General features: G+C 39.8%; 11 protein-coding genes across 22 annotated transcripts in view; 6 read left to right on the top strand and 5 right to left on the bottom strand.

Annotated features, from left to right (window-relative positions):
• Positions 1-3,746, top strand: part of scn1ba (sodium channel, voltage-gated, type I, beta a) — a 17,878-nt gene extending 14,132 nt beyond the window's left edge. Inside the window, exons 4-6 of the mRNA XM_061050033.1 lie at positions 109-250; positions 504-575; positions 841-3,746. Of these exons, the coding sequence (XP_060906016.1) occupies positions 109-250; positions 504-570 (209 nt within the window). The 3' untranslated portion in view covers positions 571-575; positions 841-3,746. The remainder of the gene's footprint in view (positions 1-108; positions 251-503; positions 576-840) is intronic.
• A 3,053-nt stretch (positions 3,747-6,799) lies between these two features.
• On the bottom strand, positions 6,800-42,721 carry gramd1a (GRAM domain containing 1A). Of its 3 annotated transcripts, none has more exons than XM_061050031.1 (19): positions 42,313-42,721; positions 30,978-31,227; positions 29,796-29,816; positions 29,494-29,578; positions 28,700-28,803; positions 28,405-28,500; positions 27,985-28,065; positions 26,863-26,981; positions 25,839-26,148; positions 24,161-24,314; positions 22,449-22,595; positions 19,475-19,596; positions 17,903-18,045; positions 14,704-14,807; positions 13,229-13,459; positions 11,639-11,723; positions 9,931-10,038; positions 9,327-9,447; positions 6,800-9,097 (listed from the first exon to the last, which is right to left on the bottom strand). In XM_061050031.1, exons 1-19 carry the CDS (start codon positions 42,426-42,428, stop codon positions 8,996-8,998), a joined length of 2,499 nt encoding a protein of 832 aa, XP_060906014.1. In that variant the 5' UTR covers positions 42,429-42,721; the 3' UTR covers positions 6,800-8,995. The 3 variants fall into 3 exon arrangements, with proteins under 3 accessions (XP_060906014.1, XP_060906013.1, XP_060906015.1); XM_061050030.1 differs by lacking the exon at positions 42,313-42,721 and adding an exon at positions 40,138-41,032; XM_061050032.1 differs by lacking the exon at positions 42,313-42,721 and adding an exon at positions 35,387-35,468.
• A 4,516-nt stretch (positions 42,722-47,237) lies between these two features.
• On the top strand, positions 47,238-53,838 carry si:ch211-225p5.8 (uncharacterized protein LOC555567 homolog). Of its 3 annotated transcripts, none has more exons than XM_061050025.1 (7): positions 47,238-47,426; positions 47,524-47,578; positions 48,980-49,170; positions 50,327-50,561; positions 51,710-51,869; positions 52,498-52,550; positions 52,661-53,838. In XM_061050025.1, exons 2-6 carry the CDS (start codon positions 47,536-47,538, stop codon positions 52,541-52,543), a joined length of 675 nt encoding a protein of 224 aa, XP_060906008.1. In that variant the 5' UTR covers positions 47,238-47,426; positions 47,524-47,535; the 3' UTR covers positions 52,544-52,550; positions 52,661-53,838. The 3 variants fall into 3 exon arrangements, with proteins under 3 accessions (XP_060906008.1, XP_060906007.1, XP_060906006.1); XM_061050024.1 differs by having other exon boundaries at positions 47,238-47,448; positions 47,527-47,578; XM_061050023.1 differs by having other exon boundaries at positions 47,238-47,448.
• A 960-nt stretch (positions 53,839-54,798) lies between these two features.
• LOC132983632 (potassium voltage-gated channel subfamily E member 1) lies at positions 54,799-57,651 on the top strand. Its single transcript, XM_061050028.1, has 2 exons — positions 54,799-54,918; positions 57,170-57,651. Exon 2 carries the CDS (start codon positions 57,204-57,206, stop codon positions 57,624-57,626), a length of 423 nt encoding a protein of 140 aa, XP_060906011.1. The 5' UTR covers positions 54,799-54,918; positions 57,170-57,203; the 3' UTR covers positions 57,627-57,651.
• Positions 57,652-57,669: 18 nt separating this feature from the next.
• On the bottom strand, positions 57,670-61,222 carry dnajc28 (DnaJ (Hsp40) homolog, subfamily C, member 28). The gene is made up of 2 exons (XM_061050017.1): positions 61,062-61,222; positions 57,670-59,661 (listed from the first exon to the last, which is right to left on the bottom strand). Coding segments are annotated over exons 1-2 (1,188 nt in total). The 5' UTR covers positions 61,064-61,222; the 3' UTR covers positions 57,670-58,475.
• A 729-nt stretch (positions 61,223-61,951) lies between these two features.
• LOC132983625 (NACHT, LRR and PYD domains-containing protein 1 homolog) lies at positions 61,952-71,852 on the bottom strand. Its single transcript, XM_061050016.1, has 12 exons — positions 71,699-71,852; positions 71,318-71,346; positions 70,948-71,233; positions 69,550-69,593; positions 69,376-69,449; positions 69,000-69,217; positions 67,384-67,634; positions 67,142-67,270; positions 66,463-66,598; positions 66,305-66,334; positions 65,676-65,705; positions 61,952-63,158 (listed from the first exon to the last, which is right to left on the bottom strand). Exons 1-12 carry the CDS (start codon positions 71,850-71,852, stop codon positions 62,869-62,871), a joined length of 1,671 nt encoding a protein of 556 aa, XP_060905999.1. The 3' UTR covers positions 61,952-62,868.
• Positions 71,853-71,872: 20 nt separating this feature from the next.
• On the bottom strand, positions 71,873-85,550 carry LOC132983623 (uncharacterized). The gene is made up of 15 exons (XM_061050010.1): positions 85,531-85,550; positions 84,564-84,840; positions 84,096-84,139; positions 81,877-82,159; positions 80,969-81,009; positions 80,347-80,629; positions 80,138-80,169; positions 79,355-79,634; positions 78,311-78,354; positions 76,667-76,949; positions 76,357-76,397; positions 75,735-76,017; positions 75,526-75,557; positions 74,743-75,022; positions 71,873-71,990 (listed from the first exon to the last, which is right to left on the bottom strand). Exons 2-15 carry the CDS (start codon positions 84,829-84,831, stop codon positions 71,929-71,931), a joined length of 2,256 nt encoding a protein of 751 aa, XP_060905993.1. The 5' UTR covers positions 84,832-84,840; positions 85,531-85,550; the 3' UTR covers positions 71,873-71,928.
• A 1,367-nt stretch (positions 85,551-86,917) lies between these two features.
• Positions 86,918-90,955, top strand: pycard (PYD and CARD domain containing). Of its 2 annotated transcripts, XM_061050026.1 has the most exons (4): positions 86,918-87,259; positions 88,671-88,715; positions 88,813-88,860; positions 90,004-90,955. In XM_061050026.1, the coding sequence occupies exons 1-4, from the start codon at positions 87,007-87,009 to the stop codon at positions 90,264-90,266; spliced, it is 609 nt and encodes a 202-aa protein (XP_060906009.1). In that variant the 5' UTR covers positions 86,918-87,006; the 3' UTR covers positions 90,267-90,955. The 2 variants fall into 2 exon arrangements, with proteins under 2 accessions (XP_060906009.1, XP_060906010.1); XM_061050027.1 differs by lacking the exon at positions 88,813-88,860.
• Positions 90,956-94,531: 3,576 nt separating this feature from the next.
• Positions 94,532-119,511, top strand: LOC132983621 (uncharacterized). The gene is made up of 28 exons (XM_061050006.1): positions 94,532-94,555; positions 95,183-95,459; positions 95,884-95,927; positions 97,866-98,148; positions 98,418-98,458; positions 98,797-99,079; positions 99,257-99,288; positions 99,792-100,071; positions 101,090-101,133; positions 103,060-103,342; positions 103,612-103,652; positions 103,991-104,273; positions 104,451-104,482; positions 105,012-105,291; positions 106,034-106,062; positions 108,043-108,334; positions 108,676-108,704; positions 108,789-109,074; positions 110,453-110,496; positions 110,598-110,671; positions 110,831-111,048; positions 111,838-112,088; positions 112,200-112,328; positions 112,811-112,946; positions 113,068-113,097; positions 116,135-116,164; positions 117,819-117,866; positions 119,013-119,511. Exons 2-28 carry the CDS (start codon positions 95,192-95,194, stop codon positions 119,273-119,275), a joined length of 4,053 nt encoding a protein of 1,350 aa, XP_060905989.1. The 5' UTR covers positions 94,532-94,555; positions 95,183-95,191; the 3' UTR covers positions 119,276-119,511.
• Positions 119,512-120,315: 804 nt separating this feature from the next.
• Positions 120,316-131,523, top strand: LOC132983624 (uncharacterized). Of its 5 annotated transcripts, none has more exons than XM_061050014.1 (14): positions 120,316-120,502; positions 122,489-122,765; positions 123,538-123,581; positions 124,920-125,202; positions 125,472-125,512; positions 125,852-126,134; positions 126,312-126,343; positions 126,847-127,126; positions 127,869-127,897; positions 128,464-128,755; positions 129,064-129,092; positions 130,194-130,482; positions 130,838-130,866; positions 130,949-131,523. In XM_061050014.1, exons 2-14 carry the CDS (start codon positions 122,498-122,500, stop codon positions 131,189-131,191), a joined length of 2,142 nt encoding a protein of 713 aa, XP_060905997.1. In that variant the 5' UTR covers positions 120,316-120,502; positions 122,489-122,497; the 3' UTR covers positions 131,192-131,523. The 5 variants fall into 5 exon arrangements, with proteins under 5 accessions (XP_060905997.1, XP_060905996.1, XP_060905995.1 ...); XM_061050013.1 differs by having other exon boundaries at positions 120,316-120,606; XM_061050012.1 differs by having other exon boundaries at positions 120,317-120,520.
• Positions 131,524-132,570: 1,047 nt separating this feature from the next.
• LOC132983622 (uncharacterized) lies at positions 132,571-136,811 on the bottom strand. Of its 3 annotated transcripts, XR_009674857.1 has the most exons (4): positions 134,361-136,811; positions 134,150-134,196; positions 133,967-134,040; positions 132,623-132,656 (listed from the first exon to the last, which is right to left on the bottom strand). XR_009674857.1 is itself a non-coding variant. In XM_061050007.1 (3 exons), exons 1-2 carry the CDS (start codon positions 136,491-136,493, stop codon positions 133,994-133,996), a joined length of 2,391 nt encoding a protein of 796 aa, XP_060905990.1. In that variant the 5' UTR covers positions 136,494-136,656; the 3' UTR covers positions 132,571-132,656; positions 133,967-133,993. The 3 variants fall into 3 exon arrangements, 2 of the variants coding, with proteins under 2 accessions (XP_060905990.1, XP_060905991.1); XM_061050007.1 differs by having other exon boundaries at positions 132,571-132,656; positions 134,150-136,656; XM_061050008.1 differs by lacking the exon at positions 132,623-132,656 and having other exon boundaries at positions 134,016-134,196.
• Between the last annotated feature and the right edge of the window lie 4,710 nt (positions 136,812-141,521).

The following is a 141,521-nucleotide window of genomic DNA, read 5'->3' as shown; positions in this document are numbered from 1 at the left end:
TGTGAATTATTGTTTTAAAAAAAATGTATGACCTAGACAACCCTAATAATCCCATTTCCAGTAGCAAACCGACATTATATCTTACCTTATCTCCCTCCGGCTCTGTAGTCACAAGGGGAATGGCATCCATCTTGTCGGAGGTGATGATGTACGTCTCCATCATCGGGCTGCAGCTTTGGCTCGTGGTTGAGATGATTTACTGCTACAGGAAGATCGCGGCAGCAGGAGAGGAAGCATTGAGAGAGAGCGCGTGAGTAACACTTAAAACACACACACACACACGCCAGCCCCTCATTTTCAAAATCGACAGAGCTGTCCTGATCTCCCACCAACCCTTTTGACCCTTGTTTTCCCATCCTGACACTGTTTGGAAAGCAAAAACACAAACTGTTTTAATCTGCTATTTTCAATATAACAAACATATTGCTTTTTCCATTTTGCACTGATAGCTTGTTCTTATCACTGTCTGATTTTCCCCTTTCTCCCCCTCTTTTTTCCTTCAGGGCCGAGTATTTAGCTATAGCATCTGAAAGTAAAGATAATTGTGCAGGTGAACAAGTAGCAGAATAGCACAGGTAGGTCTGGATCCTCACTCAACTTGACGTCTTTTTCGCTGTTGATTTATTGATGATATTCTTATACATATTAAACTGAATCTTGGACCAAGATACTAGTATAAAATAATATGTTGTTGACATCCTGTATACACTAGAAGATATTTTTTAAATAGCGCCATTTGTTTTCTAAAAGCCAGCATACATTTATCTACAGGAAGTCAATTTCATGCTTATAGGCATCTTTACCTTATTTTTAGTTTCTTTTTTTTTTTTTAAACTTCAGGTCAAGACAGAATCCAAGTCTGCTTCCTTGAGGAATTTCACATCCACCTTAATGTCTTCTCCTCTCACTGTCACTCGTCGCCCCCGGTCCTCTCCACATTACGGAATGAAATGGAATGACAGAGAGGAAAAACATCTTCCAAGAAAGGTTTTAAGTGACTTTCAGCAGAAGGACTGAACTGTATCTCACACAGAGGGACTGGAGTGATGCACCTGGTCATGCCCAACCGGAAAGAGAGAGTGAGAGAGCTTTGTGTAAAATAGGTGTACAAGTTTGCACAGATAATCCTTGAACATAAGTAGAATATATTATCAGAACTGCATATCCAAAATCTGCATGCTTACAAGCTTTTAAAACGACCGGCATCATGCTCTCTGTGTTCTGTCACAGCCATGTTTTTTAAGAGTTTTTAGTCATTTTTTTCATTCTTCTGTATTTGACGCCACTATTTGCGCTTTAGATGATACAGGTTTTATATATTTGATATTTAACTGTGTAAGCGATTCCTCTGATGATTTATAAAGCGGGAGTTAAGGTTTAGAATTGATTTACTTTTAAATAGTCATTAGACTTAATTTTTCTTTTTGACAATATGTAACTACGGTCCAGAGTCCAGTGGAAACACACTTGTCCTTGGGTTAAATGCTTAATTGTGACCTATTTTGATGCCAAAGTTGATCTGCAGCATTTAATCAAATTCAGCAAAGATTAGTTAGAGTTGTCAGCTTCTTAACCAAAGGAGAACACAGCAATTGAAAAAAAATGTCCATCATGTCAGCAGTGGCCACAGAAAGGTCACAGTCTGAATTTAAAGGTCACTTATCTTTGCATTTTTTTACCATATGTATGGTCAAATCCCCGCTGACAATGCATAACCCTTTTGGTTTAAATGGGATGTCACTTTTTGAGCAGATAAGAAGAGCAATGAGTGATGAATCTCACTTTTCAAGTCATTTTATCAGCAGGTTTGAATAAAACAACTCTACAGGAATGTGACTGCAGCTGCAAAGCAGCAGAAATGTCATTTGTTCATAATGTGAATTCTACTTCAGCTTGAGCTCCAGGAGGCTATTTAATGACCATGTATGAAGTATTCAGATATTTTTAAGTCATAACTTCTAGAATACACGGAACATGCACTCATAAGGAACTTAAAGTGCAAGGTCAAACTTGTGAGAAAAACTTCTCAGTTGTGTTTTAAATGTGAAGGATTGGACTCGGAAATCAAGATTAGATAACGTTGTCCCAAACTCTTTGACAACATATTGAAGGATTTTACAGTTTTTTTAAGATGCTTAAACTCTCAACGGATAAATCAGCTAAATTTCCCATAACAATCAAAGCTAAATATCAGTGAAATACTATTTAATTGTAGCATAGGAAGAGGCCTTTAAAGCAGATCACCCTGTTTGAACCGGCTGTGAAACGTTTCAAGCTAGCCGTCTTTTTTTTTTTTTTTTTTTCACATTTTCTTCTTCAATTTTTAGAGCTGGAATAAATGTCTCACTACAACAGGAGGGTCAGGAGTGAAAAAAAAAAAAGATCGGCACCGGTAGAGAAAGTGTGACTTCCAGTGATGTTTAAGATGACGATTTATGTTTAACTGTCTGACCTGTATGCACACACCAAACTCTAAAGCACCTAGCAGGTGTTGCAGATTAGCATCCACTATAAACACGATGATACTTGCATTGGATGGCTGTTTTCAGTTCGTCTATGTATATTGTATGGTATAAGGTAAATGTTACATGGACTTGAGCTCGTATAAGGCTCTTCTATTCTTCCGACTTCTCAAAGCGCTTTATACACCGCAGGTCACAACTACCCATTCACACACTGATGCTAGAGGCTGCTATATGCAAAGTCTTCATCAGGAGTAACTAATCCCATTCAAACACCACCGACAAAGCAGTGGGAGCAACTTGGGGTTAAGCGTCTTGCTCATGGACACATCACACAATCGGCTGCATGAGCTGGGGATCGAGCCTCCGATCTTCCGGTTAGGAGACGACCGACTCTACCAACTGAGTAGTATCTAGTATCTATAGAGTACCGTATGTGTCCCTATCAAATATACACAAAAAAAAAATTGTGGCTGTACCAATAAATCCTAAGGGCCATGAAAGAGGCAGTTTAAGCTTTAATTTGTCTGTGTGGAAACTGTTGATGTGTTACACAAATGTCTAAGTGTCTTTGTAGAAACATAAGGGCTTCGCTTATTGCTATAATCTAACTGCCAGTGGGTAAATGTACCACAAAACCTGTCCAGTGTGCCTCCCAAGATGGAAACCAAAAGAAAAAAAAAGCCAAGAGCGAAAATCTTGACACAAAACTCTGGTGTCAAAACTGTCATTGCCGAGTTCTCGGCGACGGGTTACCACTAGATGGCAGCATAACACTGCTGTTTTGCATGCTTACTAATCATCTCTTTTGTACCCAAACTGTCTTTGATACATTTTGACATACTGAAAAGGAGACGCTCACAAACTGATATATTAATACAGACTTACAAGCATGCTTACAGCTGGAATACTGAGAGGGTGCACTTTTATTTTCAGAACTTATACAGAATAATAAATAAGTTACTCGCTGAAACAAAGCTGAGTCATTTTAAAGGCTATTGAAGTTATTGTAAACACTGCTGAACGAAGGGTTTCGGGATATGCATCATTTAAATACGAATCATTTTCCCTGCATAAAAGACACAACCAGTAAAATGAATCCTGCCCCGCTCAGCTTCCCACATTGTTTGTCTGCTTTGTGAACACGTGTTTTCTCTCAGCGACTCATTAAACTGCTGTTTTCACTTCACATTTAGGTGCTTGTTGCTTGCCAATATCAAGAAAGAAGAGAGATGGAAATAACAGTGACACAGAAAGAAATAAAAACACTTGTGAGAAAAACGAGTCTGGTCTCACTTGGATTCTCTTTGTCTTACTCGGGGGAATATTTGATATGTCGAGGTGTCAGGGGGGTTTGTCAAACATGTAACAACTCCACCGATGTGATATATATATATATTTTTTATATTTTTCACACTTAAATATAATAGAAATCAAGTATCTCCTCTGAAAATAACTCATGACTGTCTACAATGGGTGTAACACCCCGAGTCCCACTGTCTGTGATGCTTTCCGAGTTTTTTTTCTGTTTGTTTACATCGCCCGGACGGCCGGCTGACTCCTCCCCTCGCGAATAAAAGTTGTTTAATTGAGGGACTAGAGAAAAGAAGAATAACATACTGTACTCACTGCTTAACTGTGTTTCTAGATCACGCTCATTTCGGTGTGAAGATACGAGCATAATAAAGATCGCTAGCATTAGCATGCTAATGCATCAATGCACCGCGAGTTGTTTTGGTTTCATGCTGGTGCTCAAGGGCGACATCTGCTGGATCAAAAAATCGCATATAAAGCCTTTGAACTAATAAAAATCTGTTATTTATTAAGTTAAACGTGTTTAGTCACCTGTCGTCAGGGGAAACATGCACAACATGTTGAAGCAAAGTTATTGACCAGTTATCTGTTTGTTTTTTTAATGGCTCTCTGGTATGAACTTTAACCTTTCATTCAATTCAATACGTGCCATCAGCAGGACTATAATAGAAGCAGTATTTATTATTATTACTTATTATTATTATACTATTATAGTATTATAAGTGTTAGGGGGTTATCAGGTTAAAATAATCAGTAGCAGAGTAAGAATGATACAGGACCAATCTACAATGGAAAATAACAAAGGATAAATAAATACTGCTGTGTTTATGTATAAAATACTGTTGACTCCTCAAGTTTGTGTGTATTTATATTTAAGGTCATACCGTGTGTCTGTTCATGTTAATGATTCTACTAGTGTTCTTTTATTATTTAAGATTTATTTTGGGGCTTTTTGCCTTTATTTGATAAGACAGAGGATAGAGTATGAAACAGGTGCGAGAGAGAGAGAGGTGAATGACGTGCAGGAAAGAAGGCACAGATCGGACTTGAACCATGAACGTCCGCTTGGAGGACTACAGCCTCCTACATGTGGCGCCACCTAACCGTTAGGCCCTCTGCAGTCTGTGTTCTTTTTGATGTACTGGTGCCATTGTGTGTGTGATGTTTCTGTTTGTCTGTCAGCTGTGCCTTAATCATGGTAATAGGTTTGATGTTTTGCTGCTGTAATCTCCAATTCTTTGGATATTTCAGAAGCATTGGTCATTTCTGTCATGGGAGTTCCTATATGTCGGTTGCGTTTTCAAATGTAGGCCGCGTTTCTGCATTCTTTTCAGGGAAAGAATCCCTTACTAGAGCCAGGTGATCGAGGCATGAGGTGAGGAAGTTCATTAAGTAGTATTGAAAGTATAGTGTAGACGTGTAATGTCACTGTCACTTCTCCCGTAGTTTCACTCCTGTATAATTGGTTGTGGTATTGCATCTCCAAGCTGCTTAGCCCGTGAAAACACAAAGGAGATATCCACTCATTTTGTTTGCTGTGTTTCTGTATTCACATTCAAATAACTCCTGAAATGTCCAGAAATGTTTTGGATGAGCCGCAAACCACAAAATGTTCCACCTCAATATTACCAAGACTTTTTCAATCCAGTCACCTAGAAAAAAGGAAAGGAAAAGAAAAACGTAATACATCACCTTGTGAATGAACATGACTTCTCCTGTCGTCACATCGGAAAGATTCTGGTCTTCGGTGGTGGTTGTTTTGGGCAATGAGGCTCTGAAGTTACTGAGTGACGTCATCAATCCACGTGTTAATTTGTTTTTGCGTTCATGTGCTCCTCCTAGTGGCAGAAATGTCACATTGCATGTTTAAAAGAACATTTGTCCTCAGTCAAATTAAACTTACAAAAGGGAAATATGAGTGCGTTTTAACTTTCACATAGAATCTAATGCACGAGTTTCACCACAAGAGATACAAAATAAATAATAATTGGATCTAGGATTTGAAGGTTTTGGATTTTAAGTCAGGAGAAATACATTTAATATTTCACTTAAAGCTGTGAAACTCCAAAGAGCCATTTATAACGCACATCCTGAAATACAAAGTTAATCTATAAAAACAATAATTGATATTTTAAATGATCTATTTTAAATAAGATTCTGCTGAATTCAATACCGCAGTACTTGATCTTTCATCTTTCCTTCATTTCACTTGGCTTTCCCGTCTTTTCTGACTGCTCATTTGAATCCTGCACACCAGTGCAATATCAGACATTAATGTAAAGCAGCATAAATATGAATACAAATATAATTCCTCTGATCAAACCTTTGTTTACCCTGCAGATTTATGTATTTAAATGTGGTGTCCTCTAGAAAGCAGTCTGCATCCCCACTCGTTTCAGAGTACCCTTGGGTCAAAAGTAATCTACAAGAACTCTTTTATTTATAAAAGGCTAGATAAACACTTCTTTTTAACTTTTACTAATCGATGAAACTCGTGGTAGGTTTTAATGCGAGTCTAAAGGGCGTGAATTATTTTTTATGTAACTTGAGCCTCAAACCAAAAGGGAATTTTCTGTCACTTTGTGGCGGATCATAACGTTTTTTTTTAATCTTGAATCTTTTAATCATAGCCACTGTGACTTAAGAGGACAATTCAGAAATCAAATGAACGTCGTCCCTGAGTAACTACTGCTTCTGTGATCGTCTCCATCTTTGGATAAAGTTGTTTTTGATTATTGTGAACGCTCAATGATTTCAGGTAAGGCATGTCCTTGATTGAATAACAAAAGGCCGTCTCTTGTTTCACATGTTCCACATTTTTCTGCAAGAACAGAAAATCAATCTGCAATATTTTGATAACTGACCAATGATATCAGTTATGACACGTTTCTTGTATGTGCTCTTTAAAGTTCATGTCTGATTTGACACCTGAATAACAATCAAAACCTACAGATCACCAGTCAACTGTGATCTTTAAGACTTCACAACAGTGACGTACAAATAAAGAATATTTTAGCCGATAATATGTATTTCACTCCTTTATGTTGCTTCCCCTGAGCCAGAGTCCGAACACATTTTATCTAATTATTGACTGAACAGTGTTTGACCGAATGTGAAAGCTAAACAAGCTGCAAAATAAAAAATCCAAGGCAGATTTAGATCCACTTTTTTTCATAGTGAGGACAAACACAGACTCAAAGACGAGAGAGGAGGTGTTGAATGTTTTAGAACTTTTCATTTCTCTCCATGGCGTGGTGTACAGTCACATCTTTACAGTACAATCTCATTCCCGCTCCTCAGCCGTCACTCTCTCTCCCTTAGCCCCTCCCCTCCCCTCCCTCCATCCCTGAATAAATATTACACTCTTTAGCTATTTTTGGATGACCACGCACAGCATGGCCCACATGCTTCTGTAGCCGCTAGTTTCATCAAAACGGGGAGAACGAGGGAACGGGTGAAGGGGTGCACAGAAGGGAAGTGAGGGAGAGTGGGGCGGAGTGATTAAAAGAAAGAGAAGAAGAAAGCTAAGAGCGAGTGCAGATGAGTGAGATGGTCGAGATGTTTTTCAAATATCTGAATCAAGTGGACGGAGAGGACCGGACTGAAAATAAACGACAAATAAAGACAACAACATAATGAAGATCGAAATGAAAAAGGAACTGAATAAAAAGAGAAAACAATAAATCAAATCGATTTTTTACAAACGCAAACACACAAAAAAAAAACAATACTGCAAAAAAGGATTCCCTTCTTCTTCATCTGGGCCTACTCAATTCTGGTTGGTCCATTTTTTATTTTTTATTTTTTTTTAAACGCCCGGCCCGGTTAGACAAGTGTTTTAATAATCATGTCTCTACCTGATCAGGTCTACGTAACAACCTGAACCGTTTCGGTCATGCTCTGTGATACAAAGAGCGAGCAACCAAAACGTGAGAGAGAGAAATCCGCGGAAACAAACGCTAATATGAAAATGTAACAGTGAGGGCTTCTCTTGAACGCACACGCACACATCTGTCAAGTCTTCTTCGCTTGGATTTTTCACTGCCTCTACGCACATTCACACACAATTCATCATCATCATCATAATTATTATTATTATATACTACTTTGTTTGAAACATTCAAAAAGTACTAGAATCACTATTGTCATTATTGCTGTGACAGTAATCCTTCTCGTGTAGCTCCTCTTGGTCCGCAACGTAACAGCAAATCAGAGCACAAAATACCGACCAAATGACTTCTTGAGAGCAGGACAGGACTTCAGACCAAAAAGTCAATGGTGATAATAAATACTGTAACAGTCCGTGGAACAGTCAGACGCAGTTTGTTGTCATAACAGACGAACCAACACACTTGTTTTGTAAGAAGATAAAACCCAGACAGGTCTGGGGGTGGGGGTGGGGGTGGGGGGGGGGGGGAGTGTTTACATCTAAAAATGAGAGTGAAAACCAGAGTGTCTGTTGAAATGTTCCTCATTGGCTCCCACAGAGTGACTGACAGCCTTAAATTGGACATGTAGGAGAACAAATCCCTGACAGGAAGAGCGAGAAAGTTGCCTGCTCCTGTCAGCACTTCCCCCCCCCCTCTCCTCCTGGGCGTTTGTTCCTCACATCCGCACAGCAGGTGGCGCCACACACATACATATATATACATATATATATATATATATATATATATATTGTTTTGTTTTTGTTTCAGCAGGCATTCTCTAGAGGCAAAGGTATATCTGTTCCCAGGACTAGGAGGAAAAAGTTCCCACTTTCCAGAATTTAGATCCCTTCTCACTGCACGGATGAAAGCTGTCAGAGGAGGAGCTGGAGTCTGTGATAGTCGTAAAACAAGCGGAAGTTATTCAGTCGGTCATTTTGAAATCTTTCTGTGATTATTGAGGAGTGAAGGTTTAAATCAGCCCACCAGTGGCCTGTTTCCATACACCACATACAGATTACTTGCAGCTGTAGGTTCATTATTGCTGTGGTCCTCAGTCAGTGGAGATTTTACCGGTTGAGGCTGAAGGCAAACGTCGCCAATTCAAGTCAGTCAGGCGAGGAGAATTTTGGGTAATGTAGTCCCTCTGCATGTCCCACTCGTGTTCTTATTCCATTTGGAAATGAGGGAAAGAACAAACTCAGTCCTGAAGTTCACCAGTCCACTCTTCAAAGTGTGTTCAGAAATATGAGACATTTAAGGGGGGAAGGTTCTGACGAGAAGAGGTGGGACTCAGGCGTCAGTCAGGGTCTCTGCGGTGGTCTCATCGGGGGGATCCTGCTGCACCTCTGGGACCACGATGCCTCGGTGAAGCTTTTCTAAAGACTGCTTCATCTGGAAGATAAAAATGGACGGGGTGATGTTGGGGGTTGGGGTGATTAAGAGGGTGGGGTTGGGTGAGAGAAAAAAAGTCGAGTCAAATTTGATAATGAAACGCAAGGACGATCCAGCACAGTTTGTGTGATGCATGAGATTTCCTGCTGGCTAGTCCCTGTGGACATCTCTACAAGCAGTTTACTCTAGACTCCAATAAACACACACAAACACACACACACACACTTACCTGGTCAAGGAGCGTGACAGAGGATTGCAGGATCTGCTGCCACTTGCTGAGCTGAGCCTGGTGAAACTGCCTCTGCAGCTGTAAAACCTGAGCCCACTCTCCAGCTGTCTGAGGCAAAGGACTGAGGAGAGGAGAGGAGAGGAGAGGAGAGGAGAGGAGAGGAGAGGAGAAATAAAACAGGTTTAAAGCCTGATACAAAAAGTGTTTGTTTTATCCCCCCTTCATGACAAGTGAAGGGTGTGTGGGGGGGTTTCTTGGTAACAACCATTTTGGTTTTAAAACTTTTTTTTTTCAACTTTATTCACAAAAAAAGCACTGAGGACCACACAGATAATCCAAACACAACTTGAAAGCTATCAAAAAGCTCTTCTTTCTGGGTCCCTAATTAGAAGCAGCACATTGAACATTATCCATTAAGAAGAAAAGAAAAACATAAAGTGTCATTTTTTTTATCTACTTGTTGAACAACATGCAACAAAAGATTTCCTGACCTGTGATAACTTAAAACTCTTTTCAGGCCTCAAATCCCAAAAGAAAAACCTTGGATTCCAAGATAATTGATGGTCTACGTATATTTGGATGGAAAACAGTGCAGGGTGTTTACCTGTCAGCAACAGAATAGGAGTGCCACGTCTCCAGTGTATGGGCCGCTCTTTCCAGAGCGTACAGCTTGTAGAACAGCAGCATGTTGAGAGCCACCAGCACCACCAGACTGACGGGGAAGAGAGACAAAGGATGGTTCATTAAAATGACTGCTACTGAATATATCTCAATAAAAAAAGAGTTCAAATGCTTCAACTAATCACTCAGAGAACATCAGTGAGATACCAAAAGGCAAATAAATATATTGTTGACAGAGGATAAACAAATATGTCAGTATTTCCTTCTCTAGTTAACAACACAATGTCAATCTATTACAGGACAAATCCACCCTGATGCACATGTCTGTGTCGTAAATAACTTTAACGACTGAACATGTTGCAGTCCTGAACACTTTTTATCACAGATAAAAACTCCTCACAACTAGATGATATTCATGCAAATGTTTTAAAGGGAACATATTGTGTAAAATCCAAGTTCACAGTGTTTTTGAACATATGTGGGTAACCTGAGTGTCTACCAACACACAAAATGTGAAATAAAGCCATCCAATCCTTTGATTGTGGTCTGCATAAGTCCAGAGAAAAATGCTCCGTTTCAAATTTGCTCTCCTTGTGATGTCACAGTGGGATTCAAGCAAAGAAAAAAAACCCTCCTCTCTCCTGGTATCTCCTCCCATGGACTCCACCCCCAGACTAGAGCAAAACTTTTTGCAGATCTGCCATTTTTCTTCTCGCTATGGAAGAGTGATGTCTACCGGGAACACTCAGGGGAGTTTTCTGCCTAAATAACGACTTTATTCTGGACTTAGTAACAGTCATCAGTCACAGAATCAATATGTCCTCTGCCAGTAGCCTTTAATAGTCCAGAATGCATTGCAGCTAACACACATGCTGCACGTGGAGGGAAGAGTGTGATCCTTTCTTTCCCTTTGAGAACTTTTTACTCTGCTGTAGCTTTTAGTCTCTCTATATTCCCACACAGCTGACTAGTCAAATGCTGTTGTTTGAAGAGTGCTGAAAGTCATTCTGGGAAATGTGGGACGTGCTGAATTTGTGGCACATGTAATTGATGTGGGGAAGAAGTGGATAGAACATAAAAAAATATTGTTTAATTGTTTAAATATTAAATCAAAGCCTCTCATACTGACCTGATACAGATCCTACTCACAAGAAGTATTGCAGAAAGGAAAGGAAAGGAAAAAGAAGAGAAATAGCAAGAAAGGCACAGTGAGGCTGTTAGTATGCAGAAGATCGATATCCAACATGTCTGAGTAAAAGAGGAACATTCAGACGGGGATAGAAACAAGACAGCAGAAAGCCAAAACAGTCAAAAAAAAGAATCAAACCAAAGATTTGATCAGACAGAAACTTTAGATATTCCTCTATATTACAGAATATAGGAAAGGATGTCCTGTACTTCTGAGGAGGGGGGCTGCATGCAGCGATAACTCTCGCATTTACATATTTTACATTCTACATTTGAACATTAAGAAAATCCAATTCTTTATGATCTCTTCAAATATACTCATCTCTGTTCTATGTGAGGTATAAATAGTAAATGAGACGTAAAGCCCACATGATCAGTGTGCAGTTAAACATGCTTGAAGCAATCTTGAGGGTTTTAAATGTCCAGGTAGGAAGGTGTGAACGGGGATTCAGAGAGTCTGCTGATTTGATGCGACAAAGACACAGCATGCACATGAAACTTACATGAAGCTGACGATGAGGAGGATGGTTGATATACTACTTTGTCCTCCACCACGGGAACGATCACCCAGCTTTATATACTGAGCGCCTGCAAAGAGGAACAAGCCAAAGTTTTCAGTCATTACAGATCCATCGTGGTCATATTTCTAACAGGAATAACTAAAGCCCAATCCCAGAAACACCTTCTTGGCCATCATTTATTATACTTCTTAATAATACACCTTAATACGTTTATACTTCTGCGTCAAATCTACGGCATAGCTAGTGTGTTGTGGTCTACGTCGTAGTGAGCATTACATACTTAAGCGCTGGTGTCGCTGCAATACTACGCCTATGATAGTTATATATCGCTTCTTTCCGGTTCTGCCACATTCTCGGCTCGTTTGTGTACAGGAAACCATGGTGACTGAAACCGATCGGACTATGTTGGAGTTGGGGATGACACATTTTGAGCAGCAGTTGATTGTACTGTAGTTATTGGAAAGAAGAAAAGACAGGAGACATCGGAGGAGGTGGAATATTCAGCTCGACAGCATTGTTAGCTCAGGCTACTAGTGAGCCTGCATTTAGCACACTGAGGTTTTTAATACAAAGAACACATGTTCTCATCATAGTAAGACTCGGTATCCAAATGTTCTACATGTGATGCACGTCAGGAGAGGAAAATGAAGACCAATCACAGGGCTTCCTGTCTGCGTCATTTCGACACATAGTTACATTTCTGAGGAGGGGCGTATTCGACACAGAAGTATAAATCAGGCTTTAGAATCTGTGATGGCCTTCAAGAGCAGCTTACGGGGGAAGGGTCTGAATATTTACAGATGAACAGGTTTAATACACACAACATGGACATGACTGCAGAGTCATTTAAAGCACATCAATCAAACATGTACTGCTAAAAACATGCCATTTTACTTTAATGCTCGTCATGATGATGTCATTATCATTGATGTCTTACACTGTAAGATTTGTTTCATTCTCAATCCGCACAGATCCTCCATTGCACATTTTGTAGACTTTGTGTTTCTTATATTTTTACATTTTTAAATTCTATATTATATATTGTAATTGCTTCCATATTTTATGATTTAAGTTCTTGCTATTTTCACTTTATTTCCTTTGTTAACTGTTTTTTGCACCAATACACCAAGTCAAATTCCTTGTAAATGTAAATGATTCTGATTCTGATTAAATATTTCTTTGCATCTTCATTTAAATAGATATCAATCAATCAATCAATAATTTTTTATTTGTATAGCGTCAACTCATAACAAGTGTTATCTCGAGACACTTTACAAAAAGCAGGTAAAAGACCTTTCTTATTGCTATATTACAAAGATATGGGGTTCTTTCTTATCCTCAAAGCTGTGTTTTTTATAATGCCCTGTCTTTGCTGCTCAGCATTTCAGGGACTGGGTTCTGTGTTTTTTTTTTCAGCCCTGAAGCTCCACCAAGAACCACTAGAGGGCAGTGTATTACAGAGTATAGATTCAGTTGTTTTGATTGGTTACATGACCTTCAATATTGGTGGCAAGGATAGAAATTCCCACACTGGTGCAAAGCATTTCAACACGTGTGTCCCTTCAGACTTACTGGTCTCCCTCCTGTCCCTCTCCTCCCCGACTCCTCTGTCCCCTCGCTCTCCGGCGCCCATGCCTCCTCCCTCTCTTTCTCTCTCCTTATCGCCCTGCCGCCGAGAGCACGTCCGCTTGCGGCGCCGCAGAGCAGGTGGAGTCTTAGCAGCATCTGCACCCACTGCTTCGCCTGTGGTTACCACGGTAACCTCAGACTGCAGTAGCGTCTCCAGCTTGCACACCTCATTCTCTGCACGGAGGAAAGTAAACAACAACTGTCAGAACATTTTCCGAACACAGCTGAATGTTGAAATCTTTTTATGTTGAACATCTAAATATCTCTCACTACATCTATCGATCAGAGCTCAAAGTGTGTCCTCATCAACATATTACAGGGCCTTAGAAAATGTGTTGAGCAAGGACCAATATTTATTTTAAGAGTTTAAAGGCAGTATCAGAAGTACACACAGTTTTTAAAGTTGGCCCCTTCTCCCTGCCTCAACAACAGCAGTAGCTTCCTCAAAGACGTGTGCTTACAATCTGTCACCTGCTCGCGACATTGGATAGAGTCCTGTCCCCATACCATGTTACTGACTTTGGCCTACATATCTGCTGCCCAAACTTGGTGATGCTAAGAAATGTTCCTGACCCAGCAAAATGAAGAAGTGCCAGGCAGAGGGCAGGGTCTCTGCGGAAAACAGACTCCACATAAAAACAATAATGTGTATTCTATTTGAGGATTTAAGTAGACTATCTTTGATGAGGCAACATCGTTTTTTCAGTTCCATTCTCAGAGTATGTGCCCCGGAGTTTTTACACGTCCCACACTGCACTGGGTTTTGCAATTACCCCAATGCACACAATGCATTTGGGTTAATTGCACATGAACCAAAACTGGCTTCAAATCAGCCTCTGATTTCAAAATGCTTCTCTTGGTTGCGTTTCTTTAACTTTAACTCAGTTAAAAGGTCAGCACAGAAAAAAGTTTCTCGTGTTTAAATTGTACAGGGGTCACCTCTATCATCCATGTTTAGAAAGAATAATGAGAATGCATTTTGGATAGTACTGAACATGAAAGTGAACTATCAGTACCAAAAAGGAAAGAGTGTAGTAATTCAAAACAATAATTTCTCTCTTCTTCTCTTTCTAAAAAACCCTATCAGTCAAATCTAAAGGAATATGAATCATAGACGGAATGAAAGGAATATTATCTATTTAAAAAGGGTTAAGTGGGATTGGCTCTCACAAGCCTCCTTGACAAGTTCTACCACTTCTGCAAACACAATCATGAACAAAAAACACACAAAGGGAATAAAGGCCGTGCTCTTATCTGCTGAATGAAAGCCTTGAAAGATCTGCCGTTGATATCAGGTGTGGCCAACTTTCACTTTAACTTTGTTCAGATATGTACAAAGGGAAAATACGTCTGAACAGTTCACTTTGCGTTCAACAGGCCGTGTGTATGGAGAGACAGGCTGGAAGAGATGGACTCACCCATGTATCTGTAGTACTCCTCAATGCCGCTCCAGGTGTTCTTTTCAATCAGTGTTTTCACCAGGCTCCATGGCTGCTTCCTGTAGCAGATGTCTGAGGAAACTCTGAGGAGAAACAAACAAAAAACACATATTCAGAATACATTTGTAATGAGCTATTTACCAAGAGAACTGGTTAACCTACTACTGAGTGCTTTAACATAAATCTGTTGGAGGAGGAAACTGTAGAAGTGGCCAATAAAATTCCCTAAAACCCCTGCAAACTCCCTTTGAAAACCATCAACCCAAGTGACACATTTAAGATAGCACATGAGAAGTTAAATAAAATATCCCTGTTTATGTTTCTGAAGAAATCAATCATAAAACACACATCATGGAAATGGCACCACTCCAACGTTTTGAAAATCACAGACTCATGTCGACACTGAACAGTTTTATTAGACTAAATCACTACTGTTGAAACCTTTTTCTATCTGCCTGTATCTTTTTATAATAACCTGTTTCATTATTTTGTGTTTTGATGAAGACAAGGCACTCTTTAAGTGAGCTAGAAGAAAGTATCGGTTAAAGACAATCAATTGTAAAAATAGTCCTTTGCCTTTGTCTTTTTCAGACTGTGACAAAATAACTGCGCGCAATTATTCGGAGTAACACAGACAATATTCAGAATCAGGACGGAGGACCAAATGAAGCAGAGGCCCTGGTGCTGATGTTCACGACTTCAGATAAACGTTGAAACAAAACTGCAACTTTGAAGTAAGATCTACAAATCAAACGAGAAAGGAGAGACATGAGTAAGAAAGAAAAAGAAAGAAAAGTGACAGCAGCTGTCAACAACGTGCTTTAAGGGTTATTAAAGAAAGATATATTTTTACACTGTTGGCATGTGGATCAATTACGCAGCACTTTCTCAGTTTGGGAAAAAGTTGAAGCGCTTCCTGTTATGGTTATAATGAAGACCTAAAATAACATCTACTGTATAAAACCTCATGATGGTTCCAGTATTTAAAGAAAAGGCTGGAAAATGCTTAGACTCCACGATGTGCAGACTCTCACTGAATCAAAAACACTTGATTACTTTAGTGATCTTAACACATTCAACGTGTTTACTTGGAGTCATTTCAGTAGCTGACTAAAGCCGTTATCGTATATGCACTTCTTAACATTTCTACAGAATTTCAGGAGGACTGGCCCTGAAATCCTCCTGATCTGGTTGTCCACACATGCACCACACAGTCGGAGACAATCCTCGCCGGACATGAGGTGGGGTCTCCCTCGTAAAAAGAACGACGCGGAAGTGGTGGGCAAAGCCACGAAGTCCGCTTTACGACGCTATAATGAGAATGTTTGCCTTGATATCAACTCTACGTGTAGTTCAACAGAATCACAATATCAACAGAATAGTGGAGGAGAACATTGTGGAAATCATAAAGCAGCAGTTTAATCACATGCATTGAGATCCTAGCGGTCGCGTGCATACAGTCTATAGTCGTACACCAATCGCAGGGAATAAACGTCACCCCCCTCTACCACTTGCTCGAGGTGTATTCTCCTGATAATATCCTGCTTCCGTCTCACAACAGCTCACTCAGACTTTCTGCGGAGAAAATACTGGAGAGCTTGCAGGAAAAAAATCTGGGATAAAGTCCGGGTGAATATGTGGCAGTTTGCTTCAGGAGTTCAGGAGATTTTCAGGAGTTTTGTGCAAGTGTGAAACAAATATTAAGGAAAAGCAAGAGAGCCAGAGGAAACTGATGTGCCAGTTCTACATTTGTCCCACTGAGACCAGTATATTCTCTTTAGTGTCACATTCATTATTATGAGACGACTAAAAACACAGTTACCAAGAAGACAAAGGCCTTACTCCATTGAAACAGGTCTTGCGGCCACATTACATAACAGTTTACTTGGGCCACAGTCAGTGGAGAAACTTCTGTGTCTGCATTTGCTTCTCTTCCTCTGTGATTGTTTAACATAGTCACAAAAAGTAAAGAAAGATGCTTTGCTCTTTGATCCTCAGATTCTGACATCGGTGACTTGTGTTTGCCCAGTTCTAAAGTGCATTATAAAGGTAATGTTCTGATGTGTCATCAAGTCAAATAAAAATATGTCTGAGCAGTGATGTTTGCAGAAGTAAGAAAAAGAGACCAGTAAATAAAAGCCACATCCTCAGTACCTGTTTAGTGCGGTGGAAGGCTTCTTTTTTTTTTTGAGTAAAGCAGCAAGGGGCACGTGACAGAATCAGGAGGAGAAGGCTCAGCTGGGATCAAAAAATATATATACCATCGAGAGTTTCTGGTCCCTGAGGCTGACAGACTTAACCCTCAACTACAGTTTGCATCATCTATTTGGCTGCAAAGCGACAGCACGCGTGTGAACGAGGAAACCGTAAAGAGGTGATGAAACACGGCAGCGCTCCCTCCGGTCGACTTCTGTTTTATGGTGTTTTGTGCTTCAGAGAGTGGAAAACATGAAACCTGTGCTCAGCAGCTGCTCGGCCTTAAAACTAAAGTCAGTGTTTGTTCACCTTACAATTCTTTGAGTTCAGATTGAGTGCCTCTGAGGACACAAATGTTTCACTCATTTTAACCCTTCATATTCCTCCTATGTAGAGCTAAAAATATAAATCGATCAACTGCTTTGTTGTCACTTTATAACTAAACCATAAAACATAAACATCTTCTCAAGGACTCAAAACAATATTTGTATCCAAAGTCACAATTTAAAGTATTTGAAAAATTGCAAACAAACATCTGCACACTGAAAACTATGCGCTGCCTGTAGCAACACAAGCTGAATGGGGGAAGTCCCACCTCTCAGCAAATAGCCAATACGAGTTAAGGATTTTTGGGTGGCACCTGGGGTGGCCAATAAGATTTCAAGGGGGGGGGGGGGGGGGGACGACGACGACGACGACGACGACGACATGCCACCCCTCTGGACACGCCCCTTCATAGCCCTTTAGTTCAGCATACATAAACAAAGCATGTGTACAGTAAATACAACGCTTCAGTATCAGGAAGACAAAAAGCGTTTACGGGGGGGGGAGGAAACACTTACGACATGAGAGTAAGACTGAGGATGATTTTCCCTTGTGGCTTTTCTGTTTGAATCGTGATTTCACAGTCATTGTGCGAGGTTAACATTAACAGATAATCCCTCTTACATGGATTAACCCAATAAGAAAACAACAACTCTACCTGAGCCGGCTCTTGTGCTTGTTGATGGAGGTGAGGCAGTATCTGTGGACAGTGTAGAAGTAATCCTGGTACGGTATACCTGAGGTGATGACCTCCGAGTCCACCACAAAGCACTCTCCCCGAGCGCTGCTCTTATGGAGTGTCTAGAAGCAGAAAAGACAAAGCAAATGGATTTATATCGAACTCTTCATGCACAAGGACAACCCCAAAGTGCACAACAAAATCAAAATAATAATAAAGGAAACAAATCAGGAAGAAGCTGTATTATTTGATGTAGAAAACAAAACCAGTACCTGACACCTCCGCTAGTTAAGGCTTCTTCGACTGTGATGATAAGTACAAGCATGTTTCTTCTTTGTGAAAGCCCCCGTCCCCAAACCTTTTTTCAACTTCCTGATTCTCACAATCTGACACTCACATCATGATTGGCTATCAGTGATCTTAATTCTCTGAATGTCACTCTGTGGTTATCATAAAGAACATTTAAGTAGCTCTATGTATGAATGGTGCTTTTTAAATATACTCGACGTGTCTCTCTTTTTTGTCTCTCTTTTTCCCCACCTTCACAAAAATCGCTTTTCCATTGAAAAACATGTAAATGTTTAAATATCTATGAACTTGCACAGTCATAATTGTTAAATGCCATTAAAGGTAAATATAAATGCTTTTGATTTGTGACTTGTTTCCACAAAGTTCCAGTCAAAGTATTTGACTACTCAAAGCGCTTTTACACGGCAGGTCACACCAACACACTGACACCCTGATGGTAGAGGCTGCTGTGTGAAGTGTCCATCAGATGTATCTTATCCCATTCATACACAACTGACGAATCAGCGGGAGCAACCGGAGGTTAAGTGTCTTGCCCAAGGACACATCGAACGTGTGAACGACCGACTCTACCAACTGAGCCACAGCCACCCACCATTTTTTTTTTTTTAATATTTATTTTTGGGCTTTTTTGTGCCTTTATTGGAGCGATAGTGAAGTGGATAGAGTCGGAAGTCAGGGAGAGAGAGAGAGTGGGGAATGACATGCGGGAAAGGAGCCACAGGCTGGATTCGAACCTGGGCCGCCCGCTTGGAGGACTATAGCCTCCATACATGGGGTGCGCGCACTAACCACTGCGCCACCAGCGCCCACCATTTCTTTTCAAATATATCCCTGTCCTCACTCAGTTTTCAATGTTTTTATGTTGATTTAGTGTAAACAAAATGATTTTTAAAAGGTCTCTTAACATTAAAGAGCTGTCATATTACCAGGTGTACACTGGAGACAAGCATGACAAGTCACCACAGGCTCTTTTGTTTTTTGCTCAAATGAATTTTCATGACATGACCAGCACTGACACCTGTTCTGATCTAAAACCATAACTGAGCCTAAAACTGAAACCGTTACACGGTAAGAGTTAAAGATCTAAAAGACAAAGCTACATACAACTACAGAGAACCACTCCACAAAGAGCTTAAAAAAAGTTTTTTCAAGGTTTTTTTTGTTATTCTACTTCAGCAAAGATTGAGGTCAAAGGTAAATAATAAGAGAGCTAGAAAAGGATGCTGTTTGCCCAGGACTGACCTGTGTCTCCACAACGGGGGCGGTCTTGGGGCCAAGGGGGTTGTTGAGGGCGATGGTGTAGCTTAGCACGCGGCTGGAAGTCCCAATGCTGCTGTCCTGCTGCCATTCACCCACAGAAAGTTCTGACGGAGAGGCAAAGAGACGGAGGACATGAGCGATTTAAGAGAGAAGAAGAAATCAAAAGTTTGGAGAGATTGAAGGAAAAGTAGAGAGAGCGAAGGACAGGGGAGGTTGAGAATTTGTAAATGAAAGAGAGAGACCACATGATGCAGAGGGGGTGAAGGGAGGGGGGAGAAAGAAAGAGAGAGAGAGAGAGAGAGAGAGAGAGAGAGAGAGAGAGAGAGAGAGAGAGAGAGAGAGAGTAAAAGGAGAGGGTCAATCCATGCTCCTTCATGAAAAAAGAAAGGACGAAATGCCCCAATTAGAGTGACACAATGTTCCCAGGCGGGCTGGGCTTCCAACTAGGGTAGCTAGCTACTGGCCAAATCAACTCCTCGGCTTCCCCTCTGTCCTCATTTCAACTACCACAGAAAAATGCTCCAAATTACACACGCTGAATGTATGCAAAGATGTACTTAACTTTCAGTCTGTTGAACGCACGGTTTTACAGTGACAAAGCCGGGCATGAAAAGAGGTACACAGAGTAAAAACGGTAACAAAGATGGAGGGTGGTTAACACAGCGTGAACAACTCCTGTGACAGCCTCATTAGTGGGACAATACAGTAGGTTACAGCACGTGTTTGAGGGTTTGCTGGTGGTGTGTCAAGACAATACATACGTAAGCATTTATGGCTGGACTGAGAACTGTTTTTTAAAAAGGAACTCACTCATTGCATTTTTTTTTTTTAACAGTTCAAAATTTCACAAGTAGAGATGTTTGCAGTAGGGCTGTAGTTTCATCATTATCACGATATGAGCTTTTGCAATACACACATCCCTCAAATTTAAATGATCCCAATCATGAAGAAAAATGTATTTCATGTAAAACCAGCAAAACCTGACTCAGCATTCAAACATGGTACACATGGCACAATGGCCGTGTTTCACACTATTTTGATGCATTCAGATGAAGCTCAAGTTAGATATCAGCTACTCTCAGACTATGGTGGTGCCAATTTGGGAGTGGTGGTGATGGTGGGGGGTGGGGGGGATGCCTTTATGGATTTTAGTTTGGATTCAGCAGAAACATGTTGCAAACACAGGTACTGTGTAAAACTTGAAGATTTTCATATCTTGCAAGGCTCGTTCGCAGTTGTTGTTTTATTCCCGTGGATCAGCTTCATTTTGGCAGCAACACAAAGAGGACACACGCACAAACGTGAACCTTTAACTAAACTTAATGACAGAAAAAAAATAAAATAAAATGCATCACAGCATCAACAGAGAACATCCTGTTCCAGTGACAGACGTAAGGAATGAAGAGTATTATTTCTTCCACTGACAGCAGCTGCAGGGGACCGAAAAGCAGCAGAGCAACAACACCGTGCCGTAACTGTCAGCGTCTCAACAGGAAAAACTCGCTCTCTAGTGCAAAATTTCATGCAACAAGTTCACACACGTTCTGTTGTGGTTGCTGAAAAGCTTTTTTTTTTAAATCTTTTTATTTGCATATATATATTTGCATTATATTTCTGTAGACTGTTTGGCCTGACTATTGATGCTTCTGTTATTATCCTGAGTTCACTCCTTTGCTCGGTCTGTCAAAGCATTGTAAACATCTGTTTTTAATGGGGCTATATAATTAAAGTTATCATTATTTTCACAGTTTAAAGGAAGAATGTGCCACTTTTTGTTCCTGTAGATGCCGCCTTGAACACCAGCATGAAACCAAAACAAACTGCTGTTAGGCCACACCTCCGCCATATTGAAGACGCCGCTCTCCTCCAGCGGCACATCTCGAACCTCCCTTCTACTCGCGTTTGCACGAAAGAGTTCAGCGCCAGCAGCGGACAAAAATCGACCTTCGCTCGAGCTGCAATCGCCTGTGGCCTGCATTGTTGTGTTAGCGGGCTAATGTTAGCGCACTTTGGTTAGCTTGTAGCGTCACATTATATGTAAACTGGCACTGAAAGACATGATCTTAAAACGTTAATAAGCATAAGTCAAATAAGCAGCAGGTACTATGTAATTCTTCTTCTCTCTAGTCCTTGACTAAAACAACTTTTGCATGGGGAGGAGTCTGCCGTCCCGTCCATGTAAACATGATGTAAACACGGCTCTGACAACAACACAGCCAGCAGGACTCGAGCTTCTCACTCATTGTAGACAGTCGTGACTCAGAGACACATTTACACAGGATACACTTGATCTCTGCTGTATTTATGTGTAAAATGTTGCACATTCTACCTCTAAAATGTTTTACATTGATGAGACTTGATACAGACTTTACTGTGATGTGTAATAATCATCTTTGTCTAAATGATCCAAACAAGTGAAATGTGTACTTTTTCTAAAAGGAATATTGCACTTCATTTAGTTGTGCAAGTTGGGAAACAGAGCAGACACCATATGACATGTCCTGAGCGATGAAGGCAGTCTGTGTGTGTGTGTGTGTGTGTGTGTGTGTGTGTGTGTGTGTGTGTGTGTGTGTGTGTGTGTGTGTGTGTGTGTGTGTGTGTGTGTGTTTTCAGGTCAGCTAATATTAGCTGTGGCTACTTCATCAGATAAGCATGTACATAAAATGCTTCAGACATTTCTGAACATCCCAAAAAAATTTATTTCCGTAAGGCATCGTTTAACGAGAAAGACAACAACTCTGATGATCCAACACATATTTCCTGGGGATACAGACAACATCTTCTATTTTTTTTTTTTATTGAAAGACTGCTAATGGCAGAAATGACATACTGTACATTTTAAATTTCATTATGATGTAATAAAGGTTGAGGTGTCCACCCTGCAGCGTATCTGTTTTTCTGCACAATATACAAGCAGTCCCCACTGTAGGCCACCATATTTGTTGATTGTACCTACCAGTAAAGTGTCTCTGGGAGAAGAGGTGCTGGATGAAGTGTGTGTCGGCAGAGAAGAGCAGGTCGTGCAGCTTGTCTACGCTCATGCGGACTACGGTGTTGATGTGCACCCGCCCGCTCAGGTCAGAGCAGAAAGACTCCACTTCACCTGAAGGGCAAAAGCAGAAAGAAAAAAAGTTTCATTCTATTTGAATTTCTGGCCTTTTTTTTTTATATCGACACAGTATTGATAGGTAGAGCTCACCATGGTTGAAGTTATGAAAATCTCAGCAGTTTTCAAGACACAGAAAAATGTAAAGTAGATCTTTTCTAGCTTGTGTACTCAGTATAACATTTGCATATGTGTCTGTTTAAGAGCTTCACTTGAATCACTGCGGCCAGGAAACTCATTTTATTGCCAATTTTCTTCAGGTAGGGAAACAGATCACTGCTGAATAGCTGATATCCAAATGAGTGACGGACTACTAAACAGTAAAAATATCCTTTCCTTTCCTTTCCTTCATATCCTTCTCCTGTTAACTGTGGATTATCATTAGTTAATAATCTGACTGTACCAATGAAAGGTGGATCATTTATAGTCCGCAGATATCAGAAGGAAAGAACATAAGCACTCACTGCATCTACTATTAGCCCCTTGATAATAGAATACAATAGGAAATACTTTATTGTCTACTTCTTTAAATTGGCTCATAATGAATCTCAAACTGAATCCTGAAACTGAGTCGTCCATTTTTGAAAACCTCAGTGCCCAGAATAAACCTTGGCTGCAAGTTCAAAAGCATTAAAGTGGTCTGATTAAATGGTAAAGGGACTTGAGCTTGTAAAGCGCTTTTCTAGTCTCCTGACTGCTCAAAGCGCTTTTACACTGCAGGTCACACCTACACATTCTCACACTGAGGCTGCTGTGTGAAGTGACCATCGGTAGTAACTAATCCCATTCATTCACATTAATATGTAACTTTGGGTTAAGTGTCTTGCCCAAGGACACATCGACATGTATCTGCAGGAGCTGGTGATCAAACCCTCGACCTTCTGGTTGAGAGATGACCGACTCCACCAACTGAGCCACAGCCGCCCTGATATCTAGTTTGATCCATTCACAAAGTACAACATAAACATGTAATATTGTATTAAAAAGCTTCTATTGAAGAGGTTTAATTCCAATTGACTTTCTTTTCCATAAAGTGTTAGATTCTCATCTCTGCTGTGATGGTCGGTTCACTCTCACTCTCCGGCATATGCTCATGAAGATGGTAGAAGACGTCTTGTCAAAATTTGTGAAATGTATTAACAATATATTGAAATTAGTGTCCAGTATATCAGGTATCTTACCAGTGGAAGCTAACCTGCTCTCAAAAGTAAGTAAGTAAGTTTATTTATATAGCACAAGAACAGACCTCACAAAGTGCTTCACAATAAAGAAAAAGTGAGTTCCTGGGTGAAATTGAGTTGGCTAGGATGGCTGCTTTTGAACAGCTAATATCCCAAATTAAAGATTACACTAAAGGTTTTCAGATCTATTTGGGGTCCCTCCCCGGAAATGATTTGTAGAGATGATCATAATGATATTTGATGTTTAGGCCCTTTCTGTACATCATGTACACACATGATGTACAGATGCACATGCGCTTAGTGGATGATTATGAGATACAGTATATCTTTGTATATCTATAAACACATTCAAAAGCGTAATCATAAAAGAACAAGACTCACTCTCTTCTTGCGTGTCAGAGGAGTTGCTGGGGTCTGTGGGCAGTTCCTCATCGTTGGTGATGTCCAATGACGAGAGGTTTCCCAGACTGGTGGTTGGAGGGGGCAGCATGTGATTTGCCGACTCAGACAGGCTGTCCCCACCCTCTTCCAGATTCTGATACAGTGGGGAGGAAAAAAAAAGCACACGAGAGGATCCTTAGCCAGAGGGTTGTAGGAAAATCAGCCCATTGTCATATGACTGGATAGGAAAAAGAGGCTTCAGCTGAGCTGACCTCATGTTGACATGGCCTGAGCAGACATACCACTGCAGCCGTGCAATTAATCTGAAACTGACATGCAGTCAAACACAGCACTCCTTTTATTTACTTTAGCTTAGCTGGTGCTTGATCCGACTCTATCGAGATCAAGACTGCGGGGGGAACGACCACAGCAGCTGTTTTTGAGCAGAAACTGATTGGACATGGACTTAAGCAGAACGACTGCACAGTGTTTGAAATCCTTACATAAATACATCCCTAAATTCTCTTCTAGTGTTTATTTTTAATTCGATGACACATTTAATCTAATTTTATTCCGTTTTTCTGGATTTTATCTGGAGTCTACAGACGGGGTCAGATTTGTGTCAATGCTTTACTAAGTCAGAAATCTTCTACTAAGGTCACATCAGTCGTGTTTACATTTCAGTTATCACTTCTACCGCCTTTATTAGTGGATTTATTAGCTGGTTTTCAAATGATTTGTTTATCAAATACAAGAGGAACGACATGTCGACGGGCACGTTTATTTTCTTACTATTACACAAAGAGTTACCCAGATCAGTGGAACTGTGATGCTCTGTATGAAGATTCATATTCAACCTTTGCTCATAACATGTCGACATAATGAGAATCAGATTAAAACATTGCGCACATAAAGCAGATTTTAGGTTAAAACACAACACAGATGAAGGGTTACGTTTGCTGCCATGATTCACAGAGGTCCACTGTATCAAAACATGACAGCGAGTGTATGACACACAAATAGCTGACAGAACACACACACACAAGATTCAGTTCAGATGTTAAACACCATCCAACACTATATAGTACTTATAAAAACTCTATTGGTGGTAAAATACTGAATACACGATCTGTTTACTCGTCTGATGTTCATTGGTTGCTCTTGAGGTGGCTCACTGGTTTAGTTGTATTGTAGTAAAATAATTAGTCACAGAATATAAACGAATCTCTGCTCATTGATCTCAGCTTTGTTTCAGTTCGTTGACATGGTGTCAACTCTTATTAAGAGAGGGGAAGCCTGTTGAAGCTCCACAGAGCAGTATGTGGAATCTGCCATGAAGCGAATGCTAACTAGTTAGCTGTCCAAAGATATCAGACAGATGGATAACAATTGCAGGAGCAGGAGCAGATGAATCCTTGAGTAGACTACACTTCTCTGTCTGTTAGATAGATTTGATACCAACAGCACAAACCTGCGCAGGGAATCCTGCTCAAATAGTAAAAGATTTAACTCTTTCAAGGTGGCAAATATTTCATTATTATAGCTCAACTGTCCTGCAAATGAAGTAATAACAAAACTGATCTCTAATGCGAAAAGGAAAAGATATACAGTAATACTCAGACTTTCTATTTCAGTGTTGAATGTCAGAGTACATGTGGATGTCAAAAAGAAAACTCACAAATGAGGCAGCAGCAGACACCGGAGCGGAGGCAGAGGCGTTCGTTGGAGTGGTCGATGGCAGAGAGCTTTGGGAGCTGGGCGGACTGGGTTCAAGCGGTTCGGAGCTGAGCCTGCGCCCCGATGAGGAAGGCACCTCTATGGGCAGACAGGAAGTGGATGAAGGGGGAGAGGAGCCCCCTAGGTTCGAAGATGAAGGAGAGATGGTCGGAGCACAGGGCACCAGGGGAAGGGGAGAGCTGCCCGTGGAAGGAACCGACACCGAGCTCAGGTCTAGAAGATCAGTGACCGACACAGACTCGTCTCCTGGCCTGTGGAAGAGAGAGAGAGAGAGAGAGAGAGAGAGAGAGACGCAGTGTGAGCGAGGCGACGATACATACAAAGAAAGTCATACTGCGAGAGACACACACAGAGGAAGGGTTTGTTGGAGAACATTGGGACAGCCGTAGAAAATCTTTAACTGATTAAGACGCAATGAGACGTTAAGCACCCCTAGTTCGGTTTGGTCTGCAAAAAAGCACATGTCTAAACAACCCGTCTTAGCAATGATCCACATGTTTTGTAATGAAAGAGCAAACTAACCCCTCAAGCTGTGTGTATGTCACTTGGTCTGGTGATATCACCAGACTAACCGACTTAAATACATAACCTGAGAACCTGACTTGGATTGTTTTTACTTCATTCTCTCATTAAGCAAGTAGTTAAAAAAATACTGCTCAAGTAAAGAAGTTAACAAGACCTTTACTGATGCAGAGAACTAAAGTCAATAATACTTGAAAAATAATCATATTAATCAACATAAAGAGCATTGTCAGGCGGTTACTGACACAAACTTTGCTGACTAAAGTTCCTTTTTGAATATAAATAAAAAAAACAGAAGGGAAATTGAAATTTTCCCTGGAGCAAACTTCCCTCTCACACACTCTCTTAAAGCCTGTTAAGTGAGTCAACATTCCTTCATGTAAACATTGACAACCTAAGACTGTAAAATGTAACGCCACGAATAAGCACGTTTTCAGACTCACAGTAGGCCGTTCATGTGTTCGGCGGTGGGAGAGACGTAGTCGTCGTCTTCACTGGTGAGGCCCAGCTCAGTGCCGTAACACTGGTGCACGATGTGCCAGAGCTCTTTGGGGGACAGGGACTGCAAAATAAACACAAAACTCATACATTCAGATACTGCCATATTCGATCACACAGCAGCAATACATAACAGTGTGTCTGTTTTGAGTGAGTGTCGGCTGCTTGATTTCAGTGAACATTGCACTTATCAATCGATCATTTCAGCAAATACGTCTCAAAGTAACTCTTCTGATTCTAATGTTTTTATGACGTTCTGAGCGTATCGCATGGTCTTTTTTTCACATGCACAAAAATTCCTGAAAATGTCCCCAAATCTTTGGGGTGAGTTTCATGTATGAATGCAAAAAAATTTTCATCTCAACTGTATATGTTTTATACCCTGCAAACTTCATAGAAGAATTTCTGCATGAAGAAGGGGTGAGACCAAGTGCACAGGCATGGATGATGACATTTATCATCACGTGACCAGTGCAACCTTTGTTCATGTAATGAAGCTGCTTCATACTCTTTTCTGCTTTCCAGTAAGTTCTTCTCCACTCGTTCATACATCTAATTACACGTAGCATTGGTGTAAAAACCAAAAACTGTCATTATAGTGTCAGACTCTGAAAAGGCGTAATGACGGTGGAAAACGAAGCGACACATTCATATTAATGCCGCAGCAGCATAATACTGGTGTACCTTCACAGTGTGTTACAGCGTTCCTGAAGCGCAACAGAGCGCTGCATGTAAACACAGCGGGAGCTCAACATACACACACAGTCAGTCATATACACACACAGTGCTGCTCTCCCCTGCTGGCTCCGCTGATCCTCGCCCTATGATTCATCTCGCTCTGTTTCTGTGTTTAAATTGAAAGCCATTGTGCCTCCGCATCCGAGCTTTCCAGATAAATGTCTATATTCAAACTCTGCAAAATAACAGGGATTTAAATTGTTCTCCGAGGCCTGTGTTTGTGGCCGTCTTCCGCTTCCTGACACCGTTTTCTATTCTAAGACGGTAACCACTAGTTGTGTCACACAAGCACGAGCTGCCAGAAGGGTGGGCGAGCGAGCAGGCCGTACCTTATCCAACAGCGCGTTCTGCCACAGCCGGAATATCATCATGAAGCTGCGATCCCTCGCTCCGAAAGACGTGAAGAAGTGCTGAGAGGGAGAATATCAGGAAGGAAGGAAGGAGAGAGAAATGTGATTTGATGGATGGTTTCCCTCTGTTGGGATGTTTGCTTTGTCACACTCAGTGGAGATAAAGTTGAGTCAGCTCATTTCATGCTGCTTCACTTGCAAAAATTGACAATTTGAAGTAAACAGTATCAAAAGCAAACAGTTTGCACGCTCTTGAATCAGCGTTTTAACCGTAAAGGGCAGAGAATGTGTCAGTGGAGTACAGGAACATGCTGCTGCAACAACACATTGAAATTCCAAGTCTTAGGTTCTGGGAAAAGTGTTCACGAGTGTCTAAAATTATTCCTGCTCGAGTCTGACCTTCTCATTGTCAGTGCTGATCTGGATGGCGTTTGGTATGAGCTTGGCGGTCTTCTCCTTGGTCATAGAGGTCACGTCTTTCAGCAGGATAGTGATCTGAATAGAAAAGGGAGTGTTAGTTAAGTGTATGCTGCAGTGTATTCATCTCTGTGCGACACTCTTATCTCACCAAGGGCCTGAGCGTATCTATATTGATCTGCAAACAGGTATATTAAATGGACTCCTTATCAGGTGGGGCATGAACCCGGTGACAACAGGCACGTGCTCGTGTTTACACAGTGTGTGCATGACTTACAGTGGTTTCCCAGCGGAAGATGTTACTGTAGAAACAAAGCCAGTTCTCTGAGAGATAGAGACGGCCCTGAAGCAGTATGTCCTTCTGCAGAGCACAAGAGTAGTCTGAGAAAAGAAACGGGGAAAGAAGAGACATTAATCGACCCTTCTCAAGTAGAGGCACTTCCTTCTCTTTGTGCTCCAGGGACAATTAAACAAGCAGCAAGCCATCAGTCAATAATCTTGTCCTTTTATACATAGCAAGATATGCTGTGTGCTAGGCTGTGGAGTCAAAGTATGCTCGTCCATGTCCAAAGGTGTTGCTGGCAGATCTGTAAAACTGACACTTGAATCCCTGGCAAAAGGCATCGCTGGTTCTGTAGCTGGGTGCCAACATTTGTAGATTTCTTTTTTGTGGACATCCAGACTTCCTAAACCTTCTTTTTACCCCCTACCCCGCCCTCCCATTTGTCTCCCGCTGTGATGTACATGTGTGAGCAACCAGATCAGCAGGATTTCCTGGGCATTCCTCCAGATATTCTCTAGAAATATTCAAGAGTGCATATATGAAAGTAACTAATGGCCTCACCCTAGATTTGTTCTCCTAAGTGCAACTAGGCGATTTTTGCATTAACTGGTCATTTGTTGGTCTGACCCTGACTTTAGGGTCCATATTCCTCCCTAACCCATGAATCTTGCTTTTTGCCAGTCATGTTACAGCAAGCAGTATTCATAAAACATGCAAGAGGTGAGTTTCCATTAAGTATGTAATGCAGAGAAATCCTCATACCAGTATGATTTTGAAACATAACTCACCCACTATAAGTCGCTCTGAATCAGGAAGTTTCTTAAAGAGTTTGCGAAAGTCCTCGTTCCGTTGTTTGTATGTAGGACTGAGAACCTGAGGGCGAGGAGCGGACAGAAAAAAAGGAGAGTGTTGTCAATTTTCTTCACAACAGTTGGTAGCCTCGGGCTGGACTGGGACACCCAACAAAGTGTTTATCTAAAGGATGCTTAGCATTTAAAAACGTCAACAAGTCCTTCAGCCCAAAGTAAACAAACATCAGGAAAGGATCCTGGAGTTAAACCGTCCAATATGAGGCTGTTGGTGTACTTACATTGTACCAGCTCTGCATTTTCTGTAAAGAAAAGAAAAGCCTTTATATTAGTGAACAGCTCAAATGTCCTGTGACAATAACAAGTTACTGTACTGAGTGCTTTTCACAGTTATGGAAAACATTTCAGTCTATATGGTTTTGAAAACAAGCAACTCTTTTATTTTAAAAAGTGCATGTTTGTTCACAGTCTCCTAGCCTGAGCCTGATTTATGTAACATTGAGGTTTTGCAGTTTCAGTTGTATCACAACTATCAGCACTTCTCCATTTTAACAAGGCAGGTGGCACGGATCAGCAGTGATGAAAAGTCAACAGGATAACAAGCTGTTAGTTTCACAACAAAGAGCCTGAAATTATACGATGTGAAAGCTTAAACTGCGCCCTCAGGCACACAGAAACGGGGACACCGTCTGAGTGAGCCGACACGCTTACTTTCTACAGCCTGTTAACAGAAACAGTCAGCATTGTATCTGCTATAATGGTGCAGTTAAAAGGCAACATAAACGCAGAATACATCTATCAAGATATCTAGTATGGATGAGAAGTAAAGGGATGTAATCCATTTTTTTTCCTACCATAACTTTTTTTTTGATGTGTGAGATTTGTTTGAATCTAAAATGCAGTGTTAAGTGCATCTGGATTATAGTTCTGCATATTCTATCTTTGGTACTTTTCTTGGCTGCTTTTCTCTATTTGCGTTTGTTTAGTTTTCACTTCTCAGATCCTTTTCAGCGTGAGAAACTCCCTTCTTTTGTGACCTTTATTGGTCCAGCTTTATTTTTTCTAAGTACCGTAAATTAAGAGCCATGAAAAATCTGAGCAAGTACTCCTTTATGTGAACACGTCCTTTGTCAAACAAAGCTGATTCTGATTAGAAAGTCTTCAGGGAAATTATGCATGCCTTTTATTAGGACAAACCAGAAGACTGTAGAGTAAACAGTCTTGGTATTTTAACATGTTTGATTTAGTCGTGTCACTGCTCATAGGAATCACCTCAAAGCAAACACGAAGCATACAGGCAGTTATACTGTATCTCAAACAGAAACACTAGTTATGAGTTGATGCCTTAGCGTTTCCTCTCCAGGTCTGGGTAAACATGACATGAACCTACCCGTCTACCTCTCAGCTGAAGTCATTTTACCATCTACAACATATCTCTTAGATTAGTGGATTATCTCTCTTACCTTGGCATTGCGGCTGAAGTGGCGAGAAGCAAGTGGGTAGGCAGATGTGAGGGAGGAGGCAGATGGTATGGAGGGCAGGGGGCTATCTGAGCCTCCTCCCCCTCCTCCTCCTCCTCCTCCTCCTCCCACTCCGCCACCAGCGCTCTTCTCTCCTCCTCCCTCGCCCTCACTCGCCCTGCCGCCTCCAAGGACCCTCCGCCGCAGGGAGGGAGAGCTGCCGGGGGTGCTGCGTGGAGAGTTACTGGCCGTGCTGGAGACAAAAAGAAAGGAGGAGACAGAGAAAGATTTAGCTCAGGGGGGGAAACAGAGGGAGCCCTTTTGAATTTTTGATCTGTAAATGCCTTTAATGTCATGCTATGAAGAAAGGCTGTAGGCATTTCCTATTTGATAGTAGCATGCCATTTCACCCAGCCTGCAGAAGAGAAAGGCCGCGTGAGGCCAGTGTTATCAGCTGAACTTATTTTAACTTGTGCAGCAGCCAGACAGTGAGGGTATTTAAAGCTGTTCAGTAATGGGTCTTAAATGTGAGATGTGCGACTCTAATCCGTTACACTTTCTGTTAAATTCACCTCATATCTCTTCATGGTCTGATAGCTCTGTCCACACTATGTCTGTACAAAGCCCTGACCCAGACGGAGACCCGCAGAAGTTAGCTAAGGACAGCCAGCTCACTTTAAGGTTCTCAAAGATATGCTGCTGTTGTCGGGGCTTTGCTCAAAAAATCAATACGTCAATATAGCATCATGTGCTCCTTGCAAATACATGAATCAATACGGCTGCAAAGCTCTGATGACAGGTTTGAAAGACAATTGACCCATGGTGCAGTTCACAATAACACCTTAGCCATAGCTCTGGGGTTCAAATATTTCCATGTATTAGGATCTCTAAGGACCTAAATTGATGCCTCTGACTTACGCCTCTGCTGCAGCTGTTGTAGTGGATTCTGTGTAGGACATGGTCATTACCCAAAATCAATGTATATCACCGTATGTATCGTACCGTGGGGTTGTGGGAAATATCCAGCCCTAGTTGTTGTGATATAAGCCTGAGTAGCAGGTACGTTGTGAGAAACGACTTAGCTAATGTTAGTTTGATTACTTACAGTGGAAATGTCCGCTCTGACCTTACATAGTGGTATTTGTCTGTACAGCGTTTATAAAGGGTTATTTTTTTTAGCCGCAAACTTTCTTCAGAATCGCACATCCCACTTATAAAAAGGAGTCCAATCATAAAGTATATCAGTAAAACACTTTCCTTCGGAACAAAACGCTTCCTTTGCAGAGAAGAACCAAAGTGCTGAAAGTTAACACCTTAAACTAGATTTTCTTTTTGCACATTGAAATAAAGGCATCGACATATATAGCCTATTTAAAGACTTCAAAGCATCATTCCACAGACACAGTAGATTAATAATGCTGCAGTTTTCATGACCTTGAATAACAACTTATTCACGGCTCAAACAATCAGCCAGTTGGCAGATATTTGTAATCACTAACAACTTAATGAAAAATAAGTTTCAAGACATTTAATAACGATAGCCACTAACTACAGTCCATGTAATTTAAAACACATAATTTAAAATATTTCCAACATGTTCCTGTAGCCTGTCCTGTCCTCATCATCGTCATTCTGTTGTCAAATCATTTACATCTAATGTACATCTCACTGATCCATGAGCATGTCTGGACATTCACACCACAACACATTTTCCATGATTACACGCCTCATGTTTCTTTACATAAAAACATGCAGTATTCACCACCCAAAACATATAAAGTAGGGCTGGGAATCTTTGGGTGTCTCACTATGAATCGATCTAAAATCTCAGAGGATAAGAATCTTGATTTTTCAAACATTTTTTTCCCCACCTCTATTATAAAGTCCCCCTCCTCTGTCTTTCAACAAACACAGCTCTAAATCTTTGTCCATTTAATTATCCTGCGCAGACACAATGAGTCAGACGTCTCTGCCAAAGTGCTGCTTTAACTTAACTTGATGAAACTGCTCGCTCAATCAACAGCAAGTTGCAGCCGCTCCCTTTGAGCGGCAGCTGATCATTTCATCAGCAAAGGCAGATTTCAGCTGCAGGGTATACTACGCCTTACATACAAACATTTTCTATCAACAGCAGCCTTCATACTATCAGTCCCTACATGATGATGACTTCTGTTACCACCTCCCCTCCTTATGTGGGTGAATTCACCCCTACAGTTTTCCCTAAGGTTTAAATCTAGTTCATTTGTCTTTCAAAATAGCTCTGAGTTTTATTTATCCATCTAAAGTGGAGTTTGCATCGGCCCGAGGGCCACAAGGTAAAATGTGTGAAAAAACAGTGTTATAATAAAGGACTATTGTGTGCAGCAGAGACGTTTTGGCAAACATATTACATTTACATAAAATGACTTTTTTAAATATATATATATATATATATATAGACCCAATCCAATGTCACTTGGCCAGGTGTAGGACTTTTTTTTTTTTTTAGGCAAGCAAATGTTGTAATGTAAAAATAACCATCCCAACTCAAATCCCAAAGCCTGTCAAAATAATCGTACATCCCTATGGTCAATTTCTCTTGTAAAATTGACGGACTGTGTGCTTTTCAGTTGTGTTAATTATTTAATTAAATAGCTGTCTTAATTACACATTCTCAACTCACATATCTGTAAGTTATTTTGGGGTGATTTTGCCTTATTTTGATATGACAGCTGAAGAGAGACAGGAAATGTTTGGAGCAGAGAGTGAGAGATGACATGCAGTAAAGGAACCGAGGTCGGATTCAAACTATGTCGCAGCGATAAGGACTATAACCTCTGTACATTGGACGAGCAACATAACTGCTAGGCTAGATGTGTATGCAAGTTGTCTTTGGTCTGTTTTGTATGTTTTTATTCTTCTCACAGTGTTGGTCAGATTTGAATGTTGACCTTTGTTAAGCCAAGTTAAGTCAATTATACGTACAAAGCCCCCCGAATAAAGACAGCAGTGATCCCAGTGCACACAATACCTTATTCTTACCGAGAGACCACCACACAAAGCAACAAGGAAAAACAAAATTAACAGGCAGAAACCTTAAGATGAGCGACAGAGAGTGGGAGGCCATGTACCATAAATAAAGAGGAAAGAGAGCACAAAGAAACCTCTTGGACCATTTAACTTGTTGCCGTCGTCTGGGACAGCAGGTGGAGACAGAAAGTGACATAATCATCTCGGCTATCCGGGAAAATGCTCTGTGAAAAACGGGGGGGGGGGGGGGGGTCTACAAATGGGTTTTTTTAGGAAAACAAACCCTGCAACATTTAAGTTTTCTGTAACAAGGGTCAATAATAAAACAAGTAGCACCAGGCTATCTTTAAGTAAAAGTGCATGTGGGCAGCCGGTGTTGTAAACAGGCTCGTTGCACGGCAAGGATCATGAGTGATGTGAATCTGTGTCAGTATGTTGTTTACAAACCGGGGCTTAATCCGCCAGAAGCTGATGTTCTACCTGATGTGTTTGTGGATGATTCTGACAAACATTTGCTGTTCAGATTTGTTATTTGTGTCTTTTAATGCCTGGTGATGTATTTTTTGTATTTTGAATGTTTGGCTGCTCTTTGTTTGTGTGAAACTCTGTTAATTGTGCTGCTGCCTGTCTTGGCCAGGACACTCTTGAAAAAAAAGAGATTTTTTTTTTTTTTTTATCTCAATGAGTTTGCTTTCCTGGTTAAATAAAAGGTTAAATAAAATAAAATGAAATGAAAAGAAGCACAGATGTAAAAAGCTAACCGGCCTCACTGATAAGCTCTTGAATACGACCCACCTCTGGTTATCTCTGTGTTGTTGTTTTAATTCTAACCCTGAGTGTGTCCTCTCTCTCTCTCTCTCTAACAAACCTATCGGCTAACAGACAGCTAGCACATCGGCTAACCAAAACAATTCAACCAGCAAGCTCCTTCACAGCACCAGCAAACACACAAGGACAGAGGCAAAGTCAAACGTGAGATGTCAGGGGGAATTAGACTATCTATTTTAAGCTATGATACACTCGATTTTACAAGGATGGGGGCAGCTGTGGTCAGTGAAACAGGATGTAGAAAGGTGTGGAGAGAGAGAGAGAGAGAGAGGGGGGGGGGGGCTTTCAGTTCAGAGGTTCAGACAGACACTGCGACCGACTGAACACAGACAGGATGAACATAAACAAACAGCTAGCCATCACGGCTGATATCAGACTGGGGCTTTGCACACCTGCACCTTTTACATAAACTGTCCCACGTCCCAACCCGCGTTATCAGCGGGATTCACAGGCTGTGACTCATTTGACCACACCAAAAAAACTCCGCGCACGGTGCATCAGGACCAAAGGCAGATCCCAGCAAATCATCGCGCTACTCATCACACCGGAGATAAGACTTTCATTATGTCACTTACTCGAACATGTCATGAGGCGTTTGCAATCCAGCTGATGTCCAGAAAATTACAAACGCCCTCGCCGTAGCCTCAATGTGGCACCGTTGTCCCCGTGCATGCAAGTGTGGAGTGTGAAGCTAAAATAGCAAGCCAGACGCTACAAACAGGGGGTGTATGCTCCGCCGTTTTCCTCCGCTCAGCCTCGGGGTAGAAATGCGCCCATCGTCCACCGTCCCGCGGTCGGATGTTAGTTTCCCATCGTGGTCGACGCCCCCTGCACCTCACAGCCAGGTACCGGACGGACCGCTGCTCCCTATGCCGCTTGCAGGACCCGTGAACGGGCTGCAGTCTCTGCGTCCATCCGTAATCCCCTTTGCAACCAGGGAGGAGGGAGGAGGGAGGAGGGAGGGGGAGGAGGGGAGGAGGGGAGGAGGGGGAGGAGGCTCCATGTGTTGAGTGAGGCCTTGCTATTTTTATTTTTTTTAATTTTTTTTTACAGTAAGGTGGTGCTGAACTGGGAGATAATGATAAGGCCGTTAAGGAGGGGACTTAACTGAGGGGTTTTTATCTGAATCCACAGGAATCAGTACCTTACAGAATGTAGGTCGAAAGAACATTTACCAACACCGTTATATTTGTGATAAATGCTTTTTTCCCTACATGTAAAATACTGACTCTTTAAAGTCTTCTGTCAGCTCTTCAAATCGTTCCTCAAAAGCAGGTTCAGCACTGAATCTTATTGCCGCTATACTCCTTGTTATTGTTGCATCGGTGACAAGTTGGAGACTCAATTGGCAATGACAATAAAGCTGTTCTAGCTGTCCCCCCCCAAGTCATTGATGGGATTTGTGCCATTTCCAACCACACTATGCAACACAACAGGAACTACTTCAAATCAGGGATAGCATAGGTAAATCATCAGTATGTTAATACTTGCTTTATGTAATGTGTGGATTTTTGTTTGTTTTCTTAGTCCTATCGGTGACAGCAAATGAAACGCTTTGGATTATCGACTGCTCGTTTTACAGATCACATTATTAATCAAGCTAATAATGAGCAGAAGAATTTTACAGCCACACATATCTGTGGATAAACACTAGTCAACATTTCCCCTGCTTCTTCCCATGAATGTTAACACTTGTCTAATGTTTTTCCTGCATAAATTCACCGCTTATTTGCTTTAAAAACAATTCTTTTATACTCGTGGTTTTATCTTATTTGTTATATCCCTTCTCTTTCTGTAAAGTACACGTTTCTTCTTTTATATATATATATTTTTTTCACATTGTTTTTTCAATATGAATGACCACAAACTAAATGTTTAAGTACAGCAGCACCCAATGCGTTGAAAAAAAGGGAGACCCAGCAAACCACCTGGCCCAAGTCCAGAGCCCACGCAATCCCTTAACCCTCAATCTCTCTGTCCATCCCTCTGGATTAGAGTCCACATCATAATCCACGCTGGGCTGAGCCAGGCCCACATCTCCACCATTCTGTCTCCCTCTGTGTAATCTGCTTTTCTGAGGTTCACCAATGGCCAGTTATAGTGTCAGAGCTTCATTGGCCGGGTGCTTGGGCATTGAGGAAGGTGCAAGTAAAGAGACGGAGTGCAGCCGAGAAGAACAACTGAGTAAAGTATACAGGAAGTGAGTACATAAGATGTTAATGTGCTACTCTTCTGCCTTTTCCTTCCTGCATTCAAAACACCTCGGAGCAAGAGAAATGTGAAGGGAGAGTCTGTGAGAGCGCAGATCGATGTCTTTGTGTTGTTTACAAGACAAACACACATACTTTAAAGTCTAAACGTCACCTAATGCGAAACAAACTTGATGAATATGAAAGCAGTGTACAAATACAACTGTCCTGAGTCAGTGACCAGGAACAGAGAAACCTGGTCTGGAAACTCTCAAGAATGTCAGACTATCAAAGTGAATGCACACGATGTGAAACAGGAAAAACACAAAGCCGCACTTTGATATGGTGAGACAGACAGAGGTATAATCAATTGCAAGCAGACACAGTGCTGCTCAATTGACTTTGCACAACATCCTTCCTTCGTTGAAAGTTAGAATTGATCTCTGAAAAAAACTTAAGTCAGCCATGATATGTGTACTGTACAACTTTAGTTCATTAGTGTGGACTGACAGCCTCTGACTGATAAAAAAAAAATGTCAGCATCAAGCTTTACCGATATCTTAAAATGAGAACACATCATTCTGCTTAATTCTAAAGTTTAATATTCATTTGTTGTTGTTTTTCATCACCATTTCTGAAACGAGTTCACGTGAAAAATGAGCAGAACAAGGTCTCTGTGTAAGCTGGAGTTAACCTTTCAGCAGGGTTGCAGGAAATGCTGCTTGTGCAAAGTAAGCGAAAGCAGCCTCATAAACTGTTTCCATCTCTTTTCGAGGCAGAGGCAAATAGTGCAGCCAACTAATGAGCATCTAAAAGCCTTGAAGAATCCATCAGATGGAGTTATGCCTTTATTGACCAGTGATTTGCATGGGAAACGAGAAATATTAACACAGTAGATCATTTACAGTTCCCAGGAAACAGTGAGTGATTTTTGGTTTGCCATGATTTGTGTTTGAAGACAGAGAAGTCCAGAGAGACTTTCAGCGGTTATTGATCGACCAGTTTAGTAGAAAATGGTGCTATTGGTGAGAACAATAACACAAACACAGAGATAACCTAAAACTGCAAGCTAGTATTTAGGCCCTGTGTCATGGTGGAGGGCCCTAAATATTTGATAAAGCGTTTCTTTCTGGAAGAATAATCAACAGCAAGGGCAGGATGACTCATGAACATTTTCTTTACAGGATTAATGATACAAAACAAAATGCCTCTTTTCTGCCGTGGTTGGCCAGATTTTGTTATGAATGTGAGTACCAGAAAGAGACTAATCTGACTTAAAATCAGACCTCTATTCTGATATCAAGAGAACTCAACTTTATATCTTGTTAAAAAAAAAACTAAATGCCAGTGCTAGCTCTCCGCTTAGCAATTGGTATCAAGTATTGTTAATCTGAAGCTTGGCCCCACAAGCAGATTTGTGTTTTCTTCCTCAGGTGCAGATGTATATTTATCAAATAGTATCAAGAGTCCCCAAATAAAAGGCTTCAGCCTCCCAAAGCTGAAACACCGGATTACAAGACGGATCAGAAAATCACAGCCAGGTTTTAATAGACATTGGTTTTTGTCTTTGAGACACATCTCCTGAGCGAAGTGCCCACTGGACACTCATTCACAATCAATTTGCAGAGCAACAGTCTGTCGGAGTGACGTTTGATTTCCTTGATGCATGTTCAGTTTACGCTGCAGCATATAGGCAGACTTTAAAACACCTCTAAGACCACCACCATAACATTTGATACAACCTATGTTTAATGACACTCTGGAGATGTTAAAATTGGTTTATACATTGCCCTAAAACCAACATAATGAACTTGTCCCAAGTTATTCAGCGAATGTATATCAACTGTGTCAAGCTGTGCAAACACTACAAGGTGGAATAGAAATGTATTTAGGATAATGAATGCCTTTGTATTATGGTTGTTTATTTTATGACTTATCAGAATAATTGTTTGCATAAACAAAGTCACTGGTTTGCTGTTGCCTTGCTTTGAAAAACGTAATCTGTGAGGATTTTTCAAGCATTGTTTAAACATATATCCTCCACTTGTTTTTTGAGCGTTTTCATTGTAAAAGGCAGCACTGAAACTCTACTTACAAAAGGTGATAAATGAGATCTGCACAGGTTTCCCTGTCATTTCATTAAACGGTATATCTGGGTTAATAAAATGATGTATGAATGAATGAGACAAGGGCACAGCTGTTCATATGGAGCACAGGGAGAATCACCGTCAGCTTGCCCTCTGTAGCCCACTGCAGTGCTGCTCAGACCCTCCTCTGATTGGACCCTCATGACATCATCAGACTGAGAGTGTGCTCTCATTGGCTGATTGTGATGTCATGCTTTAGGGTAAGGATAAATGGTGCACAAACCCCGCCTCTAGCTCCCTGTGACTGACCCAGCTCTGTTTTCCTTGCTGTCACTACATCGGTCTCACTTTGTTTACAGTTTACATAACCTTGCTGCTTCGCTTATTTACGAGAGAGCATTTTTCCCACAAGCTAATCTTCTAAACTATTAATATAGTGCAGGTCTAATATCAATGTTTTTGTTGTTGTTGAAAGCACCGTTAGCAAGGACATCTTGCTCCATCACATACATTATACAGGCCTGCTTTTTTACCTGACGTCACCAAGCACCATTAATCAACTTAATCAGGATTTTAACCTTGTAATCTGTCCTCACTAGTTTTAGCCATCAGCTAATTATCTCCAGCCTGTTCAGAAATAGCTTACCACCTGCACCAGTTTCTGAAGAGGCAACTAAGCTTAAATCTGTCAGATGTAAGGCCTTTTAACTTTCGACCATCATGCGCAAATGAGAGGCTACATAGTCCTGTCAATTGTTGCAGGCAAATATCTGGTCTCAGAAGGCCTGAACGCAAACTGAGGTTTTACTGAGCTATAAGCGTAAAATACCCATGAGACAAGCACACATGGTGCTGCTGATGTGGACGGTCTTTTCTAAGCAAATGTACCGTGTAAGATAAGTGAGGCTGTTTGCAATGAGAAATCTGTCGGTTGAATGAATGAAGGAAGGAAGCACAAGCTGCACCTTCTTTCATTATTTCTTTCCTTCTGCTTTTTTTTTTTTTTTTTCATCTCTGGCTGGTTATTTGGGATGAATCCAGCAAACTAACCTGCAGCTGTCCCAGTCAGAGTCTCTGCTCAGCAGGCTCCTGAGAGACCAGCGGGAGCGCCGGCTTGGAGAGGGACTACGAGACCAGGAGCGAGATGGTGGCAGGAGGAGGTCCAGGGAAGGGCTGTCCTGACCTTGCTCTTCCCCCTCTGTTTGACCCGCCGCAGAGGGGGAGGGCGAGAGGCTCCGATGTCTTATTGTGCCCGTCTCTGTAGTCTCCTCTATTACAATTTTTTTACCCCATTGTCGTTTAGGGGAGCAGCCTTGCTCTTCCTCGTTCCTTTTTTTGGTTCGGGTCCTACTGCGGTGGAATCGACCATGGCGGCTGGAGCGTGCCACTCTGGGGCTGGGTGAGCGAGACCAGGACTCTGTATCCGAGGATGGCGGCAGGACGGTCAGCGTTGGGATGGAGACAAGCTGTGACAAGGTGACACTTTCTGGTCCCACAGGAGAGGACATAGTCATCATCAGAGATTAAGGCTCTTAATTTTCTCCTCCAGTGAAGGCGAGGACACCAGAAAAGGCGTGTTGCATTTTCAGAGCTAAGGCTGTACCATGACTGTCCAATATGTTCCAGTCACGCGTCTGATATTTTTAGAGAAACAGGTTCAGCACAAGTCTTGGCCAACTCATTCAAGTGTTGCTTAACACTTAACTGATCATAAAGAAAAACGAATGATACTCTGAACTTCAAGAAATATCTTCACACCAGAGAAATAATTTCTTCATGAAGTGGTGAAATTGCAGAAGAGTTTACAAGTTAACAGTATAGTTAAAAGGATGCAGCAAGGAGTCACATTCCAGATAATTTCACAGGCTTTTGTGTCCCTCGGGCAATCCATTTCCAGTTGTCCACTCAGCATATGTTGACTGAAAGTGAATGAAGTGCTCTATCATGTGAATCACCCCCTCCTCCTCTTCAGCCCCTTACACTGTCCGGTGTCACGCTCTGTCTTCAGTACTCCTCCGCTCTCCTCCTTTTGGCAGACTTCAAGCGTGCATTTACATGATCAGGATCATCTTTTCAAGAGATGAAGTCTCACACAGAGACAGATCTTTGCCTGGAAGTAGCTTCCTGAGAAGTGAGAAGAGCAAAAACTTTTGCATGGAAAAAAAAAAGTGGCCTGCACCTAAACGTGTTTCCAGGGATATGACTGATTCAATTCCCAAGTACAACACAGATTATTTACTAGGACTATTTCTGACTGGTTTTGTATGCTATGCTGGGAATATGAGGTATCATGTAACCATGGTGATGACCTGGTATCAAATACTGTTCCTGTAAGAAGGCCAATCAGTAGATTTTAGTGATGGTGGGGTACTTTCTGTTATTTTAGTTCATTTTAATAGCAATATTGAATTTTTTTTCTCCCTTCAAGTTACTCAGAAATAGCCAAAACTTAGCGAAACAGGGGCCGATTGACACAAACCAATATGTGTGTATGAGTTGACAGAATCAGAGACATTTCATCCCTCTGTGTTGTCAAGCGGTCCCAAACAAATACCAGAACTGTTGCTTCCCAAAAGTGAAACAAAAAGAATCAACACCCAATCTCACATGGGCATACATAACACCCATTGAGAATAAATGGTTCACTCAGCCAATAACCAGGTCTAATTCCAACTAGAGGCTATCAAGGTCATATTTACACGAAAACACACTGCAGATGTGTCCTCCAACAGGGAAGGCTTGTATGTGTGTCACTCCATTGTTTGCCTTCAAAGCAGGCACTTCCAAGGCAAGGGCCCGAGCACGTCTGACAGTATTTGCTGTGATCTGTTTGAACAAGAACAATCTTGGCACAGACTTGTTTGTCCACAGTAATCCACCATAATCCCCGTGCAGCCTTCACTCTTTGGTCCACACACGCCTGATCTGTTTCCCACCCCCCCCCCCCCCCCCCATCATAAAACATAGGACATCTCAAAAACTTTACGAAACAGGAGTTCACACCGAAGTGGGGAAATAACATCGACACAAACAAGCAAGTTTCTGCAAGTGTCCATGAACAGATGATCCTCTGTACCATACCCAAACCCAACATCGCCAACCACACTGAACATGTTGATTTAGTGTGCAGTGTAACACCCTATAGGGCAGGAAGGTAAACAGACTGAAATCTGACGACTCTTTGCAGCTTGGCACTCGGATGGACTGAAGTTGTAAACCCCCTACCTCCCATTTGATGAATTTCCTCCGTTTCTGCTATCCTGCTCGGCCTCGAAAACCAGCCGAGCGACGGTGCGGGGGGTGATGTTAAAATCCACTTTTTCACAGGAACACATCAACATTACTAGCAGTGCGAAAGAAGCATCTGCCGGCTGCAGCTATCAGTTAGCTTTAGGCTAGCTAACCCCCGACCTGTGGAGGCCGACAGCTCACAACAAAAAAAAAAAAAACGACTAGCAGCCTTTAATTTCCAGTACAGAAAGTCCTACGCCGACGTCTCCCATTTCCACTTTGAGATCACACCAGTATAAAACACAGAGTTGAAACTAAATGTACAGCTTTATCACCAAATTATCTGAGCCTTAGTGGCGCACTAACTTGTCTTCAGAGTAACAGACAACACGGTTTATTGTCGAAAAGTCAGTCAGTCGGGCGCTTAACTTACGTACGAGGGGGGTCACGAAACGTCTTATCCAAAATAAATGCTTACCCTCGTGTGTATTTTGTTGTTGTAAAGCATACATCTACGAACACTTTGTTAACACAATTCGCGTTACTTGATATAAAAAGTGCATCATAGAAGCAAATAAACGCAGCAGATAGCAACATAAACGCGAACCCCCCTCTGACAAACTTTGTGGTACAGCCCAGGGATATAACTGTTCAGGGGATGTGGCGATAGAAGACGACGAGTGTTTACATTGTTCGTCGTAAGCTCATTGAAAATCTGCGTTAACCTTCATCACGTAGCCTATTATCTTTCTATTAGTTAGAAACAAATACAACAAAAAAAACGCTGCATGTGTTAACTGCGCCCACTTTTATCTAGGTTATTTCGTATAGAGACACAGAGCTCCATATCCTATTTCTATTTCTCTTATCGACAGAGCCTTTTTTTTTTTTTTTTTTTTTACCACAAACTAGAAGTCAACACAGATGTTTTTCTCTCTACATCACGAACAACACGCACAGGTAAATGCACACTTTTTGCATAACTTCTGAGATAATTTGAAGGGAGACATTTGTCCAATATTAACGGACAGAATTATTGCGCCACCTTGTGTCAAGCAAGGTCCGGTGCAAGCTATGATTGCAACATGACAACTTTTAACCTATCATGTAGGCTACGGCACTAAATTCTAACCATCTGAATGATAGTATTATTAAAATGCACAAAGTGATACATACTGTACATATATATATATATATATATTTTAGAATTGCATAAATAGAATAGATAATTTCTTTAGAGGCAAAAAAAAAAAAAGTAAGTGTGTGGTGCATTCATCTCACCCCTTGTCTCTAGCAGCAGCATTGCCTTGGTCTCATGAACCACTACAGGTAGGATCCTGGACACACACAGTGAGCAGGGCTAGGGACAGGACAGAATACATGTATGTATCAACATGATACTTTCAGTCAGGCTGATACGTATATGAAGATATTTTAAGCAATGTATGCACACTGATTTACATGTGCTGGAAATATAATATCAAGACACAGAAAATGAAACACTTTAAAAGGATGTAACTAAATTATTGTCATTATTAATAACTTTTAGCTTATCTAATCGAATGTGAGGATGCAGCTGACTTTTTTGATTAATCGAGAATAAATTTGGATATCCTGTGGGAAAGTTTCCCAAATGACGTGTTCAAATTGGGCTGTTTTGTCTGACCAACAATCAAAAATCCAAATATATAACGTTTATTTTAGATATGACAAAGAATGGCAACACGTGTTCTCAATGTCTGAATGTACACCCTTTGCATGTTTCAGTCTTATTTCCATATTGTTGTGCACTCATTGTTGCCAGACTGTTTTTAAAAATAAACACCACAGCAGCTATCCTCACACAACACTCTTCAAAAGTAGGATTTTACAGCACTGATAGTATGATAACGTCTTACAACATGCAGCCTGAAAATCTGCAGAAATGTATCTTTACCTGCCTGTGTGTTTTAATCTTCAGCCAGCAGTTGCTTCCTTTCAAATCGATGACAGAGCATCACAATGACTTGGCAATTTCAAATACTCCATAGGATAACCTCTCCTGTCTTCACACTCTCTGTGTCTCTGTTCTTCCAGTGATCAGCGCTCCTCCGGCTCCTCTACAACACAGAGATGAGTCTGTGTTACATACGCAGCCCCGGCCACACAGCGCTCCAGGATACCGGGAGTTGTGTTGCAGAGCACCTCTGGCTGCTGAATCGCCGACTGGAAACTCGATCTGTGCTAAAAATAAAAAAACATCACCAGCATAATGAGAAAGGAGGTGTGTCGCTCACTGTGTGTATGCTTGTGTAGGGTCACAGAGGGGCAGCCCACCCACCCCCACACACACACACACACACACACACACACACACACACACAGGTTTATCATATGTCAACATTTCCTTGAAATTTCCCCCCCTCGTGTGCGTGCTGGCCCCAAGGTTTTTCGCTTTCCCCCCCTCTCTTGGTCACATGCGTGTCATTTCCAAGATTGCTCTGCAGATTTTTTTTATTGTCATTATCATTCACAGGCTCACACAAGGTTAAAAAAGGCAAGGACCCTTATCAAGAGCTCAGTGCTTCATTGTGTCATCTGGTTACATCACATGACAACATCCCTGACCTCCAACACAGCTAAACACACAAACAAGGCTGTCAGGCAGAAGCACAGCGTGTCCTACCCCTGAACACTTTTTACATCACAGAGAGCCACGCTTAGTTGACTCAACAAGTAACAAGGTGTTTCCCTTTAAAAAAACAAACAAAAAAAAAAAAAACATTAATTTATCAGGTCACCATGCAGGCTGTGGCGACCATGTGAATCTCTGTCATGATGGTTAGCACGCAGGTCGAGGCCTTCAGTCAATGTCTGTTTTGTCAGCCTTGTTGCCAGACTGCAGTGGCCTTGTTTTTCTGACAGGCAAACTGGCATTGACTGACTTTGATGGCAGATATTAAAAAAATATATATAAAAAGAAAAAGCAGTATATTACAACCACTAAAGGGTTTAGGTACTTAAACACGATGGAAACTGTTCAAATGAAAAGTGTTGCGGTTAAATTCATGAATATCGGTCGCATCAGCAGCAGCTGAGAGGTCCAAGCACGCCTTAATTTAAAGAGGCATATCACCGGGTACTTGGTGTTACCAAACACATGTGAATATCATGTGTAATTTGCCATGAAAGGAATTATACAGCTGGAAATGAAAAGAAAGGAAATTGTCAGTTTAGCACGTCCAAATAGAGTATAGTGGAAAAGTAGGCTTTATGTGTAGTGGTTGAAAGAAGCCGAAAAGACAAACTAATTAAGATTCTGTTTAAGATTTTCCTGATGTATCTCTAAACATAGAAAAAGACTAAGTGCTGTCCTCTCAGCCGCCAGCAGTGTAAAAAAACAGAAACATATGAATCTATCTTTATAAAAAACATCCTCCCATAAAATAACATAATTCTAAATTCAGCTTTGAGGGCGAGATGTGACTTGTCTTTGTTTTAGCAGCTGTGAGGTTCGGTGTAGATTCATTGTCAGCCTTACAATTTACCAGGAAGGTCTCTCTTACTAAATGTCCCATGCGGGGGCGCTGGTGGCACAGTGGCACAGTGGTTAGTGCGCACGTCCCATGTAATGATAAAAATAATAATAATAACTTTATTCATATAGCACCTTTAGAAACAAATGTTTACAAAGTGCTGTGAAAGACAAAGAACAAGATAAGGAATAAGATAGATACAAAAGGCAGGTATGGAGAGGCAGTTCAATACAATGAAGGAAAATTAGTTTAAAATCAACCAGGAGAGAACAAAATTCTAATTGAGGGAGAGTGGGATGACATCACATCACAGGCTGTAAACACAGAATGAAGATATAAAGAAGGGATAAACTGGAGATGGTTAAATGAATAAAGCAACAGAGAGCTGAAGAGTTAAAAGATAAAAGGAGTAGGAATCAAAAAAGACTTAGAGCAAAATGTATGGAGGCTGTAGTCGTCAAAGCGGGACGCCCAGGTTCAAATCCGACTTGTGGCTCCTTTTCCTGCATGTCATTCCCCATTCCCCCTCTCCCTGATTTCCTAATCTATCCACTGTCCTATCTCTCCAATAAAGGCACAAAAAAAAAAGGAATATGTCCCATGCTTTGTTGCCCCTGCCCCCCTTTGCTGTTTTGATTCATGGTAATGATTCAAGTTGTGTGGGAAATAAGCTCCACTTGATTGGCACAAAAGTGTTCACTTTGTTTGCTGTAATGTGTCTAATTGAAGTTTTCATGACCCTGGCTGCAGCTGGCTTTGAGGGTTTAACGGGGGAGGTATTTGGACTGAAGACACATGAAGAAAGTAGCATGAGGAGTTTCAGAAAAACCTATTTAAGTGAGCAGGGACATGCTGACTTTTCAGATGTGACGTGACCACACTCTTCTACCATCCAAACATTCAAAAACACATTTGTACACTTCCTCTCAGCTTGACTGTCCTTGAGTCAGACACTAAACCCCTGCCAGCCCCGGGGGGGGGGGGACTTCTTAAGAACTGTTTCTTCACATATAAAAATAAAGCATGTACATGTACCGCTATCCCTTTAAGCCCTGCATGTTTGTTAGCTCCACTCTAGCACGAGTTTGTCCCAAAGGATTTGTTTATCAAAACGTGCTGGCAGTGGTTTTGCATCTCAAGCCTGCAGTTCTTATAAAGGAACAAACACGATTCACAACACTGACTAAACTGAAAACAATGATCCAAGTAAAAACACGACAATATATCCCTGACAAAGAAAAACTTTGAGATGTTTGAAACTTTACCTATGTAGAGAACTTTTCTAATAAAAAAAAACATGGCTGCAGTCTTACTTCAGGCGCTCCTGCTGTAGTTATGGATCAGGTCTCATCAGCTCAGGTTTCCTGCAAGGCTTTCGACACTCACAACGTCCAACTCTTCTGGATTCACACGCTCTAAATATAGCTGCCTTAAAGTCAGACAGACTGCAGGAGAGACTGCTGTGAAACAACACGAGGACTTAAGTATTTTTTTTCGTCCACAGTTTCTGTCTTTGTTGGCCTTCATGAACCGAAGATTATCGAACTGATGGACCGACAGCCCCGTCTGGATCAAAGGGTGGACTAGTTTGTTGTGAGGAATCCAGAGACTTTATGTCAGTAATGTAATTTTAATCCCCAGATATACTTCTCTGCAAGTTCACATCAACAAAAGTTCTTTTAATTTCCAGCAGCTGGAAGAAATGTTATGCCACTGTGTTCTTTTAGTCGGCCTCAGTCTTTTCGGTAAGTAGAAAACGATTCATTTATTTTACATTTTAAAAAACAGTTATGATGTTTTTGGTTGGAGTTAAACTGTTATAAGCGACTTTCTATTGAATTTCTATCTTTAAGGCACCTCAAAGCTTTCTAATAAGCTTGTGAAGTGGGGATAAGTTGTTGTCAGAGAGGTAATTAATAGACTTAAGATCAAATGACAAGGTCTTTTTTTATTAAAAAAACAAATATTTTAAGCTTGATAAATGTCATTACCATCAGTGTACTTGTTCTTCAATCAGTTGTAAAACTCTTTTCAAAAATTGAATTAAAATTTTATGAATCAACAGTTTAAGTCTTTATTTCCTTGGACTGTTTCTAAATAATCCTCTGAGACGGTTATGTGGGCTTCACATGCCTTTTAAAAAGCCCTCCAGAAGTCTCTTTTTTTTTTTAGATTTATTTTTGGGCCTTTATTGAAGAGAGAGGACAGTAGATAGAGTCGGATATTAGGGACAGAGAGAGAGAGAGTGGGGAATGATGGGCGGGAAAGGAGCCACAGGTGGGATTTGAACCCGGGCCGCCCGCTTAGAGGACTGCAGCCTCTGTACATGGGGTGCAAGACCTAATCACTCGAACCTCTAGAAGTCTCTAATTATTATTTTTTTTTACTTTGCCAGTTAATATTGTTGTGTTCTTAGGTATGAAACTGTGTCACACAATCGGCTGTCATCTTGGTATCAAAAATCTTCAGAGAAAGGAGAAGCTGTTGTTACTCAAATACATGAGAAATCCCTCTTCTGAAAGCTTAAATAAAACTAAAATATCTTCACTTGTGGGCTAATTGATCAGATGGACACTACTTATTATTTATAATTAGTTGAATATCATCAGCAGCAGCATGAAGCTGCTCGCCACAAAGTCACAACTCTAGCTTTTAATTGGATTAAATACCCTCCATTCTGTTTGAGTGCTTTACAGGTTTCAAGCTTTGCTGTCCTGTTAATAAATGTATTTTCTATATTTGATTGAATGGCTGTTTCAAACACATACTTTTTTTTTTCCAAGACAGAAAACAAAAAAAAAAACACAAAAGAATTGTGCATGAGACGACAGGCAATTCTTATTTACACGTTTGAAAATTAGTGGGAAGAAATGTGGAAGATCTCGTCTTCTCTCCGTACAGAAAAACATCTTTTGGATCTATACTTTCCTAAAAAACAGAGGCATAGAAGTGACATTACTTGGAAAAATAATGGCAGCTATGAGCACCTGATTATTGTTTCTAAGAATACAGACTTGGTTAAAATGACTCCTAACTTATATCCTGATCAAGTTGGATGAGGTCTAAAAGTAGCTTCTTGTGTATTAAATAATTTCACCGCTCTTCTCCTGTGTTGTCTTCATCTTCTTCTACTGTTCCTCCTGCAGTGTCTCGGTGTGATGGCGGCTGTTCGGAGGTGGACTCCATGACCGAAGCTGTGGCAGGAGAAGGATTCCTGTTGGGCTGCATCTCCTGTAAGAGACGAGAGGAGGTCCCTGCCAGAGCCACCGTAGACTGGCACTTCAGACCGCTGGGAGAGGAGGAGGAGGTGGAGGTGGAGGAGGAGGAGTTCAGGCATGTGAGTTGCTGGAAGTAAAAACAACTTTAAATGGCCTGAGGAGGTGTTAGACCTGGAAAAGTTTGAACGTCCCTTGGCATTTATTCTGCAAACCTCTGTGAAAGAGATTTAAATGCATTCTTCAAAATGAATGATGATGATGATAGGGTACATATCCCATAACCTTCTGACTGTATTGAGACAAGGTGAGTGCAAAGGCTGTACGATATAATTCAGATTGTCACCCTGAGGAGACAGCTCTCGTCTAGAGAGAAATGTCTGAACATAGTGGAGAGGTGATAAATTCCCTTCCATTGAGAGTTGTACTCTCGGGTAAGATGGCCTGCTCTGGTAACCCTTAGGCAATACACCTTTAAATATAAGGCAATTCTTGGTCTGCTCCCACACTATCTATGTGTTTTTATCATGCAGAAAAGTACCAGACAGTATTATTTGCGTTCTCAGGACCTCCTTATGCTCTCTGTCCCAAAAGCTTTGGACAGAAATTTGGAAAAGGGCTTTTGTGTGTTCTGCACCCTCAGCCTGGAATCTGTTGCAGAGTGACTTGAAACTCAAGGAGCTGGTGTCCTTAAAGGTGTTTAAATAAAAAATGAAACACATGGAAGCAGGATTCTATAGGATAACGATGCTTTTAAATTCACTGCTTGAACTACTGACTCCTAGATTTGAGTCCCAGGTGGTTCCCTTTTGATTCTTTTAGTGTTTTGTGAATTGTACTTCGTCTCCCTTTGTGTCTCTGTCTGTAACTTTGTGTTTTTGCTGCTGACTGTCTTGGCCAGGTCCTTGGAAAAGAGGTTCTTAATCTCAGTGGGAACAACCTGGTTAAATAAAGGTTAAAACTTATTTAAAAAGCATGTTTCATACATGTGATAGTAACAGCATTCAAACCAACTTCAAGAAAAACTTAACAGTATGTGGACAAGTCACGTCTTACAAAAACAAATTAAAACAGAATCTGCCATCATGAAACACCAGAGACAGAGTGAGAAATATATTAAAGAAGCCAATTTATAAACCCTCACACACCTAGAAGTGAAATGGGCAAAGTTTGAACATTTATACTCAGAAAAATATGTTAAACTCAACAAAAAGCTTGAGAAAGAAAGGAAAATAAAGACTAACTTTCCATTTATTTTCTACTTTCTCCTCCTCTCAGATTTTCCACTATGACCACCCCTCGGCCGACATCCTCCATGAAGATTTCAGTGAGCGCCTGGAGTGGCGCGGGACGAAAAACACGGATATTCAGATAGGAGCCATTTACATTACTAACGTCACCTTCAATGACATGGGGACATACCGCTGCACCATCCACCGCACGCTCTTCCTGCCCCAGTACAACGAGCATGTCACAGTGGAGAAGGAGGTGGAGCTCAGCGTGGTGCCTGTGGGTAAGGTGGTACCGGCGGAAAGACTCTCAGAAAGCAGTGTTGAGATAACTTAAGGAAAAGCACTAATACAGCAATGAAAAATAATGTTACAAGTAGAGGGAAAGCTCACATTACGCAAAATACACCTGACTACTAATATGTGTCCCTAGCCCCTCTTTACAGTCTATACCGTCTATACCCCCCAATGATGAGAAAAGTCCATCCCCTCCGCCTTTTACCTGCTCCACTTTTCAGAAAATGTGTGCTCAAACAGGCCGATTGGAGATTTTCCCTTTGTGACATCACAAAGGGCAGCAACCCCTCCCCCAAGTGGGTGACACTCCCACAGCTGGGGACCCCCGTTGTCCCTGGATGTGGTTAAAACATTTAACGTTGCGCAGAGACGGGCACACTATGAGGCCTTTCCAAATAGCGGCATTAGAACAGCACGAAAGAAGACAACAGCCCAAACAGAAACACTGTTTTTTTAAAGGTACAGACACAGAAACAGCCTGTTCTGAGCAGGGCTGAAATAGAGGGGTTCATAGACATGATCAAATACAGGAGCAGAGTGGATTTAGAACAAGAAACTTCACAGACATGTTTTTGGGGACCTCTGAGACTTATTTAAACTGGTTGAAAAGGAGGACAATATGTGACCTTTTAAGTAAAGTGCAGAAATATCAGCACAACATGCTTCAAGTGTCAGAACCAAGAAATAATTCAGCAGAATATTTTCCCACATAACGGATTGATCGTTATAAACGATGCCTCAGTGGGAAGAAAGGAATCTGTGTTATATACAGCGAGGTCATTAAAAACATTTGATCTGGCCTTCTCCTGTGCACCCTCAAAGACGAAGTCAGTGCCAGGAAAGCATGGAGCGAGTAATTTCATCTTTCTCTGCCAGTATTAGTGGCTACCAATACGATACCAGGTCTATGTGTCCCTGAGGTAAAGCGATAGGATTTAGAGGTCAAATTTAAACACATGATAAATAAACTCCTTATATGTTCCTGTCTGTATCACAGTGTTTCTGTGTGTTGGGGTTAAACAAATGAGACGGTTTCTGACTTTATATGATTTTTACCTCTGCATTTCTTTGTCAATCTTAACACTGGTGCACATGCCTCCTCTTTAATGCTCCACTGTTGGTTTCTGTTCTCCAGCCAATAGGGAGCTGACGTCGGTGATCTCAGAGATTATGATGTACGTGCTGATAGTGGTTCTGCAGCTGTGGCTCGTCGTTGTTCTTGTCTACTGTTACAAGAAGATTTCAGAGGAGCACGAGGCTCGGGAGGCCCGCAAAGCTCTCAAAGCTCAGGCGGAGTGAGTCATCGATCATTTTACGTTATGTATTACTGAGGTGATTCATTTCAGATTAACATTTCAGCGTTTGACCACCAAGGTCAGATAATGTCATTTGAATTAATATAGTATAATATATGTATGACTGAAATCTGATACCGATATATTAGCCGATATCTTTCTTGGTTCCACCTTCAATCTGTAGAGATAGATAGATATCGGTAAACACGTTTATTGACTCGATCCCTCAAAAGCAGTTATCAAACACTTACACAGAAAAGATATATAATGAAGACAAGATGGTCACTCAACTGGAAAGTAACTGCACATGTACGTGCACCATCGCTCGACACTCTGGAGGGTGATGGTGCTTAGACAGAGAACTGCTAGTGTAATACAATGAAACTGGTAAATAAATTGAGAAATATCGGCACATATCTGTGATAAAATGAACAGATACGAGAGTCAAATTGATATGCTAATATCGGCCGATATTATCGGTCTGGCTCTGATGATTGAGCACAAAAAAATCTTTTTCATTTAGAATTTAAATGCATTTTTTCAGTATGGTATGTGTATTTTTTGAGGACTGATTATGATTCTGCTGTTCCTCACATCCAAACCCTTCCCCGAAATGTTTTATTTCCAGACTCATAGAATCAAAAGACAACTGTGACGGGGTGCAGCTCGAGTAAAAGCCTGGTGAGTAACGCAGATTAACCAACTTGCACAACATCTGATTTAAGATAATGTGAAGAATGTGACCTTTCTCTTTTTATTTATTTATCTACTTTACATTTTGTATCCATCAGGTAAAGCACAAGTCACCTCTGCAAGACTCAAGCTTCACTGCTGCATCATGATTCGAAACTCCTGTAATGGAGGTTGATTTGGATTTTTTTATTTGTGTGATGCTCATTTGTGTCTTCAACGTTTACAGTTATGTGTGAATACAAGCTGAAGGTGCAGAAGACAGCAGGCAGATTTCCCCTTAGATTTACTAGACCTGTTGTCTCTTCGATGTCCCATGAGACAACAATGACTCGCATTACTTGTTTGTGGATTTGAACGTAAAGCTTTCAATCCAATGAACTTCTTTTTTATTCCATAGTCATCTATGATATGTGATTTTCTTAGTACAGGAAAAATTACAAATTATTTAATCAGAAAAAAACGAAATCAGATTCTTGTTATAATGTCTTTAATTATAACTAACCCAATTATAAATACACTTTTTCACTTTTTGTAAACGTTTGACGGAGTATAAACACCTTCCAATAATAATAACGAGGCTGCAGAATCTTGGTAAGTGTGTGAAATAGTGCGGACATGAACAGATCATCAGTTTCCAAATGGCTGAAGAATCGATGAACCGTCTGTCGATGATCTGAGCAAATTATTCAGCAAAGACAACTGCATGAAAAAATATTTGAAAACATCCCATCAAACATTGAATGTATTGGTATGCCTCAGCTTCACAGACTACTCTCCGGATCTCAGGAAATCTGTGTCTTTAAAGCGATAGATTTCAAACTAAATAAATCGATAAGTCAAATGGTTTTAGGTAACATTAGTCTGTGAGTGTGCTGGGTTATATGAAGACGGGTCCTTTGAGGATATTCATGTCCTCGGTTTTTAATTCTCTTTGAAAAAGAAGAACATGCAAATCAAATGTGTAACGATTGACCAATGTCATGTCTTAAAAACTGCCATATGAGATTTCTTCACTTTCACTTTAAGAGTCTCTTGGTATCTGAGCGCTCCTGAAACCTTGAGATTTTTAATGTGGGCTGTGACATCACATCCAAGCCAGCTTTAGTGAGCCTTAATCCTGAGCAGCATGTCTTAATTTAGCTGTGTGAAAATGTAAAAAAAAAAAAAAAAAAAAAAAATACACTGCTGTAGTCAATCCAATCTTTTCTGTTACTTCTCGTCTCTTCTTCTCTGTAAGTTTGTAAATTAACCTGATTAAAGAAAACGCTTTGGTAAATGTTTTTCTCTCATGAATTCATTGCATTTGTTGTTATGACAAACACTTAAACAATAGATCATTCTCAATAACTCATAACTTTGAGAATCGTTCATTGCTGAAGAATAACATTTGATGTACGGACACTGATCTTTTGACCAAACATTGCCCTTTGCTGTAGCTGCATATATATACACCTACAAACATTTCTATCTTAAATACCTCAGGGAATTTCTGGCACGCACACACAGACGAACACACACACACACACACACACACACACACACACACACACTATTTCAGTGAGTTTAAGGACATTTGGAGGTCATGGTGTTGTAACTCAATCCAGCCCGAGATGTGCTGCAGACTGTCTGAACTACCTGCAGGCTGAAAGCAGCTTTGTTCTCCTACAGCGAAATGTGAATACTACAGGTTTTATAAATACATGAGAAAACAGCACCAGCGACAAACTCTCTTAACAAACAGAGTTTTAACACCAAGCTTGGGCCACTAAACATGCGGGAAACTGTATCTTCAATTTGACATATATCCACTGATTACTTTGCTTTGTTACTGTTCTGATATTACAAATATTCGTCATTCCTTTGGTTCATGCATACAAATTGTCTTGTTGTCATGAGCCAGCAGTTATAGAGACAAAAAAATAAAGAGAATAGAAATGTGCAATATCTGTCTCTGGTGTATGAAGAGTTTTATATTTGCCTCAGTGAGTTTCATGATTTCATCACATTAACACATCAAACAGGTTTGATGGAAAAGACAATACACCAACCATGTTCACCGACAGTAAACTGTGTAGTATAGGACGGTGTGTTAAGTCATGCTGCAGCACCGACTCTCTATAATATGCTTTGACCTTGCCCTGTGACCTCCTCCTTTCATTAGACGTGTTGACAAGATGCCAGGTATCTCCTCTGCTTAAAACGCACGAGCACGAAGGAGAGCACATCAAGACGAAGAAAAGGAGGGGATTCACATTTCTGTTCGAGGAGAACTTTGAGACCAGCGGCTTTGTGACTTTTAATGATCAACGTCTGCTGATGTGAGGGACAGCAGACACCGGGTCCAGGTTATTTGAAGGTAGGAAGGCTTTTCTTTTATTCTCACCTGCAGGATAATGATGTAGATCTAATTTGTAGAAATGAGTTTTGTTATCACTTCCCCGCTCTCTTTCATCATCTCAAAGTCAGACCAGGTAAGTCAAAATATGTGTCTCCTGCCTCAAAGCTCAAGTCTGTTCATTAACAGCCAAAAAATACACATCTTTATACTGTTTAATACACTTTAACTTCCTGTGAGTGTTATTTTCTCACACTTTAAAATCAGATATGCTGTTTCTCACATCGCTCTGACCTTCATGTTATTTTAAAATAAACTCAATAAACAGAACTCCGCTGTTTCCAGATTCAAACGTCTCTATGAAGAAAGTTTAAGGCCTTGTTTTAAATTAGAAAAATTAAAACAAAGATGCATATCAAAAGAAAACACGCTCATACAAACATGCAGAGTTTACCCCTCACATAGTTAATATTATACAGAGTACGGCCTAGACCTGCTCTTTTTTAGAGTGTCTTAAAGTAACTTTTGTTAGGATTTGATGCTATACAAATAAAGACTGATTGATTGATTGATTGATTGATTGATCGGTATTCTTACCCAGACATATGTTCATATGTGTGTATTGACAATAGACTGTTTATAGTTTACAGAGTGATCTGTCTTATAAAGGAGAGGACACGTTGAAATCATCTGATTTATAATTTTACATCGACTGAAGTCCAAATCTTATCAAACACATCTCCTCTTCCATGTTCTTTATTGTCCAATTCTTTCCCACCATGCTCTTTAGTTCTCAAAACTTACTTTTCCATTTTTTAAATATTGGGGGTCTCATTTTCTTCTACCCTTTTTGCATCAGTTTTGCATCTGGGGAATTCTGAATCATTCCTTTTTAAATTCCAGTTTGAACTAGTTACCCAAAAGAGCACACGTCACTCCGCCGTTCATCTCCTTACACTGGCTCCCAGTTACTGCTCGCATCAACTTTAAATCTGCTCATGGTCAAAACAGTAACAAAAAATGCTCCTCCTTACTTAAACTCTTTAATCCAGGTCTACACTCCCTCCCGCCCTCTACGCTCTGTCAATGAAAGGCGTCTGATCCAACCTTCATAACAAGGCCATAAGTTTCTAAATAGACTCTTCTCCTCTGTCGCCCCCTGGTGGTGGAACAAACTTCCTAACTCCATTCGATCTGCAGAGTCCCTTTGCACCTTTAAAGGTGCACTAAGTAGATTTGGTGGTGAAATTTAAAAGTTGGAGAAGTGAAACAATTCGATGCTATGTTTTGTGAACTAAATACACAAACTTTATTCAAAGGAAAAAATGGATCCCTGGATCACTGTTCGGCACTAAAAAGCTACCAGGAGAGTTCCGGTTTCACTGCGCACCCCCACCACAATTTCTCATGTAGCATTTTATCTTCAATGTGTGTTACAGGGGCCTCTGAGGACAGTTTGTGTATAGAGTTATGAACATATACCACAGAATCTGTACATTTTTCCAACTTTCAAATTTCTCTAACAAAACTCCATAGTGCACCTTTAAGAAAAAGCTGAAGACCCAGCTCTTTATGAACACCTACGCAATAAATGATCATGATGATGAGGATGGTTATGATATAATTGATGATGATGATGATGGTTTTTGTTTGGTAACAACATTATTAAGGATGGTTTTGATGCTGATTAGAACTCTCAAGAACAGCTGTCGATGTTGTGCTTTGCCTCTGGTCACTTCCTGTCAGCACCTGTGTGTCTGATCAGACTTAAAGCTGTGTTGTTCTTACTCTCCGATGTAGGCCTATACGTCGCTTTGGATAAAAGCGTCTGCTAAATGAACTGTAGAATTGCAGTTGTTGGTTTCCCTGTATGATGTGGTCTGTATCTGAGAATTTGCTTTAAAAAGTTACATTTCATGACTTTCAACACATTTTTTTTACAGCATTGAACGCTTAATCTTCTTTTGAAAAACTGAATATATGTAATATTATTATATTCTGTATATAAAATCTAACTCAACTGTTTAACTAATTTTTTTACTTGAGTTATGACCAATTTTACCAATATTATTTCATTGTAAAAAAGTGGTTTCACTCTTAAGAAACTAGTAAGTTTAGTTGTCTGTAGCTGCTTTTCTTGTTTATCCGACACCTCTAAGCATTGTCAGTGGGTTAGGACAAGTAATTTAGATATATGTTAGAGTTGATAATACAATAAATAAAGTATATTTCCTCCTGACCTATGTTATGATCCTCATTCTCCTCTATTCAGTTGCAGTTCCCGGATCGTCCAGCAGAGGTCAGACATGTCACACATTAACGCCACAGAGCTGCAGTCGCTCCTGCTCTCCTTCCTGCAGCATTGCCTCAACAGCTCAGGCGTGCTCTTTCCGCCGATACCTCAGAACTACACTACCCAGCAGGCTTTGCATCAGTCGGCAGGAGCCAGGGCCCACTCTCAGTCTCAGGGCATGATGTACATCTTTCTGGTGGTCGGCATGTTCAGCTTCTTCACGTTCGGCATCATGCTGAGCTACATTCGCTCCAGGAAGGTGGAGAGCTCTCAGGATCCGTATCACCAGTACATCGCCCACGACTGGACCAAGGTGGTGACTCCGTCCAGGGCCGTCGCCGAGGCTCTGCACAGGGAGGCAGCAAGCCCCAGAGCCAGCAGCAAGGAGCCCGTCATCATCTGTAACCCGGCAACCCTGGAGCAGCTGCCAGACTAGAATATAGCAAAATTCAAATATATAAAACTTTGTAACACAGGACTTATATCACCTTTACTTTAATGTCACATAGCAACCAGTAGTCACAGTGTAAGGTTGGAATTTTCACATCAGTAATTTCACAGAAAAAACTTTAACCATAAAGTTAAATTTGCTTCACATGCATTTCATTAATGACACTTTCCCGTCAAAAAGCACGATAACTCAGTGGCTTCTGTTCTCCCACTTACAAGTGATGATGACAATAACAGTATTCACACAGAGTCCAATATGTTCAGTGGTTCGGACATTGATTTAGAAACTATTATGAAGTATGTTTGCGCTAACCGAAATAACAAAGAAATGATTTAAGGGCAGAATTTTGACGTTGCAATTTTTAAATGGATTTCTTGCAAGTATAATTAACCTGCAATAAATTTTCTAAATCCCAAATTTGTGTTCGAGTTATTTTTTTCTCAAAATCTTACATTTTGCTTTAGAATTTAAATGTCTGATCTGCCGTCTAGCTGAGTAAAAGACCTGCCATTATAGATGTGTTTTACATTTTTGTGCTTGAGTCCCACCCACAACGTTCAGCTCAAATGTAAGCTTCAGATTCAAACACAAGTTTTTGGTTGGCACTAATCCATTTTAGATCCCTTTTGTCTTGCAGAAAAACAAACATTTTCGATGCATTGATTACAATTTTTCCTTTCAGCAATATTCTGTTCGATGGACCAATAAAGAAAAAAAAAGTCACCTCATGATTAGAAGGTGGACAAGTCTGTCAGAGGACAATTATTGGTTTAAGAGAAAAGAAAAACAAAACACTGTCCTCAGATACATTTTCTGTTCCCTTAAATTCAGACTTTAGTTTTCTAGTCGGAGCATATTCTTCATCCACGACATCAGGCCTTGTTTGGTGTTTTTCTGCCTCGTTACGGCGTTGGCTCTTTTTTTCTCCTCCTTCCTCCTCTCTCTCTCCTTCTCTCTCTCTCTCTGCTGCTCCAGTCTGTGTTGACGAGCTGCTTTTACCGCCCGCTCAATCTCTCGTGACAAACCGAAGTGAACCATCTGCATGTTGAGCATCGGTACGATGAGGTTGTAATTATCCACCACTTTGTTCAGTTTCACTAACTCCTCTTCTACAGATGCACACACCTGCTCCCACTGGCTCTGATCTTTTGGGGTCATTGGGTCACCGAGCTTGGCCCTCCCCTCTAATAACCTTTTCCGGATGTGAGCAGTGTTTTCCCGGATGTCACGCTGTGTGACGACCCATGCAGGCTGATAACCATTGTCTATGAGGATGCGGTTGAGGTTGTGGGTCATTGGATCAGCGTATGGATTGTGCTCAAACTTGTTTAGGGGCTTTCCGGCTCCACTCAGGTTCCTGAAATCTCCTCGGGCCATGGACTCCTGGATCAGGTCCTCCACCAGTCGCTCCACAGCCTGGGTGATTTTAATCTTTCGACTACGTTGGCGGATGTCCCGCTCCACCAGTGCCCCCTCTGCGGCAGCAGCCCTCTCGTGCTCCCTCTGTCGGTAGTCCAAAACCTGCTCGGACGCCCGGTCCACACGAATCTGCCGGTACTGACGCTCACGCTGGCTGGGTGTTCCTGAACCCACACCCTCGTAGCTGAGGTAGTGTCTGTGTGGAAGGGCTGTACCTCTGGACTTATCCTCATCTTCCACTTCCTTCCCTCCATCAGGCTTCTTGGTCTTGCTCTGATGAGCCAGCACAGCTCGGTAGGCCTCCTCCACCCGAGCAAACAGTCCTGGATCAGCAGTCGGAGCTCCAGAGTCCGGGTGGTAGAGCTTGGCAAGGCGAAGGTAGGCCTCTTTCACCTGCACGGGACTGCTGTGTCCCTCGTCTGGGAGTTGCAGAAGCCTGTAGCTTTCTTTCAAGCTGCGACTGATCTGAGGGCCGGAGCTGAGCGCTCTGAGCGCTCTGAGCGACGGAGACTGTCGAGACAAGATGAGCAGTAAACAGCCAGAGTAGAAGTTGCTGCGGGCACAAAAGAGGTGGGAAGTGTAACCCATGGCTAGCAGAGTCCTGTGGATGAGAAAAGCAAAATGTTTTTAAATTATTCTATCAGGTCAGGCTCAATTGTTCAGATAGGTGAGTTACTGCCAAATGGTACACTCTTTAGCCAAACTGGAGATTTCTATGCTTTTGGATCTTTAAGAATTTAGGTTACTTGGTGCTTGTGAATAAGAAACATGTCTTTCTATCTATGCTTTGCTGTTGAGATCATTTTGTTATTCGGCTCAATAGTCCTGGATCAGCAGAAAAATGGGAAAAATGGAGGGACAAGACGATACCTCCTGTTTTTACTTCTCAAACTGAAGCTCTTCATTTCTAGCATATTGATGGCCCTGATCGTACAATATAGCAGATATATACACTTAAATTCATACTCAACCCTTGATTGTATTTCTTTGACTTTATTTCCTAAGTGTTTATGGACAGATCTCTCTGTTGTATCTGCAAAATAAATTCCAAAATATGTCTTTCCTTTTCTCCTCATTCAACAAATTAGTATGAAAATGTTTAATACGTACTCTACCCCATGCCAAACCTGGATGTGTACGTCTATTTACAGTTGACTATACTCATACACTGACATGACATGAAATAAGGACAATAATCATTCAATAGAGAACATTTTTTATACACAATGTGTCATTTGCAGAAGAAATATGAATGTAATTCTTCAAAATTGAGCAAACTTGTTCCTCCTACACAACACAGAACAAAGACAATGAATTGTGGTCAATTATATTTTAGAGCTGAGGAACCTGAGACCCCAGACTGAGATGAAGAACACATCAGGAATGTGAGTGTATTGTTGGGCTGCTGTAGAGAGCAGAAAGGTATCCAACAGTCCTGCACAATATGAGAAAAAATACGCGATGTGTTATATGATTGTGCAAAATTGCGATGACAATTTGAATTCAGAATAAAAAATAAAAAAAAAGGTAGAGTGCATATTAGCTTTAACTCCCTGTTTATGTCTGTCTGCCTCTCCATGTTTACAGAAAACGTAAACTTGTGTCAGGCAGTAGCTCATGTGGAGTTCAGATCAGCTGTGTAGCAGAGTAATGACAGGTCCATAACAAAGGTAAAAACAAAGATAACTCAGCAACGAGTAACTTTCACATATTCGGCGCTACTTCTGCTTTAATGTGCATTTTTTTTTTTAACAGACAGGGTGAGTGCAATTTGGTCATCAGGAGCCACAAATGGACATTAAAAAATAAACATACACAGATGTTCAGTTTGAAGGCTGGTTCACTGCTACTTGCTTAGTGACGCTGCCACGTTTACTTAAACTTTATAATTATAAAAAAACAACAATTTAACGGTATCAAACAACATGAGCTGAATGAAAGTGAGAGCACATGTATGATTTTAAGACATTAAATAATACTGCTTAACGTTCAATGACCTACATGTGAATAGGAGCTGCCCCTTCTTCTTCTTCTTCTTCTTCTTCTTCTTCTTCTTCTTCTTCTTCCACTTTTGGGTTTAATGGCGGTAGGAAACCAGCTTAAAGGCGCATTACCGCCACCTATTGGACCGGAGTATAAAACAAGCAAGACAGGGAAAGCAAAAAAGAAAAACTGGATAAGCACCTAATTTCTGTTTCTTTAAACATTGTCATTAATTAATTCATTGTATATTTTAAAGGATCCAGTTAAGAGCTGTTTTTCTTAGCAGTGCTGCTCTCTGTCGGCCATGCAGCAACGCTGACTATGACTGATCCAACATCAGGGGGTCTGGGAGGAGATCCCCCAGGACACCATCCGCCGACTCATCAGGAGTATGCCCAGACATTGTCAGGAGTGCATACAGTTTATACAGACTGAGTCAAATTAAGGGATGTTGTGATGAAATTCACACAAGTTGGATAAGGCTGTGATTTCAGTCATTTTTACTTTCGCTGTGATTTGGAATCCAGCCCTCAATGGGTTGAGGATTTTGGTTTCAATTGACCCTCGTTAGCTGCGTCAATTTGTTCCTAACAAATCGTACAACGTATAGGCTACATTACTGAAGATGTTCCACTTAAACAATTCGTTCACCAACATCTGATTCGTGATTTAAGTGTTCCCTTGGTCATACTTAATGGGTAAAATAAAAGTAATAAAACAAAATAAAATACAAATTGTGCACACACATGTTTGAGAAGAGCTTATTTTACATAATATCCTCTTCTCATAAAAATGAAACAAATAAATGAGCAGGACACATTACAATCAGATTACCATCAATTGAAAAGTAAGTAGCCTATATGATGTAGGGCAACAGTTCAGATTAGACTATATTAGGTGTCCCAAGGTTATTATTTGGTAAATGCCCAAGGCGTCAAACTATTCCAACGATATGCCACATCTCTTTGTGTATTAAAAGCTTTGTTTGTACAGGTTGACTGGACGTTCGGTCCTACAATAGGTATCACAGAAACATTTTTCTACAGCATTTTGCAGAAGAGTACCATCTTCTCCTCTACAGATTCTAACTTTCATGTTGGCACACGAGAAATGCAAGAAAATAGACTTAATTAAAAAAATAATGATTTGTTCCAAAAATGTTAAAAACAAGGTTCTATATGCAGAATCGTGGAAGGTTAAAATGTGGATATACATTTGAACAGTGTTGTATTACTTGAACGGTAGAGGTCTTGATCTCGTGTAGGAATCGCAAGCATTTTGGCTCGGTCTTGTCTCGGTATCAGACTAGGCGGACTCCAGACCTTCCCGGTGTTACGGTCTAAATTAGTGGCACGCCCCCCTGCACACAAGATAACGATTTTTCATTGATATTTATGGTCGAGTTCTTGTCTCGGTCTCGACCTGCCTTGGTCTTGGTTATGGACTCAGTCTCGATCCTTGAATGTCTTGTTATTCTCGTCTCGGGTATGTCTTGGTCTCGGTTAGAGCGGTCATGACTACAACACTACTTTTGAATATACTTTTTTTTTAGTGTGAAGGAGTCTTGCTGTGTTTGCGGAGAGACAGCTGATTATAGCTTCAGTTTTCTGAAAGATAACTCAGCCATCTTTCATTGTATGTCCTTAATTAAATCTGAAAGCCTTGTGTTGAAACGTGATATGCAGTCTTTTGGTCACTGGCAAAAAAAAACCTTTTAACATTGTTCTTTTCCCTAATGTGGTTCAGTGGTAGAGACGGTCTTCTCTCAACCTGTTCGATCCGCAGCTCCTGAGCAACATGTCCGATGAGTACTTGGGCAAGACACTTAATTCCAAATTGCTCCTGCTCCAGACTCCTTCCTCTTGAGACCATCCACAAGATATGACTCCTCCTCCTCAAGGATTTTGTAGAAGACATCTTTTGCTTCTTTTCCTCCAGCTTTTAGGGGACCACGAAAGAGCTTCCTCATCTGCTCCTGAGTGGTTGGGGTATCTCTTATTTGATCATAAACTTCTTCACGGATTACACCTTTTTCCAGTAGCTTATCCAATATTGTTCCAATATTGTTCACATTTGCTTTCAGGTCACACTGGTGTTTATCCACAAAGTGCACCTCTGAAGGGGAGACAAAAATGAAATGATTTACTTTCATATCTGGCGATGTCAGATTCTTTTAGAATCACAAAACGAAAGTGTGAATTGCAAAGTGATACAAATATGATCATCAGAAATGAACATTCAAAATGTTGTTGCGTTGCTGTGGATTTATTCTACAATTCATTTAGCACACTTTTATCCAAAGCGACGAACATCAGAGAATAAGTACAACACAAGCAAGGATCTAGAAAAGGAGGAAAAAACGTTAGTAAAAGCAAACAAACAGCTTTAAGTCTGATCAGACACACAGGTGCCGACAGCTCTTCTTGAGAGTTCTAATCAGCATCAAACCAGCCAGGTAATGTCATTACCAAACAAAACCATTGTCATTATCATCATTATCGACATCAATAGTATCATTAAGGTCGTAGGTGTTCATAAAGAGCTAGGTCTTAAGCTTTTTCTTAGAGGTGCAAAGGGACGCTGCAGATCAAATTCCACCACTGGGGGGCGACAGAGGAGAAGAGTCTAGTTAGCGTCTTAGGACCCTGGGGCGAATCGACGTGCCCGGGCAATCGAGGCCACTTGAATCTTAAATGTTAGCTGGTCATCAATCACGACACCCAGCTTCCCGGCAGACTTTGTGGGAATGAGTTTGGTTGTACCAAGTTGGATATTGATCTGTGGTTGCATAGAGGGACTAGCTGGGATGACAAGGAGCTCAGTCTTTGAAGGTTGAGTTGAAGGTGCCGTTCATTCATCCATTGAGAGATATCAGCAAGGCATGACAGGAAGAGCTGGGTATTGTCAGCATAGCAGTGGTATGAGAAGCCATGAGAGCGGATTACTGAACCAAGTGAGCTTGTGTATATGGAGAAGAGAAGGGGACCAAGCACTGACCCTTGAGGTACCCCTGTCGATAAATTGTGCGCTTCTGACACTTCTCCCTTTCAAGACACTCTAAAAGATCTCCTTGAGAGGTAGGACAAGAACCAGCAGAGGGCAGATGCTGAGATGCCAAGTTCAGAGAGCGTGGATAGGAAGATTTGATGGTTAGCTGTGTCAAAGGCAGCAGACAGGTCTAGCAGTAGAACAGAGGACCATCCCGCAGCTATAGCCGCTCGTAGCGATTCTGTTACGGGCAGTAATGCAGTCTCAGTAGAGTGGCCCCGTTTAAAACCTGACTGATTTGAGTCAAATAGATAATTTGTGGAAAGAAACTCAGAGACTTGATTAAAGATTGTGCGCTAGATTACATTTGACAGATAGGGCAGAAGTGAAACTGGTCTGTAGTTTTCAAACTGGGCTGAGTGTGGGTTTATTTATGTTAACTGTATAGTTTTGGCATTCATTCTCTATCGGCAAATTATAAATTGAAACTCTTTTGAGAAATAAGCTACATAAATGTTTCTGGTAAAAATATGAATATAAAAAAGAACTTCGATCATGAAGTAAACTCTTGTGCCAGGTTGCTCTAACATTACAGCACACAAAAGGGCAACACGAAGAGCATCAAATAAAACGTTTTTACACCTATTACAAAGTAATTAGGGGGTAAAGGTTTCATTCAAAGAAAATCGGTGTAAAAAAAGGATAACAGAGTAAGATAAGAACAAATAATAATCATTAACAGTTCAGACACAGTGCTAGGCTCTATTTATGCAGACTCCAGGTAGTGACCACGCCGATAATACTACATGATAATAAAGAAATATAATTTGCTCTGGGGGATTTGTCTTATCTAGTTGTGACATGGCACATTTCAATTTCATGGCATATTTCTGTGATAAAAGTAAAACCGTGTTGAAGGCTGCATGCACCTCACAATCTGAACTGTTTGTGTTTCAGTCTAATCAAACTTTACTGAATTTAAACATGTAGAAACGACGGAACAATTACAGACATTTTTAACAATGCAACTTGTTCAAAATGAATTGTCGCCTCCAACAATTAAAAAAGCATATTTACTGTTAATATATCAAAAATATCTATACTTAGCTGCCATGACATGATATATCGGCACGCAAAATATGGTGATACTATAATGTATCGATTTCTTTCCCACCTCTACAATTTATCAACACTATTTTCAAACTCCCTTTCAAGTGTGTATTAAAAAGAAATAAAAACACAAATGGCCCTCCTTACAGCAAGAGTTTGGTTTGTCCACTGCAGACTTAACTAGTGTTGATTTTGATTTTCTATGGCCAATATCACTCGACAGTACATAACAAATAAATATGGTGGTCATTTTTTTTCTTGTCTTTCTGACCTTAACAGCCATTATAGTGTAACACAGTGCAAAGGCTGTTAAGATCTAAATGTTGGACTGTTGAAAAGGACTCAGGGCCATAGGAGAGGACTGTCTTACCACAATGCAGAGCAGTGAAAATACCGGATATAATGTATTCCCCAAATCTAATATTGATCATTTCCCTTTTTTTCAGCATCTTGTCTTGAACAGTGATGCTGACAGTAAGAAAGATAGAGTTGTTCTTCCAAACACATAAAGAATGATTACTTAAAATGTCTTACCTGGTGCATGGGAAGTGCCTTGGTAATCATCTGAAAAGTAAAATGCTTACATCAATAATTTATTTTTGACTTTCTGCTTTGTTTAAAAGGACACACCTACTCTGTTTTCACTAAGAATTCTAGAGAGTTAAACACCCGTTTTAGTGTATTCAAACCTTTTCGAATTGTGCGGGTCCAAACTGGTGTACTACGGAATAGAGACCAAGACTAAGAAAGGTTCAACAAAAACCCATATGAAGCGGCAGAAAAGGGAGCCAGCCAACTTTCTGGGGGCAGCTATGGCTCAGTTGGTAGAGTTGTTATCTCCCAATCGGAAGGTTGAGGGTTCAATCCCTGCAGCAACTTGTCCAATGTGTCCTTGGGCAAGACACTTAATCCCTAATCGCTGTGTGAATGGGATTAGTTACTTCTGATGGTCTCATTACACAGCAACCACTACCATCAGTGTGTGAATGGGTAGGTGTGACATGCAGTGTAAAAGTGCTGTCAGTAGTCAGAAACTAGAAAAACACTTTACAAGATCAAGTCCATTCACCATCGCCTGGAAGAGCTAATCCGAGGCACCACCTTTATGTAAATTTCCCCATTGTGGGATAAATAAAGGATTATCTTATTTTATCTTATCTTACCTGGTGCACGGGAATTGCTTTGGTAATCATCTGAAAAGTGAAAAGTAAAATACTCAGATCAATAATTTATTTTTGATCTGCTGCTTTGTTTAAAAGCAGACACCTACTCTGCATCAGTAATAATTCTAAGTAAAAAAACTGTTTTAATGTTTTCAAACCTTCATCAATTGTGCGGGTCCACACTGGTATACTCTCATTTTTTTTTGTAAGCTCGAGGAGGAAGTCTGCGTCTGGATTTCTTATACATACTTGAAAGTACTGTGGATCGGTGAATTCATATTTGAGCTTGACTTCCTGTGGGGGAAAAATATGTGAAAGACATTGAAGTAATGTAGCACCAGATTTTTTTAAATTGCTATAATTTATACATTTTTCAAAAAGGTGATATGTTCTTTTGAATCAAAAAGACATAAAAAGATAAATCTGCTGTATCTTGCTAAATATTGTTTAAATACTAGGTATAAAACACACTCGTACTTTGTTGACCTTTTAATTCTGTTTGACACAAGGTGCCTATTACTTAGACTTGTCAACTGTGCGGAATAAGTGAATTAGCCTTTCAAAAGTGAAGTGCTGTTGTTATCATCTATCTCTGTGGCATCAAGAATAAAGAAGACGCTGCGGTGGGATTACTATGATACTCTGAAAGCGTCATAGAGCACACACTATAGATGATTAAAACAAATGAATGCATTCAATTTGGACCTTAATCAGATTGTGATTAACGCACTATTATTGACAACCCTACTTTTAAATTATTGTTTAATTTGACTTATCCAACAGTATCCAACTATTCAGAACCACAGTTCATAGATTTAAATGCAGCTCAAAACATACTTTGGGACAAACTACTGCACCATCCATATCGGTTGATAGGATAAAACGATCCTTCATTCTCAAGGGCTTATATTCAGGTGGTTTTCGAATTTCTTTGTTTCCATTGGTTGATTCAATCTTGAGAATTTCCTGTAGAAAAAAAACACACAATAGAAAGTTGCAACAAAAGCTGATTTGTGATCATTTTTGGTACAATTATGATTTTAATCACTTGTATTTATGAAATCAGGATAAGTAATAACCTCTCGAAGACCAGGATCACATGGGATCAGATAAACATTGAGCTTGAGGAATGCTTTGTTGTTCTTAAATATCAACACGCTGCAGCGTGTTTTCACACGCGCACCAACTCTGATCAGAACCCCCTTTGGCGAGAACACTGGTTCAGCTAACTTGACATGGCAAGGCGTGACCTCAGAAACTTGTTCCACAACATCACCACAGTCATCGATGTGGAGGACGGCAAACTCTCCTAATATGTCAGTGTTGCCGTCTGCACAAAATACAAATGCACACATAAGTGAAAAGAAATAATTGCATCAGTTTTTCTTTTAAATAATGTTAGTTGCTAAATTGTAAAGGTCACATATTATGCAAAATACACTTCACCATGTTTTCAGAACACTAATATGTGTCCATAGTCTGTCTACAAACCCAATTATGAGAAAAGTCCATCCTCTCCGTCTTTTGCCTGCTTCCCTTTTTTTTAGAAAATGTGTGCTCAAACAAGTCGTTTGGAGATTTCCCCTTATTGACATCACAAAGGGCAGTAACCCCTCCCCCAGGTGGGTGACACCCAGTGTTTGTTCTGCCCGCTAAGTCTGCCCTAAACAATAGTCATGGTGCAAGAAAGCCTGAGGGCACGGTCACACTGGCCATCCGTACCGTGCCCAAGCACGCTCCAACGCTAAAGTCCAGTTCGTTTGACCAGTGCGACCGCTCCGTATCGTGCTCAGGCACGGTACACTTCCTTGGCTTTGGCACACTTCGGAGAGGTGTGCTTCGGCACGGTACACTTCATGCACGAGCACAAGCACGCGGGTAAACAACGCTGACAGCCTTCATTATGGAGAAATCCAGAGTTTCATGGCTGTGTCTGATTAAAATGACTCAATATAAGCCACAAAGTAGCTGTCATGTTCTCTGTGTTGTTCTCCGATGTGCGGGCGTCCGAGCGGACTCACGCACGTAATCGTAATCTATTTTATTTTTTAATTTATTTATTGCTGTGTCTGATTAAACGGCTTAAAATAAGCTGTAAAGTCAGTAAAGTAGCTGTCATGCTCTCTGTGTTTTTCTCTGATGTGCAGACGCGGACTCGACTGCGCGTCTCTTTCTCTCTCTCTCTCTTTCTCTCTTGTCCGCCTGTTTGTAAACTGAGCACGCTTCATAATAACATAAAGCGTGCATGTGTTGTATTACGACGTTATGTACAAGAGGTAATCGTGCTTAGGCACGGATAGTCCTGTGTAGTGTGACCGCGGGCCGTGCCGGCCAGCGTGGGAGTGGCGCAGCGGGTGGGCGGGGGGGGGGAGAGGGGGGGGCAATCGTGCTTGGGTACAGCACGGTACAGATGACCAGTGTGACCGCGCCCTCAGTCAACCACGCTAGAGGGGCGTGGTCAAACACAGCTGTGTTACATACATTGTATGTAAAGCTACAGACACAGAAACAGCCTGTTCTGAGCAGGGCTGAAATACAGAGGTTCATAGGAATGATCTAATACAGGATCAGAGTGGATTTTTTGTAAGAAACTTCACAGGCATGTTTTGGGGACCTCTGAGACTTACCATATTTAAATTGGGTTAAAAGGAGGATAATATGTGACCTTTAAGTTGTTTTCTATATTTCCACTCACCTATGCAGATCCAGTGTGGCAGGTACACTTCATCAAACTTTCCAGCAATGACTTTGATGTTCATTAGAGGACCTGCAGGCAAGTATTTCAAGCTTTCCATCCTCTCAATGTGTTCCTCCCAAGAGCAAAACTTGTACTGAAAGCTGACCTTATCCTTACAGATCCAGCGAATGCCGGAGACATTGCATTCAAAACAGTTTCCTGCTTCACTCTGTAGGCTAAGTGACACAGAAAGACATCACTGAGTTTGTATATAACTGGACTGTAGTGTTTTAGGCACAAAAGGAGTAACAAAGAAAAGTATTGTTTTTGATTTGGCCAAAAAAAAAAAAAATTCTCATTTGCTGCTGGTCAGTATTAAGGAAGATATTTGTACCTGTATGTAGGAGACTCATCTCCATCAGTACTGTTCACTTCAGGATCAAGTTTGGTCCAGTGACCAGAGTCCGGCTGAGAGAGACAATCATTTTATGTTGGCAACAATGAATGAATAAATAAAAAAATACTGAATTAAAAAGAAACAGAACAAATGAATGATGGATGGGATTACCATTTTTTGTCCACAGTCGTCAGGCTCCACACAACCAAAAGGCCCTTGGAAAGACACAAAGGTCTCTTTAAAGTATGTTACTCAGACGTATATTATCGAATAGTAACTTTACATCTCTTATATGTATCTCTTATTTTCTGCCGTCGGGTCGGGGTTATAGAACACTGACCTGGAAGAGGGCACGCTTCAAAAAGAGCTCTAAACAAGCTTCCACACTGACTGGCCCCTTCTTCTTATGTGTTTTTCTACCTGTGTTATATGTTTCTACTTACTGTAATATGTTTCTACTTATTGTTATATGTTCTCTTCATGTATACCAACCGTCCAAAGCGGTGATATCAAATTTCCCCCCTGGGGGACAATAAAGTATTGTATTGTATTTTATAAAGGTAGTGATTAGGTTTTTATGTACAGTTATTGCTGCACGGTGGTGCAGTGGTTAGCACTGTTGCCTGACAGCGAGAAGGTTCCTGGTTTGAATCTGTCTGACAGGAGTCTCTCTGTGTGGAGTTTGCATGTTCTCCCCATGCATACGTGGGTTCTCATCAGGTACTATGCTTCCTCCCACAGTCCAAACACATGCTCGTTAGGTTAATTGGTGACTCTAAATTGCCCGTAGACCAGTCAAGGGTATACGCTATACCCTGAAGTTTATCTTCGGGAGCCATAGTGTTGCAAGACATTGTGCAGCATATCTGGATGGATATACAATTATCAATAACTTGAATTAAGAAAATAAAACTTAATTTACACCTATGTCAACCAGTCAAGTTACTGTTTAAATCAATCAGTGTTTTCCAAAATGTGACAGTGTAACTGTTGCTGGGGCAGTGATTGTATATCATAACATCGGTGCAGCATAAGAAGGCTTACAGTAGAGGGTCAATGGAACTATATCAGCAGAGAACTTCTCTTTTTATCTGTGTTTGTCTGCAGAGCATGTGAATGTCAGTAAACCCTTCTCCTAACAGCTGGAGAAAAAAACCATAAAGAAAAAGGGTAGTGTGTTCAAAACTTTGGACCTACATTTTGAGAATTTGTATGCGTGATGTTCTATCAAAACAACATCCCATCCCAACATAATCCCCTTTATCCATTGCTGTGATTTCGCTTTCATGAGAATGGGACTGATGTGAGGTGAGTGACCTTAACCTTTCACCACCTTTTGCTTTATCCTAGTGGTTGTTTGTGCAAAGTTTAAAGATATTTACTCCAGGCACTCTAGCTAAAAACATGGGACATTCAACAAACAAATGGACAGAAAAGCCTAAAAACATCCCCTCCATCCCCTGCTGATCAGCGTCACAGAAGCATTATAAGTTAGAAGTTTAAAAATGCAGTCCAGGTTCTGTATACCTAATGTTTTATAGTCAAATAACACTTCTTTTTTAAACTTACCTTTAGATACTGAGCTGCTTTCTGACAACTTTCCGACCAGATCAGTCCTGTTCATCCTCTCTAAAATATCTTTAGTCACCTCCACACAGCGTTGGCCATAGATCTCCACCATCAGCTTCACTATCTCATCTTTGTCTGCGGTCTCCACTTGGTCTCTTGGGATTTTTGGAAGCCCTTCTTTCATTTTAGTGTAGAGCAAGGCATGTTTGAATTTCTCCAGGTCCCCTGAACCTAATTCTTCCAGTGTTTCTAAAAGCTGTGAATGGACCGGTGTCATGGTTGATTCCTGTTAGATAAAAAAGTAAGTAAATATTGTTAATTAAATAGTTAGAAATGAAAATTGTAGAGTGTCTGATGTAACATTACTCACATGTTGTGGATCTTTTTGCTGAAGTTTCTCTAAAGGGGGGAGAGAAAAGGACTCATAACTGACTCATTAAAATTAAGACAAAAATCAGCTTTAGTCAGTTTTAGTCATTTTTGGAATAAAATAAAACATTGCACCACCTCAATATCTTAAAAAAATTAAAATGTTTAGCATGTTAGAGATGTATTATCCAAATCTTTGGTCACTTTTTTGGACAACTTACATGGGTTGGATGTGTGGTATTTGGCACAAAGTTAAAATTAAATGTCATCATTATTAACGTCACAAAAACAAGGAGGCTTGATTCGGCTCAACAATGTCTGTAGTCTTAATATTTAATGAAGCATATATATTTGTGTAATGTGTCAGTTTTCATCCTCTTACTCTCAGTGTTGAATCCTGAGCTGCTTTCTGACAACTTTCCGACCAGATCAGTCTTGTTCATTCTCTGTAAAACGTCTTTGGTCAGCTCAACAGACTGTTGGCCATAGATCTCCACCATCAGCATCACTATACCATCTCTGCCTGCCTTCTTCATTTGTCGTTCTGAGGCTACTGGGAGGCCTTTTTGTTGGGTGATTTGCAGCAGGTGTTGCTTGAATAGCTTGTGCTCTTTATTTCGTAAGCCTCTCAATGTTTGCCGAAGTGTCCAATAAAGTGATGTTATGGTGGATTTCTGATGGAGTCAACATAATCAGAGAGCGTTTATGGGCTTCATCTCAACTGTAGACAAAACTTTAGTTCACCAGCATCAACATTAAGTTATGACAGTATTGTTACATCTACATTTCTGAGCTTTTAACCCCTTATGAACCAGGACTCAGTCTGAGATCCTCTGGCAGATCTCCGCTGGCTGTTCCAAGGTCCAGGCTGAAAACTAAAGGGGACAGGGCTTTTGTTGACTGAGCCCCCAGACTTTGGAACAGCCTGCCAGAGGAGATCAGACATGCAGAGTCAGTCCTTTGTTTTACTTCTCTACTTAAGACATTGTTTTACAAAAAAGTTTTTACTCTGTGGTTTCATTTTGAATTTTAATCTTTTATTCTATAAGTCTGCTTTTATTGTCTGTTTGTCTTACTGCCTGTCTGCTGCTTTTATATTCGGTTTGCCTTTATTGTCTGTCGTAAAGCACTTTGTTACCTGTATTGAAATGTGCCATACAAATAAAGTATTATTGTAAAAAAAGACCCCTGCCCCTTTAAGACTAACAACTCCAGAGTGAGGATTGCACATGTGGAGAAGCTGCAGTAAAACAGAGAAAGTCAGCATCGAAAGTACAAGTTTTGCAGTCAATAAGTAAAATGTATGTTTTGGTGAGAGCTGGAGATTGTGCTTCAATAATAAAAGTGCTTCTTGTTTTTATTTCATACATTTCTTTCTGTTAGCATGACTGGAAATACTTTTAATTTGTTTGCATTCTTCGAGATATTTGAAAGCTAAATGCATATTGTTTATGTTCATTTAGACAGCATGGTGTAAGAAAGCTGATGTGTGTATTTAGCATTTCTAATGTTTGAATGTGTAGCCAGACAAGATCACGCATCTCCGACATGACAACTTTAACCAGCAATTAAGCCATGTGGCTACATCACCTTGCTAATTGAGGTCTTTGATGTTTATTAGAGGTTGTGTGTAATTTGTATAAACATTTTCATTTGTACTTGTTTGTTCCGTTTTAATAACCACAATTCCACAAATACAGAATTCATAGATTCCTATCATTCAGATTAAAGGAACCTAAAACCCTGATGATTAACCCTTTCTTCAACCACCACACCACAGTTATAACTGACTCTCCACAGTGATTTACACAAACCCATCAGAATCAGTATTCACTCTTTTTCAATTATTATTATTATTTCTCTGCAATTCTACAATTCACTTAGCAGACGCTTTTATCTAAAGCAACATACATCAGAGAGTAAGTAAAACACAAACAAGGATCTATAAAAAAGGAAACAATGTCAGTAAGAGCAAACAAACAGCTTTAAGTCTGATCAGACACACAGGTGCTGACAGGCAAAGGACAACCTCGACAGCTTATCGCAACAATAAATATCATGTACATTAGTCACAGCGACACCATGGTGATTTCAGATTTGAAGATTACTGGAGTGACCAATTTTAACCAATCCAATATTGTCTAAAAAAAGTCACTTGATGGATGAATGTGGAAGCCATTTAGGATTCGTGCTCAGCTCTAAGGATGAAACGATGTCCCACTGCATCCATAAATAATAGACAAATCTGGTATATTAAATAAAATCAGACTCACCTCTGACATGCTGCCAGGGTTGAAAACTATTCATTCACCTGCTACCATCACCTGGAGCACAGAATCAGCTCAGGCTCCAGTGTCCAGTAGAGGGATTACACACACACACACACATACCCAAAGGAAAACTAAAGGGCAAAACATAAACCCACATTTTGGCTCCAACAATTTCTATAAAAACAAAGTATTCTTAAGTGTGTTCTTTTCGTAACATCATCACAACATGGTACTTTTTTTGTCCTCCTTCTTTACCATCTGCAGCTGAAAACCTTTTCCACCACTTTACTATCAAGATGAGAATAATTTTGTTCCTGTAACAATAAAATGAAATAAATGGAAACCTTGTTGTTTAATGTGTTTCTGATTTTACTTTACTCACTTGATGGGGCTGTTCAGGCCGATGTTTCTCTGAGGAGAAATAAAAAATAAAAAGTTAATAAATCTTCACAAACCTTAAAGGGCCATGCTTGACGTCAGCCTGAGATCAGAAATACAATATTTTATTATTTGACATAACAAAGGTCAGTGGCTAATGTTACAATGTTACAATTTCATTTAGCAGACGCAGACGAATAAATCTGGCATTAAACTGAAAAGTCCAGAGGTCTGTACTACGAAGCAGGGTTTGGGGTTAGCGAGGTAACTTCAGGGTTAACCCTGGGTTTTCAGTCCTACGAAGGTGGTTCACTTCTTACCTGGGTATATCGCCACGGTAACCTATGCTGCACACCTAACCTGCTGCACACCTAAAAATCTCCACCACTGAACAGTCAGATCTCTTGATCTTGGAGCTCCTGCAGCTGATCGAGAGAGCGGAGGAGGGAGAGAGACCGACCAACACTTCATGTGTCCCGTATGATTTTACATTTGTCTTGAACTTCTTCTTATTTTTTATTTAGTTCAGAGTTTGTTTGATATAACGATCTTCTGACGGCAGACGCAGTGATGATTGTGATTGGTTAAATTAAGCTAACTCCGCCACTTTTATATGATTGGAATGATTAAACCACTGGTATAAGAAAACAGGTTTGTTATCTTGAGAATAGAAAATCATTTATTTGTGATCTTGTTACTTTTGTTGTAATTGTGAAATATCAAATATCTTTAAACATAAATGTGTGTAATGTGGCAGTGGTTGTTTTCTTTCTCTAACCTTGAAGTCCTGAGTCTGTCCCCATCAGCCTCTCAACTAGATCAGTCCTGTTCATGTCCAATAAAACCTCTTTGGTCACCTCCGCAGGCTGCTGGTTCATCACCATCAGATGCACCAGTTTATCTGGAGTTGTTGCCCACTCCATGTCGTACCACTGGATTCGTGTAAAACTCCTCTGGAAGTATGTGAGCTGCAGCACCCACTTAAATTTCTCAAACTCCTTAAGTTTCAAACCACTCAATGTTTCCGAAAGAACATGTTTCACATCTTTCTTTACCATCTAAAAATATCAAAGACAATAAAGAAATTAGTCATTTCTCCAATGGTAAAATCAAAAAGGAACATCTCTGGGGATTTAATCAGAGATGTATGGAAGTTATCTGAATATTCTCCATGATCACTCGAGATTAATACAACAGGTAACATTTCTTTTATTGGCTATGTTTACAGGGTTTTTAAAAAACACATTGTTTTTAATGTTTGTATTTTGCTGTAGCAACATAACAGAGGAGATCCCCTCTATCCCTTCACCCTTAAATCCCTGTTAAACTGAAGACAACTACATGATTTAATGCAACATGTGAAATCTTCCACAGCACTTAACATGAAGCATTTCCTTTAAAACACCCGGAATACAGAACTTAAATACTACAGAGCTGAACTTTACAACCAATTATATCCATTTGTTTTGGTTTGTATCATAATTTGCAATGTTCAAAGACTTGGATGTTTTTTAATCTGCATCAGACAAATCAGGCTGTGATATGTAAAAAACAGACTCACTTTTTCAAAGACTGGAGGTTGATGCTCATCCACTGAGGAGAAAAGACATTTGTGACTACGAAGATTATCTGATTTTAATGAGACTTTGATCTACTTTAATAAGGTTCAGCTGCTTTACAAGGTAACAACAACATAACCTAAAGAAATCAAATTGAACAAATGTATTAATCTTATTTATCAAAGATTTGTTTTGTTCTTATTTGTCTTACCTTTGGGTTCTGAACTAGTCTCTGAAAACATCTGGACGAGATCATCTCTGTGCAACTTCTTTAAAATCTTTCTGGTCTCATCCACAGACTGTCGCCCGTAGGTCTGCACCATCACATCCAATATTTCTGTACGGTCGTTTGAGTGTCTCAGTAAATATGGGATGTCTTTGGAGTCCGTTTGAAAGGCCGACAGTAGAAACTTCTGGAATTTCTCGAGCTCCCCGTTATTTAAAGAATGCAGGATTTCCAAAAGCAGGTCTTTAACAGCTGCAATTGTTGCTGCCTGGAATAGTTAACACACTCATGGGACATTTGCTTAATCAACTAGGACAATTTTAAATGTGTCTCTTAAGGTGTTGAGCTGGGTGTTTCTGATAGATATACTTTTTATTATATTGATTATTGTTAAAGGAAAAAGTCAGAAAAAGATTATGTGCTGACATTTCATCTCATAAGCACTGTCAAAGATATTTATGAATCTGCTGTACAACATTACTGCTAAAACGCTCAACCTGAATAAAGCTTCAGCTTTGTGAAAAACAGATTAATTCAAATGTAATCACACTCCATCAAAATGTTCATGTTCATGTGTAAATCAGACAGATGTGAAGTGATTACTCACTTTCTCCAACAGGACAGAGCGTGGTTCATCTGAGGGTTTCTCTGAGGAAAAAAGTGGAAAAAATAACTCATGAGAGATTGATCTTAAACATGACAAAGATGTTATCAGGCAAAATAGTGTAGCAATGATTTGTGAGGTACAACATAAATCAAAGAGATATATTGGTAAACCAATTGATAAGTCTTAATATCTGTGCACAATGAATCTTATTATAAATCATGTAACAGATACAGATGTAACTTAAACACTTGTGAAATAGGTTTAGAGACAGATTTATGATTTTAAATTATTTTGGTCTTCATGGTCGTACTTTTGAAACTTGAGCTGGTCTTCAACAACTTCTGCACCAGATCAGTTCTGTTCATCCTCTTTAAAATCTTCATCGTCTTCACAACAGAGTTTTGACCAAAAGTCAAAACTGTAACACACGCAATGTCCTGATGGTTTGTCTTCCACAGCAAACGAGGGTTGTATGAATTATATGTTTTGTAGCCTTCATATCTGATCAACTTCTTGAATTCCTCACACTGGTTTTCTGTTAGGCAAGCCATGATTTCCACAAGCAGTTCTATAACAGATGTCATCTTTTCCACCTGAAAAATTAAAAGAACATGTTCAAGGTGCAAAAAATGAGTACAGATGTTTCTTTTCACATTTCATCAATTGTCCTTTTTTAAGACTGATCAACGTACATCTGCCACATGACAATGGTTATCATACTATAGTTATGTTTACATTCAAGTACTTTACTTTTTTTACAAACAGCTTATATTTCTGCATTGAGTAACATACGGTTGATACCTTTGATTTTCTTTTTTAAGATTTATTTTTGGGCTTTTTGTACCTTTAATGGATAGACAGGACAGTGGATAGAGTCAGAAATCAGGGAGAGAGAGAGAGAGTGGGGAATGAGGGAAAGGAGCCACAGGTCGGATTTGAACCTGGGTCGCCCGCTTGGAGGACCAAAGCCTCCATACATGGGGCGCGCGCACTAACCACTGCGCCCTTACCTTTGATTTTCTATTAAGTTTTTGTTTAATTCTAATTCCATGGTGTACATTTGTCTAAAACTGTGCAATAAAAATCAGATAACCGTATGAATCTTCCAAGAGAGTGTCTGTTAAAGGGGTGGAGCAAGGGGTGGCCAGCCCAGGAGGGACCAATGTTTAAATCATCTTTTTGTGCTGATAGTAGTATGTGCACTTTCTTTGTATGTCAATGTAACACATTTCATTTTGCTAGTATTTTAAAGGCAGAAAATGTGATTTTTTTAAAATCCAGCAGCAACTCGCGCTGCATTGTTGTGTTAGCATGCTAATGCTAGCGATTTTTATTATGATCGTATCTTCACACTGCATGTAAATTTACCTACGTGATTTAGAAACACAGTTAAGCAGTGAGTACAGTATGTTATTCTTCTTTTCTCTAGTCCCTCAATTAAACAACTTTTATACTTGAGGGGATGAGTCGGCCGTCCGGGCGATGTAAACAAACTGAAGATAGGACTCGGAAAGCTTGGAAAACATCACAGACAGTGGGACTCGGGTGTTACACTCATTTTAGACAGTCATGACTCACAGAGTTATTTTCAGAGGATTGATTTCTGCTACATTTAAGTGTGAAAAATCACATATTAAGCCTTTAAAGGACGAATGTGTGACATTTTACACATAAATACAGCAGAAATCAAGTGTATCCTGTAAATGTCTGTTTGAGTTGTGAAATTCTTCACATTATAAGTATAAATATCATTGATGCCAGGACCTTATGTGTACTTTGCTTTATCAGCTCTTTGAGAAAATATTGATTAGAACAGGTCAATGTTACTTAAAGGATCATATTTTTTATCAGCATTAAATAAATAACGTTAGTTTTTGTACCTTTAATTGAAATGTTCGAGGTGGACTCTATAATAGTGACGCTGTGTGAAGTCAGAGTGATGTGACATACTCACCCTCTGGGTCAGTGAAAGCGGCTCTTCATCCATAGAGTGTTCTTCTGAGGAAAAAATAAATGCAAAAGAAAACCAATTTTATTTCTATCCCTCTTCCTGCATCTCCCTCTATCCCACTTTCCAAACCCGACACAGATTCAGCAGACGGCTGTTCATCATGAGTCTGGTTCAGCTCGAGGTTTCTGCCTCTTAAAGGATTTTTTCCTTTCCACGGTAACTTTGCTAATTCAATTCAATTCAAAAAACTTTATTTTATCCCCGGGAGACAATTCAAAGGCACACAGAGTAGTAAATGTTTCTTAGTGCTCGTGATGGATTAATGTTGGGTCTTTGTAGATAATATAGCAAAGAGTAATGTCAGTGTTTCCCCTACCATTATATTAGCCCCCCCCCCCGTCACCCCGACATAACAAAGGTCAGTGGCTAATGTTACAATTTCACAATTTCATTTAGCAGACGCAGAGGAATAAATCTGGCATTAAACTGAAAAGTCCAGAGGTCTGTACTACGAAGCAGGATTTGGGGTTAGCGAGGTAACTTCAGGGTTAACCCTGGGTTTTCAGTCCTACGAAGGTGGTTCACTTCTTACCTGGGTATATCACCACGGTAACCTATGCTGCACACCTAACCTGCTGCACACCTAAAAATCTCCGCCACTGAACAATCAGATCTCTTGATCTTGGAGCTCCTGCAGCTGATCGAGAGAGCGGAGGAGGGAGAGAGACCGACCAACACTTCATGTGTCCCGTATGATTTTACATTTGTCTTGAACTTCTTCTTATTTTTTATTTAGTTCAGAGTTTGTTGGATATAACGATCTTCTGACGGCAGACGCAGTGATGATTGTGATTGGTTAAATTAAGCTAACTCCGCCACTTTTATATGATTAGAAAAATTAACCCACTGGTATAAAACAGGTTTGTTATCTTGAGAATAGAAAATCATTTATTTGTGATCTTGTTACTTTTGTTGTAATTGTGAAATATCAAATATCTTTAAACATAAATGTGTGTAATGTGGCAGTGGTTGTTTTCTTTCTCTAACCTTGAAGTCCTGAGTCTGTCCCCATCAGCCTCTCAACTAGATCAGTCCTGTTCATGTCCAATAAAACCTCTTTGGTCACCTCCACAGGCTGCTGGTTCATCACCATCAGATGCACCAGTTCATCTGGAGTTGTTGCCCACTCCATGTTGTGCCACTGGATTCGTGTAAAACTCCTCTGGAAGTATGTGAGCTGCAGCACCCACTTAAATTTCTCAAACTCCTTAAGTTTCAAACCACTCAATGTTTCCGAAAGAACATGTTTCACATCTTCCTTTACCGTCTAAAAATATCAAAGACAATAAAGAAATTAGTCATTTCTCCAATGGTAAAATCAAAAAGGAACATCTCTGGGGATTTAATCAGAGATGTATGGAAGTTATCTGAATATTCTCCATGATCACTCGAGATTAATACAACAGGTAACATTTATTTTATTGGCTATGTTTACAGGGTTTTTTAAAAACACATTGTTTTTAATGTTTGTAATTTGCTGTAGCAACATAACAGAGGAGATCCCCTCTATCCCTTCACCCTTAAATCCCTGTTAAACTGAACACAACTACATGATTTAATGCAACATGTGAAATCTTCCACAGCACTTAACATGAAGCATTTCCTTTAAAACACCTGAAATACAGAACTTAAATACTACAGAGCTAAACTTTACAACCAATTATATCCATTTGTTTTGGTTTGTATCATAATTTGCAATGTTCAAAGACTTGGATGTTTTTTAATCTGCATCAGACAAATCAGGCTGTGATATGTAAAAAACGGACTCACTTTTTCAAAGACTGGAGGTTGATGCTCATCCACTGAGGAGAAAAGACATTTGTGACTACGAAGATTATCTGATTTTAATGAGACTTTGATCTACTTTAATAAGGTTCAGCTGCTTTACAAGGTAACAACAACATAACCTAAAGAAATCAAATTTAACAAAGGTATTAATCTTATTTATCAAATATTTGTTTTGTTCTTATTTGTCTTACCTTTGGGTTCTGAGCTAGTCTCTGAAAACATCTGGACGAGATCATCTCTGTGCAACTTCTTTAAAATCTTTCTGGTCTCATCCACAGACTGTCGCCCGTAGGTCTGCACCATCACATCCAATATTACTGTACGCTCGTTTGAGTGTCTCAGTAAATGTGAGATGTCTTTGGAGTCCTTTCGAAAGGCCAACGGCAGAAACTTCTTGAATTTCTGGAGCTCCCCGTTATTTAAAGAATGCAGGATTTCCAAAAGCAGGTCTTTAACAGCTGCAATTGTTGCTGCCTGGAATAGTTAACACACTCATGGGACATTTGCTTAATCAACTAGGACAATTTTAAATGTGTCTCTTAAGGTGTTGAGCTGGGTGTTTCTGATAGATATACTTTTTATTATATTGATTATTGTTAAAGGAAAAAGTCAGAAAAAGATTATGTGCTGACATTTCATCTCATAAGCACTGTCAAGGATATTTATGAATCTGCTGTACAACATTACTGCTAAAACGCTCAACCTGAATAAAGCTTCAGCTTTGTGAAAAACAGATTAATTCAAATGTAATCATATTTCTTCAAAATGTTCATGTTCATGTGTAAATCAGACAGATGTGAAGTGATTACTCACTTTCTCCAACAGGACAGAGCGTGGTTCATCTGAGGGTTTCTCTGAGGAAAAAAGTGGAAAAAATAACTCATGAGAGATTGATCTTAAACATGACAAAGATGTTATCAGGCAAAATAGTTTAGTAATGATTTGTGAGGTACAATATGAAACTCATGTAAGCCAACCCGGAAGTAGCATCGCCATGAGGTCTATTGAGAATTCGCCTATGGGATTTTTGCATTGGATTTTGGATCATTGCAGAAAATAAGCTCTGTGGCTTGCACATGTTTCTGATGCGTAGCTGAAGTAAAAAGCTAACGTTATACTATAAGCGAACTACACTAGGGTCTGATGATTTTGACGTCATTATCGTTATGCTACATCGATCTAATCAGCAGTTCTGACAAGCTAGCAAAACCGTATCTTAATATGTTGTTTATTAATCTAATATTTGCAAGAGCACTATAAAACACGACTAGAGGCTGTAAGGCGGACTAGTGAGAGAGTTCCCGGCGTGATGATGTTTAATGTCCCCTACAACCACTCTAGTCTCATTTAGCCACTTGTAAGCAACCTCCTTTTAAGGATGCGTAACATTTTAAAAATTCACAAGTGGGGGTATTACCTAACGTAGTTTATCTCGTCTAACAAAACGCCAACATCTTTTAAGCTTGTGTTAACCACAGACCTTATTTCAGGCATCTAACCACAAACTCATTCAAATTTGCCATTGACCTTTATAGGACAGACCCCATGGCGCTTAAATGCTAACTCACTTCCGGGTTTTTAGGATTCATTCGTGGCGCCCTATTGATGTGTCTTAATATCTGTACACAATGTTAAGAGAGAAAGATGTAACTTAAACACTTGTGAAATAGCTTTAGAGACAGTTTTACGATTTTAAATTATTTTGGTCTTCATGGTCGTACTTTTGAAACTTGAGCTGGTCTCCAACAACTTCTGCACCAGATCTGTTCTGTTCATCGTCTTTAAAATCTTCATCGTCTTCACAACAGAGTTTTGACCAAAAGTCAAAACTGTAACATACGCAATGTCCTGATGGTTTGTCTGCCACAGCAAACGAGGGTTGTATGAATTATATGTTTCGTAGTCTTCATATCTGATCAACTGCTTGAATTCCTCACACTGGTTTTCTGTTAGGCAAGCCATGATTTCCACAAGCAGTTCTATAACAGATGTCATCTTTTCCACCTGAAAAATTAAAAGAACATGTTCAAGGTGCAAAAAATGAGTGCAGATATTTATTTTCACATTTCATCAATTGTCCTTTTTTAAGACTGATCAACGTACATCTGCCACATGACAATGGTTATCATACTATAGTTATGTTTACATTCAAGTACTTTACTTTTTTTACAAACAGCTTATATTTCTGCATTGAGTAACATACGGTTGATACCTTTGATTTTCTTTTTTAAGATTTATTTTTGGGCTTTTTGTACCGTTAATGGATAAACAGGACAGTGGATAGAGTCAGAAATCAGGGAGAGAGAGAGAGAGTGGGGAATGAGGGAAAGGAGCCACAGGTCGGATTTGAACCTGGGTCGCCCGCTTGGAGGACCAAAGCCTCCATACATGGGGCGCGCGCACTAACCACTGCGCCCTTACCTTTGATTTTCTATTAAGTTTTTGTTTAATTCTAATTCCATGGTGTACATTTGTCTAAAACTGTGCAATAAAAATCAGATAACTGTATGAATCTTCCAAGAGAGTGTCTGTTAAAGGGGCGGAGCAAGGGGTGGCCAGCCCAGGAGGGACCAATGTTTAAACCATCTTTTTGTGCTGATAGTAGTATGTGCACTTTCTTTGTATGTCAATGTAACACATTTCATTTTGCTAGTATTTTAAAGGCAGAAAATGTGATTTTTTTTTAATCCAGCAGCAACTCGAGCTGCATTGTTGTGTTAGCATGCTAATGCTAGCGATTTTTATTATGATCGTATCTTCACACTGCATGTAAATTTACCTACGTGATTTAGAAACACAGTTAATCAGTGAGTACAGTATGTTATTCTTCTTTTCTCTAGTCCCTCAATTAAACAACTTTTATACTTGAGGGGATGAGTCGGCCGTCCGGGCGATGTAAACAAACTGAAGATAGGACTCGGAAAGCTTGGAAAACATCACAGACAGTGGGACTCGGGTGTTACACTCATTTTAGACAGTCATGACTCACAGAGTTATTTTCAGAGGATTGATTTCTGCTACATTTAAGTGTAAAAAATCACATATTAAGCCTTTAAAGGACGAATGTGTGACATTTTACACATAAATACAGCAGAAATCAAGTGTATCCTGTAAATGTCTGTTTGAGTTGTGACTGTCTGCAATGAGTGAGAAGCTCTAGTCCTGCTCGCTGTGTTGTTGTCAGAGCCGTGTTTACATCATGTTTAAATGGACGGGACGGCCTTGTGCATAAAACTGTTTAAGTCGAGGTCTAGAGAAAAAAAGAAGAACATACTCACTGATTATTTGGATTTCAAGTAAGTGTGTTTTTGTCATTCTGTGTCAATTTATGTTTAATGTGAAGCTACGAGCTAACTAAAGTATGCTAACATTAGCCTGCTAACAAAACAATGCAGACCACAGGCAACTGCAGCTCGAGCAAAGGACAAGTTTGTCCGCCACTTACACTTAACGGTTGTTAATGATTTGAATTGCCCCCGGGGACAAGTAACGTTTTTTAAATTTAATTCATTTTTATTATGGTGCGTTCTAATTCATAACTCCTTCATGGGAGGCGAGTGGAGAGGTGTCGTAAGTGTGCTGCTGGAGGAGAGCGGAGGATTCAGTATGGCAGAGATGTTGCCAAACAGCAGTTTGTTTTGGTTTAATGCTGGTGCTCAAGGGCGACATCTACTGGATCAAAAAAGTCGCACATTCATCCTTTAAACTGTGACTTTGGACATACATCTTCCTTTTGAGTCATCAGAGAAATAAACTAAGATTTAAATGTTTTAATCTCTTTTTAAAGTAAAATAAATGAAAAATATTCAGGAATATAACATCAGAACAGGTCAATGTTACTTAAAGGATAATATTTTTTATCAGCATTAAATAAATAACGTTCGAGGTGGACTCTATAATAGTGACGCTGTGTGAAGTCAGAGTGATGTGACATACTCACCCTCTGGGTCAGTGAAAGCGGCTCTTCATCCATAGAGTGTTCTTCTGAGGAAAAAATAAATGCAAAAGAAAAACAATTTTATTTCTATCCCTCTTCCTGCATCTCCCTCTATCCCACTTTCCAAACCCGACACAGATTCAGCAGACGGCTGTTCATCATGAGTCTGGTTCAGCTCGAGGTTTCTGCCTCTTAAAGGATTTTTTCCTTTCCACGGTAACTTTGCTAATTCAATTCAATTCAAAAAACTTTATTTTATCCCCGGGAGACAATTCAAAGGCACACAGAGTAGTAAATGTTTGTTGGTGCTCATGATGGATTAATGTTGGGTCTTTGAAGATAATATAACAATGAGTAAGATATTTACCTGCTATTTTTGTAAGGTGACGGTTTTGCTTTCCTCATTAATTGAAATATATGACTTTTAAAATGCCTTGATTGTATTGTGTGAAGACTTTGTGTTTGTCTAACCTTCGGACTCCCGTCTGTCATCAAACAATCTCTTCACGAGATCAGTCCTGTTCATCTTCTTTAAGATATTTCTGGTCAACTTCACACACTCCTCCTCGCTGCATCTCTTCACCATCAGCTCCTCTATTTTCTCTGAGTCTATTGATTTTAGATCGAGTTCTGAGAGGAGGGGGACACCTTTCTCCAATTCAACATGTAGGCAGAATTCCTCAAGCTCCCCAGAACTCAAATGTTCCAATGTTTTAGACAGCATCCTCCGTGTCGTCATTTTTTCAAGCTGGAAAACAAAAGATAACATCATAGAATATGCAGATTATGACGAGTGCCATTTACAGAAAGTACATATTTGGATTGGATCCTTTTATTTCATTTCATAAATACCAGAGTTATTGACAAGTAGCATGTCATCACAGTCTGATTAAACATTTTTAAAAATAGCTCTTCTTTTTTTTTAATAAAGAAAAAACATTTGAAACTTTTTGATGGGTCACTCAGTAGTTATTAATCAAAGGCTGCAGATTTCTCTAGATCCATTTGGAAATCTTATTCACGACTTACAAGCATTACATGGAGAGAGACACACACACACACACACACACACACACACACAGCTCGGTTAGGGCGAGGTAGAGGGAGAGGTTACCGTCCTCCTACTCTCTCTCTCTCTCTCTCTCTCTCTCGAATATCCAACTTAAAACCAACTTCAGCTTCCTGGTTTAATGTACTCTGATAATAATGCCATTTAGCTAAAACCCTTATATTTGCAGTCTATCTAGTTAGATGTTACTTAACCCACTTAAAGTATTCGAGTGTTTACAAACCTGAATACAACTCGAGAAAAGGAAAGTAACTTCAGAAAAAGATAACGGTACTGACTCTCTTCCGTTGTTTGAGCGAAACATTCCTCCACTTACCGACAATCGTCGACGTCTTAGTAAGCTGACGTTAAAAAAAAAAAAATACTCACCTTGTTTCTGTCTTTGTTCACGTCAAAATGTTTTTGTTATCATCAAAAAAAAAAAAAAGTTTAAAATCCAGTCACATTTCTACTTTTTGCTCGTCCATTATCTGGAAGTCGAAGACAGCCCTGTGCTGTGTAGTTTTTGGCTCTAGTCTGAAGGCAGACAGGTTTGACGTAAAGGTTTGTTCATGGGGCCTTAACTAACCCAGCCCCTTTGCTCCTCAAAGCCAACACCCATTTTACTGATCGCTTACAATAAAATATTCAGCTGTCTTAAAGAATGATTGTGCAGTACACTGTTACATCACACGAATGAACAAATGCATTTTATTATTTTATTACTTTCATAGCTACTGAGATTGTATGAGCTCTCTTTTAACTTACTACCTCTGTAAAATGAACTGTAAGCCCATAAAAAATAGTACACATTGCCAAAATGACTCAATGAACCACTTCATCATCATTTTGGCTGTCCTCATCTTGGTCTGAAGGGGGCATGATGTGAGCCTCCGTTGAGGACAGTGTGCATGAACTTTGTTACATCTCTATCCTGGTTAAAATGTTGTAGTTAATGGTGGTCATTGTTAAACCCAGGAAGCTACGCGCTCATACATAGGAAACAAAATTAAACTGTGATGGACTGAATTAACATCAAGCTGTATTGAAGAACACTTTCAAGTAGGGACTGGTACCATAAACCCATCAGACAACAAGACCATCTTACATAATGCAGCAAGATGTTTACTTATTGCTTATGGCCTCATTGAAAGTTAAATAGTAAAATAAATAAGATGTGTAGTTACTTTAGTTATTAGAGCCCGACCCATTCATCTACCAGCCGATAATTAATTGTAATGAATAATAATTAGGCTGTCTATGTAATATTTATGAAGTTTGCAGTCACATAGTTGTTATCACCACTCGTGAATGACAGTGAAGGACCACGGACTGGCTAATGTGCACACAGGCTGGGACATTATATCGAGGCTTGAACACTTTTAATACAGAGAGTGCATGAACGCACATTGTTTCAAAACAGTAGAAGCCCTGATAGTCTTTGAACCTCTCTGCTTTCCTATCCAGAGGCTCGTTAAAAACAGAGGGAGACAACTGTTGTCTTTTATGTAGTTAATTTACAATTCATCAAATTGCTTGTGCAAACGTGTTCTAAAATGTTTTAGAAACTGCATGGATTATAGAGTAATGTGAAAATAACAACACAGCTTGATGGGTGAACAGCCTGGGCAGGATGTCCCGCCCACAGCCATTTGATCGCTCTGAAAAAGTCATCAGTAGCCTATAAGAAACAGGAAAAACGGGCATTAAACCAATGGTTGATGAGAAATAACTTGTGAAAAAATGTGCCGGGGAAGAGACGATGGGAGGTCGCAGACGTCCTGACATTAACGGATCCGGAAATAAGTACTGTTGACAATCGGTAGGCCACGGTCACGGAAGACGTGGGGGACCCCTTAGTGAAAAATGCCCCCCAAAACCAAGAAAGCTGCTTTAGCAGACATGCTGGAGAATCTGTCAAAGTGTGACTTTGACAAGTTTTGCAGCCGTCTGTTGGACCGCAGGGAGGAGCCGCGCGTCCGGCGCAGACAAGTGGAGGGAAAAAACTTCCTACAGATCGCAGACGTCCTGGTTTCTACCTTTACCGAGGCTGGAGCTGTAAAGGTGGCTGTGGAGTTGTTGGAATGTGCTAACTGCGGGCAGGAAGTAGAAGAACTCGGTAAATATGTGACTATACCTAAAGGGTTTCATGCAGAACATGAGGTCGGGCTTCCTTTGCAGGACATTCAAAGTGGCCTATTATCACAAAAATCAGCAACAATTAGTCTACAACGTTAAGAAATATGTTTTTTTTGTGCAATCATACAAAATGTAGTTGAACCAGTATAGTTTATAGCACAAATTAAAGTAGCCTTTTTGAAGGAGCCCGCTCCCTTTTTACTTTCGCTTTCGCTGACCAAAGATCGTCTATAATAAAGATTAACCACCACGAGATTTCCTCCATTCCAAGCAGTAGCTCTCATTTCCCTCTTAAAAACGGTCTAATATATTGGATTTTCAGTAAAGAATTACATGTGATATTTCAGTGATAGTCCCTCCTAAACTTTTCTTGATTTAGTCTAAATGATTTTGGAAGTGATGGTTCTACTTCAAGTTTAATCTCTTTATAATACAATTCTTGTCGTTTTGCAATAGCGATACATTGCTCCCTGCTTCTCAAAAGGTGACGACACCAACAGGGATTATAGATACAGATAAAAGAGCAGTGTCATTAAAAATACACTAATGCCCAATGGAAGCACTCATGGTGGATTTTCTTTGACATATGTTTTAATTTATTAGGATTCATGTTTAAAAAAAGATTTGTGCTTTTGAGTATTTCAAATCCTATGGGGGCGCTGGTGGCTCATTGGTTAGTGCGCGCGCACCATGTCCAGAGGCTATAGTCCTCCAAGTGGCCCAGGCTCGATTCGACCTCTGCCTCCTTTCCTGCATGCCATTCCCCACTCTCTCTCTCTCTCTCCCTGATTTCCGACTCCTTCCACTGTCCTGTCTCTACAATGAAGGCACAATAAACCTTTAAAAAAAAATCCTGTGAACATCCAAAACTTCCAAACAACAAATAAACAAAATACCACTGATGTATTTTCACTGACTAATACGTTAACAGTTGAACTCCAAACCTTATGAGATCGAGAAATGAACCTTCAAACTGACAACCCTTTGGAAGACACTTTAGCTCAGTTGAGGGAGCAGGCCGCCCCATGGGCTACAGTCCTTGAGGAATCGACTGCAGGTTCAACTCCAAAGCTCGGACCTGCGATGCATGTCGACTGCAAATTTCCTGTGTCTTCAGCTGTCCTATCAATAAAGGCAAAAAGGCCAACAAAGAAACATCTTTTAAAATCTTGAAAACTCTTTTATTGGTAATTCAAAAATGAAAACAATCGACTTCCCATGAAAAGTTAATTAAAATAAATTTCCTTAATTTGGTCCTGGTGGTCCACCATGAAGAGAAGGGACTTCACCTCTCTATAGCGTAATCCACGCTGCATCTACAGATGTACAAACCTCACAGTTATGCTTGTTTTGTTTCCATCACATACTGACACTGTGTCCTTTTATTGCAGTTGAAGTGATAGCTGGACTTGACTCAAAACCCGGGACCAGTGACAGTGAGTTGTTTTCCTGTGTTCATTTTGTCCTGTGGGGGGTGGGGGGGGTGTAGTCTATAACCAATCCAATCCTTTTCTCTGTTGTTTTTGTTTTTAGCTGCAAGACCCTCAGCCGGAGCAACTGGTGTAGATACCACATCAGATGGTAGGAGGACACGTCGTATAAGGCTGTCATGAAAGAAGTCATGGATCATATCATTCAGTATCTGACTGTAAAGGTCACTTTGTAATTCACATAATTCAAACAAGCCAAACTTTTCTGATCTAAACAGAGTTCAGGCTGAAGAAACAGAGAAAGCTGATAATTGCTACTAATGAGTATAAAGGAATATTTTGACGAGTTGAGAAGATGTGCCTTCATGCATTATTTTTATGGGTTAGATGAGAATATTTATACCACTATGATATAAGTAGAGTTGGCTTCGGCTAGATAAGCATCAGGACTGGAGGTAAGGGCAAACATCTTGATGGCTAAAGAAAAGCTGTCTTCCAGCAGATCTACAGCTCACTGGCTGACAAGTAGGACAGACAGTGCGGTATTTTTTCTCTTTATGATATATGTTAGATATGGAAGTGTAGGTAATGCTAGGTAATCAAAGGTAATCTACACACAAACAGTAATTACAGATGATACTTTTTAAAGCATAAGAATAAAGAATAAGATCTCTCCTCTTGTAATATAGAAACGAGAGAGATCCTTTTCTCTTCTTCTAAACAATACATTTTCTTTTCAACAAGTGAAGTCAGGCACAGAAAATAGTGTCTGATCCTACCTTCTTTCTTCACTCTGAGTTTCAGCTTTTCCCCTCTGGGTGAAGAGTCAGGGTCCCTCAGACCCGGCTGAACAGTTACAAACATTCATTTGTGCCAATGTCCGTTAATATTCTGAATGACAGGTAATGTAGGATGTTGCCCAGGGTCCGTGCAATATGCCAAATGTTACTGCTGCAAGAAGGTGTTTTTATGTATATGGAATTGTTACATGAAATCCTGTATGTTTTGTATGATCTATATTTATGTATTTTCACTCTCTTGTAACTGCAGGACAGAGTCCAAAAATTATTTCCCTTTGGGGAAGATAAAGTAAATCTTGATCTTTAAATCTTGATCTTGAAGTCGGCCCCTGCTGGCCATTACAAAGAATGCATGTCTAATGCACCTCCATGTTGGCTTATTTTTGGGTTTTTAGAATATGCCAACTATTTTCTGCAGACTAAAGTTATCAAGTTGGCTTTATGTTATCTCAAACTACAAACAGTCCTTGGTTTTTTTTTCTCCTTTCTCTCAGACAAACACTTTGTGGATAAACATAGAATCCAGCTCATCGAAAGAGTGAGCCACATGGAACCCATTCTGGATCGTCTCCTCGAGAAAGGTGTCCTCCAGGAAGAGGCTTACAATAAAATCAGAGCTCTGCCCACCTCTCAGCAGAAGATGAGAGAGCTCTACAGCGGTTGCCTGAAAGCTGGTGCTGCTAGCAAAGCTATCTTCTACGATATCCTTCTGAAATTTGAGGAATTTCTCATTGACGACCTCAAGACAAACCACTAAATGTTGGGGTGAAATCTGTTTTAGACCAAAACCAGTTTTTAATACATGAATAATTGGGAAATATTCATTGTAATGTTATGTCTCTATGTGGGTTTTCCTATTTGACTTTTGACCAGATTCAGCAAATTTTGATGATCATGCAAAAATAATGAACACAATTTATAATTGAAGAGCTCTCCTTTTTTAACCTCATTAATTGATGTGAATTAAAACCGAATTATATGAATTTTGCCAAATGCTAAAAGATTGTTTTTCTAAATCTTTTTCTAAATACATTTTCATAAACACCATAAAATCATAACATAGTCGGGGAATAGTGTACAGAGCTGAAATTTACCGTTGACTCGTCTCTACCTCATGAAAACCTGCTGCGAGCTTCACTAAGCCAGTCAGATGTGTGTTTCTTGCAAAGGGTGCACACCGTTCTGAATGTTTTACTAGATGTTCCTGGCATGTATATCAATCAACCCCGTGAGTTTGGTGACGATACGTTGGGTCGTTATGATTTTATGAATTATTATTAAGTTAAATGACCATGTAATAATCCTAACTCGGCCTACGAAGCAGCTGATCAGTGTAACTCCCAATCAACAGCGGGAAGTAAAGACTCACTTTTACATTTGGATGGTGTTTAAAAATGTCTGCTTCATTGAAACGTTTTCTAATCTTTAATAAAACATTCAAATTTGTATGTGTGGTTTTAATATGTTGAGTGTGAAGTCTCTTTAAAATTGTAAAGTAAATACAGTGATGTAGAATTCACTCATGTTTCAACCTTTACCTACAAGTAAAAAATATATATTTTCATCTAAATATTGATTGTTTCCGTATCTCTTCAGAGAAGTTCAAGTCCTTACAGTCACATTGTTGTAAAGTTGGATGTTGTAAGAAAGAAAATATTCAAATTTAAACTTTTTCAAATACAGTTTTAAAACTACAAACATGTATACAGTGGTATGTACACCAACTATGAATAACAAGATGTATTCATTCATTCATGTGATGTAAGAGTGTACTGCACATGCATCTTTATCTTTCACATTTTTAACAGCTGTTACTTGTTTATAAGCGATCAGTAAAATGGAGGTTGGTTTTGAGGAGCAAAGGGGCTTTGTTAGATAAATAGAGATAAAGAAACACGTTTTACATTAATCATTATTTACATTAATAAAGTTTCATATAAGATCATTATCTTTGTGTTTGGAAAAATGTTATGTGTTGTGATTTCCCTATAATTTAGAACCTAATAAATAATTTTTAGTGTTCCTAGGACATTTTAAAGTATTTGTGTTTATAAAATACAGAGTTCATTATCGGATTATCAGTAAAAAAAAAAAAAAAAAATTAAAAAAAGCCTACAAATAGGCCTTATCAATAGACAATTCAATATTAAAGCTTTTTGCATGTAGAAATTATCCTCATGGTTTTAAGCAGACTGCAGGTTGTTTGTGTTATCAGGTAAAATAAAGAGACTAAACACTATTACTATGGAAGCGATTAGTGATCAGAATTCAAATGATAAAGCTAATTTGAAAATTAAAATGCATTAACAAAAATTATTTTTAATTTTCAGAATATGGGTGTATTATTTGACTAAAAAATAAAATGATGATTAATTTATCTAATTTGAATTTTAGTTTTCAACTTTAAAAATGCATTCTTTGACTAAATTAAAATAAGGAAGAAAATGGCATTTGCTTTATCATTTTCAAAAAATGCCCCGCTAAATCTGTATCATAATTCAAATGAAAAAGCTAATTTTAAAATGAAAATACAGTAACAGAAACATGTTTTAATTTTCAGACTATAGGTGCATTATTTGACCTATATTTAAAATGAATATTCAGTCATCCAGTTTGCATTATACTTTTACTCTCTATGTACGCATATTGTATGACATAATTCAAATGAAAAGTGACGTCAGACTCCAGCTCCCAGGCAGCTGAACGTAATATTTACAGTCTATGAGGCGAGCGGGCAGAACGCTCAGTACGATGGGTGGCGGGGTGAATCTTTAACACTGGTACAAGCTCCAAACTAGTTGTTGCCCTGATTTTGATTCAATTTTAGCCTTGTAGTTGATTATTCTTTTAATAACTACAAAACAACCTGTGAAAGGGAGAGAGAGCTCATACAGTCAGTCAAGAGGGAGAGTGTGTGCCATTACGCACAGAGGATGAGAGACACTTTGTGCACAGAGCTGGAGAGATTATTAGAAACAGAAAATTCAATCGATAATCTTTTTTAATGTAACTAAGTTAAGCAGAGAAGAGAGTGATCTATAATCTATCAATAAACCGGTGTTAGGACACGTCTGTGTGAATTTCACGGCGTGCAGATGCTGAGTGACTCTCACGGTCAGAGATAGTGGGCATGGTGTCACGCGTGACACTTGGCCGCTCGGGTCATAAAGCTGCTGCGTCGTCTCGCTGAAAGTTCAGTGTGCGCTGAAAAAAACACTCCGATCGCCACCTGTATCACAGTGTGAACTAAAGTCTGCCCTAGTGTGAAAGATTCACCCCGCCACCCATCGTACTGCGCGTTCTGCCCGCTCACCTCACAGACTGTAAATATTACGTTCACCTGCCTGGGAGCTGGAGTCTGACGTCACTTTCCTGCGCCGTCCACTTTGCCAATTCGTTTTCGAGTTTGAATTATGATCACTTTCTAGCACAGCAAGTTTGAAAACGAAAAGCCAAAGACCTTTTAGTTTTCATTTGAATGATGTCATACAATATGCATACATAGAGAGCAAAAGTATAATGCAAACTGGATGACTGAATATTCATTTTAAATATAGGTCAAATAATGCGCCTATAATCTCAAAATTAAAACATGTTTCTGTTAATGCATTTGAATTTTCAAATTAGCTTTATCATTTGAATTCTGATCACTAATCGCTTCCATAGTTTAATGCCCATTTTTCCTGTTTCTTATAGGCTACTGATGACTTTATCAGAGCGATCAAATGGCTGTGGGCGGGACATCCTGCCCAGGCTGTTCACCCATCAAGCTGTGTTGTTATTTTCACAATACTCTATAATCCATGCAGTTTCTAAAACATTCGGGGGGGGGTTTCCACGTTTGCACAAGCAATTTGATGAATTGTAAATTAACTACATAAAAGACAACAGTTGTCTCCCTCTGTTTTTAACGAGCCTCTGGATAGGAAAGCAGAGAGGTTCAAAGACTATCAGGGCTTCTACTGTTTTGAAACAATGTGCGTTCATGCACTCTCTGTATTAAAAGTGTTCAAGCCTCGATATAATGTCCCAGCCTGTGTGCACATTAGCCAGTCCGTGGTCCTTCACTGTCATTCACGAGTGGTGATAACAACTATGTGACTGTAAACTTCATAAATATTACATAGACAGCCTAATTATTATTCATTACAATTAATTATCGGCTGGTAGATGAATGGGTCGGGCTCTAATAACTAAAGTAACTACACATCTTATTTATTTTACTATTTAACTTTCAATGAGGCCATAAGCAATAAGTAAACATCTTGCTGCATTATGTAAGATGGTCTTGTTGTCTGATGGGTTTATGGTACCAGTCCCTACTTGAAAGTGTTCTTCAATACAGCTTGATGTTAATTCAGTCCATCACAGTTTAATTTTGTTTCCTATGTATGAGCGCGTAGCTTCCTGGGTTTAACAATGACCACCATTAGCTACAACATTTTAACCAGGATAGAGATGTAACAAAGTTCATGCACACTGTCCTCAACGGAGGCTCACATCATGCCCCCTTCAGACCAAGATGAGGACAGCCAAAATGATGATGAAGTGGTTCATTAAGTCATTTTGGCAATGTGTACTATTTTTTATGGGCTTACAGTTCATTTTACAGAGGTAGTAAGTTAAAAGAGAGCTCATACAATCTCAGTAGCTATGAAAGTAATAAAATAATAAAATGCATTTGTTCATTCGTGTGATGTAACAGTGTACTGCACAATCATTCTTTAAGACAGCTGAATATTTTATTGTAAGCGATCAGTAAAATGGGTGTTGGCTTTGAGGAGCAAAGGGGCTGGGTTAGTTAAGGCCCCATGAACAAACCTTTACGTCAAACCTGTCTGCCTTCAGACTAGAGCCAAAAACTACACAGCACAGGGCTGTCTTCGACTTCCAGATAATGGACGAGCAAAAAGTAGAAATGTGACTGGATTTTAAACTTTTTTTTTTTTGATGATAACAAAAACATTTTGACGTGAACAAAGACAGAAACAAGGTGAGTATTTTTTTTTTTTTAACGTCAGCTTACTAAGACGTCGACGATTGTCGGTAAGTGGAGGGATGTTTCGCTCAAACAACGGAAGAGAGTCAGTACCGTTATCTTTTTCTGCAGTTACTTTCCTTTTCTCGAGTTGTATTCAGGTTTGTAAACACTCGAATACTTTAAGTGGGTTAAGTAACATCTAACTAGATAGACTGCAAATATAAGGGTTTTAGCTAAATGGCATTATTATCAGAGTACATTAAACCAGGAAGCTGAAGTTGGTTTTAAGTTGGATATTCGAGAGAGAGAGAGAGAGAGAGAGAGAGAGTAGGAGGACGATAACCTCTCCCTCTACCTCGCCCTAACCGAGCTGTGTGTGTGTGTGTGTGTGTGTCTCTCCATGTAATGCTTGTAAGTCATGAATAAGATTTCCAAATGGATCTAGAGAAATCTGCAGCCTTTGATTAATAACTACTGAGTGACCCATCAAAAAGTTTCAAATGTTTTTTCTTTATTAAAAAAAAAGAAGAGCTATTTTTTAAAAATGTTTAATCAGACTGTGATGACATGCTACTTGTCAATAACTCTGGTATTTATGAAATGAAATAAAAGGATCCAATCAAATATGTACTTTCTGTAAATGGCACTCGTCATAATCTGCATATTCTATGATGTTATCTTTTGTTTTCCAGCTTGAAAAAATGACGACACGGAGGATGCTGTCTAAAACATTGGCACATTTGCATTCTGGGGAGCTTGAGGAATTCTGCCTACATGTTGAATTGGAGAAAGGTGTCCCCCTCCTCTCAGAACTCGATCTAAAATCAATAGACTCAGAGAAAATAGAGGAGCTGATGGTGAAGAGATGCAGCGAGGAGGAGTGTGTGAAGTTGACCAGAAATATCTTAAAGAAGATGAACAGGACTGATCTCGTGAAGAGATTGTTTGATGACAGACGGGAGTCCGAAGGTTAGACAAACACAAAGTCTTCACACAATACAATCAAGGCATTTTAAAAGTCATATATTTCAATTAATGAGGAAAGCAAAACCGTCACTTTACAAAAATAGCAGGTAAATATCTTACTCATTGTTATATTATCTTCAAAGACCCAACATTAATCCATCACGAGCACTAAGAAACATTTACTACTCTGTGTGCCTTTGAATTGTCTCCCGGGGATAAAATAAAGTTTTTTGAATTGAATTGAATTAGCAAAGTTACCGTGGAAAGGAAAAAATCCTTTAAGAGGCAGAAACCTCGAGCTGAACCAGACTCATGATGAACAGCCGTCTGCTGAATCTGTGTCGGGTTTGGAAAGTGGGATAGAGGGAGATGCAGGAAGAGGGATAGAAATAAAATTGTTTTTCTTTTGCATTTATTTTTTCCTCAGAAGAACACTCTATGGATGAAGAGCCGCTTTCACTGACCCAGAGGGTGAGTATGTCACATCACTCTGACTTCACACAGCGTCACTATTATAGAGTCCACCTCGAACGTTATTTATTTAATGCTGATAAAAAATATTATCCTTTAAGTAACATTGACCTGTTCTGATGTTATATTCCTGAATATATTTTATTTATTTTACTTTAAAAAGAGATTAAAACATTTAAATATTAGTTTATTTCTCTGATGACTCAAAAGGAAGATGTATGTCCAAAGTCACAGTTTAAAGGATGAATGTGCGACTTTTTTGATCCAGTAGATGTCGCCCTTGAGCACCAGCATTAAACCAAAACAAACTGCTGTTTGTCGACATCTCTGCCATACTGAATCCTCCGCTCTCCTCCAGCAGCACACTTACGACACCTCTCCACTCGCCTCCCATGAAGGAGTTATGAATTAGAACGCACCATAATAAAAATGAATTAAATTTAAAAAACGTTACTTGTCCCCGGGGGCAATTCAAATCATTAACAACCGTTAAGTGTAAGTGGCGGACAAACTTGTCCTTTGCTCGAGCTGCAGTTGCCTGTGGTCTGCATTGTTTTGTTAGCAGGCTAATGTTAGCATACTTTAGTTAGCTCGTAGCTTCACATTAAACATAAATTGACACAGAATGACAAAAACACACTTACTTGAAATCCAAATAATCAGTGAGTATGTTCTTCTTTTTTTCTCTAGACCTCGACTTAAACAGCTTTATGCACAAGGCCGTCCCGTCCATGTAAACATGATGTAAACACAACCCTGACAACAACACAGCCAGCAGGACTCGAGCTTCTCACTCATTGCAGACAGTCACAACTCAAACAGACATTTACAGGATACACTTGATTTCTGCTGTATTTATGTGTAAAATGTCACACATTCGTCCTTTAAAGGCTTAATATGTGATTTTTCACACTTAAATGTAGCAGAAATCAATCCTCTGAAAATAACTCTGTGAGTCATGACTGTCTAAAATGAGTGTAACACCCGAGTCCCACTGTCTGTGATGTTTTCCAAGCTTTCCGAGTCCTATCTTCAGTTTGTTTACATCGCCCGGACGGCCGACTCTTCCCCTCAAGTATAAAAGTTGTTTAATTGAGGGACTAGAGAAAAGAAGAATAACATACTGTACTCACTGCTTAACTGTGTTTCTAAATCACGTAGGTAAATTTACATGCAGTGTGAAGATACGATCATAATAAAAATCGCTAGCATTAGCATGCTAACACAACAATGCAGCGCGAGTTGCTGCTGGATTAAAAAGAAAATTGCATTTTCTGCCTTTAAAATACTAGCAAAATGAAATGTGTTACATTGACATACAAAGAAAGTGCACATACTACTATCAGCACAAAAAGATGATTTAAACATTGGTCCCTCCTGGGCTGGCCACCCCTTGCTCCGCCCCTTTAACAGACACTCTCTTGGAAGATTCATACGGTTATCAGATTTGTATTGCACAGATTTAGACAAATGTACACCATGGAATTAGAATTAAACAAAAACTTAATAGAAAATCAAAGGTAAGGGCGCAGTGGTTAGTGCGCGCGCCCCATGTATGGAGGCTTTGGTCCTCCAAGCGGGCGACCCAGGTTCAAATCCGACCTGTGGCTCCTTTCCCTCATTCCCCACTCTCTCTCTCTCTCCCTGATTTCTGACTCTATCCACTGTCCTGTCTATCCATTAAAGGTACAAAAAGCCCAAAAATAAATCTTAAAAAAGAAAATCAAAGGTATCAACCGTATGTTACTCAATGCAGAAATATAAGCTGTTTGTAAAAAAAAGTAAAGTACTTGAATGTAAACATAACTATAGTATGATAACCATTGTCATGTGGCAGATGTACGTTGATCAGTCTTAAAAAAGGACAATTGATGAAATGTGAAAAGAAACATCTGTACTCATTTTTTGCACCTTGAACATGTTCTTTTAATTTTTCAGGTGGAAAAGATGACATCTGTTATAGAACTGCTTGTGGAAATCATGGCTTACCTAACAGAAGACCAGTATGAGGAATTCAAGAAGTTGATCAGATATGAAGGCTACGAAACATATAATTCATACAACCCTCGTTTGCTGTGGCAGACAAACCATCAGGACATTGCGTGTGTTACAGTTTTGACTTTTGGTCAAAACTCTGTTGTGAAGACGATGAAGATTTTAAAGAGGATGAACAGAACAGATCTGGTGCAGAAGTTGTTGGAGACCAGCTCAAGTTTCAAAAGTACGACCATGAAGACCAAAATAATTTAAAATCATAAAACTGTCTCTAAACCTATTTCACAAGTGTTTAAGTTACATCTGTATCTGTTACATGATTTATAATAAGATTCATAGTGCACAGATATTAAGACTTATCAATTGGTTTACCAATATATCTCTTTGACTTATGTTGTACCTCACAAATCATTACTACACTATTTTGCCTGATAACATCTTTGTCATGTTTAAGATCAATCTCTCATGAGTTATTTTTTCCACTTTTTTCCTCAGAGAAACCCTCAGATGAACCACGCTCTGTCCTGTTGGAGAAAGTGAGTAATCACTTCACATCTGTCTGATTTACACATGAACATGAACATTTTCATGAAGCGTGATTACATTTGAATTAATCTGTTTTTCACAAAGCTGAAGCTTTATTCAGGTTGAGCGTTTTAGCAGTAATGTTGTACAGCAGATTCATAAATATCTTTGACAGTGCTTATGAGATGAAATGTCAGCACATAATCTTTTTCTGACTTTTTCCTTTAACAATAATCAATATAATAAAAGTATATCTATCAGAAACACCCAGCTCAACACCTTAAGAGACACATTTAAAATTGTCCTAGTTGATTAAGCAAATGTCCCATGAGTGTGTTAACTATTCCAGGTAGCAACAATTGCAGCTGTTAAAGACCTGCTTTTGGAAATCCTGCATTCTTTAAATAACGGGGAGCTCAAGAAATTCAAGAAGTTTCTACTGTCTGCCTTTCAAACGGACTCCAAAGACATCCCATATTTACTGAGACACTCAAACGAGCGTACAGAAATATTGGATGTGATGGTGCAGACCTACGGACGACAGTCTGTGGATGAGACCAGAAAGATTTTAAAGAAGTTGCACAGAGATGATCTCGTCCAGATGTTTTCAGAGACTAGTTCAGAACCCAAAGGTAAGACAAATAAGAACAAAACAAATATTTGATAAATAAGATTAATACATTTGTTAAATTTGATTTCTTTAGGTTATGTTGTTGTTACCTTGTAAAGCAGCTGAACCTTATTAAAGTAGATCAAAGTCTCATTAAAATAAGATAATCTTGGTAGTCACAAATGTCTTTTCTCCTCAGTGGATGAGCATCAACCTCCAGTCTTTGAAAAAGTGAGTCCGTTTTTTACATATCACAGCCTGATTTGTCTGATGCAGATTAAAAAACATCCAAGTCTTTGAACATTGCAAATTATGATACAAACCAAAACAAATGGATGTAATTGGTTGTAAAGTTCAGCTCTGTAGTATTTAAGTTCTGTATTTCAGGTGTTTTAAAGGAAATGCTTCATGTTAAGTGCTGTGGAAGATTTCACATGTTGCATTAAATCATGTAGTTGTCTTCAGTTTAACAGGGATTTAAGGGTGAAGGGATAGAGGGGATCTCCTCTGTTATGTTGCTACAGCAAAATACAAACATTAAGAACAATGTGTTTTTTAAAAACCCTGTAAACATAGCCAATAAAAGAAATGTTACCTGTTGTATTAATCTCGAGTGATCATGGAGAATATTCAGATAACTTCCATACATCTCTGATTAAATCCCCAGAGATGTTCCTTTTTGATTTTACCATTGGAGAAATGACTAATTTCTTTATTGTCTTTGATATTTTTAGACGGTAAAGGAAGATGTGAAACATGTTCTTTTGGAAACATTGAGTGGTTTGAAACTTAAGGAGTTTGAGAAATTTAAGTGGGTGCTGCAGCTCACAGACTTCCAGAGGAGTTTTACACGAATCCAGTGGTACGACATGGAGTGGGCAACAACTCCAGATGAACTGGTGCATCTGATGGTGATGAACCAGCAGCCTGTGGAGGTGACCAAAGAGGTTTTATTGGACATGAACAGGACTGATCTAGTTGAGAGGCTGATGGGGACAGACTCAGGACTTCAAGGTTAGAGAAAGAAAACAACCACTGCCACATTACACACATTTATGTTTAAAGATATTTGATATTTCACAATTACAACAAAAGTAACATGATCAGAAATAAATGATTTTCTATTCTCAAGATAACAAACCTGTTTTATACCAGTGGGTTAATTTTTCTAATCGTATTAAAGTGGCGGAGTTAGCTTAATTTAACCAATCACAATCATCACTGCGTCTGCCATCAGCAGATCGTTATATCAAACAAACTCTGAACTAAATAAAAAATAAGAAGAAGTTCAAGACAAATGTAAAATCATACGGGACACATGAAGTGTTGGTCGGTCTCTCTCCCTCCTCCGCTCTCTTGATCAGCTGCAGGAGCTCCAAGATCAAGAGATCTGATTGTTCAGTGGCGGAGATTTTTAGGTGTGCAGCAGGTTAGGTGTGCAGCATAGGTTACCGTGGTGATATACCCAGGTAAGAAGTGAACCACCTTCGTAGGACTGAAAACCCAGGGTTAACCCTGAAGTTACCTCGCTAACCCCAAATCCTGCTTCGTAGTACAGACCTCTGGACTTTTCAGTTTAATGCCAGATTTATTCGTCTGCGTCTGCTAAATGAAATTGTAACATTGTAACATTAGCCACTGACCTTTGTTATGTCGGGGTGACGGGGGGGGGGGGGGGGGGGGGGTTGGGGGCTAATATAATGGTAGGGGAAACACTGACCTTACTCTTTGCTATATTATCTACAAAGACCCAACATTAATCCATCACGAGCACTAAGAAACATTTACTACTCTGTGTGCCTTTGAATTGTCTCCCGGGGATAAAATAAAGTTTTTTGAATTGAATTGAATTAGCAAAGTTACCGTGGAAAGGAAAAAATCCTTTAAGAGGCAGAAACCTTGAGCTGAACCAGACTCATGATGAACAGCCGTCTGCTGAATCTGTGTCGGGTTTGGAAAGTGGGATAGAGGGAGATGCAGGAAGAGGGATAGAAATAAAATTGTTTTTCTTTTGCATTTATTTTTTCCTCAGAAGAACACTCTATGGATGAAGAGCCGCTTTCACTGACCCAGAGGGTGAGTATGTCACATCACTCTGACTTCACACAGCGTCACTATTATAGAGTCCACCTCGAACGTTATTTATTTAATGCTGACAAAAAATATGATCCTTTAAGTAACATTGACCTGTTCTGATGTTATATTCCTGAATATTTTTCATTTATTTTACATTAAAAAGAGATTAAAACATTTAAATCTTAGTTTATTTCTCTGATGACTCAAAAGGAAGATGTATGTCCAAAGTCACAGTTTAAAGGATGAATGTGCGACTTTTCTGATCCAGTAGATGTCGCCCTTGAGCACCAGCATTAAACCAAAACAAACTGCTGTTTGTCGACATCTCTGCCATACTGAATCCTCCGCTCTCCTCCAGCAGCACACTTACGACACCTCTCCACTCGCCTCCCATGAAGGAGTTATGAATTAGAACGCACCATAATAAAAATGAATTAAATTAAAAAAACGTTACTTGTCCCCGGGGGCAATTCAAATCATTAACAACCGTTAAGTGTAAGTGGCGGACAAACTTGTCCTTTGCTCGAGCTGCAGTTGCCTGTGGTCTGCATTGTTTTGTTAGCAGGCTAATGTTAGCATACTTTAGTTAGCTCGTAGCTTCACATTAAACATAAATTGACACAGAATGACAAAAACACACTTACTTGAAATCCAAATAATCAGTGAGTATGTTCTTCTTTTTTTCTCTAGACCTCGACTTAAACAGTTTTATGCACAAGGCCGTCCCGTCCATGTAAACACAACCCTGACAACAACACAGCCAGCAGGACTCGAGCTTCTCACTCATTGCAGACAGTCACAACTCAAACAGACATTTACAGGATACACTTGATTTCTGCTGTATTTATGTGTAAAATGTCACACATTCGTCCTTTAAAGGCTTAATATGTGATTTTTCACACTTAAATGTAGCAGAAATCAATCCTCTGAAAATAACTCTGTGAGTCATGACTGTCTAAAATGAGTGTAACACCCGAGTCCCACTGTCTGTGATGTTTTCCAAGCTTTCCGAGTCCTATCTTCAGTTTGTTTACATCGCCCGGACGGCCGACTCATCCCCTCAAGTATAAAAGTTGTTTAATTGAGGGACTAGAGAAAAGAAGAATAACATACTGTACTCACTGCTTAACTGTGTTTCTAAATCACGTAGGTAAATTTACATGCAGTGTGAAGATACGATCATAATAAAAATCGCTAGCATTAGCATGCTAACACAACAATGCAGCGCGAGTTGCTGCTGGATTAAAAAGAAAATTGCATTTTCTGCCTTTAAAATACTAGCAAAATGAAATGTGTTACATTGACATACAAAGAAAGTGCACATACTACTATCAGCACAAAAAGATGATTTAAACATTGGTCCCTCCTGGGCTGGCCACCCCTTGCTCCGCCCCTTTAACAGACACTCTCTTGGAAGATTCATACAGTTATCTGATTTTTATTGCACAGATTTAGACAAATGTACACCATGGAATTAGAATTAAACAAAAACTTAATAGAAAATCAAAGGTAAGGGCGCAGTGGTTAGTGCGCGCGCCCCATGTATGGAGGCTTTGGTCCTCCAAGCGGGCGACCCAGGTTCAAATCCGACCTGTGGCTCCTTTCCCTCATTCCCCACTCTCTCTCTCTCTCCCTGATTTCTGACTCTATCCACTGTCCTGTTTATCCATTAACGGTACAAAAAGCCCAAAAATAAATCTTAAAAAAGAAAATCAAAGGTATCAACCGTATGTTACTCAATGCAGAAATATAAGCTGTTTGTAAAAAAAGTAAAGTACTTGAATGTAAACATAACTATAGTATGATAACCATTGTCATGTGGCAGATGTACGTTGATCAGTCTTAAAAAAGGACAATTGATGAAATGTGAAAAGAAACATCTGTACTCATTTTTTGCACCTTGAACATGTTCTTTTAATTTTTCAGGTGGAAAAGATGACATCTGTTATAGAACTGCTTGTGGAAATCATGGCTTGCCTAACAGAAGACCAGTGTGAGGAATTCAAGAAGTTGATCAGATATGAAGGCTACAAAACATATAATTCATACAACCTTCGTTTGCTGTGGCAGACAAACCATCAGGACATTGCGTGTGTTACATTTTTGACTTTTGTTCAAAACTCTGTTGTGAAGACGATGAAGATTTTAAAGAGGATGAACAGAACAGATCTGGTGCAGAAGTTGTTGGAGACCAGCTCAAGTTTCAAAAGTACGACCATGAAGACCAAAATAATTTAAAATCATAAAACTGTCTCTAAACCTATTTCACAAGTGTTTAAGTTACATCTGTATCTGTTACATGATTTATAATAAGATTCATAGTGCACAGATATTAAGACTTATCAATTGGTTTACCAATATATCTCTTTGACTTATGTTGTACCTCACAAATCATTGCTACACTATTTTGCCTGATAACATCTTTGTCATGTTTAAGATCAATCTCTCATGAGTTATTTTTTCCACTTTTTTCCTCAGAGAAACCCTCAGATGAACCACGCTCTGTCCTGTTGGAGAAAGTGAGTAATCACTTCACATCTGTCTGATTTACACATGAACATGAACATTTTGATGAAATATGATTACATTTGAATTCATCTGTTTTTCACAAAGCTGAAGCTTTATTCAGGTTGAGCGTTTTAGCAGTAATGTTGTACAGCAGATTCATAAATATCTTTGACAGTGCTTATGAGATGAAATGTCAGCACATAATCTTTTTCTGACTTTTTCCTTTAACAATAATCAATATAATAAAAGTATATCTATCAGAAACACCCAGCTCAACACCTTAAGAGACACATTTAAAATTGTCCTAGTTGATTAAGCAAATGTCCCATGAGTGTGTTAACTATTCCAGGCAGCAACAATTGCAGCTGTTAAAGACCTGCTTTGGGAAATCCTGCATTCTTTAAATAACGGGGAGCTCGAGAAATTCCAGAAGTTTCTACTGTCGGCCTTTCAAACGGACTCCAAAGACATCCCATATTTACGGAGACACTCAAATGACCGTACAGAAATATTGGATGTGATGGTGCAGACCTACGGGCGACAGTCTGTGGATGAGACCAGAAAGATTTTAAAGAAGTTGCACAGAGATGATCTCGTCCAGATGTTTTCAGAGACTAGTTCAGAACCCAAAGGTAAGACAAATAAGAACAAAACAAATCTTTGATAAATAAGATTAATACATTTGTTCAATTTGATTTCTTTAGGTTATGTTGTTGTTACCTTGTAAAGCAGCTGAACCTTATTAAAGTAGATCAAAGTCTCATTAAAATCAGATAATCTTCGTAGTCACAAATGTCTTTTCTCCTCAGTGGATGAGCATCAACCTCCAGTCTTTGAAAAAGTGAGTCCGTTTTTTACATATCACAGCCTGATTTGTCTGATGCAGATTAAAAAACATCCAAGTCTTTGAACATTGCAAATTATGATACAAACCAAAACAAATGGATATAATTGGTTGTAAAGTTCAGCTCTGTAGTATTTAAGTTCTGTATTTCAGGTGTTTTAAAGGAAATGCTTCATGTTAAGTGCTGTGGAAGATTTCACATGTTGCATTAAATCATGTAGTTGTCTTCAGTTTAACTTTATGTTAAAGTTAACTTTAACTTATGGATTTAAGGGTGAAGGGATAGAGGGGATCTCCTCTGTTATGTTGCTACAGCAAAATACAAACATTAAGAACAATGTGTTTTTTTAAAAACCCTGTAAACATAGCCAATAAAAGAAATGTTACCTGTTGTATTAATCTCGAGTGATCATGGAGAATATTCAGATAACTTCCATACATCTCTGATTAAATCCCCAGAGATGTTCCTTTTTGATTTTACCATTGGAGAAATGACTAATTTGTTTATTGTCTTTGATATTTTTAGACGGTAAAGGAAGATGTGAAACATGTTCTTTCGGAAACATTGAGTGGTTTGAAACTTAAGGAGTTTGAGAAATTTAAGTGGGTGCTGCAGCTCACATACTTCCAGAGGAGTTTTACACGAATCCAGTGGTACGACATGAAGTGGGCAACAACTCCAGATAAACTGGTGCATCTGATGGTGATGAACCAGCAGCCTGCGGAGGTGACCAAAGAGGTTTTATTGGACATGAACAGGACTGATCTAGTTGAGAGGCTGATGGGGACAGACTCAGGACTTCAAGGTTAGAGAAAGAAAACAACCACTGCCACATTACACACATTTATGTTTAAAGATATTTGATATTTCACAATTACAACAAAAGTAACAAGATCACAAATAAATGATTTTCTATTCTCAAGATAACAAACCTGTTTTATACCTGTGGGTTAATTTTTCTAATCGTATTAAAGTGGCGGAGTTAGCTTAATTTAACCAATCACAATCATCACTGCGTCTGCCATCAGCAGATCGTTATATCCAACAAACTCTGAACTAAATAAAAAATAAGAAGAAGTTCAAGACAAATGTAAAATCATACGGGACACATGAAGTGTTGGTCGGTCTCTCTCCCTCCTCCGCTCTCTCGATCAGCTGCAGGAGCTCCAAGATCAAGAGATCTGACTGTTCAGTGGCGGAGATTTTTAGGTGTGCAGCAGGTTAGGTGTGCAGCATAGGTTACCGTGGCGATATACCCAGGTAAGAAGTGAACCACCTTCGTAGGACTGAAAACCCAGGGTTAACCCTGAAGTTACCTCGCTAACCCCAAATCCTGCTTCGTAGTACAGACCTCTGGACTTTTCAGTTTAATGCCAGATTTATTCGTCTGCGTCTGCTAAATGAAATTGTAACATTGTAACATTAGCCACTGACCTTTGTTATGTCAAATAATAAAATATTGTATTTCTGATCTCAGGCTGACGTCAAGCATGGCCCTTTAAGGTTTGTGAAGATTTATTAACTTTTTATTTTTTATTTCTCCTCAGAGAAACATCGGCCTGAACAGCCCCATCAAGTGAGTAAAGTAAAATCAGAAACACATTAAACAACAAGGTTTCCATTTATTTCATTTTATTGTTACATGAATAAAATTATTCTCATCTTGATAGTAAAGTGGTGGAAAAGGTTTTCAGCTGCAGATGGTAAAGAAGGAGGACAAAAAAAGTACCATGTTGTGATGATGTTACGAAAAGAACACACTTAAGAATACTTTGTTTTTATAGAAATTGTTGGAGCCAAAATGTGGGTTTATGTTTTGCCCTTTAGTTTTCCTTTGGGTATGTGTGTGTGTGTGTGTAATCCCTCTACTGGACACTGTGGAGCCTGAGCTGATTCTGTGCTCCAGGTGATGGTAGCAGGTGAATGAATAGTTTTCAACCCTGGCAGCCTGTCAGAGGTGAGCCTGATTTTATTTAATATACCAGATTTGTCTATTATTTATGGATGCAGTGGGACATCGTTTCATCCTTAGAGCTGAGCACGAATCCTAAATGGCTTCCACATTCATCCATCAAGTGACTTTTTTTAGACAATATTGGATTGGTTAAAATTGGTCACTCCAGTAAACTTCAAATCTGAAATCACCATGGTGTCGCTGTGACTAATGTACTTGATATTTATTGTTGCGATAAGCTGTCGAGGTTGTCCTTTGCCTGTCAGCACCTGTGTGTCTGATCAGACTTAAAGCTGTTTGTTTGCTCTTACTGACATTGTTTCCTTTTTTATAGATCCTTGTTTGTGTTTTACTTACTCTCTGATGTATGTTGCTTTAGATAAAAGCGTCTGCTAAGTGAATTGTAGAATTGCAGAGAAATAATAATAATAATTGAAAAAGAGTGAATACTGATTCTGATGGGTTTGTGTAAATCACTGTGGAGAGTCAGTTATAACTGTGGTGTGGTGGTTGAAGAAAGGGTTAATCATCGGGGTTTTAGGTTCCTTTAATCTGAATGATAGGAATCTATGAATTCTGTATTTGTGGAATTGTGGTTATTAAAACGGAACAAACAAGTACAAATGAAAATGTTTATACAAATTACACACAACCTCTAATAAACATCAAAGACCTCAATTAGCAAGGTGATGTAGCCACATGGCTTAATTGCTGGTTAAAGTTGTCATGTCGGAGATGCGTGATCTTGTCTGGCTACACATTCAAACATTAGAAATGCTAAATACACACATCAGCTTTCTTACACCATGCTGTCTAAATGAACATAAACAATATGCATTTAGCTTTCAAATATCTCGAAGAATGCAAACAAATTAAAAGTATTTCCAGTCATGCTAACAGAAAGAAATGTATGAAATAAAAACAAGAAGCACTTTTATTATTGAAGCACAATCTCCAGCTCTCACCAAAACATACATTTTACTTATTGACTGCAAAACTTGTACTTTCGATGCTGACTTTCTCTGTTTTACTGCAGCTTCTCCACATGTGCAATCCTCACTCTGGATTTGTTAGTCTTAAAGGGGCAGGGGTCTTTTTTTACAATAATACTTTATTTGTATGGCACATTTCAATACAGGTAACAAAGTGCTTTACGACAGACAATAAAGGCAAACCGAATATAAAAGCAGCAGACAGGCAGTAAGACAAACAGACAATAAAAGCAGACTTATAGAATAAAAGATTAAAATTCAAAATGAAACCACAGAGTAAAAACTTTTTTGTAAAACAATGTCTTAAGTAGAGAAGTAAAACAAAGGACTGACTCTGCATGTCTGATCTCCTCTGGCAGGCTGTTCCAAAGTCTGGGGGCTCAGTCAACAAAAGCCCTGTCCCCTTTAGTTTTCAGCCTGGACCTTGGAACAGCCAGCGGAGATCTGCCAGAGGATCTCAGACTGAGTCCTGGTTCATAAGGGGTTAAAAGCTCAGAAATGTAGATGTAACAATACTGTCATAACTTAATGTTGATGCTGGTGAACTAAAGTTTTGTCTACAGTTGAGATGAAGCCCATAAACGCTTTCTGATTATGTTGACTCCATCAGACATCCACCATAACATCACTTCATTGGACACTTCGGCAAACATTGAGAGGCTTAAGATATGAAGAGCACGAGCTATTCAAGCAACACCTGCTGCATATCACCCAACAAAAAGGCCTCCCAGAAGCCCCAGAACAACAAATGAAGAAGGCAGACATGGATGGTATAGTGATGCTGATGGTGGAGATCTATGGCCAACAGTCTGTTGAGCTGACCAAAGACATTTTACAGAGAATGAACAGGACTGATCTGGTCAGAAAGTTGTCAGAAAGCAGCTCAGGATTCAACACTGAGAGTAAGAGGATGAAAACTGACACATTACACAAATATATATGCTTCATTATATATTAAGACTACAGACATTGTTGAGCTGAATCAAGCCTCCTTGTTTTTGTGACGTTAATAATGATGACATTTAATTTTAACTTTGTGCCAAATACCACACATCCAACCCACATAAGTTGTCCAAAAAAGTGACCAAAGATTTGGATGAAACATCTCTAACATGCTAAACATTTTAATTTTTTTAAGATATTGAGATGGTGCAACGTTTTATTTTTTCTAAAACTGACTAAAGCTGCTTTTTGTCTTAATTTTAATGAGTCAGTTATGAGTCCTTTTCTCTCCCCCCTTTAGAGAAACTTCAGCAAAAAGATCCACAACATGTGAGTAATATTACATCAGACACTCTACAATTTTCATTTCTAACTATTTAATTAACAATATTTACTTACTTTTTTATCTAACAGGAATCAACCATGACACCGGTCCATTCACAGCTTTTAGAAACACTAGAAGAATTAGGTTCAGGGGACCTGGAGAAATTCAAACATGCCTTGCTCTACACTAAAATGAAAAAAGGGCTTCCAAAAATCCCAAGAGACCAAGTGGAGACCGCAGACAAAGATGAGATAGTGAAGCTGATGGTGGAGATCTATGGCCAACGCTGTGTGGAGGTGACTAAAGATGTTTTAGAGAGGATGAACAGGACTGATCTGGTCGGAAAGTTGTCAGAAAGCAGCTCAGTATCTAAAGGTAAGTTTTTAAAAAAAGTTTTATTTGACTATAAAACATTAGGTATACAGAACCTGGACTGCATTTTTAAACTTCTAACTTATAATGCTTGTGTGACGCTGATCAGCAGGGGATGGAGGCAACATGTTTTTAGGCTTTTCTGTCCATTTGTATGTTGAATGTCCCATGTTTTTAGCTAGAGTGCCTGGAGTAAATATCTTTAAACTTTGCACAAACAACCACTAGGATAAAGCAATAGTGTGATCAAAGGTTAAGGTCACTCACCTCACATCAGTCCCATTCTCATGAAAGCGAAATCACAGCAATGGATAAAGGGGATTATGTTGGGATGGGATGTTGTTTTGATAGAACATCACGCATACAAATTCTCAAAATGTAGGTCCAAAGTTTTGAACACACTACCCTTTTTCTTTATGGTTTTTTTCTCCAGCTGTTAGGAGAAGGGTTTACTGACATTCACATGCTCTGCAGACAAACACAGATAAAAAGAGTTCTCTGCTGTTCTCTGCTGATATAGTTCCATTGACCCTCTACTGTAAGCCTTCTTATGCTGCACCGATGTTATGATATACAATCACTGCCCCAGCAACAGTTACACTGTCACATTTTGGAAAAATCTGATTGATTTAAACAGTAACTTGACTGGTTGACATAGGTGTAAATTAAGTTTTATTTTCTTAATTCAAGTTATTGATAATTGTATATCCATCCAGATATGCTGCACAATGTCTTGCAACACTATGGCTCCCGAAGATAAACTTCAGGGTATAGCGTATACCCTTGACTGGTCTACGGGCAATTTAGAGTCACCAATTAACCTAACGAGCATGTGTTTGGACTGTGGGAGGAAGCATAGTACCTGAAGAGAACCCACGTATGCATGGGGGAGAACATGCAAACTTCACACAGAGAGACTCCTGTCAGACAGATTCAAACCAGGAACCTTCTCGCTGTCAGGCAACAGTGCTAACCACTGCACCACCGTGCAGCAATAACTGTACATAAAAACCTAATCACTACCTTTATAAAATACAATACAATACTTTATTGTCCCCCAGGGGGGAAATTTGATATCACCGCTTTGGACGGTTGGTATACATGAAGAGAACATATAACAATAAGTAGAAACATATTACAGTAAGTAGAAACATATAATACAGGTAGAAAAACACATAAGAAGAAGGGGCCAGTCAGCGTGGAAGCTTGTTTAGAGCTCTTGTTTAGAGCTCTTTTTGAAGCGTGCCCTCTTCCAGGTCAGTGTTCTATAACCCCGACCCGACGGCAGAAAATAAGAGATACATATAAGAGATGTAAAGTTACTATTCGATAATATACGTCTGAGTAACATACTTTAAAGAGACCTTTGTGTCTTTCCAAGGGCCTTTTGGTTGTGTGGAGCCTGACGACTGTGGACAAAAAATGGTAATCCCATCCATCATTCATTTGTTCTGTTTCTTTTTAATTCAGTATTTTTTTTATTTATTCATTCATTGTTGCCAACATAAAATGATTGTCTCTCTCAGCCGGACTCTGGTCACTGGACCAAACTTGATCCTGAAGTGAACAGTACTGATGGAGATGAGTCTCCTACATACAGGTACAAATATCTTCCTTAATACTGACCAGCAGCAAATGAGATTTTTTTTTTTTTTTTGACCAAATCAAAAACAATACTTTTCTTTGTTACTCCTTTTGTGCCTAAAACACTACAGTACAGTTATATACAAACTCAGTGATGTCTTTCTGTGTCACTTAGCCTACAGAGTGAAGCAGGAAACTGTTTTGAATGCAATGTCTCCGGCATTCGCTGGATCTGTAAGGATAAGGTCAGCTTTCAGTACAAGTTTTGCTCTTGGGAGGAACACATTGAGAGGATGGAAAGCTTGAAATACTTGCCTGCAGGTCCTCTAATGAACATCAAAGTCATTGCTGGAAAGTTTGATGAAGTGTACCTGCCACACTGGATCTGCATAGGTGAGTGGAAATATAGAAAACAACTTAAAGGTCACATATTATCCTCCTTTTAACCCAATTTAAATATGGTAAGTCTCAGAGGTCCCCAAAACATGCCTGTAAAGTTTCTTACAAAAAATCCACTCTGATCCTGTATTAGATCATTCCTATGAACCTCTGTATTTCAGCCCTGCTCAGAACAGGCTGTTTCTGTGTCTGTAGCTTTACATACAATGTATGTAACACAGCTGTGTTTGACCACGCCCCTCTAGCGTGGTTGACAGAGGGCGCGGTCACACTGGTCATCTGTACCGTGCTGTACCCAAGCACGAGGAAGTGTACCGTGCCTGAGCACGATACGGAGCGGTCGCACTGGTCAAACGAACTGGACTTTAGCGTTGGAGCGTGCTTGGGCACGGTACGGATGGCCAGTGTGACCGTGCCCTCAGGCTTTCTTGCACCATGACTATTGTTTAGGGCAGACTTAGCGGGCAGAACAAACACCGGGTGTCACCCACCTGGGGGAGAGGTTACTGCCCTTTGTGATGTCAATAAGGGGAAATCTCCAAACGACTTGTTTGAGCACACATTTTCTAAAAAAAAGGGAAGCAGGCAAAAGACGGAGAGGATGGACTTTTCTCATAATTGGGTTTGTAGACAGACTATGGACACATATTAGTGTTCTGAAAACATGGTGAAGTGTATTTTGCATAATATGTGACCTTTACAATTTAGCAACTAACATTATTTAAAAGAAAAACTGATGCAATTATTTCTTTTCACTTACGTGTGCATTTGTATTTTGTGCAGACGGCAACACTGACATATTAGGAGAGTTTGCCGTCCTCCACATCGATGACTGTGGTGATGTTGTGGAACAAGTTTCTGAGGTCACGCCTTGCCATGTCAAGTTAGCTGAACCAGTTTTCTCGTCAAAGGGGGTTCTGATCAGAGTTGGTGCACGTGTGAAAACACGCTGCAGCGTGTTGATATTTAAGAACAACAAAGCATTCCTCAAGCTCAATGTTTATCTGATCCCATGTGATCCTGGTCTTCGAGAGGTTATTACTTATCCTGATTTCATAAATACAAGTGATTAAAATCATAATTGTACCAAAAATGATCACAAATCAGCTTTTGTTGTAACTTTCTATTGTGTTTTTTTTCTACAGGAAATTCTCAAGATTGAATCAACCAATGGAAACAAAGAAATTCGAAAACCACCTGAATATAAGCCCTTGAGAATGAAGGATCGTTTTATTTTATCAACCGATATGGATGGTGCAGTAGTTCGTCCCAAAGTATGTTTTGAGCTGCATTTAAATCTATGAACTGTGGTTCTGAATAGTTGGATACTGTTGGATAAGTCAAATTAAACAATAATTTAAAAGTAGGGTTGTCAATAATAGTGCGTTAATCACAATCTGATTAAGGTCCAAATTGACTGCATTAATTTTTTATATTTCTATATTGTGTGCTCTATGACACTTTCAGAGTATCATAGTAATCCCACCGCAGCGTGAGAGTTAAACCATTCCGCACAGTTGACAAGTCTAAGTAATAGGCACCTTGTGTCAAACAGAATTAAAAGGTCAACAAAGTACGAGTGTGTTTTATACCTAGCATTTAAACAATATTTAGCAAGATACAGCAGATTTATCTTTTTATGTCTTTTTGATTCGAAAGAACATATCACCTTTTTGAAAAATGCATAAATTATAGCAATTTAAAAAAATCTGGTGCTACATTACTTCAATGTCTTTCACATATTTTTCCCCCACAGGAAGTCAAGCTCAAATATGAATTCACTGATCCACAGTACTTTCAAGTATGTATAAGAAATCCAGACGCAGACTTCCTCCTCGAGCTTACAAAAAAAAATGAGAGTATACCAGTGTGGACCTGCACAATTGATGAAGGTTTGAAAACATTAAAACAGTTTTTTTACATAGAATTATTACTGATGCAGAGTAGGTGTCTGCTTTTAAACAAAGCAGCAGATCAAAAATAAATTATTGATCTAAGTATTTTACTTTTCAGATGATTACCAAACCAATTCCCGTGCGCCAGGTAAGCCATTCTTAGCAATCATTCTTTTAGGGTTTAGAACAGGGGTGGGCAAACTTTTTGACTCGCGGGCCACAATGGGTTCTAAAATTTGACAGAGGGGCCGGGCCAGGAACAGATGGATGGAGTGTTTGTGTGAACTAATATAAATGACATGTAAAAGCCATTACATGAAAGGATTTGGCCTTTAACAGGTAGCAAAGCATGAATATGCAAGGCTCATTGTACAAATTGATTTCCAAATGCATTCATTTAATTACACTCATTCATGTGTGAAAATATGTCCACAGCAAATGCAAAGTCACAAAGCCAGTTCTTGTCGCTTAGCTCAGGAAATTTGTCGGATTTCCCCATTAACTCCAAAAATGCGCTGATCTCCTCTTTCAGCTCCCACACTCGTTGAAACACTTTGCCCAAACTTAACCAGCGGACACGAGAGTGGTACAGTAAGTCCTGATGATCCGCATCAGTTTCCTCCAGGAACATAATACACTGACGATGCTGAAGTCCCCTTGCTCGTATAATGTTAACAAGTTTTACAACTGGATTCACGACATGATTAAGCTGCAATATAGACTTACACAGAGATTCCTGATGGATGATGCAGTGAAGGAAAATAACATCCTGGTCAGGGGTTTCCTCTTTCACTTTATCCTGGATTCTTTTCAGCAGCCCAACATGTTTTCCAGTTAAATTTGGTGATCCATCTGTTGTGACATTGGCAAGTTTACTCCAAGGTAGCTTCATTCTCTCGATGACAGCAGACACCTGGTTATACAAGTCCTCTCCTCGCGTTTTTCCTTTCAGGGACTCCATAGTCAAAAACTCCTCCGTTATCTCAAAACTGTCATTAATCCCTCGGATAAAAATTAGGAGCTGAGCAGTGTCTTTCGCGTCATTACTTTCATCCAGCGCCAGTGAATATAACTTAAAGGACTCAGCCTTTTTGTTTAATTCGCTGGCTATATCTTCGTCAATCAGTTCCACACAGCGAGTCACAGTCCTGCGTGATAAACTGATTTTTTCAAACTGGCCTTGGCTCTCCGGACACAAGAGACCTGCTGTCTCTACCATGCATTCTTTTAAAAACTCGCCTACGGAGAAAGGCTTGCTAGCCTTTGCTAATTTGAATGCCAGCAAAAAACTTGCCTTGGTAGTTGACTCTTGAATCGCAGTTTGTTGGTGAAAAAAATGTTGCTGAGTCTGTAAATTAGCCTTCAACCTCTGAGCTGCAGCCGCCTGTTCTTGCGTGGACTGCTTGCTAGCGTAGTTAGCATGCTTCGTAGCAAAGTGACGGCTGATACTGTACTCTTTGAAAACTGCGACAGTTTCTTGGCATATCAGGCATACAGCCTTTGATCGGACATCAGTGAAAAAATATTTAGTTGTCCACTCCGTATTAAACACTCGGCATTCACTGTCCACTTTTCTTTTCTTTGATCCACTCATTTTTACAGAAGGGCTCATACGGGTTCATAGGGCAAAGCGAAAAAGTGAAGAAGGGAATAATACACCACACTCTGAAGTGCGCCATCTATTGGGGAAACGCGGGCATTACAGGGGAAAACGAACAAGGTTTAATTATAATAAAATTGTATTTAATAATAATATAATTTGGACAAGTTCGGCGGGCCGGATTAAAAAGGGCCGTATATGGTCCGTGGGCCGTAGTTTGCCCATGCCTGGTTTAGAAGAACAACTCAATCTATGTTACTGTCGGCATCACTGTTTGAGATGAGATGCTGAAAAAAAGATAAATTATCAATATTAGTTTTGGGGAATACATTATATCTAGTATATTCACTGCTATTGTTAGTAATTTGGTTGAAATATGCCATGTCACAACTAGCTAAGGCAAATCCTGCAGAGCTCATTTAATTTCTTTATTAGCATGTAGTACCCCATATTTCCGCAGTACCCCCCACATGATCCCCCGAGGTACACAGTCATAAGCCTTCTCCAAGTCCACAAAAGTGGACTGGACGAGCGAATCCAACTCACCACCAGGTGGTGATCAGTGGACAACTCTGCTCCTCTTTTCACCCGAGTGTCCAAAACATAAGGCCTCAGATCTGATGAACCAACTACAAAGCTGATCATCGATCTTTGGCCTAGGGTGTTCTGGTACCAGGTACACTCATGAACATCCCTTTGTTCAAACATGGTGTTTGTTTTGGCCAATCAATGACTGGCCTAGAAGTCCAACAGCAAAACACCACTCTGGTTCAGATCGGGCAGGCCGTTCCTCCCAATTACCCCCCTCCAGATGTTTCCATCATTGCCCACGTGAGCGTTGAAGTCCCCCAGTAGAACTACAGAGTCTCCAGGCGGGACCCTTTCCAGGACCCCACCCAGAGACTCCAAAAAGGCCTAAACTTCAAACTGCTGTTGGGGGAATATGCACACAATATCCAGAGCCTTCCTCTCCGCAACCTGAAACACAGCGGGCTATCCTGACCACCAGACACTCGCCTTCGAGCTCCCCCCCAGGTCTGGCTCCAGGGTGGTGCCTTGGATTAGCTCTTCCAGGCGATGGTGAATGGACTTGATCTTGTAAAGTGTTTTTCTAGTTTCTGACTACTGAAAGCACTTTTACACTGCAGGTCACACCTACCCATTCACACACTGATGGTAGTGGTTGCTATGTAATGAGACCATCAGAAGTAACTAATCCCATTCACACAGCGATTAGGGATTAAGTGTCTTGCCCAAGGACACATTGGACAAGTTGCTGCAGGGATTGAACCCTCAACCTTCCGATTGGGAGATAACAACTCTACCAACTGAGCCATAGCCACCCCCAGAAAGTTGGATGGCTCCCTTTTCTGCCGCTTCATATGGGTTTTTGTTGAACCTTTCTTAGTCTTGGTCTCTATTCCGTAGTACACCAGTTTGGACCCGCACAATTCGAAAAGGTTTGAATACACTAAAACGGGTGTTTAACTCTCTAGAATTCTTAGTGAAAACAGAGTAGGTGTGTCCTTTTAAACAAAGCAGAAAGTCAAAAATAAATTATTGATGTAAGCATTTTACTTTTCAGATGATTACCAAGGCACTTCCCATGCACCAGGTAAGACATTTTAAGTAATCATTCTTTATGTGTTTGGAAGAACAACTCTATCTTTCTTACTGTCGGCATCACTGTTCAAGACAAGATGCTGAAAAAAAGGGAAATGATCAATATTAGATTTGGGGAATACATTATATCCGGTATTTTCACTGCTCTGCATTGTGGTAAGACAGTCCTCTCCTATGGCCCTGAGTCCTTTTCAACAGTCCAACATTTAGATCTTAACAGCCTTTGCACTGTGTTACACTATAATGGCTGTTAAGGTCAGAAAGACAAGAAAAAATATGACCACCATATTTATTTGTTATGTACTGTCGAGTGATATTGGCCATAGAAAATCAAAATCAACACTAGTTAAGTCTGCAGTGGACAAACCAAACTCTTGCTGTAAGGAGGGCCATTTGTGTTTTTATTTCTTTTTAATACACACTTGAAAGGGAGTTTGAAAATAGTGTTGATGAATTGTAGAGGTGGGGAAAAAATCGATACATTATAGTATCACCATATTTTGCGTGCCGATATATCATGTCATGGCAGCTAAGTATAGATATTTTTGATATATTAACAGTAAATATGCTTTTTCAAATGTTGGAGGCGACAATTCATTTTGAACAAGTTGCATTGTTAAAAATGTCTGTAATTGTTCCGTCGTTTCTACATGTTTAAATTCAGTAAAGTTTGATTAGACTGAAACACAAACAGTTCAGATTGTGAGGTGCATGCAGCCTTCAACACGGTTTTACTTTTATCACAGAAATATGCCATGAAATTGAAATGTGCCATGTCACAACTAGATAAGACAAATCCCCCAGAGCAAATTATATTTCTTTATTATCATGTAGTATTATCGGCGTGGTCACTACCTGGAGTCTGCATAAATAGAGCCTAGCACTGTGTCTGAACTGTTAATGATTATTATTTGTTCTTATCTTACTCTGTTATCCTTTTTTTACACCGATTTTCTTTGAATGAAACCTTTACCCCCTAATTACTTTGTAATACACTTTATTTTTTTGCAATTTTTTAAAAACGTTTTATTTGATGCTCTTCGTGTTGCCCTTTTGTGTGCTGTAATGTTAGAGCAACCTGGCACAAGAGTTTACTTCATGATTGAAGTTCTTTTTTATATTCATATTTTTACCAGAAACATTTATGTAGCTTATTTCTCAAAAGAGTTTCAATTCATAATTTAATATGACACTGCATGTAAATTTACCTACGTGATTTAGAAACACAGTTAAGCAGTGAGTCCAGTATGGCGCTGGTGGCTCATTGGTTAGTGCGCGCGCACCATGTACAGAGGCTATAGTCCTCCAAGTGGCCCAGGCTCGATTCCGACCTCTGCCTCCTTTCCCGCATGCCATTCCCCACTCTCTCTCTCTCTCCCTGATTTCCGACTCCTTCCACTGTCCTGTCTCTACAATAAAGGCACAATAAACCTTTAAAAAAAATCCTGTGAACATCCAAAACTTCCAAACAACAAATAAACAAAATACCACTGATGTATTTTCACTGACTAATACGTTAACAGTTGAACTCCAAACCTTATGAGATTGAGAAATGAACCTTCAAACTGACAACCCTTTGGAAGACACTTTAGCTCAGTTGAGTCTATAACCAATCCAATCCTTTTCTCTGTTGTTTTTGTTTTTAGCTGCAAGACCCTCAGCCGGAGCAACTGGTGTAGATACCACATCAGATGGTAGGAGGACACGTCGTATAAGGCTGTCATGAAAGAAGTCATGGATCATATCATTCAGTATCTGACTGTAAAGGTCACTTTGTAATTCACATAATTCAAACAAGCCAAACTTTTCTGATCTAAACAGAGTTCAGGCTGAAGAAACAGAGAAAGCTGATAATTGCTACTAATGAGTATAAAGGAATATTTTGACGAGTTGAGAAGATGTGCCTTCATGCATTATTTTTATGGGTTAGATGAGAATATTTATACCACTATGATATAAGTAGAGTTGGCTTCGGCTAGATAAGCATCAGGACTGGAGGTAAGGGCAAACATCTTGATGGCTAAAGAAAAGCTGTCTTCCAGCAGATCTACAGCTCACTGGCTGACAAGTAGGACAGACAGTGCGGTATTTTTTCTCTTCATGATATATGTTAGATATGGAAGTGTAGGTAATGCTAGGTAATCAAAGGTAATCTACACACAAACAGTAATTACAGATGATACTTTTTAAAGCATAAGAATAAAGAATAAGATCTCTTCTCTTGTAATATAGAAACGAGAGAGATCCTTTTCTCTTCTTCTTCTAAACAATACATTTTCTTTTCAACAAGTGAAGTCAGGCACAGAAAATAGTGTCTGATCCTACCTTCTTTCTTCACTCTGAGTTTCAGCTTTTCCCCTCTGGGTGAAGAGTCAGGGTCCCTCAGACCCGGCTGAACAGTTACAAACATTCATTTGTGCCAGTGTCCGTTAATATTCTGAATGACAGGTAATGTAGGATGTTGCCCAGGGTCCGTGCAATATGCCAAATGTTACTGCTGCAAGAAGGTGTTTTTATGTATATGGAATTGTTACATGAAATCCTGTATGTTTTGTATGATCTATATTTATGTATTTTCACTCTCTTGTAACTGCAGGACAGAGTCCAAAAATTATTTCCCTTTGGGGAAGATAAAGTAAATCTTGATCTTTAAATCTTGATCTTGAAGTCGGCCCCTGCTGGCCATTACAAAGAATGCATGTCTAATGCACCTCCATGTTGGCTTATTTTTGGGTTTTTAGAATATGCCAACTATTTTCTGCAGACTAAAGTTATCAAGTTGGCTTTATGTTATCTCAAACTACAAACAGTCCTTGGTTTTTTTTTCTCCTTTCTCTCAGACAAACACTTTGTGGATAAACATAGAATCCAGCTCACCGAAAGAGTGAGCCACATGGAACCCATTCTGGATCGTCTCCTCGAGAAAGGTGTCCTCCAGGAAGAGGCTTACAATAAAATCAGAGCTCTGCCCACCTCTCAGCAGAAGATGAGAGAGCTCTACAGCGGTTGCCTGAAAGCTGGTGCTGCTAGCAAAGCTATCTTCTACGATATCCTTCTGGAATTTGAGGAATTTCTCATTGACGACCTCAAGACAAACCACTAAATGTTGGGGTGAAATCTGTTTTAGACCAAAACCCGTTTTTAATACATGAATAATTGGGAAATATTCATTGTAATGTTATGTCTCTATGTGGGTTTTCCTATTTGACTTTTGACCAGATTCAGCAAATTTTGATGATCATGCAAAAATAATGAACACAATTTATAATTGAAGAGCTCTCCTTTTTTAACCTCATTAATTGATGTGAATTAAAACCGAATTATATGAATTTTGCCAAATGCTGATTGATTGTTTCCGTATCTCTTCAGAGAAGTTCAAGTCCTTACAGTCACATTGTTGTAAAGTTGGATGTTGTAAGAAAGAAAATATTCAAATTTAAACTTTTTCAAATACAGTTTTAAAACTACAAACATGTATACAGTGGTATGTACACCAACTATGAATAACAAGATGTATTCATTCATTCATGTGATGTAAGAGTGTACTGCACATGCATCTTTATCTTTCACATTTTTAACAGCTGTTACTTGTTTATAAGCGATCAGTAAAATGGAGGTTGGTTTTGAGGAGCAAAGGGGCTTTGTTAGATAAATAGAGATAAAGAAACACGTTTTACATTAATCATTATTTACATTAATAAAGTTTCATATAAGATCATTATCTTCGTGTTTGGAAAAATGTTATGTGTTGTGATTTCCCTATAATTTAGAACCTAATAAATCATTTTTAGTGTTCCTAGGACATTTTAAAGTATTTGTGTTTATAAAATACAGAGTTCATTATCGGATTATCAGTAAAAAAAAAAAAAAAAGCCTACAAATAGGCCTTATCAATAGACAATTCAATATTAAAGCTTTTTGCATGTAGAAATTATCCTCATGTTTTTAAGCAGACTGCAGGTTGTTTGTGTTATCAGGTAAAATAAAGAGACTAAACACTATTACTGTGTTTGTATTTCATTAGAAATAACACAGTGCGTATTTGTGCAGACATAAACAGCTGTTAAAGCTGACTGACAGCTGAACATGATCAGCTGATGTCATCGTCACTAAGGTGGGATGGACCGTAGACTGTAAATAGCAGGGATATCATATCTCTTAAAACATATTTCCTCGTTTCCTCTCGCCTCTGCTTCGTTTCCTTGCATCTCTCCACGCATCTCTGGTTGGAGGGAGTCGGGACTAAGAGGCAAGTAGAGGAGGCAATTAATGGAACTGAGACGTAGCTTACCCAAAAGCTACGCAGCACAGGGCTATCTTCGACTTCCGGGTAATAGAGGAGCAAAAGGTAGCTATGTGACTGGGCTTTAAACTTGTTCTTTTTTTAAGAGTTGATACTAAAAACATTTTGACGCGTGGAAAGATAGAAACAAGGTGAGTATTATTTTATCAACGTCTGAACATAGAAACTTTATTACTTATTACTTTAATAAAGTCTAAGGCCTAGCTAATAGTAAGCATCTGTTGAAGTCGTGTTAGGTGCATTTCATTGTGCATGCATTACTGTATCTGTCTTAAACTGAAGTTTTGCGTTTTTGTAAATTATTTCTGTTAATAAAGCACTTAAAACTTGAAGTATGACTCTTATTACTTCATTAAAACCACGTTTTAAATCATGATTCACCACAACTGGTGCCCCACCCCACCGTTGGGCCAGTGGTGCTCAGGCCCCGGCTGAGTTGCACCCCGCTGCGGGGTGTCCTTTATTTTTCTGCTTGGAAGGTGGCAACCCTGTAGCCTACTTTCATCTTTGTTTCACTGCTTCCTTTCCTCAAATGGTATTCTGGTTTGTAAACAGCTGACGGGGGGTGCCCCTCATATAATGGTAGGGGAAACACTGGTGTGCATGCCAACAAATTTCATTAATTACTAATAAGGTTGGTAAAGCAATGACAAGTAAGCTTACAAACAAAGCAAATGGTTAAGAACTATGTTTTACATGCTCTTTCAAATAAAACAACTTTACATTTAAAAAGAAACTTAGATTTTTGTGGAAAAATACATTTTAGGCACTAGCCCGTTGTACCTGAACATCATGATTTATCTCAAGATACTGATCCCTGCTGATACTCTAAGTCTCATATTTCAAAAACAATTATACTTAGTCACATTTTTTTAAACAAATAATTAGGCCCATGCCAATTTATAAAGATATCATTAGATCTCATGCATAGCTTATTTGATGGTCTTATACATCTTTTACCAAAATGTGGCCCATTTTAGCTAACTTCACCCTCATTGTTGTTGTATTATATATCAGTTGTAAAGCCTGATTCGTCACCTTTACAACGAGGTGTAACGTGTAAGGATCGTGCACTCGTGGAATGAGCAACACAGCTAAACGTGTGGCACACCAAGCTGTTGTGGCTGTGTATGGATCTTCCTGAGGTCCCTGCCAGTGTAAAATGAATAAAGTGTAAAAAGCTAATTACTGTGGGAGAGTACAGTCATCCATCATCAAGCAACTCAAAACAGGAGTGAATACCAACAGAAAAACATTGCAGGGGATTTTGGCACTACCCACACGTTTAGCTGTGTTGTTCATTCCACAAGTGCACGATCCTTACAAGTTATACCTCGTCGTAAAGGTGACGAATCAGGCTTTCCAACGATGTATAAAACAACACCAATATACAAAATACAAAAATATATATTTAAAAAAATATATAATCAAGATCCAAATATTAAAATGAAATTTATTGTAGTTGGACAACAGAGCTGTATAACACAGATGAGACAAGTGAGAGAAGTTGTAGTGGAAAGAGTAAGTCTGTAAAAATGTGTTTTTATATGAAAGCTGAAACAATCTCAACAACAATTGAACACTTACATGGAAGAGCGTACCAAAGCTTAACCCAACCCAAACCAAAAATGATGAACAGGTGAAGCAGGCTCATCCAGACAACATCTCACTGAGGTAAACTGGCAACTGGCCATGTAATGCTTGTAAGTCATGAATACGATTTACAAATGGATCTAGAGAAACCTGAAGGCCGCAGCCTTTGATGAATAACTACTGAGTGACCCATCAATACCAGTAAAAACGTTTCAAACGTGTTTTCTCGAATGAAAAAATACAAGATAATTAAAAAAAATATTTAATCAGAGTTTGTGAAGATATTGACACAACTACATAATATTAATTTAACTTAATCATTTTGTATTGATTTAATTTCAAACATGTAAATATCAATCGTTCTGTAAATGGCACTCGTCATAATCTGCATATTCTATGATGTTATCTTTTGTTTTCCAGCTTGAAAAAATGACGACACGGAGGATGCTGTCTAAAACATTGGAACATTTGAGTTCTGGGGAGCTTGAGGAATTCTGCCTACATGTTGAATTGGAGAAAGGTGTCCCCCTCCTCTCAGAACTCGATCTGAAATCAATATGCCAAGAGAAAATAGTGAAGCTGATGGTGAAGAGATGCAGCAAGGAGGAGTGTGTGAAGTTGACCAGAAATATCTTAAAGAAGATGAACAGGACTGATCTCGTGAAGAGATTGCTTGACGACAGACGGGAGTCCGAAGGTTAGACAAACACAAAGTCTTCACACAATACAATCAAGGCATTCAAAGCAAAACTGTGTGAATATTACTTATGGCTTACTGCTTTAATAAATCAATCAATCTTTATTTGTAAAGCGCCAATTCATAAAAGAACATTAATCCATCATGAGCACCAAGAAACATTTAGCAAATTTACAGTGGCAACTTTTAGGCCACAACCAAAACAAACATGGAAAAGACAATAAATAAGGAGCTGGTCCGTAAACAAGTGAAAACAACGCAGCTGTATGCTTACTCGTTTGTTGCTTAGCTCTGGACCTTGTCACGATGGTCTGACGAACACCATCTTCAGCTTCCCTGAGCCCTGTTCCCTTTTTATCCAGTTCAGATATTTGTTTTGATTTTGGTGAAGAGAGAGTGGAGAGGGTGTAGCGCTGGTGGTTGCCCGTCTCCCCGGTCCTGACCAGGTGCGCCCAGTTTTCAATCAGCAGCAACTCACAAACAGTTGGGGAGGAAATTACATTTCACAGAAACCGTCAGCACTAGGAGTTGTAGTTTGCCACACCTCCTGTTCACAACCAGCTCTTATATTAACGAAAGAAAGAAAAACTAAAGATCTGTCCGTAACACCAGGAAAAAATCCTTTAAGAGGCAGAAACCTCGAGCTGAACCAGACTCATGATGAACAGCCGTCTGCTGAATCTGTGTCGGGTTTGGAAAGTGGGATAGAGGGAGATGCAGGAAGAGGGATAGAAATAAAATTGGTTTTCTTTTGCATTTATTTTTTCCTCAGAAGAACACTCTATGGATGAAGAGCCGCTTTCACTGACCCAGAGGGTGAGTATGTCACATCACTCTGACTTCACACAGCGTCACTATTATAGAGTCCACCTCGAACGTTATTTATTTAATGCTGATAAAAAATATGATCCTTTAAGTAACATTGACCTGTTCTAATCAATATTTTCTCAAAGAGCTGATAAAGCAAAGTACACATAAGGTCCTGGCATCAATGATATTTATACTTATAATGTGAAGAATTCCTGTTATTTCTGACTGTTTGTATATTACATGTTTGTTTTGTCAGAGAGACATTGCAGTTATCTGTTTACTTATTTATCAATTCTTATTTTCTATGAACTACAGATTTGTGTCTTTTAAAGTGTGTTTGCTGCTTTATTTTAATAGAAAATATGCAACAGAATAAACAGACAGTGGCGGAGCCGAACTGGTCCACAGACCTCTAAAGGGGTGGCCGAGAGTGTGAAGTACACACACACACACACACACACACACACACACACACACACACACACACACGCCTGAATAAATAGCATTTATTTTCCCTTCATATCTCCACTAATCATATCTTCTTTAACTACTTACATTTAAGTATCACATGTTATATGATGTTATATTCTTGAATATATATATATACATTTTTTTTTACTTATAAAAAGAGATGAAAACATTTAAATATTCTATCTTCAAATCTGCATTGTTTTGAGCAGGCTAATGTTAGCACACTTTGTTTAACTCGTAGCTTCATATTGAATAATAAATTGACAGAATGAAGGTGATCTAAGCACACTTACTTGACATCCACATAAGCAGTGAGTATGTTGTTCTTCTTTTCTCTATTCCTTGACTAAAACAGCTTTATGCACAAGGCCGTCTCGTCCATGTAAACATGACGTAAACACGGCTCAACAACAGTACAGCTGGCTGGACTCACGCTTTTCACTCATTGTAGGCAGTCACGACTCAGAGACACATTTACAGGATATACTTGATTTCTGCTGTATTTATGTGTAAAATGTTGCACATTCTGCCTTTAAAATACTGCCAAAATGAAATGTGTTACATTGACATACAAAGAAAGTGCACATACTACTATCAGCACAAAAAGATGATTTAAACATTGGTCCCTCCTGGGCTGGCCATCCCTTGCTCCGCCCCTTTAACAGACACTCTCTTGGAAGATTCATACGGTTATCTGATTTTTATTGCACAGATTTAGACAAATGTACACCATGGAATTAGAATTAAACAAAAACTTAATAGAAAATCAAAGGTGTACGTTGGTCAGTCTTAAAAAAGGACAATTGATGAAATGTGAAAAGAAACATCTGTACTCATTTTTTGCACCTTGAACATGTTCTTTTAATTTTTCAGGTGGAAAAGATGACATCTGTTATAGAACTGCTTGTGGAAATCATGGCTTACCTAACAGAAGACCAGTATGAGGAATTCAAGAAGTTGATCAGATATGAAGGCTACGAAACATATAATTCATACAACCCTCGTTTGCTGTGGAAGACAAACCATCAGGACATTGCGTGTGTTACAGTTTTGACTTTTGGTCAAAACTCTGTTGTGAAGACGATGAAGATTTTAAAGAGGATGAACAGAACAGATCTGGTGCAGAAGTTGTTGGAGACCAGCTCAAGTTTCAAAAGTACGACCATGAAGACCAAAATAATTTAAAATCATAAAACTGTCTCTAAACCTATTTCACAAGTGTTTAAGTTACATCTGTATCTGTTACATGATTTATAATAAGATTCATAGTGCACAGATATTAAGACTTATCAATTGGTTTACCAATATATCTCTTTGACTTATGTTGTACCTCACAAATCATTGCTAAACTATTTTGCCTGATAACATCTTTGTCATGTTTAAGATCAATCTCTCATGAGTTATTTTTTCCACTTTTTTCCTCAGAGAAACCCTCAGATGAACCACGCTCTGTCCTGTTGGAGAAAGTGAGTAATCACTTCACATCTGTCTGATTTACACATGAACATGAACATTTTGATGAAGTGTGATTACATTTGAATTAATCTGTTTTTCACAAAGCTGAAGCTTTATTCAGGTTGAGCGTTTTAGCAGTAATGTTGTACAGCAGATTCATAAATATCTTTGACAGTGCTTATGAGATGAAATGTCAGCACATAATCTTTTTCTGACTTTTTCCTTTAACAATAATCAATATAATAAAAAGTATATCTATCAGAAACACCCAGCTCAACACCTTAAGAGACACATTTAAAATTGTCCTAGTTGATTAAGCAAATGTCCCATGAGTGTGTTAACTATTCCAGGCAGCAACAATTGCAGCTGTTAAAGACCTGCTTTTGGAAATCCTGCATTCTTTAAATAACGGGGAGCTCGAGAAATTCCAGAAGTTTCTACTGTCGGCCTTTCAAACGGACTCCAAAGACATCCCATATTTACTGAGACACTCAAACGAGCGTACAGTAATATTGGATGTGATGGTGCAGACCTACGGGCGACAGTCTGTGGATGAGACCAGAAAGATTTTAAAGAAGTTGCACAGAGTTGATCTCATGCAAATGTTTTCAGAGACTAGTTCAGAACCCAAAGGTAAGACAAATAAGAACAAAACAAATCTTTGATAAATAAGATTAATACATTTGTTCAATTTGATTTCTTTAGGTTATGTTGTTGTTACCTTGTAAAGCAGCTGAACCTTATTAAAGTAGATCAAAGTCTCATTAAAATCAGATAATCTTCGTAGTCACAAATGTCTTTTCTCCTCAGTGGATGAGCATCAACCTCCAGTCTTTGAAAAAGTGAGTCCGTTTTTTACATATCATAGCCTGATTTGTCTGATGCAGATTAAAAAACATCCAAGTCTTTGAACATTGCAAATTATGATACAAACCAAAACAAATGGATATAATTGGTTGTAAAGTTCAGCTCTGTAGTATTTAAGTTCTGTATTTCAGGTGTTTTAAAGGAAATGCTTCATGTTAAGTGCTGTGGAAGATTTCACATGTTGCATTAAATCATGTAGTTGTCTTCAGTTTAACAGGGATTTAAGGGTGAAGGGATAGAGGGGATCTCCTCTGTTATGTTGCTACAGCAAAATACAAACATTAAAAACAATGTGTTTTTTAAAAACCCTGTAAACATAGCCAATAAAATAAATGTTACCTGTTGTATTAATCTCGAGTGATCATGGAGAATATTCAGATAACTTCCATACATCTCTGATTAAATCCCCAGAGATGTTCCTTTTTGATTTTACCATTGGAGAAATGACTAATTTCTTTATTGTCTTTGATATTTTTAGACGGTAAAGGAAGATGTGAAACATGTTCTTTTGGAAACATTGAGTGGTTTGAAACTTAAGGAGTTTGAGAAATTTAAGTGGGTGCTGCAGCTCACATACTTCCAGAGGAGTTTTACACGAATCCAGTGGTACGACATGGAGTGGGCAACAACTCCAGATGAACTGGTGCATCAGATGGTGATGAACCAGCAGCCTCTGGAGGTGACCAAAGAGGTTTTATTGGACATGAACAGGACTGATCTAGTTGAGAGGCTGATGGGGACAGACTCAGGACTTCAAGGTTAGAGAAAGAAAACAACCACTGCCACATTACACACATTTATGTTTAAAGATATTTGATATTTCACAATTACAACAAAAGTAACGAGATCACAAATAAATGATTTTCTATTCTCAAGATAACAAACCTGTTTTATACCAGTGGGTTAATTTTTCTAATCGTATTAAAGTGGCGGAGTTAGCTTAATTTAACCAATCACAATCATCACTGCGTCTGCCATCAGCAGATCGTTATATCCAACAAACTCTGAACTAAATAAAAAATAAGAAGAAGTTCAAGACAAATGTAAAATCATACGGGACACATGAAGTGTTGGTCGGTCTCTCTCCCTCCTCCGCTCTCTCGATCAGCTGCAGGAGCTCCAAGATCAAGAGATCTGATTGTTCAGTGGCGGAGATTTTTAGGTGTGCAGCAGGTTAGGTGTGCAGCATAGGTTACCCTGGCGATATACCCAGGTAAGAAGTGAACCACCTTCGTAGGACTGAAAACCCAGGGTTAACCCTGAAGTTACCTCGCTAACCCCAAATCCTGCTTTGTAGTACAGACCTCTGGACTTTTCAGTTTAATGCCAGATTTATTCGTCTGCGTCTGCTAAATGAAATTGTAACATTGTAACATTAGCCACTGACCTTTGTTATGTCAAATAATAAAATATTGTATTTCTGATCTCAGGCTGACGTCAAGCATGGCCCTTTAAGGTTTGTGAAGATTTATTAACTTTTTATTTTTTATTTCTCCTCAGAGAAACATCGGCCTGAACAGCCCCATCAAGTGAGTAAAGTAAAATCAGAAACACATTAAACAACAAGGTTTCCATTTATTTCATTTTATTGTTACATGAACAAAATTATTCTCATCTTGATAGTAAAGTGGTGGAAAAGGTTTTCAGCTGCAGATGGTAAAGAAGGAGGACAAAAAAAAGTACTTCCTCCTCTCTAGATCCTTCCTTGTGTTGTACTTACTCTCTGATGTACACGTTACTTTGGTTAAAAGTGTCTGCTAAGTGAACTGTTTAATAATAATAATACTTTTTTTTTAGCCCTTTTCAATACAGGGAACAAAGTGCTTCACAACAGACAATAAAAGCAAACCGAATATAAAAGCAGCAGACAGGCAGTAAGAAAAACAGAAATAAAAGATTGAAATTAAAAATGAAATCAGAGTAAAAGCTTTTTTGTGAAACAATGTCTTAAGTAGTGGTTCATGAGGAGTTAAAAGCTCAGAAATGTAGATGTACCAATACTGTCATAACTTAATGTTGATGCCGGTGAACTAAAGTTTTGTCTACAGTTGAGATGAAGCCCATAAACGCTCTCTGATTATGTTGACTCCATCAGACATCCACCATAACATCACTTCATTGGACACTTTGGGAAACATTGAGAGGCTTACGATATGAAGAGCACGAGCTATTCAAGCAACACCTGCTGCAAATCACCCAACAAAAAGGCCTCCCAGAAGCCTCAGAACGACAAATGAAGAAGGCAGGCAGAGATGGTATAGTGATGCTGATGGTGGACATCTATGGCCAACAGTCTGTTGAGCTGACCAAAGACGTTTTACAGAGAATGAACAAGACTGATCTGGTCGGAAAGTTGTCAGAAAGCAGTTCAGGATTCAACACTGAGAGTAAGAGGATGAAAACTGACACATTACACAAATATATATGCTTCATTAAATATTAAGACTACAGACATTGTTGAGCTGAATCAAGCCTCCTGGTTTTTGTGACGTTAATAATGAGTACATTTAAATTTAACTTTTTGCCAAGTATCGCACATCCAACCCACGTAAGTTATACATTTTTAATTTATTTTTAAGATATTGAGATGGTGCCATGTTATATTTTATTCACAAAATGACTAAAACTGACTAAAGCTGCTTTTTGTCTTAATTTTAATGAGTCAGTTATGAGTCCTTTTCTCTCCCCCCTTTAGAGAAACTTCAGCAAAAAGATTCACAACATGTGAGTAATGTTACATCAGACACTCTACAGTTTTCATTTCTAACTATTTAATTAACAATATTTACTTACTTTTTTGATGAAGCAGGAATCAACCATGACACCGGTCCATTCACAGCTTTTAGAAACACTGGAAGAATTAGGTTCAGGGGTCCTGGAGAAATTTAACAATGCCTTGCTCTACACTAAAATGAAAGAAGGGCTCCCAAAAATCCCAAGAGACCAAGTGGAGACTGCAGACAAAGATTATATACCCGATTTGCCCATTATTTAGCGCATGGATGCAGTGGGACGTCGTGTTTGCATCCTGTGTTGAAATTATTGGGAAATGTGTAAATAAAGGTTTTAAGCTATCCAAATTTAATGAACATTGGACTTGCTTTCATCTTTAGATCTGAGCAAGAATCCTAAAAAGCTTCCATATTCATCCCTCAAGTGACTTTTTTTAGTCTTTATTGGGTTGGTTAAAATTGGGCACTTTGGTAATCTTCAAATCTGAAATCACCATGGTGTCGCTGTGACTAATGTGCATGATATTTATTGTTACAATAAGCTGTCGAGGTTGTCCTTTGCCTGTCAGCACCTGTGTGTCAGATCAGACTTAAAGCTGTTTGTTTGCTCTTACTGACATTGTTTCCTTTTTTATAGATCCTTGCTTGTGTTGTACTTACTCTCTGATGTACGTCACTTTGGATCAAAGTTTCTGCCAAATGAATTGTAGAATAATAATAATGATACTTTATTTCTATAGCATTTTTTAATACAGGTAACAGAGTGCGTCACAACAGACAATAAAAGCAAACCGAATATAAAAAAGATTCAAATCAAATCAAAATGTAAACTCTTTATTTGGAGAAACAATGTCTTAAGTAGAGAAGTAAAACGAGGGACTGACTCTGCATGTCTGATCTCCTCTGGCAGGCTGTTCCAAAGTCTGGGGGCTCAGTCAACAGCAGACTGAGTCCTGGTTCATAAGGGGTTAAAAGCTCAGCAATATGGTTATAATAATAAGTCATAACTTAATGTTGATGCCAGTGAACTAAAGTTTTGTCTACAGTTGAGATGAAGCCCATAAACGCTCTCTGATTATGTTGACTCCATCAGAAATTCACAAGGTCACTTCATTGGACACTTCGGCAAACATTGAGAGGCTTACGATATGAAGACCAAGAACTATTCAAGCAACACCTGCTGCATATCGCCCAACAAAAAGGCCTCCCAGGAGCCCCAAAACGAAAAGTGAAGACGGCAAACATGGATGATATAGTGATGCTGATGGTGGAGATCTATGGCCAACAGTCTGTTGAGCTGACCAAAGACGTTTTATACAGAATGAACAAGACTGCTCTGCTGAAGAAGCTCTCAAGGACCAGCTCAGGATTCAACACTGAGAGTAAGAGGATGAAAACTGACACATTACACAAATATATATGCTTCATTAAATACTAAGACTACAGACATTGTTGAGCCGAATCAAGCCTCCTTGTTTTTGTGACGTTAATAATGAGTATATTGAATTTTTACTTTGGGCCAAGTATCGCACATCCAACCCAAGTAAGTTGTCCAAAAAAGTCACCAAAGATTCGGATAAAACATCTCTAGCATGCTGAAAATGTTTAATTTATTTTTAAGATATTGAGATGGTGCAATGTTTTATTTTATTCCAAAAATGACTAAAACTGACTAAAGCTGATTTTTGTCTTAATTTTAATGAGTCAGTTATGAGTACTTTTCTCTCCCCCCTTTAGATAAACTTCAGCAAAAAGATCCACAACATGTGAGTAATGTTACATCAGACACTCTACAGTTTTCATTTTTAACTATTTGACTAACAATATTTACTTACTTTTTTGATGAAGCAGGAATCAACCATGACACCGGTCCATTCACAGCTTTTAGAAACACTGGAAGAATTAGGTTCAGGGGACCTGGAGAAATTCAAACATGCCTTGCTCTACACTAAAATGAAAAAAGGGCTTCCAAAAATCCCAAGAGACCAAGTGGAGACCGCAGACAAAGATGAGATAGTGAAGCTGATGGTGGAGATCTATGGCCAACGCTGTGTGGAGGTGACTAAGGATATTTTAGAGAGGATGATGTAAGTAAATGCACAAGGCTGATTTATTAAAATATAACTTTCTGTGACACTGTTCCAATCGCACCTGGCCCACACATATCCTGATGACTAGAGGCCTCTGCATGAACATCTGCTTTTCTTTGAATTAAGATACAGAAACTGTCTAGACTACTGTACGTTTAGTGCTAAACTCTTAATCCGCCCTACAACAGAGTTTGTCTATAGCCACCCCTCGCCTTTGATACAATGTATGAAAGTTTGTTTCCCGTTTGCCCCTTTGAGCTTCTGACAGACTGTACCTTTTGTCCCACTCTGTGTATTTGCTTCTTCTTACATGAATAAAAAACTCTCGAGGATCGTTCGTTGTGTGGTAGAACTGAGCCTGCAAGAAATCAGCAGAAAGAGGAAACCCTCCGGACCACGGTACGAGAGTGAACAAAAAGGAGTAAACCACAAACTGTTGAGTTGCTAAGTCACACAGTTTATTACTTGCAGCAAGGAGAGAAGTTCAACGATGTGTACAGGATACACAAAGTAAGTTCTCTGCCCACTCTTGGGGCGTACAATCTTTATATACTTGAGCATATAGTGCGATCGAAACTCACAGAGGAGGAATAGAGAAAATGATGTAGTTTGTCCTTGAGAGTTTGAAGAAGTAGTCCTTATAAGGAGCTGTTGTTGAATCTGTGTAGGTGAGATAACAACATCTGAGGTGAGGTGAGTATCGGGTAATGTTCGTGTGCTGCAGGGGTCATATAAGGTCAAGTTGCATGTATATATGTGAGGTGCTCATATAAGGTCAAGTTGCATGTATATATGTGAGATGCTCATATACATTGGATCAGTTAATAAGCAAACATAAAAGTATAAAGAATATAAGATTCCACATTCCCCCCTTTTGTTCTTTAGAACAAACTACAATAAAACAAAAGAAAACATAAAACATTTTTCACACATCACTCATCAAAGGGAAAGAAACTGGTATTGGGGTAGCCTTCATTTTCATCATCAGTGTCATCAGCTTCATCATTAACCAAGGTGCTAGCACAAATTAGGAGGACGCATATCGTGCCTCGGAGGCCACACAGGCCTTTATGATTTCTAAAAGGATGCCATGGTCTGGGCCTGTCTCTCTTCTGACCGCGTGGCTGCCTCTCAGTCAATGGCAGGAGGGTTGGAGTTGGAGCCATGTTGCCTGCTGTAGGAGCAGAGCACGTCGTACACTCCTGTCGACTAAATCCTCAACGCTCTAATGCTGTCCTGTCAGCCGTTGCAGCAGGTGGTGTTACCTTCTTACAGTGGGATGCGTGGATCCATGTGGGTCGACCTTCGACCTTTACTGCGGTGTTTGTGACGAGTAGAACCTGACAAGGTTTGGTCCACCGGGGCTGCAGTGCAGTCTTCCTTTGGTGGATCTTTATAGCCACGTAGTCACCTGGTTGCAGTGAATGTCCTGGTTCGTTCAGGGGTTGTGGTTGTCCTTCACGAACCTGTTTGTGAATGGATGAGAAGACATAGTGCAACGCTTTGCAATAGTTTAGGACACTATCATGTCTCAGGGCCATTTCTTGAGGCACTATCATAGTGCCCAGAGATCCTGGGGTGCTCATGGCACGTCCTGTAATCACCTCATATGGAGATAAATGATTACGTCTGCTAGTAGTAGCTCTGATACTCATCAGAGCCAGAGGAAGAGCCTCCGGCCAGCTAAGTTGTGTCTGTGCACATATTTTAGCTAGTTTAAGTTTCAGAGTCTGGTTCAACCTTTCAACTTTCCCTGCACTTTGTGGGTGGTAAGGTGTGTGCAGGTGGTGTTTGATTCCTAGTGCTGTAACAACATCTTGCACTATTTGTCCAGTAAAATGAGTCCCTCTGTCACTATTAATGGATACTGGGATGCCAAACCTTGGAATGAACTCTTTGAGTAGGGCTTTTGATACTGCTGTTGTGTCTGCTCTTGCAGTAGGAAAAGCTTCGGGCCATCCTGAGAATGTGTCCACCATGACCAGGACGTATTGAAACCGTCCGTGTTTTGGCATTTGAATAAAATCAATCTGTAAATTTGAAAATGGTCCTGGTGGAGCAGGATGAGCACCTTGTTTCACTTTTGTTGTCTTTCCAACGTTGTGTTGTTGGCAAATGGCACATCTTTGTACAAAATCAGCACATGCCTGGGATACATTATTTGCATACCATACACGTCTAATTATCGCTTCCATCCCCCCTTTGTTCACGTGTGCCACACCGTGAACAGTCTGTAAGAGGTAGGGGAGGAGCGACTGAGGGCAACACGGGCGCCCATCGACAGAGTAATATACATTATTTACAAGAACACAGTTTGTCTGCCAGTGAGATCGTTCCAAGGGTTCGGCAGCTAACTGTAAGGCAGCTACGTCATGGACGGAGGGATCTGGGCTGGGAGAAACAAGTGTTAAGGTCGCCAACACAGGAGCGAGGGCTCCTGACACAGCAGCGGCTTTTGCTGCAGTATCAGCTCTTGCGTTACCGAGGCTCACAGGGTCTTTGGAAGATGTATGGGCGTCACATTTGAGAATAGCAACTGTAGAAGGAAGAAGGAGAGCTTTTAGGAGAGCCTCTACTAGGGAAGCATTTTTAATAGGGGTGCCTGCAGATGTTAAGAAATCGCGATGTCTCCAGATTCCACCAAAATCAAGGCAGACACCTAGAGCATACCGAGAGTCAGTGTAGATGTTAACAGATTTATTCTTTGCATAGGTACATGCCTGAGTGAGAGCCACTAGCTCCGCCTGTTGAGCAGAGAAGTGGTCTGGAAGTTCACCTGAAAGAAGGGTGTCAGTGGGAGAAACTACAGCCCAACCTGAATCAAGGGTGCCCTGCAGGTTTCTAGAAGAGCTGCCGTCAGTGAACAGGGTAAGGTCAGGGTTAAACAAAGGGGTGTCAAAAAGATCTTCACGAATAGTGTAGGTCATTGTTACCGTCGCCTGGCAGTCATGGGGCTCACCGTCAGCAGCAGTAGGAAGGAGAGAAGAGGGATCGAGAGTTGGAGATCTGTGAATAGTAAGATTAGGCATAGACAGCAGCAACAATTCATAATGACTCTGTCTGGCTGCGGAAAGGTGTTGTGTGCTGGCTCTGGTAAGCAGAGCACTCACTGCATGAGGAACATAAAGTTCACACTGAGAGTCCAGTACCAGATCAGACACGGTTCTTACCATGAAAGCAGCAGCCGCCACAGCTCGGAGACACGGGGGCAAACCCAGCTCAGTGTTGTCAAGGCGTGTGGAATAGTAACCTACTGGGCGTTTGTTAGAGCCATGTTGTTGAGTGAGAACACCAGAGGCAAACCCATTGCGTTCGTGAACGTACAACTGGAAAGGTTTGCTGTAATCAGGGAGACCCAGCGCCGGGGCCTGTGAAAGTGCTTGTTTTAAGTCAGTGAACGCTGTCTCTGCATCCTCCGTCCATTGGAGGTGCTCAGGAGCTGCCTGCAGGAGCATGTCTTGAAGGGGCCTGGCTCGAGGGGCAAAATCCATGATCCATGGTCTGGAGTACCCGAGGATACCCAGGAACGACTTCAGCTGCTTCTTGGTGTGGGGTTTTGGAATGTTCAAAACAGCAGAAACACGTTTACTGCTGACTTGGCGGGTGTTACCTTTGAGAACATGGCCCAGGTAGGTCACTTCTTGTAGCACCAGCTGGGCTTTCGTGGCGCTGGCCTTGTGTCCCTTCTCAGCCAATGACAACAACAGAGCTCTTGTGTCCGTTTCGCATGCCTCTTTGGTGGGGCTGGCTACCAACAGGTCGTCCACGTACTGGATCAAGGCACTGCCTCCAGGGAGTTGAACGTCAGCTAGATCTGTAAGAAGGGCTCGGGCAAAAAGAGTGGGGCTGTGAATAAAACCTTGTGGGAGGCGAGTCCACGTGTACTGATGCCCACCGTAGGTGAAAGCAAACAGGTACTGGGACTCTGGGGAGACAGGGATGCTGAAAAAAGCAGAACAGAGGTCAACAACAGAGTACCACTGAGTAGAGGGAGGAATAGAGGTTAGGATGGTGGTGGGGCTGGGTACTACAGGAGTCATGGGAGCCACATAGTCATTGATCAGGCGGAGATCTTGAACAAAGCGCCAATCAGGGGAGTTAGGTTTCTTAACAGGTAAAATAGGGGTGTTACAGGGGCTCTGACACGGCACCAAAATTCCTTGTTTTAAAAGGGTAGTGATGACGGGCTTAATGCCTTCCAGAGAAGCCTGTGAGAGGGGGTACTGTTGTTTTCTGGGAGCAGGACCTAGTTTTACAAGAATTGACACAGGAGGGTGAGACAACATTAGGCCACACTCATTAGAGTACTGAGACCACAATGTGTCTGGGACTCCCGCTGTGGCAGGGGACTGAGGAGGAACAGAAACTGAAAACAGAGAAAGAGGGTGAGACATGTTAGTGTTTTTGAAAGGTGAAATGGTACATACAGGATCTTCGTCATCAGCTAACCATGAGTCATCTACTGTCACTGTCCATGCCACGTCCTCATAGTGGGAGTACACCATTCCTTGGTACAAATGTGAGATGGTTGGAGTCAGAGTCTGTAAGGTCTTTGCTATGGGACCTAAGTCTTTAGGCTCGTAACCTTCACAGGTGTAGAGAGTCAGATGTGGTGCGGAGTCAGGTTGCTGGAACAAGCTGGAGGCTACTGGGCCCAATTGATGTGTCAATAGGGCACCCCCCTGCTTACACAGCAAAATGGTGCACGCAAAAACACTACAGGCCTGTCCTAAAAAGGGAGAAAAGTGATGGAAATACTCAAGGTCTCGTCCTGTAGGGTCAACGTGCAAAGTCCAGTGCATGCGGTGTGGAGGGATACAAGCTGAGGAAACATCAGGGAGGTCTGGGCTGTCTGAGAGAAACTCCTGCAATAGATCAAAGGTAAAAGGCACCATGCTTCCTATAATAATATCTGACTGAAAGTCATTATACATTAGGCTGTAGAAAAGTCCAGGCTGGCTAACTGTCAAGGACATCTGGGAAGTTGGAGGGAGCTGTAATTCAACAAAATTAGCATGGCATACCAAAGTGGCTTTTAACTTACCTAATAAATCTCTTCCCATTAAACTTACTGGTGAGTTGTCGCCCATAAGTAGAAAAGAGTGCTCCAGAGTTTGACCCTGAAAGGACACTGCAGCAGGTTTTGAGACATAATTTTGTTGTGTAATTCCAGCCACTCCTATGGTACTTAGGGTTTCTGTGGTGGGTACAACCTTAGCAGCAGCTGCATCAGAGGGAGTTAGGGTAGAAACAGTAGCCCCAGTGTCAACTAGCATCTCAGTTGAGGTCCTGTTTATTTCCATCACTGCCTTCGGATCTGGAGAAACAGAAAGAGGAGCTAATAAAAGGGAAATTGGTGTTTGTGTAAGTGTGGGTGGCTTACTTCCCTGTGAGCCTAGGTGTGGAGCCTCGCTGGCCTATTGTGGGTGCAGGAATGGTCCACTAGGGGGACCCATTTGCTGCCTATTCATGCCTCTGCCACCACCCCCTCCTCTAGGAGGAGCCCAGTTACTTCTGTAGGCGGTTTTGTTTAAACCTGGGGCTCCTCCTCTACCACGCCCTTGTTGGCTGGCCTTCAATCTACAGTCTTTGGCCCAATGTCCACTTTGGCCACAGTACAGACATTGGTCTGGTCTTACCTGTTGACCTTGGGGTAGCGCTCGACTGTGAAAGGGGTTGGTAGGGCGGCAGTAGCTCAGTCTGTAGGGACTTGGGTTGGGAATCGGAAGGTCGCCGGTTCAGGTCCCGGCACGGACCAAGTCCGGAAATTGGTCTGGTAGCTGGAGAGGTGCCAGGCCACTTCCTGAGCACTGCCGAGGTGCCCTTGAGCAAGGCACCTAACCCCCCCCCCCCACAAGCCCAGGAGCGCCCGCCGTAGGGCAGCCCCCCCACCCTGAGACCTCTCCATCAGTGCATGTCCACAGGATCCTGTTTGTGCATGTGTGTGTATTTCAGTTCATGTTTGTGTAGCATGTTTACTAGACAGAGTGTAAAAACGAATTTCCCCTCGCGGGATCAATAAAGTATAAATTCTTCTTCTTCTTCCTTGGGCTGCTGGATAGGGGTGATAAACTGGCCATTGTATGGAAGCTGGAGATAAAGGAAGAGGCGTGAACTGTGTCTGTTGGAGAGAGGTGGGTGAGACAGGGGCTGTCTGCTGAAGCTGTTGCACAAGCATTTGTTTTACAGCACCAGAATGTTGTTTGCGTTTGTCTTTCTTTCCCTTATTTTTTTGTCTGACTTTATTTTTGTTTTTACAATCGGTGTCAGACTCTGAGTCAGAACTATCAGAAGAGTCATCATTTCTTTGGTTTCTCTCTAAATGTTTTGCGATGGCTAACACATCTTTTAGCTCTTTCACCTCCCACGTTAGATCTTGTTTTATCACTTCTTTAGAACGTCTTTCTAATCCGTCAACGAATGCGCGCGGAAGAAGCGGGGCGAACTGCTCTGGGGTCAAACCTGAATACCTTTTAAATGTGTTTTCCAATCGAGTCACAAAATCTTCTACCTGTTCCTCCTTTCTCTTGTGCAGTCCTGACAGTTTGCCCCAATCTGGGTTAGCTTTAAACACATCCTGTAACTCCTTTATTATCTCTCTCAACATCTCTTTGCCTTTTTCTATTGTCTGGTCTTTTGCGTCTGGACCCAGAAACTCGTGGAGAGCTTTCCACCGGTCTTCTAGTTTAGGCCAACGAGCCATACAAAAACAGAACCAGTCAGTCTGACAGGGCTGGAAACATCCAGACAGTCTCTTTAAGTATGTTATGGTCTGGGTCACGTCTTTTTTAGGATTTGGGGTGTCGTCGGTCAATTGTTTTAATTCCATTTTAGTCCATGGGCGGTACGCAGTTAATGGCTCTCCACTGCTATCTGTCCCTGGAAATATTCTTAAGGGGGCCATGGTGCTGCTAGAGCCTGCTCCGTCATGTCTGTTCTGCTCTTGCTTATTTTTTTCTTTTTCTTTTTTTACTTTCTTATCTTTGAGTCTAACGGATTCCCTTTTTCCCTTTTTTTTCTCTTTGTCGGATTCCCCATTGCTATCTGGCAGTGGCATGTCTGCTGGATCCTGTTCCCTTCCTCCTGCGCCTCCCCTGAGGGCAGGTGCTTGCTGTGTGAGCAAAAACAGCTCATCATCAGAGCTATAGTCAGGGGGAGAGTCTCCCTCTGTTAACAGGCTGGGGTATATTTTAACAGTTTTGTCTTTTTTACCGAATGGGTTATTTGGAGACCAAGCTGAAACTTTGACTTTACCTGTCTTTAGGGGTTTGCTCGGCTCTCCTGGTTGATTAACTGAATGTAACATTAATCTAAGCTTCTCATTAGCTTTCCCTTCCTGCTGTGCCTTTTCTGACATTTCAGCCGCTGTTTTCAGCGCTGATTTCTCCCTACTTACTGCTGCTTTCTTTTCAACATGTCCCTTCACGAGCCCCCAATGGAGGTCTTCACTCTTTTTTTTTTGTCCTATTTTGCCTTTACCATTTTTTCCCCACCACTTTTCTTTCAACATTTTATCCACTATTGCGCATTTCTTTGGATCGCAAGTGCCCAGTACAGGCCATTTTTTGTTTGTTTCCTTGTTCCAACGTTTGAATATTTTGAACCAATTTATGTCAGGGTACCCTGTTTTCATTTGCATTAAGATTGATCTGTCTGGTGTATTACTTTCGCCATCAGGCTTTAGTTTACTTGTTGATTTTCCCATTGTCCTTTTTATTTATCTATTTTATTTTAACACATTTAGTATTTTCTTTAGCATTCAACACATGTACATTATTTAGCATACTTTTTTTACTTTTACCTTTATTTTGCACTTCTGTGCTTAATTTTCTGTCTTCACTGTACTCCCTCAGACGTCCCTGAGGTTTCCCATGAAACCCAGAATTTTAGTTAATTTCTGTCTTCACTGTACTCCCTCAGACGTCCCTGAGGTTTCCCATGAAACCCAGAAATTTTAGTTCAATAAATTCGTTCCCACTATTTTACTCGAAAATTTAGGTACTAGATTTTATAACTTTTCTTTTTTACCTTTATCTAAACTACTTTTACATTTCTTTTAATACTCCGTCACAGTCGTTCAATGGTCAGAGAGAATCTCGCACAGTTCTGGTTCTTTTACCCAAACATAAATTCAACAGGGATTCCGTTACCGAACCAGAAGTCTCCTTCTCACAACTCTATGCTCTCCACCCCTAAACTGTCAAACTTTAGAAAAGGTGTTTGACTTACCTATTCCTCAGTTGATTTGGGTGGAGAAGTTGTTTCGGAGGAAACTACCCGGCCGATGTCAGGAATCCCATCCTCGTCGCCATGTAATTGTGGTAGAACTGAGCCTGCAAGAAATCAGCAGAAAGAGGAAACCCTCCGGACCACGGTACGAGAGTGAACAAAAAGGAGTAAACCACAAACTGTTGAGTTGCTAAGTCACACAGTTTATTACTTGCAGCAAGGAGAGAAGTTCAACGATGTGTACAGGATACACAAAGTAAGTTCTCTGCCCACTCTTGGGGCGTACAATCTTTATATACTTGAGCATATAGTGCGATCGAAACTCACAGAGGAGGAATAGAGAAAATGATGTAGTTTGTCCTTGAGAGTTTGAAGAAGTAGTCCTTATAAGGAGCTGTTGTTGAATCTGTGTAGGTGAGATAACAACATCTGAGGTGAGGTGAGTATCGGGTAATGTTCGTGTGCTGCAGGGGTCATATAAGGTCAAGTTGCATGTATATATGTGAGGTGCTCATATAAGGTCAAGTTGCATGTATATATGTGAGATGCTCATATACATTGGATCAGTTAATAAGCAAACATAAAAGTATAAAGAATATAAGATTCCACAGTTGCAATTCAGATCTTTATTCATCAACTCGTAAATATTTCCATCACAATGAACAAGATCTGGTCAAAAAGTTGTCAGAAAGCAGCTCAGTATCTAAAGGTAAGTTTTTTTAAAAAAAAAGTGTTATTTGACTATAAAACATTAGGTATACAGAACCTGGACTGCATTTTTAAACTTCTAACTTATAATGCTTCTGTGACGCTGATCAGCAGGGGATGGAGGCAACATGTTTTTAGGCTTTTCTGTCCATTTGTTTGTTGAATGTCCCATGTTTTTAGCTAGAGTGTCTAGAGTAAATATTTTCAAACTTTGCACAAACAACCACTTGGATAAAGCAATAGTGTGATCAAAGGTTAAGGTCACTCACCTCACATCAGTCCCATTCTCATGAAAGCGAAATCACAGCAATGGACAAAGGGGATTATGTTGGGATGGGATGTTGTTTTGATAGAACATCACGCATACAAATTCTCAAAATGTAGGTCCAAAGTTTTGAACACACTACCCTTTTTCTTTATGTTTTTTTTCTCCAGCTGTTAGGAGAAGGGTTTACTGACATTCACATGCTCTGCAGACAACCACAGATAAAAAGAGAAGTTCTCTGCTGATATAGTTCCATTGACCCTCTACTGTAAGCCTTCTTATGCTGCACCGATGTTATGATATACAATCACTGCCCCAGCAACAGTTACACAATTCGGAGTCACAATTTGGAAAAATCTGATTGATTTGAACAGTAACTTGACTGGTTGACATAGGTGTAAATTAAGTTTTATTTTCTTAATCAAAGTTATTGAAAAATGGTATATTCATCCAGATATGCTGCACAAAGACTCCCAGCACTTTGATGATATACTTATTTATTTCCTATATGCATAAGAACACAACGTTTCAAGCCCGGCCGGCTGTTAATCCAGTGCTTTATAAGAAACAGGTTCAGGTGTTATTTATCAAACAAAATCATGTTGTCCCACCCATGGCCTGGACATCGGAGTGGAGCAAATTAGACTAAGCATGGAAAGAGGCCCTGCCTTGCTCCAGGAACCTGGAATCAATACTATTGTAGATATTAGACCGCTTTCCAACATCTGTATGTGTACAATAAATATATACAGCAATGTAAGTAAATACATTGTGTAGAAAGGGCCTCTTGTGCTGCCCAGAGGACACCTCAATATTCATCAAATAACTATTGTTGCTCACAAGAGCATAAAGAAAAATTAACAAAAAAACACCAGGAAATCCATCCATAATCTATACTCCTATACCGTAGGGGTCTTGGGGGACTGTAGCCGATCCCAGCTGTCATTGGGCAAGAGGCTAAAACCTGGACTGGACTGGTCACCAGTCAATCACAGAGCTGACATATAGAGACAGACAACCAGTCAAACTCACATTCACACCTGCGGACAATTTACAGTCACCAATTAACCTAAGGAGCATGTCTTTGGACTGTGGGAGGAAGCTGTAGTACCCGGAGAGAACCCATACT

This window comes from Labrus mixtus, chromosome 11, assembly GCF_963584025.1.
Source record: "Labrus mixtus chromosome 11, fLabMix1.1, whole genome shotgun sequence".
Classification (NCBI taxonomy): Eukaryota; Metazoa; Chordata; class Actinopteri; order Labriformes; family Labridae; genus Labrus; species Labrus mixtus.
The sequence above is the reverse complement of the archived record's forward strand: the minus strand, read 5'-3'. Positions and strand labels throughout refer to the sequence as shown.

Bases quoted from the DNA above. Each gene is read 5' to 3' on its own strand.
- LOC132983623 (XM_061050010.1), bottom strand. From the start codon at position 84,831: ATGACGACACGGAGGATGCTGTCTAAAACATTGGAACATTTGAGTTCT. The intron at 80,170-80,346 runs GTAAGACAAATA...TTTTCTCCTCAG, and splicing joins GACTAGCTCAGAACCCAAAG to TGGATGAGCATCAACCTCCA. The intron at 71,991-74,742 runs GTTAGAGAAAGA...TGACTCCATCAG, and splicing joins GACAGACTCAGGACTTCAAG to AAATCCACCATAACATCACT.
- pycard (XM_061050026.1), top strand. From the start codon at position 87,007: ATGCCCCCCAAAACCAAGAAAGCTGCTTTAGCAGACATGCTGGAGAAT. The intron at 87,260-88,670 runs GTAAATATGTGA...CTTTTATTGCAG, and splicing joins GCAGGAAGTAGAAGAACTCG to TTGAAGTGATAGCTGGACTT. The intron at 88,716-88,812 runs GTGAGTTGTTTT...TTTTGTTTTTAG, and splicing joins AAAACCCGGGACCAGTGACA to CTGCAAGACCCTCAGCCGGA.
- LOC132983632 (XM_061050028.1), top strand. From the start codon at position 57,204: ATGTCACACATTAACGCCACAGAGCTGCAGTCGCTCCTGCTCTCCTTC.
- LOC132983621 (XM_061050006.1), top strand. From the start codon at position 95,192: ATGACGACACGGAGGATGCTGTCTAAAACATTGGCACATTTGCATTCT. The intron at 99,080-99,256 runs GTAAGACAAATA...TTTTCTCCTCAG, and splicing joins GACTAGTTCAGAACCCAAAG to TGGATGAGCATCAACCTCCA. The intron at 110,672-110,830 runs GTACAAATATCT...TGTGTCACTTAG, and splicing joins GATGAGTCTCCTACATACAG to CCTACAGAGTGAAGCAGGAA.
- gramd1a (XM_061050030.1), bottom strand. From the start codon at position 40,604: ATGATGACTATGTCCTCTCCTGTGGGACCAGAAAGTGTCACCTTGTCA. The intron at 22,596-24,160 runs GTGAGTCTTGTT...TTTGCCCTTCAG, and splicing joins CTCTGACACGCAAGAAGAGA to GTGAAGTGGAGTCTTTCTGC. The intron at 19,597-22,448 runs GTAGGTACAATC...CCTCTCCGTCAG, and splicing joins CTCCCAGAGACACTTTACTG to AACTTTCTGTGGGTGAATGG.
- LOC132983624 (XM_061050011.1), top strand. From the start codon at position 122,465: ATGATGTTATCTTTTGTTTTCCAGCTTGAAAAAATGACGACACGGAGG. The intron at 125,513-125,851 runs GTGAGTAATCAC...TAACTATTCCAG, and splicing joins GCTCTGTCCTGTTGGAGAAA to GCAGCAACAATTGCAGCTGT. The intron at 130,867-130,948 runs GTGAGTAATGTT...TTTTTGATGAAG, and splicing joins AGCAAAAAGATCCACAACAT to CAGGAATCAACCATGACACC.
- LOC132983622 (XM_061050007.1), bottom strand. From the start codon at position 136,493: ATGGAAATAAACAGGACCTCAACTGAGATGCTAGTTGACACTGGGGCT. The intron at 134,041-134,149 runs GTGAGCCCCATG...CACTGACGGCAG, and splicing joins CCTTCCTACTGCTGCTGACG to CTCTTCTAGAAACCTGCAGG.
- si:ch211-225p5.8 (XM_061050025.1), top strand. From the start codon at position 47,536: ATGTTATGCCACTGTGTTCTTTTAGTCGGCCTCAGTCTTTTCG. The intron at 49,171-50,326 runs GTGAGTTGCTGG...TCCTCCTCTCAG, and splicing joins AGGAGGAGGAGTTCAGGCAT to ATTTTCCACTATGACCACCC. The intron at 50,562-51,709 runs GTAAGGTGGTAC...TCTGTTCTCCAG, and splicing joins GCTCAGCGTGGTGCCTGTGG to CCAATAGGGAGCTGACGTCG.
- LOC132983625 (XM_061050016.1), bottom strand. From the start codon at position 71,852: ATGAAGAAGGCAGGCAGAGATGGTATAGTGATGCTGATGGTGGAGATC. The intron at 69,594-70,947 runs GTAAGTTTAAAA...TGTCTTTCCAAG, and splicing joins AAGCAGCTCAGTATCTAAAG to GGCCTTTTGGTTGTGTGGAG. The intron at 65,706-66,304 runs GTAAGATAAGAT...TTTACTTTTCAG, and splicing joins AAGCAATTCCCGTGCACCAG to ATGATTACCAAGGCACTTCC.